This window comes from Antechinus flavipes, chromosome 1, assembly GCF_016432865.1.
Source record: "Antechinus flavipes isolate AdamAnt ecotype Samford, QLD, Australia chromosome 1, AdamAnt_v2, whole genome shotgun sequence".
Lineage (NCBI taxonomy): Eukaryota > Metazoa > Chordata > Mammalia > Dasyuromorphia > Dasyuridae > Antechinus > Antechinus flavipes.
Genome location: NC_067398.1, coordinates 433,395,232 through 433,539,410, shown reverse-complemented (window position 1 = coordinate 433,539,410; position 144,179 = coordinate 433,395,232).

Below are 144,179 nucleotides of genomic sequence, written 5' to 3'. Positions count from 1 at the left end.
TTTTTGGTCTGAAAACAAAGGCAATATTTTATTCTATTTATTTATTCTAGTAACTGAAAATGTTTTTTCCCAGAAATATCAACCAAAAGCTTTGATTTATGTGCTTTTCATTCCATTTGTTTTCCCTCTAAGAACAATTATTAAATAAAATCCATAGGATATTAATTTTTCCTCATAAGAATAAACAGTTCCATGACAAAAAAAAACAAAACAAAATAAAACAAAAAAAAAAACTTCGTCACCTTTTTTTTTTTTTGCTGAATCAAGTTAAATCACTTATATTTTCATGAAATGTTCAACAATTAATACAGCTTCTCTTATTCCATTTTAAAAGAGAAAATATAATATAAGCAGTAATTGGACAACTCAGACTAAAAAAAAAAAAAAAAAAGGTCCATTTCTGCCAAAGAATTAATGTAAAAACTTTCCAGGCCTTTATATAATAAGCTTATTCATCATTTTTTATAGGACAGTACTATTCCATTACTTTCATGTGCCATATTTTGTTCAGCCATTGTCCAGTTGATGGGCATCTACCCATTTTCCGATTCTTTGTTATCACAAAAAGAGCTGATAGAAACATTTTTGTACATGTGGGTCCCTTTTTCTCTTTTATGATTTCCTTGGGATGCAGACCCAGTAATGACACTGTTGGGTCAAAGAGTATGCACAGTTTGGTAGCTCTTTGAGCATAGTTACAAATTGTTCTCCAGAATGGTTGGATCATTTCACAACTCTACCAACAATGCATCAGTGTCCCAGTTTTCACACATCCTCTCCAACATTTATCATTATCTGTCCCTGTCATCGTAACAAATCTGAGAAGGGCGAGGTGGTACCTCAGAGTTGTTTTAATTTGCATTTTTCAAATCAATAGTGAATTAGAGTATTTTTTATATGACCATAGATGGTTTTAGTTTTGTCATCTGAAAATTGTCCATTCATATTCTTTGATCATTTATCAATTGGGAAATGACTTGTATTTTTATAAACCTGACACAGTTCTTTATGTTTTTATTTTTTAGAAATGAGACTATTATCAGAAATATAGCTGTAAAGATTTTTTCCCAGTACTTTCATTTTAATCTTATATCTGTTGGTTTTGTTTATGCAAAACCTTTTTAATTTAATGTAATTAAAGTTGTCCATTTTGCCTTTCATAATGTTCTCTAGTTCTTCTTTGGTAATAAATTCCTCTCTTCTCCAAAGATCTGATACGTAAATTATCCTTTGTTCTTCTAATTTGTTAATGGTATCAAACCTTATTCCCAAATCATATAACTATTTTAACCTTATTTTGGTGTGGAATGTGAGATGTAGGTCTATGCCAGGTATCTAACATTATTTTTCAGTTTTTTCAGCAATTTTTGTCAAATTGTGAGTTCCTATTCTAGAAGCTAGAGTTTGCAGGATTTATCAAATATTAGATTGCTATAGGCCTTGATTATTTTATCATGTATATCTAATCTATTCCACTGATCCACCACTCTATTTTTTAGGCAGTACCAAATGGTTTTTATGACTGCTGCTTTATAATATAGTTTTAGGTTTAGTACTGCTAAGCCGCCATCCTTGGCATTTTTTTTTTCATTAATTCCCTCGATATTCTTGACCTTTTGTTCTTCCAAATGAATTTTGTTATTATGTTTTCTAGTTCTATAAAATAATATTTTGATAGTTTGATTGGTATCGCATTGAACAAATAGAGCAATTTTGGCAGAATTGTCATTTTTATTATATTAGCTCAGCCTGGCCATGAACAATTGATATTTTTCCAATTGTTTAAATCTTATTTTATTTGTTTGAGAAGTGTTTTGTCATTGTGTTCATGTAATTCTTAGATCTGCCTTGGAAGGTAGACTCTCCCAAATATTTTATTTTATCTACCATTATTTTAAATGGAATTTCTCTTTTTATCTCTTGCTGATGGACTTTGTGATACCTCAAAATGCTGATGATTTGTGTGGTTTTATTTTGTATCCTGCACCTTGCTATTGAATTGTTTGCAATAGGTGTTTACATGATTTTCTATGATTCTCTAAATATATCATCATATCATCTGCAAAGAGTGATAGTTCTATTTCTTCATTACCTATTCTAATTCCTTTAATTCCTTTTTTTGTTTTCTTAATGCTAAAGCCAACATTTCTAGTACAATGTTGAATAATAGTGGTAATAATTCCATAAATTCTTTGGGAAGAATCTCCCCATCTCCCAGAATATTTCCTCTAGTATAACACTATGCATCTTTTATACCAAACTCTTTGTACATAATAGTTTTATCACAAGGTAATGATTTGATATTTTCAAATGTAATTTACTATATTTTCTTTTGAAGCATTATATTTGTAATATGTGTATCATGAAAACTCTCTCCACTAATAAAAATTAACAACTTGTCTGTAAATTATAGTCTTAGAAAACTTTCTAGTTATCGATTATTTGTTATCAATTGACTTTTCCATAGTGACACAGCTACTATGTGTCAGGAAGTGGTGTTTTAGCTATTGTGGCAAGCTACCACTCATTTTCAGTTTCATATTCTAGGGGAAGTTCCTAAGGAAAGACATATTTTTAGATCAGAATAAAAATATTTTTGAAGTATCCAGAAATACTTATTGAACCAGCTTCCAACAATAAATCCCAGATTTTGTTTCCTTTTCTTTTCTTTTCTTTTTTGGCCAACCTTCCTGCTGTTACATTTTCTATCAAATTGGGCAATGATTGAATATATGAAAGAAACAGGAGCAAAAAGCTGTTGAGAAAAAAAAAAATGACAACATACAGTTTATGTGAGTGCAACGGGCATCAGATGGGCCTATTGTGATACATTTAGCTTGTCTTAAAAATTAGCAAGAATAATGGCATGTGGCTAGAAACTGGAAAATGAATGGATGCCCATCAATTGGAGAATGGCTGGGTAAATTGTGGTATATGAATGTTATGGAATATTATTGCTCTGTAAGGAATGACCAGCAGGATGAATACAGAGAGGCTTGGAGAGACCTACATGGACTGTTGCTAAGTGAGATGAGCAGAACCAGGAGATCATTATACACTTCGACAACGATATTGTATGAGGATGTATTCTGATGGAAGTGGATTTCTCTGACAAAGAGACTTAACTGAGTTTCATTGGAAAAATGATGGACAGAAACAGCTACACCCAAAGAAGGAATACTGGGAAATGAATGTGAACTATTTGCATTTTTGATTTTCTTCCCGAGTTATTTTTACCTTCTGAATCCAATTCTCCCTGTGCAACAAGAGAACTGTTCGGTTCTGCAAATATGTATTGTATCTAGGATATACTGCAACATATTTAACATATATAGGACTGCTTGCCATCCTGGGGGGGGGGGGGGGGAGGAGGGAGGGAGGGGAAAAAACGAAACATAAGTGATTGCAAGGGATAATGTCGTGTAAAAATTATCCTGGCATGGATTCTGTCAATACAAAGTTATTATTAAATAAAATAAAATTTAAAAAAAAAAAAAAAAAGAATAATGGCATGGTTCAATTCAGCCACAGTGATTGGTCTTGATTTGGTTATATTGACAAAAGGCCTGGATTGGCCATATTTCATAAATTTGGTGTATGTTGTCAGATATGGATAATGAATCCTTCAGAAACATTGTAAATATGGAAAAAGCCAAGTCTTTAATATCTATGCAAATTTCTAACTAAGATACTAAAATAAATCCAAAATAAATTTAACTATTCATTTAAGCCACATTCCATACCAAATTTTACTGCAACTTAATAAGTAGTAAAATTAACTCATAAGAATTTAAGTATCTTAACTTATCCTGCTTCTGGTAAAGGGGCTAACAATAAATAAAATACTCAAAACAAAAACAAAGAAGGTAAAGTTGAAAATTAAATAACCACAAAGCTTAAGACACCTAAACCATTTCAAGAAGGAAAAAATTTCTAGTTTAATTTGTTTTTCCCTATAATGGAATCTAGGGGTTGAAAACTAATTTAAAGGAATAAAGTTGTTATAACATTATTTAGAAATCATCTAAAATAAATGTTCTAGGTAGAGCACTGTTACATTTTCTTATTTTATCACTTAAAATAGATTTCAACCCACAGATTTTATCTTAATAAAAAGTGTTTTATGTCTTGGAATTTTTTTTTTCCTTCCCTGAAATTTCCCTCATCCCTTTGGGAAATAGGGGAAGGTAAGTGACTTTGTGCCCGTAAATTATTTTTTGCTTGTTTGTTTAATTGTTGAAGAAAATGTCAATAATACAGATTAAGTGAGTGTGTGTGTGTGTGTGTGTGTGTGTGTGTGTGTGTGTGTGTATGTGTGTTTATGTGTGTCTTCTTTCTTTTTTTCTGGAGCCATTTGTTAAACATTCACCAGCACATACCTAATCTAGAGAATGAACCCCATTCCATAGGAAGTGTTCCAGTCCATCTCTACTAAAATCACTTAGTCCTTTAATTCTGTTGTAAACTGTATAGAAGTTCTGGAGTGGATTGAGCCACAAGGCTGAACTAATATAGACAGTCTGACTATCCCCTATGTAATGTGATACAGAGTTAGAAATACCCAAAACCAAATAAAGGGCATGCAGCTAGATGACTCCTGACAAACTTAACCTGTGTTTTTTTTTGTTTTTTTTTTTTGTCCCTGTGCTCATTCTACCCTCTTCATTTAAAAATAAAACATTTATTTTAATATTAATTTAAAATTTTTGAGTTCCAAATTATCTTCTTCTCTCACACCCCTTTACCACCCATTGAGAAGACAAGCAATTTATCAATTATATATATGAAATCATGCAAAACATGTTTCTATGTTAATCATGTTGCAAAAAAGTAGCAATAATAAAAAGCAAAAAACGTAGAGAAAAAAAAAAAAAAAAACTATCCTTCAATCTACACCCAAAGTTTATCAGTTCTTTCTCTGAAGGTCAATGACATTTTTCATCATGAGTTATTTCAAAATTAACTTATGAGTCATCAAAGCTATAAAGGCCAATACAGGTCATCTATCCCAAACATTTTGAGGACATGAAGAGTTAGAGTCACTCCCAAGGTCACAGAGGTATCTATGCAGTCAAGCAGAAACTACTCTCCAGACCACCCATTTCCCGGTCTAAATAAAGCTTTCTTGTGCCCTTCTGCTTTTTGAGTAACTGTCATCCATCACATTTGTAACCATTTAGATATAATTGTTGAGGGGAGGGAGCCACAACTCACATATCAAAATGAAACTGTTACAAAAAAGAAAAGTAGAAGAGGTAAATAGATTGAAAGCAGCTGGCCCCTGAGCAGTAACCAGAATCAGCTCCCTCAAAGGGAGATATTGGCTATCTGTTTCATCTTTCTTTTTCCTTTTAGCAACAGATGGGCAAGGACTTGGTGTCCCAACACATGAATGTTTTATATTGGTGTCTGATCATCATTTTGGCTAGGTATAACTGAGTAGCGTCTCTTTTTTTGTCCTGCCAGGTGTTCTTTTAAGTGACTTTTAAGACTGACTTTTAAGTTTGCATGTTCTTGCCTCTACCTAGCAATCTGAAGATATGAAAGAGAAAAAACTTATTACTCCTTTGAAATACAGCCCTCCTCTTGAACTCACTGCCTTGAAGATCTACCTCTTGCTGTTAACAGAAAGTTGGGTTTTTGAGGCTTCACTTTTTAGAATGTTTGAAATATTAACTCTGAAAGGAAACTTCTTTTACCTCTCCACACGAATTAGGCAATCCTGAAAGTTAAGTGGCTGAATAAATCCAATAATTTTCTCTCAGAATATCCCAGTAACTTGTAACTTCCTGACCATAAAAACTATTAAACTCTTCTGTTCCTGAAATGGACAAGAGATTCACATTGTTCAGTTTTTTACAAATAGTTAAGATGTTCTTTCTTATCTTTCCTTGCAACTAGGGTTGTGCTGATAAATGTTTAACAACAAACTGAAGTGAGGGAGGAAATAACAATATCATCTTTTTTATATATAATCTCTAATAAAAATTATCCAACTCCTTTCTATTTATTTTAAACATTGATTCTTGCCTAAATATTAATCCTTTTAAAATGCCATGCTTTTTCCATGTTGAAGAATTTGCTGCACTTGGAAAATATACTATTAACACCTGAAAGAAACAAAGACAACTAAATATACCAAATAGGTGCCAAGAATTTTCCTTATTTTGTTAGTCACTACAGCCCCACTCTGATGACTCATCATCTCAGCTTTGAGGTGACCTGCATTCTCGATTCTGAAAGTCTACTTATGAAACATGACCCATGCCTTTCTCTGCTAAGCTGGAAAGGGATAAAGTAGAAGTTGATAAACTTTGTATCTCTTGCCTGAATACCAGCTTGACTAGGATTTAGATTTAGATTTATCATAAATTTAGAACTGAAAGGGATCTTAGAAATCATCAAATTCCATCTTCAGCAATGAGATGAACCAAATAAGTTCCAATGGAGCAGTAATGAACTGAACCATCTACACCCAGCGAAAGAACTCTGGGAGATGACTAAGAACCATTACAAAGAATTCCCAACCCCTATATTTTTATCCACCTGCACTTTTTATTTCCTTCACAGGCTAATTGTACACTATTTCAGAGTCCGATTTTTTTGTATGGTTTGGACATGTATGCTTATTTTGTATTTAATTTATGCTTTAACATATTTAACATATATTGGTCATCCTGCCATCTAAGGGAGGGAGTGGGGGGAAGGAAGGGAAAAATTGGAACAAAAGATTTGGCAATTGTCAGTGCTATAAAATTACCCATGCATATAACTTGTAAATAAAAAGCTATTAAAAAAAAAAAGAAATCATCAAATTAAACCCTTTCTTTTAAAGATGTGAAAACTGATACCCTGAAAGATTTTGAGTTATCTAAGGCCAGTTAGAAAAGTAACAATAAAAGAAGTGAGATTTCAGTTGAGATCTTCAGATTCCACAGCCAGTCTTCTTTCTACTTTTATCATATTGTCTACCTTACTAGCTAAGAAAAAGTCACCCCAAGAAAACTGTCTTAGGAAATCAATAATAAATGTAGAACATTCAAATTATTCAAGATGGATAGGTGGAAGCTGATCACAGACAAAAAAGAGGTATACTTTTTCTATAACCCAAGAAATGTAGGTAAGAAAAGAAAAATGGTCATTGGATCATAGATTTGAAGCTAGTCCAAACTATTTATTTCACAAATAAGAAAACTGGAACCAAGAAAGATAAAGGAATCTGCTCAAAATTGCTAATGTAACAAGTTGAAATTTAAAGGGCAGCTAGGTGGTACAATGCATATAGCATTTGACTTATCTTCTTCAATTGAAATATGGCCTCAGACACTTACTAGCTGTGTGACTGTGCAAGTCACTTAACCCTGTTTGCCTCAGTTCCTAATCTGCAAAAGGAGCTGGAGAAAGAAATGATGAAACATTCTACTATCTCTGTCAAGGAAACTCCATACAGAGTTATGAAGAGTCAGTTCTCACTAAAATGATTGAACAACAAAAGAATAAGAATTTGAATATAAACCTTCTGACTCCAAATCCAGATTATTTTAAACTTTCCTATGTTCCTCTTTTTTTTTTTTTTTCCTCTGAAGCAATTGGGGTTTAGTGACTTGCCCAGGCCCAGTTAGGAAGTGTTGAGGTCACATTTGAACTCAGGTCCTCCTGGCTTCCGGGCTGGTGCTCTATCCACTGCTCTATCTAGCTGCCCCTGTTCCTCTTTTTTCTTCTTTTTTTTAAATCTCAGCTCCTCTTTTTACTTTTTATTTAATCTCATAGGCAATCAGTTCTTTGTTATCTACAAATGTATGAAATATTCCTTTTTAAGTGTTGGTTTTGTTTTTTGTTTTTTGTTTTTTGTTTTTTTTTTTTTTGTTAAATAAAGCTCCTACTGTATGTGCATGAATGTTTGTGGCAGCCCTCTTTGTAATGGCCAGAAACTGGAAACTGAGTACATGCCCATCACTTGGAGAATGGCTGAATAAATTGTGGTATATGAATATTATGGAATATTATTGTTCGGTAAGAAATGACCAACAGGATGATTTCAGAAAGGCCTGGAGAGACTTATATGAACTGATGCTGAGTGAAACGAGCAGGGCCAGGAGATCATTATATACTTCAACAACAATACTATATGATAATCAATTCTGATGGACCTGGCCATCTTCAGCAATGAGATGAACCAAATCAGTTCCAATGGAGCAGTAATGAACTGAACCAGCTACACCCAGCAAAAGAATTCTGGGAGATGACTAAGAACCATTACATTGAATTCCCAATATCTATATGTTGTCTGCCTGCATTTTTTATTTCCTTCACAGGCTAATTGTACAATATTTCAGAATCTGGTTCGTTTTTGTACAGCAAAATAACAGTTTGGTCATGTATACTTATTGTGTATCTAATTTATACTTTAATATATTTAACATCTACTGGTCATCCTGCCATCTAGGGGAGGGGGTGGGGAGAAAGAGGGGAAAAATTGGAACAAAAGGTTTGGCAATTGTCAATGCTGTAAAATTACCCATGCATATAACTTGTAAATAAAAAGCTAGTTAAAAAAATAAAAATAAATCAAGCACCTAAATATTGTTGAAGGAGATGAATTATATCTGAATGTATTACTGTATTATTATAAAATAATTTTGCTTCTTTTTTTCTATTATATAAACATTTCTCTTATACTGGTTCAATCAGGATCTATGTACATTTGTTGTATGTATATGTGTGTGTGTGTGTGTGTGTGTGTGTGTGTGTGTGTGTATGTATATATAATGGAATGGATGAATGAATGCATGGATACATGAATATGTTCATCTCCTGGATAACAAGACTAATTTGTTATTTGACAAAGATAACTATTAAAAATGTATTTTTATAATTTTACAAAACAATGCTACGATTCATGCCTACTACATACTCTGATACTTAAAGGCTTTTTAAATTTTAATTTCTCCTGACTGTAGAGGGCCACAGATAGTGGGGAATCCTGGGGAGGTATAAGACCCTTTAGTTCAGTAAAAGGAATCCTGCTGACATTGTCTGATTTGATATCCATCTCCTCTAAGGCTCTTGACCTTCCTGAGAAGTCAGGGGTCAGTGGCAACCTGTGTTGTAATTAAAGCAGAGTGATATCAAGTGGCAAAGAGTCATCTACATACAATAGCAAGTTGTTTATGCAGTATATAGTTAATGCATGTGCAGTGTTGCTATAGTTATATAAGGGTATTAGGGTATATAAGGCTGAGAGAATTTGGAATAAATGGACACCATGCTTGACCATCTATGTAAGTCCCACCTCTTCATTCCTCTTCTAAGATCAAGGACTTGGGCTGGTACCAAGATCCTCCAGAAAGCTAGTCCAGACTTTAAACCTGACTACTTTTGACTTCTCCTTCTTTTATTTATTTCAATTATTATTCTCTTCACCTTATACACTGCCCTCATATTCCACCAGTTATATTCACTATCAAAGTACAGAATCTGAAAAAAATACTGAAATAGACAAAATACCCTGGTTTGCACTCATTTTTAATAAATGAAGCCTTTACTCTTGTAGTATCCATATTGATATGTCCCCTATAATACAGTCATAGAAAGAGTCATATATTAAAGATTCAATAGGATCTTAAAGGTCAACAATCCTAATCTTCTCATTTCACAATTGAGAACACTGAGATCCATAAAAATGAGGTAGCTTACTGATGGTCCCATTAATTGTTAGAATTAGAATTTAAATGGAGGCTCTTTGCCTGCAATTCTAGTGTTCTTTCCATAACACCACAATTTTTTTTCTATTATCCTCATTAATATACAATTAGCTCATTAAAATTCCTTTTTGATTCTTTACAAATCCACCCTATGATCTACTATTAAAATGATAAAGTTGTGTTTATATATTCTACAATATTCCAATGATGTATGGGGTACTCAGGGATGACAAATATGAGGTTTTACTGAGCCCCTTACTGAGCTCAATTTAAATCAATAATCAATAAATGTGAGGGCAGCTCATGCCCTTAAGTGTCTACCTTCACTCTACTCTCACCTATGGTTTCAAGAAGCTGTAGCATAAGCAGAGGTCTCACTCTGCTAAAACTGTAATGGTAGGTGCTCTAAACCAGGCTAAAGGCAATCTTTAAATTTCAAACTCATCTATGGTTAGGTACGTCTATACCCCAAGCATAAGAAGAATAAGCAGGTGAGAACAATTTGTTTCGATGGCTCTGAAGACAGCTGAAGCAGGTACTGTGAAGTGCTTTGAGCTTGGTCAGACATCAAAGATGTCAATGTTATTCACAGCATCCCAAGCCATTGTCAGTAGCCTGGACTTTTGTATTATTAATGGACTTTGATGAATCAGGAAGAGAGAGTGAAGATGACTTTTAGTGCAACTCTGTCTCACTTAAAAACAATTCATATGCAAGTCAAGATATCATGTCATGATGTCATTAGTCCTTTTCAAGAATTAGGACAAATGACAACAAATATTCTTATATTATCACAATGATTTTTTTATAATATATTTCTTTTGAAGACATCTCATATGCCATCTAGTATAATCCAGTAATTCTCTATTAAGGAAAAGTTAATATTATTTTATCCATTTTCATAATAACTCATAGAGCATTAGCAGAAGAATGTTGGTGTTAAAAAAGATGAGGGTTTGCATCACAGAAATTGTTGTCTTCTTTTATTCTGCTTATTAAATTCAATGTCTATTTGGAGTATCTTTCCAAGATCAAGAGGGACCAACTTAACCAGCTGAACATTCAGCTGCATTTAAATCTGAACAAGTTATATTTAATCCATTTGATGTTTCCTCTTATTGTTGAAATTTAACAATTGATATTGTTAAACTTCTGTCTTGGGGAGTAACCATGAATCTCATTGTTGATCTCCAATAAGAAAGGACCCGATGCAATAAGCATGCAAGAACAGAAACATATGGAAGATCTGACTATAAAGAATCTCTCTTTCGTTTGAACTCTATGAAGATTATTTTCCATGACAGAAATGAATGCCTTTTAAAAATATGTGGTTCTTTGGTGTATACCTTGCTTCATATGGATAATATAGAAGTAGGTTACTTCTACATTGAATCTATCAAGAATTGTCTGATCTCAATGAATGTATGGATGATATCTTTTAAAAATGAAACTTTTAACTCTGTGTTTTGCTTTGCTGATTCCAATCAACAATCAGTAAACATAGTGGGATCTCATATTCACTGTATCTTTTATGGATCATTCAAAAGGCAATCAAAAGATTCATTATGGATTTAGAAAAACTATGTAGCATATTGCAAAATATATTGAAATATCCATAGATTTTAGGAAAGACTTGTTAAATGACAATGATAAGCATACACTTATGTAATATTTTAAGGTTTATAAAGTGCTTTTCATATATTGTCTCTTTGATGGTATCAACTGACAAAATTAATGAATTATGACCCAGCATTTTCCTTGCTGTATTAGTTCTCTGAAATTCCAAACTTGCTCACTGAGGTAGTCTTTGTTTACTCCTAATACAAAACACTTTTTCCGCAACTCTGTGAGCTCATCAATTGTTAGGATTCCAAAGGCATACGCTGAGTGATGTTACATTACAATATAAGCAAATGTGGAAATTCAGAGCCTGTGTCAGACTGAAAGCCACAAGAAAATGTAGTTGTGGAATAGATGTAAGGAATAGAAATGATCATGAGGCTCACAGAACCACTGTCCAAAAAGATTAATAAAAACTGTATTTTTTTCTAAACTTTGGTTTGGGAGCAGGGTTTGCTGAATCGTATGGAGATTTGTATGTGTGTGTGTGTGTGTGTGTGTGAGAGAGAGAGAGAGAGAGAGAGAGAGAGAGAGAGAGAGAGAGAGAGAGAGAGAGAAAGTGTATATGTGTTTTTAGAGGCAAAATACCATGACAAATCTCAGAAGAATAACAATACAAAATATTTACATCAGCCTGATGATAGTGTATCTACTCCCAAATGTGATCCAGAGGAAGAAGAGATGGAAGACCCACTAGACTAAAATTAATTGCCTAAAGTTAAACAAGTTACCAGCACTGCTAAAACTAAAATGTGAGCCTCCTGAATCCCAGCATTCTTATTTCTATACCATATTAACCTAATATTGAATAGACTCATTGATTTAGCACCAGAGTAAGTTCAAAATCTGGTTACAATATTTCTTACATAATATTGGATATATCATCTTACCTTTCTCAGGTTCAGTTTACTCATCTGTAAAGTGAAATTTTGATTATAACTTAGGAGCTCTTCAGGCTCCACAAACATTTTTCATTGACAATTACATTTCAATATTACTAGTTACATTTGTGATCCCATCTGTTAAATTTTGTGCATTCAAAGAGTCCATAAACTTAAAATGGAAAAAGGACCATAAACATCATCAGACTGCTAAAGAGATCCATCACACACACACACCCACCCACACACACACACACACACACACACACACATTAAGAAACCCCAGACTAAATGATGTTAAAAGTCTTTTCCAACTCTAAATCCTTTGGTCTAAGTTAATTAAAGCACTGTCACCCAACAGATTCACTTTCCAGTTTTCTATATTCTTAGACCTCATTCTGTAATTCACTTGTATTTATCTATGCATATCTTCTGTCCTAACATCATCTTCTAATAAAAACTTAGAAGAAAAAATGCCCAATCCTCAAGGACAAACAATTCTAGTTTCAAAACTTTTTATTTTCAAAATATATGCATAAATTATTTTCAACAATCACTCTTGCAAAACCTTGTCTTCCTTTTTTTTCCCTTTCTCCCTTCTCCTCTCCATCTCCCCTAGACAGCAAGTAATTCAATATATGTTAAACATGTACAATTCTTCTATGCTTATTTCCACAATTATCATGCTGCAAAAGAAAAATCAGATCAAAAAGGGCAAAATGAGAAAGGAAATAAAATGCAAGCAAATAAAAACAAAAAAGTGAAAGTACTATGCTGTGATCTACACTCAGTCCCCACAATTCTCTCTCTAGGTGCCAATAGCTCTTTTCTTCACAAGACCATTGAAACTGGCCTAAATCACCTCACTGTTGAAAAGAACCACATTCATTAGAATTGATCATCATATAATCTTCTTGTTGCTGTGTACAATGTTCTCCTGGTTCTACTCATTTCACTTGGCATCAGTTCATGTAAGTCTCTTCAGGCCTCTTTTAAATCATCCTACTGATCATTTTTTATAGAACAACAATATTCCATAACATTCATATATTGTAACTTATTCAGCCATTCTCCAACTGATGGGCATCCACTCAGTTTTCAGTTCCTTGCTCTTACAAAAAGGATTGCCACAAACATTTTTGCACATGTGGGTCCTTTACTTTTTTAATGATTTCTTTGGGATACAGATACAATAAAGATGTTGCTGAATCAAAGGGTATATATAGTTTGATAGCCCTTTAGGCATAGAAGAACTTAGTTCTGATAATACTGATAAGAAAGGAACTGACTTTTTAACAATGAAATATTGTTCTAAATAGGGAGTTGTCTGGGACGGAAAAATTGTTTACACAAATCCTTTACCCCAACCAGAATCTTGGTTCTGCTGGCTCTAAGATTTGTTTTGAAGCATGATTTTAAAGCTTTTTGGAGAGAAATTTGGAAGAATTCAAGTAAGTCCTTCTTTTACACCACCATATTTTCATACACACACACACACACACACACACACACACACACATACACACACAGGCCTTATCAAAGAAGCGTGCTTAGATTTTTTTTTTTACCATTACTATTACTAATTGTATCCCCCCCCCATTTATTCTCTCTCTTTTTATTCTATCCCTTCTCAAAAAATGTTTTGCTACTGATCTCCCCTAATATGCCCTCTTTTTTATCATCCTCACCCCTTCGCATATCCCATTCCCCTCCTATTTTCCTACAGGGTAAGATAGATTTAACATCATTCTTTCTCATTCACTTTATAATTGTACCCTCTGTGTATGTATATTCCTTCTAGCTATATTACTAGTGATACCATTTCAAGAATTACAAATATCATCTTTCCCTGTAACTGGTTGAGCTTTATTGACTCCATTGTGTTTTGTTTCCTCCTTTTCCTTTTTTAGGCTTTTCTTAGGTCTTGATATAAGAGATCAAATTTATGGTTTAATTATGGTCTTCTTTTTATGAAAACTTGAAATCCTTCTATTTCATTGAATGACCATTTTTTCACCTTGATGTACTAAAATTAATTTTGCCTGGCTCCTTTGGCTTCTGTAATATCATGTTCAAAACCTGATTTTTTTTTTTTTTAATGTTGTACTACCGAGTCCTATGTAATCCTGATTGTGGCTCCCCAATACGTGAATTGTTTCTTTCTGAAAATTTGGAGTCTTTGTTTCCTTGATCTAATTGTTCTGAAATTTGATTATAATATTTCTTGAGATTTTTATTTTGGGCTCTCTTTTGCTGAGATAAGTGGTGGATTCTTTCAATGCCTATTTTTGCCTTCTGATTCCAAGATATGAGGACAATCTTCCTTGATAATGCCTTGAAAGAACCTGTCCAGATCCTCCATTTGATTACAGCTTTTAGGTAGTTCAATTATTCTGATATCACTTCTGAATCTATTTTCCAGGTCAGTTATTTTTAAATAAGGTATTTTACATGAACTGATACTAAGCGAAATGAGCAGAACCAGGAGATCATTATATACTTCAACAACAATACTGTATGAGGATGTATTCTGATGGAAGTGGATCTCTTTGACAAAGAGAAGATCTAACTCAGTTTCAATTGATCAAGGATGGACAGAAGCAGCTACACCCAAAGAACGAACACTGGGAAATGAATGTAAACTGTTTGCATTTTTGTTTTTCTTCCCGGGTTATTTTTACCTTCTGAATCCAATTCTTCCTGTGCAACAAGAGAACTGTTTGGTTCTGCACATATATATTGTATCTAGGATATACTGTGACAAATTTAACATGTATAGGATTGCTTGCCATCTTGGGGAGGGGATGAAGGGAGGGAGGGGAAAAATCGGAACAGAAGTGAGTGCAAGGGATAATGTTGTAAAAAATTACCCTGGCATGGGTTCTGTCAATAAAAAGTTATAATTATTTAAAACAAACAAATAAAATAAATAAGGTATTTTATATTTTCTCTTTTTTTGTACTTTTGTGTTTGTTTGATTTATTCTATGTCTAGCATAGTCATAAATTTCCACTTGTGCAATTTTAACTTTTAAGAAATTGTTTTCCCCAGGTAGTTTTTTATTTCCTTTCCCATTTGGCCAATTCTACTTTTTAAGCAATTGCTTTCTTTTTCTCAGATGCTGCCTCTTTTTTTATAATTTCCTTTATTTTCACAATTTTTTTTTCTGTTTCTCTTATATGATTTTTAGGCTCCTTTTTGAGTTCTTCCATGAGTTCTTTCTGGGCTTGAGATCACTTCCTGTTTTTCTTTAGGCTTTGCCCATAGATGTTTCGGCATTTTTTTTCCTAAGTTAGTGCTTTAATTTTCCCTTTCACCATAATAACTTGTCAGATTCTTTTTTTTTTTTTTTTTTGGTGTCTTTTTTTGTTCCTCTTTTTTGACCTTTTTACATTCTTTTATTTTGAGTTTTGTTTCTGGTGAGTAAATGGCACTATCTCAGGCTTCTTGTGCCACGGGCTGCAGGCCTGCATGTTTACCTGGTCTTTCATTGATGCTACCTTGAGGTCTATGGGAGACTTTTCTCTCTAGTGCTGTACTGAAGCTTGGGGCTGATGATAGCTGGTACTGCTGGAATCTGTAGGTGTCTGGCAGCTTACCTTATGCTGAACTGGAGTCCTGCAGCTGGTGTCTGCTATGTACTGAAGTTGGTGGTCTATACTCAGGATCAAATGGAGCTCTGACTTCTGGTGGTTATTTGCTTGCCTCAGAAAATGCTGAGGCACCTACAGGTTCTCAGATCTGGAGTCTGCATGTTCCTCTGGTTATGCTGAGGCACATGGCAAGGGGGCAGGGAGAGAGTGGGTCCTAGTGCTGTTAGGGCTCAGGTTCTACTACTGTTGTGCTGGGGTGGAACTTAACTTTTGGCTTGTTGGGATGTTTCCTATCTTGTATTGCATTGCTCTTTTATTTTAGTAACACAGAGCTTTCTTTGCAATCTTTCAGATTTCTGAAGCTAAAATATTATTTCACTCCATCTATTTGTTAATTCTGCTTTTCTATGGTTTATTTGGGAATATAAGTTTATGATTGTTTTGAGATGAACATGGGAGAATTTGGACAATTTACTGATTGCTGCACCTTCTTGGTTCCTGGGAGTCCTATGCCCAAGCTGAGCAATATTAAAAGTTGTCATAAGAACAAAGGGAAGCAATTGAGTCTAGGCTATTAAAGGATGTAAAATAAAGAGTGGCAAAATTGTAAGTTAAGTAAGAGTTAGAAACAGAGAGTAAAATGCTGCTGCAAATAGAAATAATAATCAAAATGAAAGAAGAGGAAGAAATAGTTTAGTTATAGAAGAAAGAATCAAATGTGAAAAAGATTATTCTAAAAGAAAAGAAGAACAGAGGCTAATCCAAAAAGTGATATAGAGTCTGAACTAATAGAGGCCACAGTATAAACAGTTGGATGAAACAAACAAACAAAAAAGTCAGATTGGAAGAATCAGAGAAGGAATTGCAGGATAAAATGTTTGAGGAAGAAAAGGTAGGAATCAATGTAATAGTGCAAGAGAAAGACTCAGAGGCAAGATATTAGTAGAAAAGGCCTTAGGTATTTTCAAGAGGAGCAGCAGGATATTACCTAAACACTTTCATTTCAAGTCTTTTAAGTAGAATTAGAGATCAAGGAGAAAAGCAGGAGAATATCATCAGCAACATGCAGTGTTTACCATTATCATGCTAAATGTAATTGTTAAATAGGGAGTGGAAATACGGGAGTGTAATACTGTGGCTTTTAAAGATGGCAGAAAGCTATTTTTTGCAATTTTCTGGATTGGTACACAGCCCCAAGATGGAACAAGTAAAGACAATCTAAGGAGCACAAAAATCTTTGAATGAGATCATCTTGTTAATTTTTGAACTTTGTTAGTTAATATAAATATTAGTTTATTTGTTTACAATGAGTCGATGTACATTTATATATTCAAAGAAAGACAAATAGCAAAACAAAGAATTCCTCCATTCAAAAACAAACAAAAAACACACTTCTAAAAAGCACTCCTATTGGCTTTCTAACAAGGATCTAATTAAATAAAAGGTACAAACTATTTTTTTAAAAAAAACTGACACATAATTAAATCATCATAGACATTTTCCTCCACATGAAAATGTAAAAAAAAAAAAAAAAAAGACTAAATATGTGTGTAGGCTACAGACTTTGTCATGGTATTAACATAGGAAGAAGAGTAGTACTATCAAAGAATACTCCTAAGAATAATCCTTAAACACTGGTAGAGAAGAAATATTTTGAGAAAGCTACTGCCATTCATTTATCTCCAACAGTAGTTAATACAGTGCTTGAATCACAATAAGTGATCAATAAATACTTATTGACTTGTTGACAAGTGAACAACATAAGAACTTTTGTGAACTAACAACTTTAGTGAACGACTAAAGAAAGATAATGGAAGTTTATAGCAACATTTAAGTTGGTGCTTGCATCGCATAGCTTAAGTGTTATATTGTCCGATTAAAGCTAATAAAATAAAATAAAATGTTACAGTGTCTGGAAAAGCTTATCAGAAATAATAAGCAAATGATTGGGTTAAATTAACATATATATAAATAAAATATAGACATCTTCAATCAAAAATTGAAAATGAAAGCCAAAAGCTAAAGGTAATAAAAGAAGTTCAAGCAATGAAAAAACAAAACAAATAATTCAACATTAATGAAAAATTTCATTTTAGTGACTTTAAAGGGAAAAAATACATGGAAAAAGAAGACTCATGAAGGAGAATGTAGAAAACTCTGTTCTATATGGTTGCAACGAGTTGGAAACAACAACAAAAAGAATACAACTTGGGTCATATATTAAGCAAAAAACTTTCATAGGGAATGCAGAATGATTGCATGAATAGAAGTGACTAAAGTTTTTATTCCCTCCAACTTCTAGTTCTCTCTACTACTTTCCCCAAATTTACCTTTAATTTATTTCTCACTTATAAGGATGTACTTATTCAGGCTAGTGAATTTATAGGCTATGAGGTCTAATTTACAGAGACAAGGAGGTATAATGGCACAGTATAAAAAGACTGTTTTTGCATCCAGTGAAAGAGTGAGCCCTTTTCAGGCTGTGGGTTATTCTGTACCTTGGAAAGGCTATAAGTCTTTCACTATTTCATTTGCATAAACAAATCCAAAAGAGGATATATTCATGCTATAACTTTCTCTCAACTACTTAGTTGCTTGGACCAAAAAGAAAACTTATTTTGTTTTCTCTATCTTTAGAAGTATTTCCTGATCACACCACCTTTTTACCTATGTTCGATACCATGAAAATAATAATAGCCTATACATATGCGATTCTAATGTTTATTTTTACATTTTCTGGAAGTTGAGTTGTCTTGTGAAGACTTTCTCATCCAGTGATTGTGATTCTTATGAACTGAGAGTTTCAAATGAGAAAATATATTGGATTCAATTCAATTCACAAGTATTCATTTACCAGTTTTTAACAATAAAAGAATGAAAACAAAATATTTCAAGTATTCAAATAGTTTATAATTAACTATATAGTTGGAGGGAATGAGAGTAAAGTTTCAGAGGGGGAAAAGCAATAGTATTAAAATAGTTCTGTTTTGGACATGTTTGGAAATATTTTCTAAACCTTAATGTGCTTTTTCGCTTTCTTTCTCTCTCTCTCCCCCTCTCAAAAAATGTATTTATATATTTATGTGTCTGTGGTAGCCATTGTTATTATTAGTATCAATAGTATTGCTATTATGAAGACTAAGCACATATCAAAAGGGAAATATACTAGTTTCCAGGATGTCAAAGTATCATTGAGAGCTAGAACTCTGAATGATTACTTATTAGCTAGCTGCCAAAAGAAAATAATTAAATTATAAAACAATACAAATGAGTCCCGGTCTCTGCTGCTATTACCCATGTCCCAATTCCCCCAAATCTCATTCTAGTCAAAGATTATACTTAATATCTTTCTTACTGTATACCACCTCTTTGATATATCATTAGATATCCAGAGCATTCAAGATCTAGATCATCCAGATCAAGATATCATTCATGTTAAAAAATTCTAAGGATAGATGATTAGGGCAATGGAGATCATATAATAGGAATGAGAAACTATAGACTCAACCAAAAGAATACCTCCCATTGAACCACTGATGGATAAACTAGAAGGTTTAAACTTCTATGGGAAAAGCCAGTAATTAATTTAAATAAGCAGAGCTAGAGATAGGGAGTAGAAGATATTTTATTTTCATGTTTATTTGAGATCTGAACTTTCACTCTGAATTGTGATAACAGTCCTAAGTAGAATGTAAAATTTTTTATCTAGATTTCAGGAAATACAGCATCTTTGTGTCCTGAGAATTTAAAGATGTCACAGTTGATGATTTTGGTCTCCCTTTGTAGCAAAAAAGACTGAAGCTGTTGCAGGGTGAACAGTTCTTTCCACACTGAGAGCATAGGAAGAGATTGCTTCAGTTCATGGCTGGAACTGCCACTTGCAAAATCTGTCATTGGTTATGACTCGGTCTCTTTACCTATTATTTCCCAGCTTCCCAGAGCTATTCCATAATGCGTGAAGATGTGCTTCAGAGTGCATTGATAATGTTTCTTCAGTTCATGCTGCTGACAGTTGATGGTGTCAAGTGCTTTCACTTGATCAGAATTTGTGATGTTACTTTTAGCATTTTCCTGATATTTGACTTATGCACAGAGCATGTCTGATATACAAAGCCTGAGAATGTGTGATTGCTTATCCCTCCTAAAAGATGACCCAAAAATATTGACCAGAACCAGACAAGTAATGGCTAAGTAATACCATAATTATCAGTAGTTTTCTTACTTTTTCTCTTGAAACTGATGACACCCGAACTCCTGGGCAAATTCTCTCTGTTCTTTGTATTGATATGGATGTCTAACCTGTGCACAACTTATGTAAGGCAATGCAAAATAGTACAGTAGACAATGTAAAAGATTTATTCAGGAGACTTGTATTTCCATTCTAACTCCTGCATTTACTAATTCTATGACCTTTAGTAAATTATTTAACTACTCAAAAACATTAATTTCCTCATCTGTAAAAGGGAGAATAATAATACTTCTACTACTTAACTCCCAGAGTTGTTGTAAGAAAAGCACTTTTCAAATGTGAATTATTTTTAGAAAGTACTTCAGGAAATCATGCCATCTCACTGGATAATATCTAGTCAAAATCGTCATATAAATTATTACTGTAAATTATTCTATGTGACTTTTGAGACATGTCCCTTATTTCAATCCTTTTGCCTACCTCTTTTTAATTGTTCCCTTCTTCTAATGTATGCCCTCATAATACCCAAGCTTCTATACTATTCACCACCCTAAGATGCAGTGGGTCATAATGATAAATTCAGAAAATAATTTATACTAATATATTAGATATCCAACTAACATAGTGGGGAAAATAATGTATACAGACAGAAAACATGGTTTGGAGCCCACGAGGCTGAGCTTTTCTGACTAGTTAGTAAGTAAACACAATTACATAGCCCAATGTAACTGTTTCACATATTATCCAACTTTCCACTCTGGCCATCTTCTTACTTTTCATTCTACCACCATGTGCAAAGCACCTCATACACCAACTACATTTTGTTCTAGAAATATTAATCAAAGAAAGTAAGTAGGAGATAACAATTTCTCTGTAGTTTTGTTCTTCATTCTTGTGACTTTCCATCCTTCCCTGGTCTCTACTCCATTATAGGTACTGCAAAATCTGAATTCAAACCTTGCCTCAGACGCTTACTATTCATATGGCCCCATTTAAATTATTTAATTTCTCTGGCCTCCATTTGCCTGATCTGAATCCCAGATTATTGAGAATCTAATGAGATCATGTATGTAAAACACCATGCACTCCACAAACCATAAAGCACTACATAAATGAATGGTAGTCATTTTTTAATAAAAAATTATAGGTTTTTTATTTGTATTTATTTGTATCCAAAGCAAAGTGACCAGGACAGTGAGGGAAATAGAAACCATTTTATAATTATGGATAATTGGGAAATTCTAGGTGAAGACACTGAGTCACAAATGACATATATTTTCCAATGTCAGCACTAAAGCCATGTCCTCACAAGTAGCAAGAGCTACTTACCTTACATTGTTAGTAGAAGGTACTGAAAATGTTTATCCTCTGCAAAGGAATATTTAAGAAGTTTATGATAGGTATTTTCAAGTACTTTAGAGACTTTAAAGTCTGCTAAAATAGAGACATTATAATTATTTGGATTTGTCAGGGATGGCAGAATTGGGTGCAGACAAATTTTGACTTCACGTGGGAAAAAGCTTTGTAACAATTAAGTGCAATTGAGAAATGAATTTGCTATTTCCCAGGAAAGAATAAGTTTTCCAATACAAATAGATTACTTCTCTGGGGTATTGCAGAAGGAATCCCTATAGTTTAAACTGGAAAACACCTTTGATGCTGTCTAGTCCAACTTTTCATTTTATATTTGTCATATTATATATGATAAATCTAAGAAATTAAACCCAGAGAGGCAAAACTTTCCCTTGAAGAAAAAAAAAAAAAAAAAAAAAGCTTGAAAATGGGTCTTCTGTCACCAAATTCAGAATTCTTTTCCATTACTCTATTCCATCTTAAGAAACTCAAGGACTATGTTGTATTGAATGTCTTATTTCTGAATTTTCTTATAAATCTGACTTCAATATTTCTTATAATCTACTAAAATGTAGCAATATCAGAAATTAAATGTGAAGATGCCATAATTGAAAACAAGTGTGACAACACATACAAAATTCCTCATGTTTAAAAATGTCACAATGTTAATTATTAGTTTATGCTGAAAAACATCATTCCAAAAGATATCTGGAATAAAGACACAAGAGCCATTGTTGACTATGGTAGTATGTCCCTGTGAAATTTTGATTTATACTGTGACAGAAATATAATACATGTCTTGAATCAGGATCAGTTGCTAACTTGTTGTGGGACTCTAGACTAATCCCTAAATAATTATTGATGCACATCTGTAAAAATATTTCTCAAATCCCAGGGAAACATCCTAGTCCTAAACCTTCAATTTCATCATGAAAGATACTAGCTGCATTTTCCTGTGCCGATCTCAGGACTAGCAGAAGCTGTTTAAGAATTGAAAAAAAGGTTTAGCATATTTTTAGTCATATTAGAAGGTAAGTTATCTCAAGTGAGTCCCCAGAAATAGAGGCTGGCATTGAGAAGAGGCAAAACAACTGAAGGTTTTCTTTGGCAAATAGTCATTTGCACTAGTAGGAAGAGTGAGAAGAAAATAAAGGGAGAAAAAAAGAATAGGGAAGAATACAGACCACTGTTGAGAGTTACCATCATAATAATTGATAACTAAAAGAAAATAGATCATTTATTTGCTTCTTTTCCAATTTTTTTTTCTTTTACAAAGGGCACAATCATTCAACCAAGTACCAGACACAAATTGCTTATTGTACGGTCTTTAGGAAAGAAATTTGAAATTATTTCCAAAAAGTTATGACATTTTGCAGTAGTATGCCAAGTCATACCACTAGGCCTATCCCCGAAAAAGAACAAAATAAAAAACCTGGATTCAAGAAGATCTGAGTTCACATCCTACCCAGATGCTTAGCTGTCTAACCCCTAGACAATTTACTTAATATCTTTTATCCTCAATTTCTTCAAACATAATTTGGGAGTAATAATAGTACCTACCTTTCAGAGTTGATATGAAAATGAAATTAAATAATATTTGTAAAACTCTTAGCAAAATACTAGCAATAAAATAAGCATGATATAAATGATATCATTATTATTAATTGTTTTATGTAAAAGTATTAATGCAGCTATATTTTTGTGGTAATAAAGATGGGGCAATGCAGGAGTGCCTATTAATTGAGGAATGACTGGACAAAGATTGTATATAGCATATGTAATTGTGTGTATGATATATATGCATATAAATATATAATATATACACAGTATATGTAATTAACTCCTATTGAACTATAAAATTATGTTGATATGTATGCAGATATATACAATATATAATTAATTGCTATTGTGCTATAAAAAGTCACTTTTAGAAAGACTTTTAAGAAGAATGTTAAACCCTTCCAAATGTATATCTCCTTTTCCAGTTAGATGACTTTCTTTTCATAATCTTGTTTTTCTTGGGTTGTTCTTATGTTTTTTTATTATTTTTTCAATTTCTCATTTGATTTTTAATGTACATTTTTTAGTTTTTCTATGAATTCTTTTGGGACAGGTGACTATTTGACATCACTCTTTATAGTGGAAAAGGCTTTTTTGATTTAATATCCTACTCTAAAGATATACCCCAATCTTCTTTATTCCCATAGTGACTTTCTATAGTTGAATTCTTTTTCTTTTGCCTGCTCATTTAAGAAAAAATAATAACATTTTGTTATTGCAATTACTTCTAGTCAGGAGGCCTGAGGAGCAACAGCACCTCTGATCTCAGGTCCTCCTTCAATTCTTCCCTGTGGAAGTCAAAAACTCTGCCCTCTTATAAGTGACCATTACCAATAGAATGCTCACCCTGCTGCATCTTCATTCACCTATTTTGGTTTCTTGTCACTCAGAACTTCATGTTGGTATCACAGTTAGAGCTGGCATCCCTCATCAGAAGTGGTTCCCTCTGTATTTCCTAACTCAGATACCAGACTACTCACACTATAGGGAAGTTGAAAATTCCTGAGGCTGGAGCTGAGACTACCTTCCAACCCAGTTAGTCCTATGGCTCACTGCTTACTGTTTTAGGGGATCTAGCCTAAATGTATTTATACTTCAGGTTGGCCAAACGTCTTCCTGATATCTTTTTTTAGATCTTCTCTGATTGACCCAGGAGGACAACTGTTCTGTCCCATCTCTTGTTTATTTTTATCACTTATTCTCTCTAAGATATTATCTTGTCTTGTTTGTGGGGTTGATCGGGAATTCATGGAATTTTCTGATCTACCCTGCCATCTCCCCCAAATCCTCTCCCCAGAGAATGAACTTGCAACATCTAAAGGCTCCCATATGTGTCAATAGTAATACTCCCAAAGCATTAGTGACTTAAAGCAGCATCTGCAGAGAGAAGTGAGAGATATGTGGAAGACAAACTAGACACACTGAAGAAAGAAAATTTCGGGATTGTACAAAGGCATCAATCCCCAGAACCCGACTGAATGCTGGATTACACTGAAAGTTTCCCTGAAGGAGAACTTGAAGAACAATGTAGTAAGGGAGAAAGCAGTTTCTAGTAATCCAGAGATATGAATTATTCTGTGGATGCCTTATAATTTTAGCCTATTCTCCTCAGGGACTTTGTATATATAGTTGCAAGCAAATGTGTCAGAGGCTTTTGAAACCCTTGTTCTTTGTACAATCTGTTCTTATTCTATCAAAATGAGAAAAAAAATGTTTTCATTAAATTATAAAAGTAGTACATCAGTATTGGTGGCAGCATCCTCAGTGGAAACTCAAAAGAAAGTCAAAATAAAAACTAGAAAAAATCTCAATGCACCAGGGGTTTGCTTAGAATTTGAGAGAAGATGTAAACAGACAAACTCTGAGAAGCCAAAGTGGAGATTTGAGGGATAGGAAGGGGGGAGAACTATTCCTGAAATTTATGTGACAGTTATATGTATAAAAGCTGTATAAAGTATATAGAGTAGTAACTGAAAATGAGGTGGGGGGAAGTGGGAGAAGAAGAGGGATAATATTCCTGAAGGAGACAGGAAAGATTGGGATCAATGAAGAAAAGTTAGCCTTGACAAGGAGAATTTCTGATTCTCTGAGGCTGGAAAAAAAAAAAGTACTAATAAGTTGAAAATACAGCAATGTTCTGATATATGAAATGAGGCAAATGAAGGAATGTAGAAAGTATGAACATCAATTTTTTAATAACGTAAGAGCTAAGGTCATCAACTGAGGGAGAAAGCAAGGGATACCACCATTGAATTTAAAGCAAATTGCATATATTTGGAATAGCCATTGTGAGGAATGGGATAGAAAATCAAAAAGATGAATAAAAAGATTGCTGATTAACAGTGAAGATACCATTGAAGATGTTGAGTTTTAATAATAATAACAATAACAACTATTACATAACACTTTTAGGTTTGCAGAATACTCTACATCAATCTCACTAGGATCAGAAAAAGTAAGTTTTTGGTGCACTTAATTGGCATCTTTGTATTCTAAGCAGAAATGTGTTTACCAGCTATAGGCCAGTTTTTTAAAAAAGCATTATAATTCTAAATTTCATAAATGCTTGGGTCTTAATATGTTGTTTCACTGATTATTTACATTTAAGAAAGTTTTAGATAAAATATGAATAATGCAGATTAAACTCAAAAGTGAGTTATTTTTTTCCAGAGAACCAGTTTAACATTTAATACCATACTACTAGCCATATAAGCCTTCCCTGAACTCCTCTCCTTAGTACTTTCTCTTTCCTTAATTTACCTTATATTTGTTTGTTTCTATAATTATAGCTCTTTTAGATAACAAGTGCCTTGAGGGTAAGGATAATTTGATTTTTGTCTGTGTAGCCATAGTTTCTAACACATTGCCTTGAAAATCATAGATGCTTCAAAATGTTAGTTGAATGATTGAATTGGGAGGGAGGGGACACACAGTAATTCATTCATTTAAATGCTACTTAGAAGATAAATTCTTCTATCATCTACAATTCTTATACCATTTCTGAGATTTCATTAGCTAGGAGACCTTGTCTTTTTTTTCTGTTAGATTTCTTGGTTTGACAGTTCTCTAGCATGTTTTTTTTTTTTTTCATTTTCATTGATGCTTTCATTTCCCTCACCTTTCTCATCCTCTTCTTTTGTCTTCTTGACATTATCAACTCCCTTAATAAAATAGCCTTTCCCCATGACACCCCACTGTCACCTATCATTTAGTTCTAACTCCCTATCTCTGTGCCCTGTATTATCACCTCTGTCAACAATTGCCTCAGATGACTTCCCTAACTCTACAATTTTCTACCATAGTATTCATCTTCTGCTAAAAAGAATTCAGCTTTGACCCCAAGCTCCCTCAGACTAAAATTACCTCTGTCATTGCAACAATGTAGAGAATTCCCTTTCTAGACACAGCATAAAAAATTCTTTCAAAAATAAGAGGACTCCAGAATTAACTTCTGGTTTAAATACAGAGAAGAAATTAATATTTTGATGATGGTGACTTCATTTGGTCATCACAAAGACCTGTTGACTATAGGAGTAAGAAGACGCATACCAAAAAGAAAAAGGAAAAATGTATTTGACATTCAACCCTTCCCCCTGATAAATCTTCAATGAAAAAATGAATCAACTGCACTTACTAGAGGACAAAAGGAAGATATCAAGTCTTTTCTTGCCAACTTTTCTAATCCTCTAGCATTACTATTACTTTTTTTTAAAAGAGTGAAAGAAATTACTAAGTCTATAAAACTTCAATCTATTTCCACAATTTTCCCAAATTTATAAAAGATTCTTAAAACTCCAAAAAAGATATTTTATAGAGGAAGGAAACTATACAGGTTGGTACTGACTTTTAAGCTTAAAACAGAATTGCTTAAAAAGTTGTCATAAGTGACATTTGAGTCAATCTGTAAGGAAACAGATTATTAATTATGATTAATATAGAACAGTAGGTTTTAATTATCATAAGAACTATAGAAACCTTTGCAAAGGGTTGGCAAACCCACGGGTCAGTGAGAATCAGAAGTCTGAAAGGCAATGTCTGACCATTCTTATTTTAAGCATCTCATAATTCTCACTGAATTTGGGAGAAAATGCAAATTCTCCATACATTCTTTTTGTGGAGAGATGGGTTTAACCCTGAAGATGGTTAGGGGGCCAGAATAGAGACCTAGCTAGGGTTCTTATGCTGAACTTTCAGATTTATGGACATAAGTATGGATTTAGATGCTTTGCAATTCTGATTGCTAGAAGCACTGATGTGCAAGGAAAGGATAGTCAAAAGGTTCTGAATGATAACTACACGGGAAGCAATTGAAGTCTGTTAGTAATCATGTTTGGGTTGGTCTACACTCTCCTGGAAACAGACAAAAATGACAGTCTTATCTGCATTGGGCATAAAGACAGCAAATATCTGAGTTTATTCACCCAATGGTAAACAGAATGAAGTAAAAGAAAATTACATTATTTCCTCACAATTCTGAAATATTTTCTTTTTTAAGTGATATTTTTGGTTTCTTGTTATACATTTAAGAGTCTGGTAAGATGACCTAGCTATCCAATATGAGCTACTTCTACATTCTCTTCATATAATATTGTATATGTGGATTTCTAAAACCAAACAAGCTATGAAAAATTTTGATTGGATGTTATGCCTAAAGAAATGAAAGCCCAGGGAGATTATGTGATCTGCCTAAAATTACATAGCAAGTAAAGTCAGAGCCTAGATTTGATGGTATTCAGCTCTCTTGACTCCCAGACCTCTATTATTATTAGACTGCATCATTCTACTTTTAATCAAAGAATGAATCATAGTAAATATTACAAAATAAAAATATTAATGATATTTCTACCCTATCTAATTTCATCCTCTAAAATGAAAGTGATAAATGTGATGTAGGAGTAATGAACCTGACATCCATAAGTTGAGGACTGAATCATGTCTTGGACACTAAAGTAGTCAAGTCAACTTATTTTTCTCAACTTTACTTGGTATTGGAAATTGTTGCATTATTTTTTCCATAGGATTTATATGAAAAAATGCTTCAGAAACATTAAAGTAATAAAATAATTTGAGTTATTTAAACCACAAAATAGATAATCTAATGAAGATCACAGGTCTCAAACTCAAAATTCATATTTTTTCATTAATTCATAGGAACTTATGATTTCAGTTATTTTAGTTATTTTCTTGGAAAAGATATTTGAGAAGTTTTCCATTTCCTTCTCCAGATCATTTTACAGATAAGTAAATTGAAACAAACAGGATTACATTAGTTGTGTAATGTATATGAAGACAGAAGTGAATTCAGGAATCTGTTTTCCTGACTCCAGGCCACCTAGTTATTCATATATGTGGGCTACTATTATTTAATCTTTGTTTCTTTCCCCAAAATGATTAATTTAGTCACATATTCATTGGAGAAAAAGGTTGCATACTATGGTTTTGAGTGGAGTGTATTTAGTTAAGCAAAACAGCCCACGATCTCTGAAATTGAAATGCCTAAATAAGTGGTTCAATGGAGAGAATACTGAACTTAGAGTCAAGTAAACCTGAATTCAATTGTAAACTCAGACACTTACTGTATAACATAGCTACTCCATTTTCTTCATCTGTTAAGTGGAGATAATAGCAGCCAACTCTCAAAGTTGTCTTGAATTTAAAAGAAAAGTTGTTAGTGTTTTTGTAAACTTTAAAGTACTATATAAATTCTAACTATCATCATCATCAACATCATCAGTAGCAGTCCATATTTCTTTTGATGGATTCAGATAAATACATGACACAAAGGCATTACCCAGAAAATAACTATTGAATCAAGGTTTCTTAATATACAAAAATGATGCTATACAATTGCAAATGCTGGGTGAATGGGGTTTTTAGAATGTTCATCAGGACTCATAATGTAGAAAAAATCTGTATATAATTATAGATGATTTCACCAGAATTTCACTCTAACATGGAGGTCTTACAATACAAAGGGCACTGGCTTGGTAATCAAAGAACTTGGATTAAAATATCCACTCTAATATCTATTATGGGTGTGATCTTGGACATGTCACAATCCTTATGAGCTTTAGTTTCTTCATCTGTGAAAGGACAATGTAAGATTAGATATCTTTCATAATCCCTTCCAAATTTATCTCTTTTATCTAGGATCTAAACTCAAATGTCCATATGCTGCTTCAAAAATTAAAATGCTGAAAGTGCACTTTCTAAATTTCATTTCTTTTAGAGAAAATCCATTTCCACACTATAGTTATATCTCTGCAAATTTCCAATAGGAAACCATTAGTGTGTGTGACTGGAATATGAAACGATCTTAGGGTCACTGTGAATGAGAAGTTGACCATGAACCAAAACATTAGTCAAGCCCTATGGATGAGAAAGAAGATGTGTAGGCTCTAATGGGTGCTTGTTGTTATTTTAAGTTAGCTTTTAAAGAGCTGTAAGAGGTAACTAACTTTCTTCCTAGCTTCTATGAGTGTCTGCCAAAGCCTTCTAGAGAATCAGTTCCCTTCCAAAGTAGCCTCACAGAGAGTGTGCTAAAGGCAGAAAAAGCTATTCCCTTATGCTGGCTTCCTACATTGAAAAATGTAGCCCTTACTGGGATCCTGTGACTAATCTGAAGAAAGCAGTCATGGAAAAGACATAGACTAGAAAATAATTATGGAGTCAGATTTAGAAAAAAAAAAATTCTAAATTTACTACTGATTGCAAAATTGAAAGCTGAGGGAAAATTAGTAGTAGCCAGGTCTGATTCTGTAGAAGTTAGATTGTTTGGTGTCTGGGCCAGCAGATGGCAAATAAAGACAAAATGAGATAATTAGTTTGGGATCAAAAAACCAAGCTTAGCAGTATAAATGGAACAAGCATCCAGCACACTAATCAGGGAAAGGATTGAGTGCTATTCCAGGAAAATTAGTATCCAAGAGTAATGAAGATAATTTGTTTTACTCAAAAAAGGGGACTTAGAGTTAAGGAATGTTGTTGTATAAAATGCCTTTTACATTATATTATAATCTGAAGTATTCATATTGCTGAACAATAATATGGATGCTTCTCTTTTCAAAAAAATAGATTGTAAATATTTTCAAGAATAGTACTTTTAGAGAAATGATAAAGAAAACCATAGAATCATAAAATTAAAAATAGTGAGGATGGTAGATAGCATTTAGTACTTTTGACTATTTTATAAGTGAGGAAACAAAGATCTAGACTTATTCAACGTAATTTACTTGATTTATCTTTCTTAGTTACATTAGCTTCTGGGAGATGTGTTATATTCTTTCCTTTTAATGACATAGTTGCATATATGGTTTGGATCTCATATACTGAAGAAAATATTCAGAAAGCATCAATCCAAAATATTTTACCTGAAATATCCAAATGATCAAAGACAAATGTAAAATAAAAAGAAAAACTCTCTAAATGAGCACATTATGTTGAATTTTCATTTATATATTTCATATCACATATTTCATATATTTGTCTCATCTCTGTAGCCTATCAAGTAAATCCCAATTAAATTATGCATTTATTAATTTACATTTATTAAAAACTTGTTAATGTGTGCAAAACATTACCTTAGATAGTAAAAATATGTATGAAATCAGACATGGTCCCTGAACTCATGAAGATTGCTGTCTATTAGAATAAATGAGAAATATATTAAACAATTATGGGTTTTTTTTTTAATTTATAGGCATATTTTACAAAAGATCTTCTCTACTGCCTTTTTGTGGTACAAAAGTAGACTTAGGTTCTTGAAATCTAGGTTAGCAGAGAAGAGAAGCTCTTTAAAAAATTGAAGACTTTTATTATGCATCTGGTGATAGATATCTGCTAAGAATTAGTCTAGTTAAATTCAAAAAGATTTGTAATCAGATTATGAATAAGGATTATTTCATTCTTTAATTTGTATTTCCATTGCCTCACATAGCACTTAGCAATTAGTATTCAATTAAGAAAAACTCGATTAATTAATTGGCCGAAATTATGAAATAAAACAAAAACATTTAGAAGCAAACCTCTGTGCTAACCAAAAAATAAGTTCTGTGAGTAATAGATTCATTCATAGACAGACAGACAGATAGATAGATGATACTAATAAAAGATACATATTTTTTAAGTGACATCTGAACATTTTTAAATGAAATTATCTACTAAGTTATTGAAGGATATTTGCTCTATATTGGTTGAGGGAATACCCATAAAATTGAATTTTGTAAGACAGTATTGAAGTATTAAAAAGAATAAATACATTAACTGGGTATAGTGGCATATATTTAAAGTCCCTGACACCAAAGCAGGCTATTGTCTATTAATTGCTGGAGATTGGGAATTTTGAGACAATCAGTGCTAAAAAGATAAACCCTAGAAATAGGTTGCAAAATGCAACCTAAGGGAAAAAAATTCCAGGTCAGTCAAAATTAAATTATATTAAACTGGAAAGTTAAATCTTCACGTGTTATTATTATTGAGATACAGCCCATGTGTGATACTTATAATGTAGTGATCATTGTACTTATAACTGGAGTGATCTAGAGATACTTTGGATAGATATTTAGAAAGATGGATAGATAGTTGAGAAGAATTATCTGTGATATGAGAGTTTAAAAGATAATTATCTTTTGCCAGCAATTTAAAGGTATATTAGAAATAATAGACTCCATCCATAGACCCTAGAAATGAAATTTGGTATATAAGAAACAATTGAAAGAACTAGAAAAAAAGAAAGATGAATTTGAAGGCTATGTATTCTCACCTACATATGAACTACAGCTATACAATATTGAATATTATCCCAAATTCCTCCTGAAAATCGCCATGTTAAATAACCTACCTATTATCTCATTGGGTAGTCTATTCCACTTTGGGACAGTTCTAATTGTGGGAGTATTTTTCTTTATGAGGCCTTCCTGAAATATACATTCATTGCTCCTACTTCTGCCCAAGCAAACCATGCTAGAAATCGCCAATTCCATTATGGTAATTCAATTTGAAAATCACATATCATGTAATGTAGAAGAATGGCAATTTCTATACCCAAAGGAAAAGGGAATAATTATGCAAAATTCATGAATAGAAACCAATCCTTCCTATTGGATAATAAATTTTCAGTTGAAAAATGAATAAATTGACCTGAGTGTAGGATCAATGAAGGAGATTAAATCCTCTCTGATAAAAATTTTCCACTCTACCACCATTGCTTTCCTCACATTTTAAGTCAAGAAAATATGAGGGACTTTAAAACCAGTTTATCTATAAAATCTCTCTGAGTTTAGAAAAGATGTTTCAGAAAAGCATAATCTGTAAATCACCATATCAAGAAGGGAATGTAAAGAGAAATTATTTAAATTAATTAAAATTCTATTTATTGATTCAGTTAAAAACAAGATTGGTTAAAAAGAAGATACTATCATGAATGAGACCTTTCTCTCTCATGTGATGGCCCTTCAAATACCTGAGAACAGTTATCCTCTTTGCTCCACCGATATTTTTCTTTGATAGAAAAACACTTCCTATTCCAAAAATAATTGATACTTATTTGTATAGGCTAATTACAAATCCTTCACAATCTTAGTTTTGCTTGCTTGAATATCTTCTACTTTGACAATAAAGACAAGGATTAGACTTTTGTGTTCAGTGATTCCTGGCTTTGAGAATGGCAGTCTTTTTGTTAGCATGCCTCATCTTCTTACTATCTTCTCTCAAATGTGGTAGAAAGTATAATATCAAAGAAACCCAAGGAAACTCCTAATTCTAGATGCTAATGATCACTTTAGAGATTCAAAATTAAAATCCAGTCCTTAGAAAGCAGGGGATGTACAATGGGTATAAAGTTGATTTTTTTTTAAGAGTTGGTTTTATTGTAAATCCTATGAATTTTGTTTCATGCATTTAGAGCAGAATTCTAAAAAGGAGTCATTAGATTTTACCAAACTGCCAAAGGAGTTTATGAAAAAATATTTAGGAACATCTAATCCAGACCAAGTTTTTGATGTCATAGATAATGAATTCAGAATGATCTTCTGTAAATCTAAAATTCAATTCATTATATATTATTTATTCAGACTATATATAAATGTATAATAATTACCTAATAAAATTGTAAGAAACAAGTAATGATAGATCACATTCATGTTTTGCTTTTAAGGCTTCTGAAGTACTTTAGAGATGTATTATCTTATTCTCATAACAATCCTGAGGGACAGATTCTATTATTTTTAAAGCTTTTTATTTTCAAAACATATGTAGAGATAATTTTCAACATTCACCCCTGAAAAACCTTCTGTTCCAAATTTCTTTCCCCCCTTTTCTACCCCTTAATTTAAGTGGCAAGTAATCCAATTTATGTTAAACTTATTCTTCTATACATATTTCCACAATTATCATGCTATACAAGAAAAATCAGATCAAAAAGTGAAAAAAAATGAGAAAGAAAATAAAATGTAAGCAAAATGTAACAACAAAAAAGTGAAAATATTATGTTGTCATCCACACTCAGTCCCTACAGCCTTCTCTCTGGATGCAGATGACTCTCTTCATCAGAAGACCATTGGAACTGGCCTGAATCACCTCACTGTTAAAAAGAGTCATGTCCATTAGAATTAATCATCATGTAATCTTGTTGTTGCTGTGTACAATGTTCTCTTGGTTCTATTCATTTCACATAGCATCAGTTCATGTAAGACTCTCCAAGCCTCTATGAATTCACCTTGATGACCAATTCTTATGGAACAATAACATTCCATAACATTCATATACCATAACTTATTTAGCCATTCTTTAACTGACAGGCATCCAATTGTCACTACAAATAGGGTTGCTACAAATGTTTTTGGCCCTTTCCCCTTTTTTAATGATCTCTTTGGGTTAAAGGCCCAGTAGAGATACTGCTAGATCAAAGAGTATTATGCACAGTTTGATAGCCCCTAAGAGGGTATAGTTTTATATTGCTCTCCATTTTGAGAATGGCTAGCTCAGCTCACAACTCCACCAACAATGTATTAGTGTCACAGTTCTCCCATAACTCCTCCAACATTCATTATTATTTTTCCTTGTCTTCTTAGTCAATCTGAGAGGTATGTAGTGGTACCTCAGAGTTGTCTTAATTTGTATTTCCCTAATCAATAGTTATATAGAACATTTTTATATGACTTAAATAGTTTTAATTTCTTCATCTGAAAACTGTTCATATCCTTTGACCATTTGCCAACTAGAGAATAGATTCTATTCTTATAAATTTGAGGCATATCTAGATATAGATATAGATATGTATTAGAAATGAGGCCTTTATCAAAACCTTAGGATGTAAACATTTTCCCCCAGTTTACTACTTCCATGTTAATCTTTTCTACATTGGTGTTGCTTGTACAAAAAATTTTTGACTTAATACAATCAAAATTATCCATTTTGCTTCTCATAATGTACTCTAGTTATTCTTTAGCCACAGATATCTTCCTTCTTCACAGATATGAGATGTAAAGTATTCTTTGTTCTTCTAATTTGCTTGTAGTATCACTATGTATAATTCATGAAACCATTTTGATCTTATTTTGGTAGAAGGTGTCAGGTATTAGTAATGCTTAGTTTCTGCCATAGTAATTTCCAACTTTCCCAGCAATTTTTGTCAAATAGTAAATTATTATCCTGGAAACTGGGGTCTTTGGACTTATCAAACACTAGATTACTACAGTCATTGGTTATTGTGTCTTGTGAACCTAACTTATTACACTGAATTACTACACTTTTTATTAACTAGTACCAAATGGTTTTGATGACTGCTGCTTTTTAATATAGCTTTAGATCTAGTACAGCTAAGCCACATTCATTTGCAATTGTTTTCATTAATTCACTTAAAATTCTTGACTTTTTGTTCTTCCAAATGAACTTTGTTATCATTTTTTTCTAGCTCTGTATATAATTTCTTGGGATTAAGTAGATTAATTGAGGTAGAATTGTCATTTTATTATATTAGCTCAGGTTACCCATGAGCACTTGATAGTCTTCCAGTTGATTAGCTCTGACTTTATTGTGTGGAAAATGTTTTCCAATTATTCCTGACTTTGGCAAGTAGGCTCCCAAATAGTTTATATTATCTACATTTTTTTAAAAGGGAAGTCTCTTTTTATTTCTTGCTGCTAACCTTTGTTTGTAACATATTGAAATGCTGATTTATGTGGATTTGTTTTGTATCCTGCAACTTTGCTAAAATTGTGAATTGTTTCTAGTGCTTTTTAGTTGATTCTCTAGTATTCTGTATATTCTAATATACTCTATAAATATATTATCATATCATCTGCAAAGAATGATAATTTGGTTTCCTTATTAGCAACTCTAATTCCTTTAATTTCATTCTCTTTTCTCATTGCTAAAGCTAACATTTCCTAATACAATATTGAATAGTAATTGTGACAGGGGGCAACTTTGTTTCACTCTTGATTTCATTGGGAATGATTGTAGTTTATTCCCATTATAAATGATGCTTGCTGATGGGTTTAAATAGATACTACTGATCATTTTAAGGAATACTCCATTTATTCCTATACTTTCTAATGTTTTTTAACAGAAATGGCTATTGGATTTTGTCATATACTTTTTCTGCATTTATTGAGAAAGTATATAATTTCTATTAGTTTAATTATTGATGTAGTCAATTGTTTTTCTAATATTGAACCAGCTTTGCATTGTTAGCATAAATTCTATTTGGTCATGGTATATTATCCTTGTGATAACTTGAGGTAATCTCTTGCTAATGTTTTATTTAAGATTTTTACATCAATGTTCATTAGGGAAATTATAATTTTCTTTCTCTGTTTTGACCCTACCTTGTTTGGGTATCAGTGCCATATCTGTGTCATAAAAGGAATTTGGTAGGACTCCTTTCCTCATTTTCCCAAAGATTTTGCATAGTATTGAAATTAATTGTTCTTTAAATGTATGATGGACTTTATATGTAAATTCAACTGTCTCTGGAAATTTTTTCTTATGAGTTAATCAACATTATGTTCAATTTCTTTTTCTAAGATGGAACTATTTAGGTCCTTCTCTATTAATCTGGGGAATCTATATCTATATCTCTCTCTCTCTCTATATATATATATATATATGTTCATATATATATGAATATATATATATTCATCTGTTTCACTTGGATTAATAGATTTATTAACATCCATTTGGGCAAAATAGCTCATAATAATTGTTCTAATTTCTTCATCATTGGTGGAAAGTTCACCCTTTTCATTTTTGATACTAACAATTTGATTTTATTCTTTGCTATTTCTAATCAATTTAACTAATGGTTTATCTATTTTGTTGGTTTTTTCATAAAACCAACTCTTAGTTTTGTTTATTTAAATGGTTTCCTTATTTTCAATTTTATCAATCTCCCTTTTTATTTTCAGAATTTCAAATTTGGTATTTATTTGAGGCTTTTTAATATGTTCTTTTTTCTAGCTTTCTTAGTTGCATGCTCATTTCATTGACTTTTTCTTTCTCTATTTTGTGCAAGTTAGCATCTAGGCATATAGAAATTCCCCAAGAACTACTTTGGCTGCATCCCATAGATTTTGGTATGTTGTCTCATTATTATCATTTTCTTGGATGAAAATATTGATTGTGTCTATGATTTGTTATTTCACCCACTCATTATTTAGGATTAGACTATTTAGTTTCCAATTAACTTTTGGTCTATTTCCCCACTCCTTTATTACATGTTATTTTTATTGCATCCTAATCTTAAAAAAAACAAACATGCATTTACTTTTTCTGCCTTTTTGCATTTGATTTTGAGGGTTTTATGCTCTAATACATGGTCAATTTTTGTGTAGATATCTTCTGCTGGAAATTTGTTACACTCCAAATATTTTTGGATTCTGTCACTCCAAAACCAGGTCAGAGGCTGGAATCTGGTATTGATCTGAGGGAAGCCAGAAAGAGTTCAGACAAAGATCTGTCTACTTTTTATTATCTTGTCTCCACCCTCTATAGATTCTATTATTAAGCTCACTTTATAGATGAGAAAACTAAGACAGTTATTAAGTGAACTTTACAAGGTCACATACCTAGTAATTTTGAGCATATTTTAATTTAGGGTCTCTTGATTCCAGATCTTGTGCTCTATCTATTATGCTCTCTGATGAATTAATAAATATGAAATGCTTTCTTATCTAAGTCCAATAAGTTAGTCAATGTAGAATCGCTATAAAACATTTTATATGAAGCACTTCACCTGAAAGAAGTCATTTTGGTACTGAAAAATGAAGTTCTACTTTTTATAGTAAAAATATATATAAAATTCATATCAGGATAGGTAGAAAATAAGAAGTTCACAAAGATTCTGCAAAATTCATTAATGAAAGAGCTACAACTAGTCATTTGGGGAAGTTTATGATATTTGGCATATATTTTTAACCTTGCCAGTTAGGCAAGACATAAAGTAATTAACTTTTTCTCCCATATAGAGCCATCAAATACCATTCTCAGAATGCTGAATGGACCACTGTCTGATAAAATTATAATAATAGCTCACATTTATAATAATTTTACTTAGGTTATCTATTTTAACTTGTTAAATAATTACTACAGTAATTAATATTCCCTTTTTATAAATCAGAAAATAGAGACTCAGAGAGTTTGTTATTTACTAGATACAGGTAGTAGGAAAATTGTTTTGCAATTCACAATCTTTGCATTGTGATTGTGTACATAGAAATGATGCACAGAGAGCTGGGCTCAGAGAAAGAACATTTTATGTTTTAAATATTACATCTCACAAATATTGGCTAATTTACTCTTATTAAATCACTTAACCTATTAGGGGCCAAGGAAATTTCTTAAAGACTTAGGAAATGCTTTAGAAAACACTTCATCTTTGGGTTACTGTCTTTTACTCTTTGAGACTGATGAATCGCAGAATTACTATAGTTTTACCACAGATATCTTGGCCCCAACCTGAACTCTGAATATGCACTACATGATTCATGAATTCCTATCCTTCATTGATATGTATGGTGAAAGAGCTGAGGAGAGGAGAGGGTCACAATTCTTCCTGTACAATTTAAAATTGTTTAAGACATAAGGTTACTAAAAGACATTTCAAGGTAGCCTTCAGTATTTTTTTTCAGGCTTTCTGCCTTAAGGAGAAAATTAAGATCAATCAATAGCTAAAATGTAAAAGAAAAGAGAAAGTTGAATATATATAAAATACAAAATATCTTGTCAAAATGATTGAATTAAAAGGAATACATTATTTTGAAGGAAATGGCTAGATTTGGTCCTTGACAAAAATGATTGAGAAATGTGATGCATAAATGCAAAAATCAAGATTAATATCTAAAAAGCCAGTGATTACCTTGAAAAGATGTTCTATAATCTGAAAAGACAAAAAGAAACCATAATTCTGAGCAATTCCATTTTCTCTAAAATGTTTTTGTAGGAATATAGTCAAAGATAAAATAGCTTTTAAATGTCTATCCCACAAAATACTCATTTTGAGATGTGTTAGCTATAGTATATCATTTTATTATTATTGGAATTCTTACCTGAAATTAAAGAACACATTTTTACCAATGTGTTCAACCAATAATGCCAGTATACAGTTAACATTAGCAGCAAGCACTCTAAAAAGTCTTTTTTCAGACAATTTAAACTTAAAATTTGGTTATTTAATTTTCAAATTTTAAAAATCACGATAATAAATTACTTTTCTTTTTTTCCTCTCTAATGTTAAATAATAAAAATGGTTTATTCTTCTAGAAAGTATTTGCATTGATAAATCAAAGTACATTCATTTGGTAGATGTTTTTTCTTTTGGGAGATAAGAAGATAATTGATATTAAAATTATGTGATTATGGTTGTCATATTGTTTATCTTTTTTAAGGTTATGAAAGGTAGTTTTGCAGAGTGGATGGAAAGTTGGCCTTGAACCTAAGAAGATCCAAGTTTAAGTTCTGTCTTAGACAGTAACTGTTTCTGTGAAAGTGGCTCAGTATTTATATTTTGGGAGACTTAAAGCACTATGTACTACTATTTCTATAACATGCAGAGAAGTTACTAATCTGCATATGAAAAGAATTTCCCCATCCCAGAATTAGCTATATCTATGAAATAATAGGATCAATAGTAACCACCTGTGTTATACTTGAAACAAGGATATTTACAACAAGGTGTTAACTCAATGGAATTGATGAGACAATGGTTATCTAGTTCACATATATACTTAGTACTTAGTATGGTGATGTAATGGTTCTCTAATTCACATATAATTAGTATGCTGTAATGATGTAATTATAGTAGGGTATTTAAGGGCTGAGAAGACTGGATGAGATTTTCTATCTTTAGTCATCTTTCTGGTGGCTCTCCTGCCTCTTTCATTCCCCCATTAAGACGAAGGACTCAGAGCTGATCCCGAGGATCTCCAGAAAGCTAGCTAGGACACTACATACATTTATCAAAAGTGACTTTAATCAGCCACATGAATATAATTGTGCAAGCTTTTAATTTCTGGTGTTTAGAGAAACAAATGATAGTATCCATCCTGAAGCTTCAAGAAACTTGTTAACTCAACAGGAAGAAAGTGGAAGAATGAAACCTTCCACAAGCTGCTGTATCCATTAATTCTTACTTTTCTCCCCCTACAAAAAAGCAAATTGGATATCAATCTGTACTAGACCAAATAGTTATAGTACAGGAACCAATTAAAACCATTCCTGCTTCATCACTGACAATTCAGACAGACTGTGTCAATGTTGGGAAAAAGAATATATTTTCCCTTCACCAATATATTGTTACTGAAAGATAATTTGTTCGGGAAAAAATGGCTTTATCATAAAAGTCTGGGGTAAAGCACAGGCTCTTTTGGGTGGTTAGAGTGCTATGCCTGGAGTCAGCAAGACATCTTTGGGAATTCAAATCTGGCCTCAGATATTTATTAGCTGTGTGACCCTGGACAAATCAGTTAACTTTGTTTGCTTCAGTTCCTCATTTTTAAAATGAGCTGGAGAAGGAAATGGCAAATCACTCCAGTATTCTTGTCAAAGAAAGCCCAAAGTGGTTCGTGAAGACTCAGATATAATTAAAATGACTCAACACCAACAACATGGACTCTTTTTGGTCCCAGGAATAAAACTGCCACATAATCTTCCATAGTCAAGTAGAAGCAACTATGTGAACAAAAGCAGTATGTGGCTTTTGTGGGAAACAAATTGGTATCAATCCTATTTCTTTGTAATACATCTAGTATAGCTACTTTCAATCAATCAACTAGGATTTAAGTGAATTTGGTGTGTCAAGGAAACACTGAAAAAAAATCTTCTTTTCAAGGAGTTTGCATTATAATCGGGAAAACAACATGCATCACTACATAGAAATGAGCTCTGTGTGTGTCTATGTCTGTACATGTGTGTGCTTGTATATGTGTGTGTGCATACTTGCTTAATTGTAGTCTTCTTGAAGGAGGTGGTGGAAGATAGGGGGAAAGAATTAAGTAGAAAGTACACAATAAAAACAAAGGAGAACCTACAAAGAAGAAAAGAAGTGGTAGGCTCTGAACATAATATGTAATATTTATTATATAAGCTTTCATAAAATGGAAATTTATTGCTTTATATTTTGAACCCTATCATTTTCTGCTGTCTCTACAACATTATTTTCTTTTCCTATTTTGTACTTAAAATAAAAAATTATAATACTGGGAGAGACAATATATTAACAACTAAAAGTCACTGAAAAGGCATCTTGAATGAAGTGGTACATGGGCTAAACCTTTTAAAAAGGGAAAGCATTCCAAGCAGGAGGCATATCCTATGATTAAAAGAAATGAAGTATTTAGGGGAGCAGAAAGTAGGCCAGTTTGAATCATGAAGTACATGATGAGGAAAATTGTGAAATAACTGGAAATATAGATTAGAGTTAGATTCTGAAGGGCTTCAAACATAGATATTTAGAATATATCATAGCAGGAATATGAGTCTTTCTTTCTGACTCTTGGCCCAGCGGTCTATCCACTACACTACTTAGCTAACCTCTTTCTTCTGATACTCTGATCCTTAGGGAGGATATCCAGAGCTTAGGTTAGTGACCTCCCTAATATTCTTTTTTTTTTCTAATACAATTTTCTATTCTTTGTTTTTTGTTTCTTTTCTTTTTAAAATAATAATAGCTGTTTTATTTTTCAAAATACATGCAAAGATAGTTTTCAACACTCATCTTTACAAAATCTTGTGTTCCAAAATTTTCCCTCCCTTCCTTTCTCCCCCACTCCCCTAGACAGTAAGTAATCCAACATAGGTTAAACATGTGCAGTTCTAAACATATTTCCACATTTATCACGTGCACAAATTCTCTATTATTCTTAAAGCAAATGTTTCTTAGGGAACAGCTTTTGTCAATCAATAATATTAACTGGAAAACTTACCTTGACATTAAGAAAAGGTTTGCCCTGCTCGTTTATGGAATCTTCTACCAGCACTAAAAATACTTCATTGTAATGTGCTCCTAGGTAAAGGAGAAAAAAAACCTTTTCAGTCAAAAATAATTAGTTCCCAAGTAACTTCAGAAAAATCAGCATTACCTCACAAATGTATTTAAAATATTCCCTAGGAATCAGTAAGTACTCTTTATGAGGATGTATTTGTCAAGTTTCCCTAAGTAATTTTATAGCAGATGCTGCCAGTAGTGACAACAAATGGTTTATCTCTCCCTTTTTAATCCCATATATTTTAAAGCAACAATCCTACTTTAACATCTAGAATTAAAACATCTCTGTTTTCACCAATAAGTTCACCAGTTCACTAATAAATTAGAATGAACCTCTTTCAGCATTGAAATAGGGTAACAGAATATTTCTTTCTATGGTATTAAAAATAGTTGATTATCTTTGATAGAGAAGCAAAAAGGGCATTTGATTCTGTTGTAGTGGAAAATATAATGTGTAGTCACCTTCATTAAATATAACTGATTTGGTGAATATCTCCTTGTTGATCTTGCACATGCTTAGCAAATTTATTAAGGCATATAACATTGCTTCCAGATTTATCAGAATTTTAATGTAGCCCTTCTAAAATCCTAGTTGAGGAGAAAATGGATGTGAGTTCCAAGGGGAAACTAGAAATGAAAATATTAATGAGTAATCATAAAGTGCAGCCTGAAATGGGAAGGCCTTCAGAAAGGAATTTGATCACGGTAAGATTATGCTGTAGGGCTGGGTTAAATAATTTGCAATATAGATAATTGTCAAATATAAGGTGCTACTTTGATTCAAAATTGCATCTTTCATAACGACATATAAATGCATGAAGTTCACATGGGGAAAACCTGAAAATTAGACGAGATTTACAAAGACAGTGACAGAATCAGGCAGAAGGGGCTCAAACCTGTTACTTCAAAACCATTATCTTCAGGAGAGATACAGAAAGAATAAAGAAGGAACAATAAGTTTATAGCCCATGAATCACTAAATAAAAATCAGAATATGAAAGAAAATGGAATAGAAACAATAAGGTCAAAACAAAGGGTGTGGTCAACTGAGTAAATCAATTCAATTGCCTCTTCCAAGCGAAAGTTAGTGATAAAATTCTGTGCCTTGGTACATTAACCAGAGTGGAATGAATCTTGATAGATAAAATAAATCAAAGGCATACAAAGGCCTTGATAAATTTAAATTTCTCTGATAATTCATTGGAAGAACAGAGTGACTTAGCAAAGGAAGAGTGTTTGGATTGGCTGAGGGAACTTGATCATGCTTCATAGTCCTTCTATAAAATATCAGATCAGTCAAAAACCAATAGTAAGTGATTCTATGAAGTAGAAAATGAAAAAGTTATTCACTTAAGGAGTTTCTTGTGAGGGAAGGAGAACACTTATAAATCAGACATCCTCCTCTCCCTAACTGAAATGCCACCATTGAATAGAGGAAGATCTTATAAACTTTGGAGGTACAGAGGATTCCCTTTCTTCTTGCTTCAGTCACAGTTTTCCTAGAAAAACTGACTTGTGTGTCTGCATCAGGAGCCCAAGTGAGAATAGACACAAATTTACAACTCAACCATATACTACAACCTACATAAGGGAAACCTATTGAGTACCCTATGAAAGAGAATAAAAGACTTCCAGCTATTAGGAACTGTGTTACTCCTTTGCTACCTGTGCTCTCTATTTTAAACTTACTTTTTACCTTGATTCTGTATGTAGTTTGGAATAGCATGGCTTAGACTTTGGAAGAAATGTTTTGACTAGTTAACAATGCAGACGATAGTTAGTAGTCTAATTAACTAAATTTTAATCCACTCAAGATTATAGAAGAAAGCATATCATTTGAAGAGAGTCCTTGTGACATATAAAAATAGAAAAACAACCTTCCAAATGTTTTGGGTCTATCTCAAGAATCTTAAAGGAATATAGTAGTCCCTCTCAGGACCCAACTTTGAAAAGCAAGTGATACTTCAGAATGCAATAAAAGGAAAAGGAAGTTGTTAGAAATAGGAAGTCAGAGGAGAAAAAGGGGAAACATTTTGTAATCATAGTTTATTCCAGGTGCAAAGCTGAAAGAAAAATCATGTAATTTACACAATCAAATGAAGGGTTAGGAAGCTTAGAAACCAATTATATATATATATACATATATATATATACATACATATATATATAAAAAATCTTTTACAATGTATTCAATAATTATTATAGTATATTAAAATCATTTACTTTTTTAGATGAAATAATGTGAGACATATTGCTTTCCCATTTAATGACAGGTAAAGTGTCTTTTTTTTTCCCTCAGATGGCATATTTGAGGAAGATTATTATTATTACTTTTTTATTAATAGCTTTTTATTTACAAGTCATATGCATGGGTTATTTTACAGCATTGACCATTGCCAGATCTTTTGTTGCAATTTTTCCCCTCTTTCCCCCCCATCCCCTCCCCTAGATGGCAGAATGATCAATACATGTTAAATATATTAAAGTATAAATTACATACAAAATAAGTACACATGTCCAAACTGTTATTTTGCTGTACAAAAAGGATCAGACTCTGGAATATTGTACAATTAGCCTATGAAGGAAATAAAAAATGCAGGTGGACAAAAATATAGGGATTGGGAATTCTATGTAATGGTTCTTGAGGAAGATTATTTTTTAAGAAAGGAGTAGCCCAAATGAAGTTTTAGAGAAAATCAAATCAGCACCTACTCATTTTCTAAAACAAGTTTCAGCCTGCTAATAAATAACAATGAAAGTTAACCAATAAATCCTGGGTCTGACATTTCAGTGATGACATTAAATAACTCTACTTTGCACCCATAAAGAAAATATTGCCATCATTTTTTTTTTCTCCCAAAAGTTCTGTGAGAATAAGAAATGATAAGAACAAAATCAGATACCATGACTGGATATTTTAATATGGTAACAGTGAAAAATGAATTTGGTCTTTAGCAAAAGTGTGGGGCAGTAGGACTTGTGGAATAAACACAAAGAAAAACTTGGGTTAACTGTTGGAATCCTTACTAACTGCTAACTAATTAGAGTTGATCTAATCTTACAAGAAGATGTTTTGGGCAGAACCTGAAACAAGGTACTAAGTAGAACTAATTAATACAAGGCTTGTGTTCACACCTTTACTCATTGGAGTTCAATGAGTTCACACCTCCCTTGAAGCTCGTTGGGCCAGAGAGCACTATGGGAGAAAACCCATAATCCTATTCTCTCAGAAGAATCAGATAAAAGGCCAGTGATGAGGGCTCTATGGCAGAATACATTATTTCCTCTTGGCTGGCTGGTGGCGGACGAAGAGCTTTCAGAGGATAAAGCTACCAGTCAGAGTTCAGTGGACAACCAGATTCATCTTCATCTCACACCACTGTAGTTGGTGGCTGGGCTCCCCAGAAGGAGTCAAGAGAGACATTCCATCTCTGTGTTGGTTGGAGGCAGAAAAAAGCAGAGGCAGAGGCTGAAGGACAGAACCTTTGGATTTGGAGACATCCGAAGGGCTCTAAGCCTCTAAATCAGCTGTGCTTTGAGAAGAACAAGAACTCCAGCATTTGAACTCTAACAGTTAACCACTGTGTAAGTTATTTATTTTATGTGGTCCTTGTGATGACCGCATATTTAAAATCAGCCGGAGTCAGAAATTCAGGTTAAGGGAAAAATCTTCAATCTTTAGTCTTTTTAAGATGAAGGGGGATTGCGATAGCATTATGGGCAGCTGCGACAGGAAGCCAACCAGCAGAGGTGAAGAGGGATTGCAAGTGAAGGGGGGTCACGATAGCAATGCAAGCAGCCGTGACAAGACGCCAGCCAGCAGTCTCTCTTCCCGCTTCCCTTTCCACTTCCCTGCCTCCACCCACCAAAATCATCATTTCCTATACAACATATCAGGACTTGTACAAAGAGTAGGCAGGGGCCATTCTTTCTCCAAGCTTATATATTAATAGAGTATGGTCCAATTACTATTTAGCCTTACATGCTTGGGACCTCAGTTCATCAACTCAAGCCTCAGCCATTACAGGTCCCTAAGCACTACTGTGGACATATCATTGTACATGATGATGAAAGGTTTCCAGATAATGTGAAAAAGAAATTCTATGGAAACCTGCTTCACAAGAAGAGAAAGATTTATTTTTTTTTTTTGTTGTTGTTTGTTTGTTTTAATTTTGTTGGCATATGGCAGATTTCCTGTCACTGCCATGAGTCATTCTGGATTGTAGTTTAGTGAAGTGTGGTTTGAATGATGTTTTTAGGTCCAGAGTTCATATTATATTATACAACCACTTTACTTTATTAGGTAAAATTAGAACATTCACAAATTAAGTTACAGAATTGCCAAAAAAAAAAAAAAATCCCACTTGTACAACTGTTCAAAAACTAGTTCTTTGAAAACATTTATTACAGGAAACTATTAAAGAAAAAAGTGTACAAAATTCACATTTTCTATTAAAATAAAACATAAGTGTAATTACATACCCGCAAATGGTTTATGACTATGGCTACTAAATAGCAAACTAATTAAAATAGTAATTTAATCCAAGACAATTAAGCTGTACAGCTATAGTTTGTGTTTCCACAGCTTATAATTTTATGATTTCATATTGAACAGAAATATTTTCAACATAAGAAGAAGCCTCTAAAAATATCTAAAACTATTCTCAAAGGTAAAGAAAATTTATGAAAATTTAGGACTTAGAGTGACTTGAGATTGTCTATTTTTTAAAAGTGAAAAATAAAAATCAAGGTTGTATACAAAACTCATAGAAATTTATGTAGATGAATCAATAAAATAAGATCCAATGAAATGTAAATCTCACACAGTGCCTTTTGATATTCTATAGTTCATTAGTTATATTTTTCTATTATTCTCTGACAAACATGCATGCAAATAAGTATGGATTACTTCTGGATGGCTGTTGTTTAACAATTTTGCTTTTTTGGAGGGGCGGATATTGCTGTTGCTCTTTTCCACAGTTTTATTAAAATGAGAAAAATAATGATCCTCTCATTTTAAGTACTCATTAACACTTCTGACCTCTCTACTCCTCACATTTTATATCTTGTACCCCAAACCTGAAAAATATTTTTTTAAAGTTACTCTAGGATACAATGTATAATCATTACTCCTATCTACAGTCAACAGCTCTTTCTAGAAGACACCACACATAGGAAATTCTATAATATTATAGTAGTTGAATGATACTTACTATATAATTCTTTTCATAATAGCCAATCTAACTGGTATCTATTCAATTTGAATTTTCCAAGCCTTCTGGCAAGGATTGGTGTGATCACCAGTATAATAATACTTCATATTTCTAAATTATATATTGAAGAATGGAACTAGAATCACTGAAGAAACTGAAGTAAAGTGGATAGAACACAGGATCCTGTCATCAGAAAGACTCATCTTACTGAGTTTAAATTAACCTCAGATACTTGTTAGATGAGTGATCTTAACAAGTCCCTTAACTATTTGCCTCATTTTCATCATCTGTAGAATGAATGAAAGAAAGAAATGACAAAGCACTTCAATATCTTTGCCAAGAAAAACTCCAAACCAGGTCACAAAGACTCACACACTATTGATCTATTTGAACAGTAACAAAAGAATTTTGATGTAAAACTGGAACAGGCTTTAGATATTATATTTTAATATTTACTTTAGACTATAGATTTAATTGAGACTCTTAGATGTTGGAATCCTTACTAACTGCTAAGTAATTAGAGTTGATCTAATCTTACAAGAAGTTGTTTTGGCCAGAACCTGAAACAAGGTACTAAGTAGAACTAATCAAGACAAGGCTTGTGTTCCCACCTTTACTCAAAGTCCACACCTTAAAGCTCTTTGGGCCAGAGAGCACTATGGGAGAAAACCCATAATCCCATTCTCTCAGAAGGTTCACATATAAGGCGAGACAGCCATTCCAGAATACACTTTTTTCCTCTTGGCTGGCTGATCGCGCTAGACTCGAGAGAAACGACTCTGCTGCAGAGAACACTTTTGGGATTTCAGTGGAGCTACGCCAGAAGCCCTCTCTCCGCGGCAAGTTGGTGCTGGGCTCCCCAGAAGGAGATAAGAGAGATTTTCCATCTCTGTTGGAGGCAGAAGAAGGCAGAGGCAGAGGCTGAAGGACAGAACCTTTGGATTTGGAGACATCCGAAGGGCTCTAAGCCTCTAAACCGGCTGTCCTCTGAGAACAAACTCCAACATTTGAACTCTAACATTTACTCTCACTTGTTACCCAGGCGACATAAATATAATATCTGATTCAGCCTATTCAGTAGGTGTGGTACAAAGAATTGCCACAGCCCAAATAAAATTTGCAGCTTCTAATATATATCAGCTCTTTAAGGAACTTCAAGAGCAAGTGAGAAAGCATCCAGGAAAGATTTATATCCTGCATGTCCATTCACATAGTGGACTTCCAGGTCCTATTTTTGATGGAAATTCAAAGGCAGATAGCCTTTTAACTATGTTGGCCAGTACGCCTTTATTTCAGGAGGCCCAGGAATCCCATTCTAAATACCATCAGGCTGCTCGAGCTTTGCGTTTACAGTTTGGGATTACAAAAGAAGAAGCTAGGAGCATAGTGAAAAGCTGTACAGCTTGCCTTCCCTTCCACGCTCCTACACTGCCTCCAGGGAAGAACCCTCGTGGTTTGAGACCCAATGAAATCTGGCAAATGGATGTGACTCATTATAAATCTTTTGGTCGTCTGTCTTTTATCCACGTTGTGGTAGACACCTTTTCAGGATTCACTTTTGCCATACCAGCAGCAAAAGAGACAGCCCGAGTGGTCACTGAATTCCTCATTCAAGCATTCGCAATTATGGGTGTGCCACAAGAAATAAAAACAGATAATGGACCGGCATATACCTCCAAACATTTTGAACACTTTTGTGCACAGTATAAGATTTTACACACTACTGGCATACCCTTCAATCCTCAAGGTCAAGCAATAGTAGAAAGAAGAAACAGAGACATTAAGACACTCCTCCAAAAACAAAAGAAAGGGGGAGCCACGGGTAACCCTAGAGAACTTCTAAATTTAGTTCTCTATACCATTAATTTTTTAATCTTTGATAAAGATGCACTGGCTCCAGCAGACAGGTTTTATAACCCACCAGAAGAGCAGTGTCCAGTGCGAGCAGCTCCACTATCCTTAGATAATTGCCAGGTGATGTGGAGAGACCCAGAAAGTGGTGAATGGAAGGGACCAGATAGGCTAACTGCTTGGGGGAGAGTATTTGCTTGCATCTCTACAGGTGGAGAAGGAATCAGATGGGTGCCTACGAGCCGCATTCGCCTTGTCCATCGCAGAAAGATGGAGCAGACCCTTGAAACAAAGGAGAAGACCCAAGAAATATCGGGTGGTTCTGTTGCTGATTGTGCTCATAAGAATTATTAGATTCCTGGCACATGAACTAATGGACAATGGAATCCTATTGGACTGTTTCTAGGACTTATGGACATGTGTAAATTTTCAGATTGATTCTTGTTATTTGTTACATTACTACTAGCCTGTGTTATATTGCTATGTGCTCATGTAAATTATGTATAATGCCTCCCATATTGATGGATTTATGTATACCATGTATATCTGTTACAAAGTTCTGGCCCATATTGATGGATTTATGTGTACCCCCTCAGAAACCCCCTATGTTTTAAAACAAAAGAAAGGGGGAGATGTTGGAATCCTTACTAACTGCTAAGTAATTAGAGTTGATCTAATCTTACAAGAAGTTGTTTTGGCCAGAACCTGAAACAAGGTACTAAGTAGAACTAATCAAGACAAGGCTTGTGTTCCCACCTTTACTCAAAGTCCACACCTTAAAGCTCTTTGGGCCAGAGAGCACTATGGGAGAAAACCCATAATCCTATTCTCTCAGAAGAATCAGATAAAAGGCCAGTGATGAGGGCTCTATGGCAGAATACATTATTTCCTCTTGGCTGGCTGGTGGCGGACGAAGAGCTTTCAGAGGATAAAGCTACCAGTCAGAGTTCAGTGGACAACCAGATTCATCTTCATCTCACACCACTGTAGTTGGTGGCTGGGCTCCCCAGAAGGAGTCAAGAGAGACATTCCATCTCTGTGTTGGTTGGAGGCAGAAAAAAGCAGAGGCAGAGGCTGAAGGACAGAACCTTTGGATTTGGAGACATCCGAAGGGCTCTAAGCCTCTAAATCAGCTGTGCTTTGAGAAGAACAAGAACTCCAGCATTTGAACTCTAACAGTTAACCACTGTGTAAGTTATTTATTTTATGTGGTCCTTGTGATGACCGCATATTTAAAATCAGCCGGAGTCAGAAATTCAGGTTAAGGGAAAAATCTTCAATCTTTAGTCTTTTTAAGATGAAGGGGGATTGCGATAGCATTATGGGCAGCTGCGACAGGAAGCCAACCAGCAGAGGTGAAGAGGGATTGCAAGTGAAGGGGGGTCACGATAGCAATGCAAGCAGCCGTGACAAGACGCCAGCCAGCAGTCTCTCTTCCCGCTTCCCTTTCCACTTCCCTGCCTCCACCCACCAAAATCATCATTTCCTATACAACATATCAGGACTTGTACAAAGAGTAGGCAGGGGCCATTCTTTCTCCAAGCTTATATATTAATAGAGTATGGTCCAATTACTATTTAGCCTTACATGCTTGGGACCTCAGTTCATCAACTCAAGCCTCAGCCATTACAGGTCCCTAAGCACTACTGTGGACATATCATTGTACATGATGATGAAAGGTTTCCAGATAATGTGAAAAAGAAATTCTATGGAAACCTGCTTCACAAGAAGAGAAAGATTTATTTTTTTTTTTTTTGTTGTTGTTTGTTTGTTTTAATTTTGTTGGCATATGGCAGATTTCCTGTCACTGCCATGAGTCATTCTGGATTGTAGTTTAGTGAAGTGTGGTTTGAATGATGTTTTTAGGTCCAGAGTTCATATTATATTATACAACCACTTTACTTTATTAGGTAAAATTAGAACATTCACAAATTAAGTTACAGAATTGCCAAAAAAAAAAAAAAATCCCACTTGTACAACTGTTCAAAAACTAGTTCTTTGAAAACATTTATTACAGGAAACTATTAAAGAAAAAAGTGTACAAAATTCACATTTTCTATTAAAATAAAACATAAGTGTAATTACATACCCGCAAATGGTTTATGACTATGGCTACTAAATAGCAAACTAATTAAAATAGTAATTTAATCCAAGACAATTAAGCTGTACAGCTATAGTTTGTGTTTCCACAGCTTATAATTTTATGATTTCATATTGAACAGAAATATTTTCAACATAAGAAGAAGCCTCTAAAAATATCTAAAACTATTCTCAAAGGTAAAGAAAATTTATGAAAATTTAGGACTTAGAGTGACTTGAGATTGTCTATTTTTTAAAAGTGAAAAATAAAAATCAAGGTTGTATACAAAACTCATAGAAATTTATGTAGATGAATCAATAAAATAAGATCCAATGAAATGTAAATCTCACACAGTGCCTTTTGATATTCTATAGTTCATTAGTTATATTTTTCTATTATTCTCTGACAAACATGCATGCAAATAAGTATGGATTACTTCTGGATGGCTGTTGTTTAACAATTTTGCTTTTTTGGAGGGGCAGATATTGCTGTTGCTCTTTTCCACAGTTTTATTAAAATGAGAAAAATAATGATCCTCTCATTTTAAGTACTCATTAACACTTCTGACCTCTCTACTCCTCACATTTTATATCTTGTACCCCAAACCTGAAAAATATTTTTTTAAAGTTACTCTAGGATACAATGTATAATCATTACTCCTATCTACAGTCAACAGCTCTTTCTAGAAGACACCACACATAGGAAATTCTATAATATTATAGTAGTTGAATGATACTTACTATATAATTCTTTTCATAATAGCCAATCTAACTGGTATCTATTCAATTTGAATTTTCCAAGCCTTCTGGCAAGGATTGGTGTGATCACCAGTATAATAATACTTCATATTTCTAAATTATATATTGAAGAATGGAACTAGAATCACTGAAGAAACTGAAGTAAAGTGGATAGAACACAGGATCCTGTCATCAGAAAGACTCATCTTACTGAGTTTAAATTAACCTCAGATACTTGTTAGATGAGTGATCTTAACAAGTCCCTTAACTATTTGCCTCATTTTCATCATCTGTAGAATGAATGAAAGAAAGAAATGACAAAGCACTTCAATATCTTTGCCAAGAAAAACTCCAAACCAGGTCACAAAGACTCACACACTATTGATCTATTTGAACAGTAACAAAAGAATTTTGATGTAAAACTGGAACAGGCTTTAGATATTATATTTTAATATTTACTTTAGACTATAGATTTAATTGAGACTCTTAGATGTTGGAATCCTTACTAACTGCTAAGTAATTAGAGTTGATCTAATCTTACAAGAAGTTGTTTTGGCCAGAACCTGAAACAAGGTACTAAGTAGAACTAATCAAGACAAGGCTTGTGTTCCCACCTTTACTCAAAGTCCACACCTTAAAGCTCTTTGGGCCAGAGAGCACTATGGGAGAAAACCCATAATCCCATTCTCTCAGAAGGTTCACATATAAGGCGAGACAGCCATTCCAGAATACACTTTTTTCCTCTTGGCTGGCTGATCGCGCTAGACTCGAGAGAAACGACTCTGCTGCAGAGAACACTTTTGGATTTCAGTGGAGCTACGCCAGAAGCCCTCTCTCCGCGGCAAGTTGGTGCTGGGCTCCCCAGAAGGAGATAAGAGAGATTTTCCATCTCTGTTGGAGGCAGAAGAAGGCAGAGGCAGAGGCTGAAGGACAGAACCTTTGGATTTGGAGACATCCGAAGGGCTCTAAGCCTCTAAACCGGCTGTCCTCTGAGAACAAACTCCAACATTTGAACTCTAACATTTACTCTCACTTGTTACCCAGGCGACATAAATATAATATCTGATTCAGCCTATTCAGTAGGTGTGGTACAAAGAATTGCCACAGCCCAAATAAAATTTGCAGCTTCTAATATATATCAGCTCTTTAAGGAACTTCAAGAGCAAGTGAGAAAGCATCCAGGAAAGATTTATATCCTGCATGTCCATTCACATAGTGGACTTCCAGGTCCTATTTTTGATGGAAATTCAAAGGCAGATAGCCTTTTAACTATGTTGGCCAGTACGCCTTTATTTCAGGAGGCCCAGGAATCCCATTCTAAATACCATCAGGCTGCTCGAGCTTTGCGTTTACAGTTTGGGATTACAAAAGAAGAAGCTAGGAGCATAGTGAAAAGCTGTACAGCTTGCCTTCCCTTCCACGCTCCTACACTGCCTCCAGGGAAGAACCCTCGTGGTTTGAGACCCAATGAAATCTGGCAAATGGATGTGACTCATTATAAATCTTTTGGTCGTCTGTCTTTTATCCACGTTGTGGTAGACACCTTTTCAGGATTCACTTTTGCCATACCAGCAGCAAAAGAGACAGCCCGAGTGGTCACTGAATTCCTCATTCAAGCATTCGCAATTATGGGTGTGCCACAAGAAATAAAAACAGATAATGGACCGGCATATACCTCCAAACATTTTGAACACTTTTGTGCACAGTATAAGATTTTACACACTACTGGCATACCCTTCAATCCTCAAGGTCAAGCAATAGTAGAAAGAAGAAACAGAGACATTAAGACACTCCTCCAAAAACAAAAGAAAGGGGGAGCCACGGGTAACCCTAGAGAACTTCTAAATTTAGTTCTCTATACCATTAATTTTTTAATCTTTGATAAAGATGCACTGGCTCCAGCAGACAGGTTTTATAACCCACCAGAAGAGCAGTGTCCAGTGCGAGCAGCTCCACTATCCTTAGATAATTGCCAGGTGATGTGGAGAGACCCAGAAAGTGGTGAATGGAAGGGACCAGATAGGCTAACTGCTTGGGGGAGAGTATTTGCTTGCATCTCTACAGGTGGAGAAGGAATCAGATGGGTGCCTACGAGCCGCATTCGCCTTGTCCATCGCAGAAAGATGGAGCAGACCCTTGAAACAAAGGAGAAGACCCAAGAAATATCGGGTGGTTCTGTTGCTGATTGTGCTCATAAGAATTATTAGATTCCTGGCACATGAACTAATGGACAATGGAATCCTATTGGACTGTTTCTAGGACTTATGGACATGTGTAAATTTTCAGATTGATTCTTGTTATTTGTTACATTACTACTAGCCTGTGTTATATTGCTATGTGCTCATGTAAATTATGTATAATGCCTCCCATATTGATGGATTTATGTATACCATGTATATCTGTTACAAAGTTCTGGCCCATATTGATGGATTTATGTGTACCCCCTCAGAAACCCCCTATGTTTTAAAACAAAAGAAAGGGGGAGATGTTGGAATCCTTACTAACTGCTAAGTAATTAGAGTTGATCTAATCTTACAAGAAGTTGTTTTGGCCAGAACCTGAAACAAGGTACTAAGTAGAACTAATCAAGACAAGGCTTGTGTTCCCACCTTTACTCAAAGTCCACACCTTAAAGCTCTTTGGGCCAGAGAGCACTATGGGAGAAAACCCATAATCCCATTCTCTCAGAAGGTTCACATATAAGGCGAGACAGCCATTCCAGAATACATTTTTTCCTCTTGGCTGGCTGATCGCGCTAGACTCGAGAGAAAACGACTCTGCTGCAGAGAACACTTTTGGGACTTCAGTGGAGCTACGCCAGAAGCCCTCTCTCCGCGGCAAATTGGTGGCTGGGCCCCCCAGAAGGAGATAAGAGACATCTTCCATCTCTGTTGGAGGCAGAAGAAGGCAGAGGCAGAGGCTGAAGGACAGAACCTTTGGATTTGGAGACATCCGAAGGGCTCTAAGCCTCTAAACCGGCTGTCCTCTGAGAACAAACTCCAACATTTGAACTCTTAACACTTAGACTCAAAAGTCTCTTTCCCCAAATTATATAGGCTGTAAGTAGCAAAATTGAAATATGAGTCCAATTTTTTCTGAATCCAGGAACAACTCTTTCCACTAGATCACATAGCATTTTCTTTCCTTTCATGGCATGAAAAAAAAAAAAAAAAAAAAAAAAGGGAAAAAGTTCCTTTCAGAGCTCATTTTATAATCATTAAGATAAATATCCCCATCTCTTCAATTACAAGATTGTTAACTTAAATCAAGGTATTTGGAAGGAAAGAAAAGGGATGAAAAACCATTGGTCACAGCCCAAGAAAAGGGGAGGCAAGGAACTCTTGGCATTTATGGATTAAGAGATAAAATGATAGAGGAGAGAATTAGAAACACCACATCTAAGGGTATAGGCAACAACAGAAAGAGAATATTGATAGAGCTAAATATAAAAACGCATACTACCAAAAGAAACAGACAAAACTATATGGTACAATGATAGAACTGAACTTATCCCTTTCAGCATTTATCATTTCTGATAGGTTTAAGGTCATATCTCAGAGCTGTTTTGATTTGTCTTTCTCTAATCAACAGTGATAATTTTTTTTTAATTTAACTGTAGATAACTGATTTTTAACTGCCTGTTTATTTGCTTTGACTATTTATCAATTAGGAAATGGCTCTGATTTTTCTAAATTTGGCTTAGTTCTACATTTAGCATATATTCAAGAAGTGAGAACTTTATGAATAACTTGTCATAAAACGTTTTCATTTCATTTCATCATCTATGATAACTTTAAACAAAATATGTTTTTCTTGATTATACCTTTTTATTAGGTTCATTTTTGCTTTTGCTTTGTCTGAGGTCATGGTTGCTATCCCTACCTTTTATAAAATTTAGCTGAAGTATATTAAATTCTGCTCTAGTTCTTTATTTTAATTCTGTGTGTTTATGCATGTGTGTGTGTGTGTGTGTGCCCACACGTTGTATTTCACTTTCAAGTGTGTTTCTTGTAAAGAACATATGGTTTCTCATTCTGCTAGCCACTTCCATTTTATAGGTGAAATCATCCAATTCATATTCAATTATAGTTAGTAATTATGTTTTTCCTTCTATATCATATTCTTTTCTTTTTTCTTCTCTCCTTTGTATCTTGCCCTTCAAAATTCCATTTTGCTTCTAACATGTCTTCTTTAATCTGTCCTTTTTTATCATACCCTCCTTTTTTATCTTCTTCCATTCGATTTTCTTTATTGATTAAACTACATTTCCATACACAAGTGAATGTGTATAGAAATGCTTCCTTCTCTGAAACAATAATGATGAGTTTTAAGCATTGCCTCCCACTACCTTTACATTTTTCCTTCCACAGTAAAAGCTCGTTCTTGTACATCTATTTTATTTGAAAATATTTTCCTTTCCACTTCCCCTTCAGCCTACTCTCAATATATCCTTTTTTTTGAGGTTATTCCAACAAGTGTCTCACACTTATGCTTTCTCTCTATGTACATTTCTTTTAGCTGCCCTAATAATCATAAGGTGTCATCTCATTTAGGCCTATAAACACTTTAATTTTATTGCATCCCTTAGGGTTACCCTCTCATATTTGCCATTTCTTTTGTGGTTTTTTGAGTCTTGTATTTGAATATCAAATTTTCTATGCAGTTCTAATCTTTTCATCAAGAATTTTTGAAAGTCCTCTACCTCATTAAATATCCATATTCTCCCTGAGTATTATACTCATTTTTCCAGGTAGATTATTCTTGATTGTAATTCTAGCCCCTTTTACTCCAAAATATCATATTCCAAGCCCTCTCTTTCTTTAACATGCAGACTATTAAATCTTATGTGATTCTGATTTGGACTCCCCAATATTTGTGGAAGAAATATTTGAAGCATTAAATATTCCTAAGAATTCTTTGAGGCTAAATTTAATCAACATAATTAAGGAGCTATTAGTTTCATCTTTTTTTTTTTTTTTTTTTTAATGAATGAACAGTAAAGAGGTGTTTTTCCTCTCTGTTGAAGTCGTTAAACAATTGCATACAAAGAGTTGTATTATCAATAAACTGGACACTGAGTGATGAATTATTTGACCACAGAAACATCAGAATCAAAAATAGATATAAAATATCCCTGTCTTGTAGTATAGTAATTATGTCAGAATGAAGAAAAGAGGGCAAAGGGTTGTAAGCTTTATGCAGTTTTTGCAGCATATACCAATCAATTTTACTCTAAATTGGAACTCTGAATATGGTAGCCTTTTTCAATGACTAATGAGTTAGTGCAAAATTGTAAGAGATGAATCATATCAAATTTTGTATTCATACCATCAATGCAACTATAACACAAAAGGAAACTAAAGGTGAATAGAAGGATGATTTACAGATTCTTATCGAAGAGGCAAAAGAGGTGATAGACTTGTGATGGTAGACAAAATGGTGGCAGAAAAAAAAAAAATAATGCTTTACCAGTTTAAGAGTACTTTCCAGTTTATTAGTATATCTAATCAATTGACTTCTTCCCAGGGCTGTTAATAATATTATATGAGTCTAGTAACAGATATAAAGAGGTGGCAAATTAAGAGTAAAAAAATCTACTTTTTATGAAGTGTGAAGTATTTTAATCAAGCATTAAAGAATTACAGGCTAGCTAGCTACTAGAGTCCAAAAGGACGGATAGGCCATCCTGATGAATTGATTGATTTCCTCTTAAAGTGCTTCTTCTTAAGTGCTTCTATGGTATTTTGGGGATTTGATGATTTATATAATCTAATAAAAATAGCCAGAACTCACTTAGACCTCTAACAATGATTTTGATATAGCCTTGAATGAAAAGGGAAGTTTCTTCAGTAAAAATGTCCCCTTTTCTAAACTTAAGAATTTCATCCATGGTATCCCCTATTAAAACATAATACAGAGTATTTCTTGTTTGTCTTTTGATTTTGAAAATGACTTGTGATATCATAGGTAATAACTGAATTGGTTTTAAGTGAGGCTTAGTTGCATAGCCACAGTTATTCTGCTAGGGAAGTATTTATATGATTGGGGTAGACATTTCCTGAACTCACCAATGGAACTAAGGCCTATCAGTCATCCTTAACCTTGTTTGGCTCATCTGCTCAGATGGTTTTATCAGGAAAATACATAGATTCTAATCCAGCTTCCAAAAGTTACTGCCTACGTGATGGAGCAAATCCATTTCTCTGTATCTGCTCTTTTTTTGTTTCTATTCCTGTCTCTGAGTCTATCTCTATTTGTCTCTGTTTCAATATCTCTGGCTCTCTGTCTCTTTCCTTGTGCAAAACAAAAAGAAATATGTCAAATATATTCCTGGAGAGATGGGAGAGTGACTGGTGTCCTTCTCTCACTGCAGTAGCATAAAGTAAAAGCATGTAACAATACCTGGCAGATAAAATACATGTCTTGCCTAGGGAAGTCTGAGACTGAGTCTGTGGTTGCTTTTTCCATATTGTTTCCTTCCTGAGTTTGTGAGTGAATATAATCCTGAGAGGGATATTTTCAGCCTTGATAGCAATCGTGAGTTTGAAAGAGCTAGAGATCATATGTCCAGGGTTGCTACAAGCTGAAATTAAGAAGGAAGTTTCAGCAACTTCGACATCATTTCTTGGAAGAGATGAGCACCAATAAAAAGATGATCCATTCTTTGCTTAATTTGTTTAAGGACATGTATCTGGATATATTCATTTGTACAGTAAATAGTCAAGGTGAAATGTAAAATGCCTATTAAACTCTTCTGCAAGCTATTTCATGTTCTTATGTTTAGATCTCAATTTTTCAACAGAATATAATAGTAATGACATTATTAAAGTTGATAGCTTAAGTCTTAATATATCCTTGTGAGTTTTTTGTATTAAGCATTAATTATACAAAAAAGTAGAAAAACAGTAGATCTATTCTTGATTTACAATAGAGAATTTATAGTAAGAATGTAGAATTCAATTATATTGAATAGATTACAGAGTGACAATCTATTCTTCCCCCTTTTTTGCAGAGAACTTGGACGTGAGTGAAGCCTAAGCTTTAAGTAATTTTCTTTAGGACTCTGAGAGTGAATTATAAAGTCCAAAAGAAGTCAGATAGATCTCTCTCTATAGGGTCAGTTTCCCTTAGGACCAAAAACATTCCACAAACATAGACACAAAAACAGGTTGACTGGTGATGAACTAGGCTGCATTATGTGACTTTAGTGTCTGATGTCTGGCCAATCTATAAGCATTCCACAATGCTCACTTTAGCAGCCTTCATGGCCCTTCAATTGGGAAAAATCTTTACATGCTTGGAGTAGACACCCCCCAACTCACTGCTATGTTTGGGGCTGATTTACATTTAATGTTGTTAATGTTATTTAACCAGTCTAGAGAGATGGGTTACAAGTGTGTGGACACAACACATACTACACTTTCTTGGTGCCACCGGTGAGAGTTGAGCATAAATGTGAATGAGCAGTTCTGAAAAGGACTCAGCAAATCCTCACACTAGAGATGCTAAGTCCTATTTGAATACCCAGTATTGCTCTGCTTATAAGACTCTACTATTCTACTTTTACACTAACATATACTAACAATAATTGTGTTGCCTCTCCTTAATGAATATGTTTATTGCAGACACCTTGTTCAGCATGAATTAAGTACCAATGCACTCTACTAGTTCAAAGCTACTTATATCCCTTTCTGCCTCTGAGAGTTAGCTTCCTAGCCTCTTCAAGGACTAATACAGCCTCAAAAATATTACATTAGACACTGTCAACTAATATGATGATATGGGTAATGAAAAGAGCCTATCATTAAATATTTTTTATTGGTCTTGAACATATTAGAGGAATTAATAAAATCGACATTTTTACCAAAAAATCCAATAGTGAAAGTAATTTCCTAACTTAAAATTGAACAATTAAATTATTCTGTACCATATCCTAATAAACTTGGATAAATTAAGGGCTAAATCCTTCTCCTATATCCCTAACACCTAGTACAAACACTGACATACAATTGCCATTTAATAAATGTTTGTTTATTAATTGATTCTATATCTTTCAAAAAGCTTAGCATAGTTCCATGTGGTGACTCAGTACATTCTCGGTGTTTTTCCCCCTAAGCATTTTTACTCACATTCACTTCCTTTCTCCCTCTCCTCTCCCTCCTTTCCTCTTCTTCCTCTTTTCCTCAGCCTCTTCCTGTCCCTTTTTCTGCCCCTCTCCCTTTCACTCTCTCTCCTTTTCTTCCTCTTCCTATCTTTCTCTCTGTCCTTCCCCCTTTTCCTCTCCTTCTCCCTCTGCTACTTTTTACTCTCTCTCTCTGTATCTCTGTGTTTCTGTCTCTGTTTCTGTTTGTCTGTCACTTGTTTCTCTCTGTCTCTGTCACTCTAAATCTCAATGCTGAAAATTATTCTAATAGGTTCTTCTAAGTTTTCTTCCTGAAAGCAAAAGGAAATACTTCCATATAGGATAGGAGGTTGGTTATGAAACACATACACAGTAACTCAGCTTATAAATAAATTTAATCTTTGAACAAACAGGAAAAGATAGTTGAAAAAGAATTAGAACTGCTTGTCAGACCATAATTCAATTAACCACAATTAATGCTAACAAAATTATGTGCAATTCTGCATTTACAACCTCTTAGTTACTTGTGTTGTATAGTAATGCTTTAAAAAAGAAGAATGAAAGAGGTTGAACTAATTAGAGGGCATTCTAATTACTATGTTGATGTCTCAGCACAAGCAGCAAACTGATCAATATCAGGGTCCAAGTGAAGTCTTACTGTTTTATGTTCTCTTTAAAAACACAGTGAATCTTTGAAACCATAAAAGACACGTTTAGTACTCTTGTATATTGCTTTTGACCTTGCAAGGTAAAACCAAGGAATCTCTGATCTCATTATTCCAGTATTTCCTTTACATAAAATCACCTTGATTTTCACAAATCTGAAAAATAGATTAATTGAAATATGTTATTTTCAGGAGATAGTATAATAAGGAGAGGGGGGTAATTGTCACAGAAGTGAGAAGAGAGTTGAGGTATCTATAGATTTGTGCATTTCAAATTGACCCTGGTTATCAGCATATCCATTATCAAATTCATAATCAATTCAACCCAAAAATCTATTCCTTTCCAACCATCATTTTTTTCTCATTAATAGTATCAATCTTCACTACAAAATGGCAACTTCATCTTTGGAACTATTCTTGGAAAAAGTGTCCAAGTCATTAGGATAATCTGTATTTTTGCTCCTATCTGCTTTCTCAATTTTATCTACTGTTACTTCCCCATAACAGAGTACACGACCTACACTAATTTGCCTTTTCTGAACCTCTCCTTTGTTTTTTTGTTGTTTTTGTTGTTGTTGTTGTTGTTGTTGTTGTTGTTTGTTTGTTTGTTTTTTTGCATTTCTGCTTTTGTATACACTATATATTCCAGCAATTCAATAACAAACTGTTCCCCTTATAATGCTGCCATTCTATATTCAAAGACTAGCTCAACTTTGGCCTCTTCCAAGAAATTGTCATTAATATCTTTCCTGCATATCATTGTACTTTTTATTATCTTATCTATATTATTTGTCACATTCTATCCTAGACCATTTTCTCTAAAAGATTATCAACTCATTAAGGGCCAGAAATCTTATTTTGACCATGTTTAAAGTTTTAACATCAAGGTACCTTGCACACTCTAATACTTATTGAATTAACTTGAGTTGCCTGGAATGTTTTTTGGTAGGAGAGGAGGTTTCCCTGTCTGTCGTTCAACTGACCTTTCATATAATAGCCCTTGTTCTCTGGATAGATACCACCTGATTGACATCTACTTTGTTGTGTTATTTTTTGTTTTGTTGTTTGTTTGTTTGTTTTTCCAATAATGATCCTATTAAATTGTGAGTATCTTAGGATCTTTTAAGGGGTCTCCTATTTAGAGTTTGGAGAACTGTGTAAAGATCTTTTGTTTAATCATACTAGTGTAGTCAGTTAAGATAATGAAAGGAAGGCAGTTCTGGGATCTTTAAAATATAATAAGCTTAAAAGTTATATAACATATCCTAAAACAAAATTTAAAAGAAAAAAGTTGAACACAATCTTCTCAAACATCCAAAGAAAATAACATATTTCCAGATTATCATTGTAGAAGAATGAACATTTAATCACTAATTAAATAAATAAAAAAATAAAATTAATAGTCTATTAATAACTATTAATAAACAGTCAATAAACATTTATTAACTGTCTACTATGTACTAGGCACTGTACTAAGCACAGAGGGGAAAGATAATCCCTGCCTTAAATGAATTCAGAATATATTTGGGAGCCAACAATATATCATGTATACAAAAGCAGAAAGGCAAAAACAATGAAAGAAGAGGTTCAGAAAAGAAAAATTAGTGTAAGTTGTATAGACTATTAAGGGGAAGTAGCAAAAGGTGAGAATGAAAAACAATTAAGTACAAACAAGTTAAATATAGGATTAATAGGAAATAATTAAAAGAGGGAAGGAACAAGAATTAAGGGGGATTGAGAAGGGTATCAGAAAATGAGATTTTTAATTGGAATTTGAAGGAGATCTAGGAAGTCAAAGGAGGAGATGAGGAGGCAGAACATTGTAGGCATGGAAGATAACACCTAGAGAAAATGCTGGAGCTTAGAAATGAAGTGTCACATTCAAACAATATGCATAAGGGAGTAAGATTTAACTAAGATTTCAGTAAGACTAAACAGGAAAGAGGAAGGGTTTTGAATACTCAACAGGATTTTGCATTTGATGGTGGAGGTGATAAAGAGTCACTGCAAGTTTGTTGAGCAGAAGGTAAGGTGACATTTAATTGACTATGAATCTGTTAAAAATTCATAGAATCCCAGAATTGGAAGGAATCTCATAGTTCATCTTCTCTAACCCAGATCGGATTGGGCAATACATTAAGAAAACATTGGAAAGAAGACTGAATTACAGATGAGGACTTGAATTGAAACACTAGCTATGACATTTAATTCCTATAGTACACGGGACACATTACTCAAGTTTCTCTATGGCTTCTTCAACTGAAAAAAGAAAAGAATTGGATTAGAGAATTTCAAAGTTCCCTTCTAGGTCTAAATGTAAGATTTTTTAGTAAACAAATGACCATCCAGTTCAAAGGCCTCCCATCCCAGGGAAATCATTACCTCTCATATACCCAGTTTAACTTTTGAACAGTCTTAATGTTGAGGAGTATTTTCCTTATATCAAATTCCTCTCTTCAATTCTAGCTACTACTGTTAATTCTCCTCTATGGAGATGAATAGAATGACTTTAATCTCTCTTGTACAGGATAACCCTGCAAATACTTGAAGCCATTGTGTCCTTTCCCCTTCTTCCAGAGCATCCTCTTCTCTACACTAAACAGATTATCTCTTCTTTCAAGTATAATGCCTTCCCCTCATTCTCCAGATCATAATTCTGGACCTACTCTAGTTTGTCAATATACTTTCTAAAAGTGAATGCTTGGAACTGACTATTCCATCTTTCACATTCCCAGAATAATTAATACTTAACAGTTGTTTTAATTTGTTCATAAGCTAACCCCAAAAGGGAACAGGTTCGAATTGTAACATTGAAAGAAGTAATTAGGGAGGAAATGAAATCTCCTTCATTGGATTTGATAGAGTAGCTGCTTCTCTTTCTCTAGTAGTTTAGATGTAGCCTGCCTGAGTACTGAGCAATAGTTTACATGCCTCTTGTTGCCATAAATTCTATGTTTTCATATAAGATGTCATGTATTACATGGGGGAAAATAATACTTTCATTGAAAATATACCCCACTGAAACGAATGTGAACTATCTGGATTTTTGTTTTTCTTCCCGGGTTATTTATACCTTCTGAATCCAATTCTCCCTGTGCAACAAGAGAACTGTTCGGTTCTGCAAACATATATTGTATCTAGGATATACTGCAACATATCCAACATATATAGGACTGCTTGCCATCTAGGGGAGGCGGTGGAGGGAGGGAGGGGAAAAATCGGAACAGAAATGAGTGCAAGGGATAATGTTGTAAAAAAAAATTACCCTGGCATGGATTCTGTCAATATAAAGTAATTATTAAATAAAAATTTAAAAAAAAAAAGAAAATATACCCCACTGTTATTTTTTTAATTTACAATAAAAATGTGTTATCAGTAATTGAAGAAGAAAAAAAAACCCTTTTTATCATAAAAAGTGACATAGTTAATACTCTTCCCTCCCAAAATTGCTAGTTGTCTTAACGAATTCCTTTTTTTTTCCCAGAAGAAGAAAATTTGCTAATCCATTTTGTTTGTTAGGTTTTTATTCAGCAGTAAACAAATATTATTTATTGTAAGAATCACTATGATTTGATGCCTGGTGGAAAGCTGGACAAATGGCAGTAGTTCTATTAACTTCACTTGCATCTTTTCAGTTATACTCTTGATTTACTTTGCATGACTATAAAGAGCATTATGATACAGTTGGACAAACTACTTTTATATTTTCATTTAACTTTGGACATTTGAACAATGTGGTCAGTCCATCAGAGTGTGCTCTCTGCAGTAAAATTTCAATGCTTTACAGTTCAGCTTAAAAAAGAACTTCAATGGGGGATTGGGCCAAGATAGCAGAGAGTAGACATTACTGTCTGACCTTCTCCAGTCTTCTCTCAGAACAATAGCAGATTAAACCTCTAAAATGGTTTTGAAGAGACAAAACCCACAAATATTTGAAGTACAAGACATTTCCAGAAGAAGATACTTTGGAAGAACTTCAGAACAGGTCTGTTTCAAAATGGGAAGGGGGAGAGGCTGCTGAGTCCAGACTGCAAAGTGGGGAGCCAAAGAATTGCTGCACAAGGGACTCTTCTGTGAGGCTCTTAGTCTACTCTGTCTTAATTGCAAGTCGGGGTTAGCAGATCTGCTGTAAACTGCCCAAAAGCAAATACAAAAGGCAAATTGTAAGCCTCTCAGCCCTGAAAGAACAAGGCCCTGGACATGATTAGCCAGCACGGAAAGTCACTTAGCAGAACTGTCCCAGAGAAAATAAAGCTACTACTGTCATTGCTCCTTTGCTTTAAGAGCAGACCTCAACCCTTAAAAAAGAGCAAAAAAGCAAAAAGAATTCTGACGATAATTAAATCTGCTTTTTTTGGAGAGAGAGAGAAGAACAGACCTCAAATCCTGAGGTTTCTAAAGGCAAACCCCAGATGAAGCCCCAGAGGGAGATATGAGCTGGTCCCCATTTCAAAAAAAAATTCTTGGAAGATTTCAAAAAAGATCTCAAAAGAAAGTTTGAAGAAAAATGGGGAAAGGAAATGAGACTTTTGCAAAAGGTTATGGAAAAACAAAAACAATTTACCTGAAGAAAACTCCTTAAAAATAGATATGATGAAATGGGAAAAGCATATAACTCCCTAAAAATAGATTTGATAGAAATGGAAAAAACATATAACTCCTTACAAAATAGATATGAAAACAGAAATTGTGAAATGGAAAAAATACAATGAACAAAATAACTCATTTAAAAATTCAATGGGCCAAATGCAAAAAGAGATAAAAAAAAGGTAACAGAAGATAATAATACACTAAAAATAGAATTGAACAAATGGAAGTGAATGACTCCATAAAACTTCAAGAATCAGTCAAACAAAACAAAACAAAAAAAAATTTAAAAATAGAAGAAAATGTGAAATGCCTTGGAAAAACAACTGACCTACAAAATAGATCTAGGAGAGACAATCTAAGGATTATTGAACTTTCTGAAAGCCTGATGAAAAAAGAGCCTACACACATCATCCTTCAAGAAATCATGAAGGAGAACTTCCCTGATGTTTTAGAATCAGAAGGTAAAGTAGCCATTAAAGGAATTCACTGATGACCTCCAGAAAGAGATCTCAAAATGAAAACTCCAAGGAATATCATGGCTAAATTTCAGAGTTATCAGATCAAGGAAAAAATATTTCAGATAGCCAGAAAGAAGCAATTCAAATATCAAGGAACCATGATCAGGATTAATCAGGACCTAGCATCTTCCACCTTGATAGAACAAAGGGCCTGGAATCTGATATTTTGAAAGACAAAGGAACTTGGATTTCAGCCAAGAATAAAGTACCCAACTAAACTGAACATTGTCTTTCACAGAAGAAGATGTACATTCAATGATGCAGGTAAATTTCATTTATTTCTGATGAAAAGACTGGAGTTGAACAAAAAAAAAAATTGATCCCCAAAATACAGAATTCAAGAGAATCATAAAAAGGTAAAAAGCAAAGATCTCTTGAGAACTATATCTCTGTTGAAAGAGAGCTAATTCCGCTTCAATTGCTCAACGATGGGCAGAAGCAGCTACACCCAAAGAAAGAACACTGGGAGATGAATATAAACTGCTTGCATTTTTGTTTTTGTTTTTCTTTCCGGCTTATTTATATCTTCTGAATTCAATTCTCCCTGTGCAACAAGAAAACTGTTCGGTTCTGCACACGTATATTGTATCCAGGATATACTGTAATCTATTCAACATGTAAAGGATTGCTTGCCATCTGGGGGAGGGGGTGGAGGGAGGGAGGGGAAAAATCGGAACAGAAGTGAATGCAAGGGATAATGTTGTAAAAAAAAAAACCCTGGCATGAGTTCTATCAATAAAAAGTTATTAAAAAAAAAAAAGAGAGAGAGAGAACTATATCTCTGTTATGGGTATACTTAGAGAGTACACGTATAATTTGATTTTATTGTGATAATGTGAAAAAGAAAGTAGAAGTGGAAAGGGCATTGTACTAGAAAAAGGGGGAAATGGAGGTAAAATGAAGGAAATTGCATCTTACGAAGAGGCCAAGAACACATTTTAATTGAGAGAAAGAATGGAGGGGAATGAACATTATGTGAATCTTATTCTCACCAGACTTGGCTTAAAAAAAGAATATCAGACATATATGGTTTCACAGAGAAACTTTTCTCACCTTATTAGTAAACTGGGAGGGGAAAGGAGAAAGGAAAAGGGAAGACTAATAAAAGGAAAACCAGAAGTAGTAGGGGAAAGGCACAAAACAGGGGGAGGAGCTGTAAAGGTTGAGGGCAGTTTGAGGGAGGTCATGGTCAGAAGCAAAATACTGGGGAGGAGGGAAGGAGAAAAGGAAAATGAAAAGCATAACTTGGGGAAAAGGAGATGTCAGGAAATACAGAATTATTTATTTTAACTGTGAATGTGAATTGGATTAACTCTCCCATAAAACACAAATGGATAGCAGGCTGTATTAAAAGCCACAATCCTACAATATGTTGTCTACAAGAAACAAATTTAAAGCACAGTGATACATACAGAGTAAAGGTAAAAGGCTGGAACAGAATTTATTATGCTTCAGGTGAATTAAAAAAAAAAAAGCAGAAATGGCGATTCTGATCTCAAATCAAGCAAAAGCAAAAATAGATCTAATTAAAATAGATAAAGAAGGAAACTATAGCTTGCTAAAGGATACCACAGATAATGAAACAATTTCAGTACTGAACATATATGTACCAATTGGTATAGCATCCAAATTCCTAGTGGAGAAGTTGAGAGATGTAAGAACAAATAGACAGCAAAAATATACTAGTTGGGGATCTCAGCCTTGCTCTCTCACAACTACATAAATTGAACCAAAAAATAAACAAGAAAGAAGTTAAGAGAGTAAATAGAATTTTAGAAAAGTTAGATATAATATTTTCTCATACTTATATTTATATATATATACACATACATATATGTATATATGTGTGTGTGTATGTGTGTGTGTGTGTGTGTGTGTGTATAATATAATACAAATATCAATCATTTAAACTAAAATGATAGATCTTCAGGGAAAATTGAATGGAGACAGAAAGGAGTTTACTGTTTCTCAGTGGTTCGTGGAACCTATACAAAAACTGACCATGTATTAGGGTATAAAAACCTCAAAATCAAATGCAGAAAGGCAGAAATAGTAAATGCATTTTTTTCAGATTATGATGCAATAAAAATCACATGCAATAAAAGGCTAGGGGAAATAGACCAAAAATTAATTGGAAACTAAATAATCTAATCCTAAAGAATGAATGGATAAAGCAACAAATTATAGACACAATTAATAACTTTATCCAAGAGAATGACAACGAGACAAAATACCAAAATTTGTGGGATGTAGTCAAAGCAGTTATTAGGAGAAATTTTATATCTCTCGATGCTTACTTGCATAAAATAGAGAAAAAGAAAATCAATTAATAGGGTTTACATCTAAAAAATCTAGAAAAAGAACAAATTCAAATAAATACCGAATTTGAAATTCTGAAAATAAAAGAGGAAATTAATAAAACTGAAAGAAAGAAGTCAATTGAAATAATAAATAAAACAAAGGATTGATTTTATGAAAAAAAAACAGCAAAATTGATAAACCTTTAGTTACTTTGATTAGAAAAAGAAAAGAAGAAAATCAAATTGTTAGTTTCAAAAATGAAAAGAGACCTTTCTACCAATGAAGAAGAAATTTTATGAGATAGAAGTGAGAGGAAATGTAATCCAGGCATGTGAACCATCCAGAACTGAACTACAGTGTATAAGAAAATAAGTAATGTCCAACAGGAATAGAAAAATAGATCAGTTCCATAATTGAAAGATTTTTTTTTAAAAAATCACTGTTATTAAGGATCTTAAGAGGAGATAACATAAAACAATGTAAATATAATCTACGTGTAGGATAAATTGGAAATATACAATTTAAGAAAGGAACTAGAGTGAAGTTATCTGGAAAAGCTTCCTGTTATTAGATTGGATTTTGCTGAGCCTTGGACAACATCTAATGAAGCTAGAAGGCAGAGATGAAGTGGGAGAGAATTCTTGTGTTCTCTGTAAGGGGTGAAGTGTAAGGTGTGAAAAAGTGGAAAATTGTGGACACATTGTGAAGGACTTTGAATGCCAAACAGAGGATATTATGTTTCATCCCAAAAGCGGTAATATTGAGTAGAAGTCTGGCATGATCAGATGTGAGTTTTTGTAAGTCACATTGGGAAGCTGATGTATTGTGATGGGGAGAAAATTTACCAGGGACACCAACCAGCACACTAGTGAAATAGTTCTGGAATTAGGAGATAAAGGCATAGATCAGAACTGTGTAAATGTTAAAAAAAAAAAAAAAGGAAGGACATTATTCAAGAGATGCTAAAAATATAAAATTAATCAGCTTTGGTCCAACAGTGAAGAGTCAAATATGTCTATAAGTTTCAAGTCCAGGTGATTGGGAGGATAATGGTACCCTCTACAGTAGTAGGGACTTTGAAAAGAGAAGGGTTGAGGAAGGGGGAGATGGGTTTAATTTTAAAAATGTTAAGTTTAAAGTGTCTTCAAGTCATCTGGTTCAAAATTTTCAGAGCAATTAGATAAACAATTTTGGGAATCATCAACATGGTGTTAACAAATGAATTCATGGGAACAGATGAGATCACCAAATAAAATAATATAAAGGAAGAAGAGAAGACAATCCTAAGAAAAAGCCCTGTAGGGCACCCATGTTAACATTCATAGTTGTGATATGGATGAAGATCCAGGATACTGAGAAGGCATGGTTAGATAGGTAGAGGGAGAACCAGGGGAAAGGAGCATCATGAAAAAAAGTCAAGAGAGTTATCAGCATTTATCAAAAGACTTCACAAGATACAGTTTGGAGGGAAAAGCCACTAATTTTGACAGTTAAAATCTTTAATTTTAGCAAAAACTATTTTAGTTGAATGACAAATTCAGAAACAAATTTTAGAGAGTTAAGAAGTGTAGGGGGCTGGAACTCTGGAGAAGTATACTTGAAACAAGATGTTAACTCAGTGGAAGTGATGAGATAATGGTTCTCTAGGTCACATATATACTTAGTACTTAGTATGATGATGTAATGGTTCTCTAAGGTCACACATAATCAATATGCTGTAATGATGTAATTACAATAAGGTAATAAGGGCTAAGAAGGACTAGAAGATAGTCTATCTTTGACCATCCTCATTGTAACTCTCTTGCCTCCTGCACCAAAAGGGAAGACTAGTTGAGGCTGGCAACTGGCAGACTGCTACAGGAGACTGTGTCAAACTGAGACTGGGTCAGACTATGAGAGATACAGACTGTGTAAGAGACAATAAAGACTTGGGACTCTATTCTTGTCCATTGTCTTGGTGTCTATCCTGGACCAATGCCCTTCTAGAGGACCTCCAGAAAGCTAACTCGAACATTACAAAGAAGAAAGTGAGAGAAAAGAAGTGAAGAATTATTATAGGTTGGCCTTATTATATTATTATTATTATTAATAATAATTATTATAGATGGCCTTATTAGAGATGGCCTTCTTTAAAAAAATTGGTCACCAAAAAGGAAAAAAGATGGGATTTTTAAATTTATTTATTTTTATTTTATAATAATTTTTTATTGACAGAACCCATGCCAGGGTAATTTTTTACAACATTATCCCTTGCACTCACTTCTGTTCCAATTTTTCCCCTCCCTCCCTCCACCCTCTCCCCTAGATGGCAAGCAGTCCTATATATGTTAAATATGTTGCAGTATATCCTAGATACAACCGAACAGTTCTCTTGTTCAGGAGAATTGGATTCAGAAGGTAAAAATAGCCTGGGAAGAAAAACAAAAATGCAAATAGTTTACATTCATTCCCCAGTGTTCTTTCTTTGGGTGTAGCTGCTTCTGTCCATCCTTGATCAATTGAAACTGAGTTAGGTCTCTTTGTCAAAGAAATCCACTTCCATCAGAATACATCTTCATACAGTATCGTTGTTGAATTATATAATGATCTCCTGGTTCTGCTCATTTCACTTAGCATCAGTTCATGTAAGTCTCGCCAGTCCTCTCTGTATTCATCCTGCTGGTCATTTCTTACAGAATAATAATATTCCATAACATCCATATACCACAATTTACCCAACCATTCTCCAATTGATGGGCAGCCATTCATTTTCCAGTTTCTAGCCACTACAAACAGGGCTGCCACAAACATTTTGGCACATACGGGTCCCTTTCCCTTCTTTAGTATTTCTTTGGGTTATAAGCCCAGAAGTAACACTGCTGGATCAAAGGATATGCATAGTTTGATAACTTTTTGGGCATAATTCCAGATTGCTCTCCAGAATGGTTGGATTTGTTCACAACTCCACCAACAGTGCATGTGTCCCAGTTTTCCCGCATCCCCTCCAACATTCATCATTATTTTTTCCTGTCATCTTAGCCAATCTGACAGGTATGTAGTGGTATCTCAGCGTTGTCTTAATTTGCATTTCTCTGATCAATAATGATTTGGAACACTCTTTCATATGAGTGGTAATAGTTTCAATTTCATCATCTGAAAATTGTCTGTTCATATCCTTTGACCATTTATCAATTGGAGAATGGCTTGATTTCTTATAAATTAGCGTCAATTCTCTATATATTTTGGAAATGAGGTCTTTATCAGAACCTTTAACTGTGAAAATGTTTTCCCAGTTTGTTGCTTCTCTTCTAATCTTGTTTGCATTAGTTTTGTTTATACAAAGGCTTTTTTATTTTATATAATCAAAATTTTCTATTTTGTGATCAGTAATCATCTCTAATCATGACTCTGGTCACAAATTTCTTCCTTCTCCACAAGTCTGAGAGATAAACTATCCTATGTTCCTCTAATTTATTTATAATCTCATTCTTTAAGCCTAAATCATGGACCCATTTTGATCTTATCTTGTTATATGGTGTTAAGTGTGGGTCCATGCCTAATTTCTGCTGTACTTATTAAGGAAAAAAAAGATGTTAAGATAACTAGTGGAGATGATTAAGTAAAGGTTTTCTGGGGATGGGGGAGATATGGGCATATTTGTAAGAGAAATGGAAGAGTAATGAAAGAATAGAGATCATTGAGACAGCAATCTGCTGGAGAAGATGGGATGGAATGGGATCATTTTTGTAGAAGGTATTCTTGGTAAGGAAATTAAATATCTCTTCATAAAAGTCAGAGGCAAAAAAGGAGCTTGCAGCAAAAAGGAAATTGGTTGGTGGAAGATGAAGCAGGAAGAAAGAGGACTCAGTGAACCTCAATTTTTTCAGTAGTTCAATTTTTTTAAAGTTCTCAATTGAGAGGATAGGGAAGGGTAAGCATTTATTAAGTACCAACTATATTCCTAACACTGTCCTGAGTGCCTTACACATATGTAATGGGAGATCTGAAGATGTAGGAAAAGTTTTTTAAGAGTAAATGTATTGCCTTACAAGAGTGAGGACAATTGTATTTATGTAACACAAATTTATTTTTTGTTGTTATCTAACATAATAACTTTGCTTACTTTGCATTTAACATCCTTATTTTTGAGCTCTGCCTGTATGACAGTTATAAATTCTTTTAGCACAAAAGATTAACTTTTTAAAAATTTTTGACCTTCAATTTTGCATCTTTTTTCTATTAAGCTTAGTTTTTGTTAATAATAGCTTTTTATTTTCAAAATATATGCAAAGATAATTTTCAACATTCACCCTTCAAAACCTTGTGTTCTAAAGTTTTTATCCCTCCATTCCTCACCTCCTACAGAGAGCAAGCAATCCAATATATATTAAACAGTAACATAAATTTCTAGTGAACGCAGTAAGAATGCTGTCATGTTTTTTCCAGAATTTTTGAAATTATGAGTGTAAAATTGAAAACAGCCAATAGCAGGAGTGATCCAAAACTGAGACTTGGGAGGACCAGGCAAGGTTAGCAATAAAATAGTGTCAAAAAGATGACAGTATATAATTGAAACATGAAGTCAGAGCCTGAGAAAGTGCTGAAGTCTCCAAGAAAAAGAAAAGAACAAGAAAAAGATGATGATGATGAAGATGAAGGGGAGGAAGAGGAGGTTTTGGAGGGAGTAAAGAACAATGAAAAGAATGACAGATGATTATCAGATGAAAAATGCTAAAATTTTTAATCTGGGAAGTGGAATATTTGTGTGACTAAGAATGAAGGGAAAATTCATGTGATTTAGAGACTGAGGATTTGAGAAGTTAAGTAGTCTTAGGGAATATTAAAGCATTAATTAAAATTTCTTCATAAAAGAGAAAGAGTTGGGGAAAGAAGATCATGAAACAGATCTTGTGCTTCTTCAAAAAGAGAGGAGAATGATCTCAGAGTCAGTATACTAAGGATACTACAATCCAGTTTGAGTAGAAATGTTTGATAAAATAGACTTCAAAAGAAGTATTGCTGAATATGGAGGTAAAAGAAAAGTCAGAAATGGATAGCTCAAATCAAGAAATAGTATGACTCTTTCTTTAGAACCAATGAGTATGGAGATGTGAGAGAAGTTGCCTGTGCATGCTATTTATATTTGTTATTTTTATAACTATTTTTGGCATTAAGGTAAATATAAGCCTATATATAAGATATTTTAGGTCTTTGGCATTTGTTATTGTTCAGTCATGTCCAATTCTTCCTGATATCATGGACCATACTATCCATGGGGCTTTTTTGATAAGAGTAATGGAATAGTTTGCCATTTTCGTCTCTAGTGAATTAAGACCAGCAGAGATTAAATGATTTGTCCAGGATCACAGAGGTAGTAAGAATATGAGGCTGGAATCAGAACTAAAATCTTCCTGATTCCAGGTATACTCTATTTACTGAGCCACTGTAGAGTTCAGGATTCCCTTCTATAGAAAGATTCTAAACTTCCCACCAAACAAAGGAGTGAGGTTGACACAGAAGAAAGACGCAGGAACTTCCAGTATACCTATATAAATAGTTTAATAATCATATGGATACTTATAATAGTGACTCTGCCAGTGGGCCACAAGATAATTCAGTTGATCAAAATTCCCACAAAGATGCTAAAAAAGGCCCATGGTAATTAAACAAATCAAATAAAGGGAAAGGAGCTATAGAGCAATGTTGCATATATTAGTATAATTTGGCTAGTGTTTTGATTTCTGCTGAGTATTGGTTCAGTTCCTAGGCCCCAGGTGTGAGATTAGTGCAGGTGGTTAGATGTATAGACGCTTCAGGCTAAAAACTGGTCAGTTTTCAGGAATGAGGTTATTTTCTGGACAATGTATTCTTGTTATGGCTTTCACCTCAATAGGCTTTCACCCACATTCCACTTCTAAAAATCTTAGTTACAGCTTTCACCAATTGAGATGCCATAGCCATTTAATTGCCCTCCAGGCAAACAGAGGTTAAATGACTTTCCTAAGATCTGAAATCATATGTGAACACAGGTGTTCATGACTCCAGTTCCAATATTCCAATCATGAAGCCATCTAACTGACCTTCTAATTTCCATCATGTATTAGACTCAGTCCATGTTTCATAATCTGGCTCCAGCCTATTTTTCCAGATTCCATTCACCTTACTGCTCATGTTCAGCTCCACATTCAGCTTAACTATCATGGAACCACCTGCCATTTCCCTCATCTAATATGTTGTTTCCAATTTCCAAACCTATGAGCAAACTTCCCAATAAGACACTCCTCACTTCCTCTTAGAATCCTTGTCTTCCTTTAAGTTTCAGATCAACAGCTTACTCCTATTCTTATTCTTTCCTGATTTCTCTAGTTGTTATTGTTCTATCCTCTACATTCCATGTTCCCCGCTGAAAATTATTTTGTGTCTCTAGTACCCATTGCACTGGATGGCACATTAAGAATGTTAAAAAAATTATTAACAAATTAATGTTTGTATTAGATTTTTGAATTACTTTAAGATTCTAGTTATTCCTCATTGTCATGTGATCAAAATGTATAAACTTGAAATTCTCGCATCATACCTTTGTCTTTACCAAATTCAAAAAAAGTTATCCTGATGAACTCTATATAAATTAATAGTCAAATCAGAAAAATTTGAAAATTCTCAAGACCAATATCTTTTGCCTTCTATTGAAAATATCCAGTTGTATACTTTAAGAGCAGAAATGGTGTGGAAAAGGAACAGTTGACTGGAAGTCACATTTATTTATTGTCTTTACTCTTTCACTAATTCCCTTGAAGACTAAAGCAAGTCATTTATTCTCTCTAGTCCTTGCTAAATTCCCTAAAAAAAAAAGTACTGGTTGGAATAGATCTGATGTCTGTAATTCCTTTCATCAGTAAAATGTCTATTTCTGCCCCACCCTGCATAACTTTCCAGCTTAGACTAGAATAACAACTTTTCCCAAAGATAACCATGATCTCATATACTTTGCTTTCAGAAAGGTTTACTAATACTCAAAAGAAATTTCTAGTCTATTATGTTCACCCCATTACTCTTCACAGAGATACTAAACTATCACTAAGAAGTTTCTCCTTTATGAATATGCCCTTCAGATATTTGTAGTCAGCTGTCATATCCTCCTGAGTTGTTTTACCAAGTTATGCATATTCAGTTATTTTAATCTATCCTCCTAAGTCAGTCCCTCCAGCCAATCTATTGTTTGTGTAGCTTTTTACTGAATTCCATTCTAACTGTGATTTTTAAAAAATACATACTGAAGGTTTCACAGGGAACTGCAGTATTTTAGGCTGATCTCCCTCGAGAACCATATAAGCCAGGTACACTGACCTTATTACTTCTGGAAAAGCTTCCTCTTTACGGCATCTTATCATCATCTTTAATAATGTGCATCAAATCAATATAGGTCACCATTAGCAGCCTCATTAGAGAGGAGAAAACAAAGAGTAAATGGGACAAAAAGCAAATCACTTCACAACAATCATTGAGAACTCATTTGTTTTCAAAGGATTGCAAATATGAGGAATGATCTAATGGGAAATAATACTAACATGAAAGCAGTCAGGAGATTTTTGAAGCAGTTTATGAGCTTTGTCTTCCAAAAAAAATCATTAGTTTATCCATAGTGGGCAGTGTGGCTTTTATTTCCTGATTGAAATTCTAACTAAAAGTAAAGCTCCTTTTTAAGTTTTTGGATAGTGAATGAAGCCAAAGTTACTATTCTTCTATTGGTTTTGGATGGGTAGCTCCTTACACTGGAGTATGGTACTTATAGATTCAAGGTCACTAGTTTAATCCCTATATAATCTGGATATCTCCATCATAATGGTAATTTAAATTTCTATAACATGTTGTGACTGATAATAATAACACCTGTCTCACATAGTTCTTATGAGAATCAAATAAAATAATAATTTTAAAGGACTTAACACAATTCTGACCCATAGTAATCACTATGTACGCATTTGTTATTGTCTTAAATATTATATCATTTGACTCAATCATCTACTCAAAGTAATTTTCTTTTATCTTCCTTCCCTTTCATTGCCAAACTCTTAAACAAAAGAAAAGATGTTTATATTCATTGCCTTTACTGTATTCACTCATTTCTGAATCCTTTGCAAAATGGCCTTTGACTACATCATTCAAACAAAAGTGTTTTCCCCAAGATTACCAGTGATCACTTAATTGACAAATTAAACTGCTTCTTCTTAGAAATCATTCTTTTCTGAAGTATTTGACATTGTCATATGCCTTTTCTGGATGTTTTCTCCTTAACTCATGAGGATACTGCTCTTTTCTGATTCTTCTGCATGCCTAGCTGTTCCTTAGCTTCCTTTGCTGGACATCATGCATGGTTCATTTTTTGCTTGTATGTCCCAGGTCTGTCCAATGATTTCTTCTCTTCTTTACTTGCTTCTTCTCCCTATATACTATATGTTGTCTAGTTCTGATCAGGTCAATCCTCTACTTGGGAAACTCCAGTTGCCTCTAAGATAAAACAGAAATGTTTTTGTTTGTCTTTTAGAGACTTCACAATATGGCTTCAGGCTAGCTTTCCAAGTTTATTCACATATTTAAGATATTCATAATCAGGCTCTCCTTCATATTCAGCCAAACAACTTAATTGCTTTTATTCTATCTCCAGTCCCCATGCTTTACTATAGATCATACCCTCTTATGCTAGAATTCACACCTTCCTCATTTTTGCCTCATAGGATCCTCAGCTTCCATCAAAGCTCAATTCAGTTACTAAACTTCTGCATGTCACATATGAGTTCCTTTCTCCCTCCAAAATTACTTTGAACTTTTATAGTATTTACTTAACTTTATATTTCTTCATCCCCCTCATAACAACAACAACAACAACAACAACAACAAAGTGTGCCGTTAAGTTCCTTGAGGCTTGGAATTTCAATTTTGCCTTTGTATTCTTATAAACCAGTACAGTATTTGCCACTAGCAGAAATTCAATAAATGCTTGATGAATGAATGAATGAATGAATGAATATAGTGCTAGGCTTGGACTCAAGAAGATTTGAATTCTAATTCAGCCTCTTAAATTATCATATGATCCTGAGAATTTAAAGTTTTATCTGGATTTGTAGATCTGCATAAATGGAGAGATGTTAAGACTCCAGTATACCTACCTCCCACTTCTCTCTTTTTCTCTCTTTGTCTCTCTCTCTCTTTCTCTCTCTTTCTCTCTTTCTGTCTTTCTCTCTCTCTCTCTCTCTCTCTCTCTCTCTCTCTCTCTCTCTCTCTCTCTCTCTCTTTCTCTCTCTCTGTCTCTCTCTCTCTTCTCTCTCTCTCTCACACACACACACACACATACACACACCAATGGAAATTGTTGCATTATTTTGGTCCTCTAGCACAAGATGGGCCAACTGAAAGTATGTGAGTCTATGGTACATCTAGGACGTTAGTCCTAGAAAATTGACTCAAAATGTGAATAAAAGATAGCATACACTTAAAGACAAAAATCTAGAAATAAAGTATTCCATCGCCATCTTCTTCAATTCTGGGAAACATACCCCCTCGATCCCAAATGAATATATTTGATCCATTCTGATTTCATTTTAAGTTTGTATCTTTCATTTGACCTCCAAAACAATGACGTGGGACATCCTCCTTTCAAAATGAAAACTTTGTTACTGAAGGCTTATTATATTTGTGCTTCATTACTCTTTCTCTCTTCATTCCAGCTGGAACTTGTCAATCATTGTAAACAGTCTGTTAAACCTTCTGCCTGTAGAAAAAAAAGTGACATTTCAGAATAAAACAGGACATATTCTCATCACTTGCCAGCAGTGTCACATAAAAAAGCCATAAGAATTGCCCCACTGGAAATGACTGGATGACCCATCTAAGCAATTGACTTCTCAAACTATATGTGAGAGGCACCATAGAATTAGATGAATTCCCATTGCCATCTCCCTCATGTATATGTGTTTTGATGGAAGGCAAAAGGGAGGGAGGGAGGGAGATAAAGAAGATCACAGTCAGTACTTTATAAAAAAGAGGAAAATGCTTCCTTTTCCCACCTTGTGATCAATGTCTCACCTGCAGCATGAGGAATACTAACACTTTCTGTTTTATCAAAGTTGATGTACAGCAAATGCTATCTTTATTCTCCTCGCTTACATATTTATATCCTTTCAAAGCCTTTGACAATTTAATTCAGCAATGTATGGGGTAGAATAGCCTCCTTTGCCTACTTTATAGACTGTCTCTACCAAAGGGGTCTTTTGGGGAAATATGCAAAACCCTTACCCCACTTAAATCTGGGATTTTCTCTACTCCTTGTTCTTTCTTATCTCTCTTCTCCAAACTTCATCTCTGACTAGTGTTCTTTCTCTCACTGTTGCCAATTTCATTCACCCTCTATTTTTTGTTTCATTGATTTCTTTCATTCTATGTTTCATTCCTTTTAACTTTTTTGCCTCTATCTGCATTTATAAAGCCACAAACAAGAATTGAAGGTTATTTTTTTCCTCTCCTTTTGATACACAGTGTCTTTGCTTAATTCAGTAAGTGTTTCATTCTTACCCTTCAAACCCTGGCCCCTTGCCCAGCTATATCACATCTAGAACAGCAGCACTCTCCTCCTGGCTTCAGTTTTCATAGTTTCCTGGACTGAAGTGGGCCAGTGGGCTGAACTGCATAATGGCATTAGTATGACCACACAGACTGGAGTTTAGCATCACCCAGGCTGCACCTGGATTTGGAGATGGTTGATGGCTGGGAACTGAACCATTTTATTGAAGCCAAAACAAAGTCAAATAATAAAACTAAAAACATAGGGAGCATTGAGAAGTGGCTTATTTCAGAAATCTGGAGTTTTGGCAATGAGACCTATTCTAAATGCAAAAATTGAGAATAATAACATTTCTCCAGTGAACTCATGAGGATTAATCACTAGCTGTAATTATTTTGATAGCTCAGAATACCAAGTGTTAAATAAATGAAGTGTTTTTTTTTTAAGGAGCAAAACTTATAATGACTTGGATTTTATGATTTTTCAGTGAAAATGGTTTAATTCACATTGGCTCAGTGTCAAAATGCCATCTTTCATCCCACTTTACATTTTTGTTCTATGCATCATTAAGTTATTAATTTTTCTTATCTTTCTTTTAGAAGGAAAAGACTTGGATGATTAGAATGCATTTATTATGCTTCTACTTTCCCCCATGTCTTAGTATTATCATGCAATAAAGTTCATAGTGCTATTTGCAGTAATACTTTCCTAGTACTATAAGAATTCAACATTTAATTACACATAGAAAATGAGTGGTGAATTCTAATTAAGAATTTCAGAGCATCATTATTTATTGCTCTGATTTTCCAATGGATCTATGATCTCATTGATGTTATTACTTCTTCCAATGAAGCAAATTATAACCATAATCATAATGCCAGCTTCCCATCTGAAGCGCTCAACCAATTTTTTTTCATAACATCTTAACAAGAGATCAAATATATACTAAGGATTTCCCCATAATGCTCCTGACATAATGGAGATACCAATGGAACATGGAGACATTCCACCTACTTTTCCTATTCATGACCATCTTTTCTAGTCACATATTTCTTTTGGGATATTCTTTATTCTACTTTCCCTGAATAATTACTTGCTTATAATATGTTGGTTCTACTTAGACTGACCAAGTATCTCATTATTACCCTCTGTGTGATTCGTAATTTTTTCACTTCTTCCTTGCCTTTTCACTTTCTTTCTTCTCCCTTTTCTTCTTTCTTTCTTTTCTTTTTTCCCTTTCTTTCTTCTTTTCTCTCCATCTTGTCCAAGGCTGGATGTGCATCAGCCACCTACAAGCATAATCTATATTCTCTTTCCAGTTCATCCTTCTTTAAGAAGCCTGGTCATCCCTAAGACATCACTGTATTGGTGCCAATAAGGATACCTAATTGCCTTTGGATTTAGAGCAGTACAGAATTCTCAAATTCAAGCAATCCACTATCCTTGACCTAGTAGAAAGATTATTGGCATGCTCCCCTATTTCTCAGTTTGAATTTTTCAGAAATTATAATGTCCTAAGCCTCATGGCTATACACAATCATAAAAAGACAGCATGACCCAGAATGGGATGCAATATAACAGATGTGGTCCAGTCAGAAAGAGCATACCTCTTTATGTCTAGAAGTTGTGTTGCTGTACATTAAATCTAAGAGGGCAAGATTTTTTTTTTATGGTACTATATCACACTATTAATTGGCACTGACCATGCAATCCATTAAAACAAAGCTTTTTTTTTTTTTGAATCAAATTAATATCTTAATAAATATAAATAGTAAGCAAGGTGGCATAGTAAATAGAGGCCTAGGCTTGGAGTCAGAAAGAACTGAATTCAAATTCTGCTTCATATACCCATTAGATGTTTTCTAGAACCTTGAAAAAGTTACACTTTCTATATGCTTCAGTTTCCTGTTGTATAAAATGAAAATAATAATATCTGTTCTCAGACTTAGTGTAAGAAACCAATTATATGGTATGTGTAAAGTTCTTTGCAAATATTAAAAATACTAGATGTTATGTCTCTATTAAGACAATTTTTTTAACTCAAGTTTAAAACTTTATAGTTGTTCCCTTTAGAGTCTTCCTTAATAGATTAACCCAATGTTCTAGCCTGTTGGGATCTTTTTATAGTCTGATTTCATCATCTAGTTTGCTATATATCTATCCCCATTTTAGGCCATATGAAAATTTGAAGACATTTGTGCCTTTGTTCATATCATTGATAAAAGTATTAAGAATCACAAGGCCAAGGCCAAACAGAGATTCCAAGCATACTTAACCAGAAACTCATTGCTTCTGTCCTTTATGTTATGTTGCATCTATTTAACTGCAATATTATTTGTCTGATATTCTACCTTCTATTACAGATTTATAGCAGAGACATTTTACTCAACATTCCACTAAATCTAGGCAAGCTCTAACTTCAGTGCTCTTCTCATCTGTCAATTTACTTACCATGTCAAAAAATAAGATTAGTCTGACATGATCTATTCTTGTTTTACCTATCCTGGTGCTTTATAATAACTTCCTTTCCTAAATGCTAATTAACCACTTCTTTAATAATGTGTTTCCAAATTTTCGCAAGAGTCAAAGTCAAGTTCACTGTTCTATTGTTAGCAAATACTGTTCTCTTCCTTTAAAAATAATTGGGACATTTCCTTTCCTTCAATCCTGTAGTATCTCTCCTGCTTTACATGATCTCTAAAATGTGACTGACAGTAATTCAAGAATTATGTTCTTTTCATATCCAAGGTTCATCTAAGCAATGTAAATTAAACTCACCAGAAAAAAAGTAACCTTGCTGACTTCAATACTATATTAGCTATATTTATTCATCTTTTTCATGAAAAAGTAATTTCTAATGATAGAGAAAACAGGAACAAAATAATAATCAAATAGGCCTACCATATGTGTTATCAATTGTCATAATTCTGCCCATTCTAAACCTTAGTCCTACATCTCTTTTGAAGCTTCTTGTTTTCCCTATTTTAGCTAAGAAAAATAACAGTGACAGGGGAGGTCGGGGTGATGCAAGACAGCAGAGAGTCATAGACAAGTCTTTGCCTGAACTCTTCTTGCCTTTCCTCAAAATCATCAACAGACCAACCCTCTGAACAGCTTTTGGAGCAACAGAACCCAGAAATTTTTGGAGGGTAACAAATTTCCAGCAGAAGATATTTTGGAAAAACTTCAGGAAAGTTCTGGCTCAATTGAGAAGGGAAGAAAGTGACCTAGTGCAGGGAGATCCATGGAAGAAAGGCTTCCACACATCAGGGAATATTGAGAGGCTCTTAGCCAAAATACAGCAGTGTGTGCTATTCTGCCTGGGAATATATAATGAACAAAACAACTCATTTAAAAGTTCAATTGACCAAATGCAAAAGGAGGTAAAAAAGCTAACTAAAAATAATAATTCACTAAAAATTAGAACTGAACAAATGGAAGTCAATGACTCACTAACACATCAAAAATCAGTCAAACAAATTAAAAGAAATGAATAAATAGAAGAAAAATTGGATCATTGGAAAAATAACTAACCTAGAAAATAGATCCAGCAGAGACAATTTAAGAATTATTAGACTATCTGAAAACCACGATGGAAAAAGAGCCTAGACAATATCTTTCAAGAAATCAATAAAAAAAAAAAAAAAAAAAAACTTTCCTGATGTCCCAGAGAATATCCTGATGGCCTGATATCACATAGGATAAAATAGCCATTGAAAGAGTTCACCAATCACCTCCTGAAAGAAACCCCAAAATGAAAACTCCAATGAATATTATAGCTAAATTTCAGAATTATTAGAACAAAGAGAAAATATTTCAAGCAGCCAGAAAGAAAACAAAAATTCAAATATCAAGGACTCACAATCAGAATTACCCAAGACCCAGCAGTTTCCACTTTAAATGATTAAAAGGCCTGGAATATGATCTTCCAGAGGGCAAAGGTGCTTGGATTGCATCCAAGAACCAACTATCCAACAAAATTAAGCATTACCTTAAAGGGAAAAAGATGGATATTTGATGAAATAGGAAATTCTCATTTATTTTTGAAAAGACCAGAGCTGAGCAAAAATCTGATCTTCAAATATAGAATTCAAGAAAAGTATAAAAAAAGGTAAAAAGAGACGAAAAACTGTTTTTAAAGAATAAAATGTTTACATCCCTATATGGGAGGATGATATGTTTAATTGTTTAGAACTATATTTATTAGGGGTATACTTAGAGGTGTAGGTATAATTTAACTTTATTGTGATGAGATGAAAAAGAAACTAGGAGTAGAAAAGGGATTGCAATGGAAGAAGAGGGAAGGGAAAGTAAAATGTAGTAAATTATATCACATGAAGAAGCAAAAAAGACCTATTAAAAGTGAGGGAAAGAAGGGAGAGGAATGAGCATTGTGTGAAATTTAATCTTATCTAATTTTGCTCAAGCTAGGACTATCAGCCATATTTACCTTAATAGAGAATCTTATTTCATCTTAAAGGGAAGTAGGAGAGGAAAGGGGAAAGAAAGAGATGAAGAGCTGTATAAAGAGAGGGCAGATTGAGGGAGGTAGAAGCAAAAAAAGAAAAGAAAAGAAAAGAAAAGAAAAGAAAAGAAAAGAAAAGAAAAGAAAAGAAAAGAAAAGAAAAGAAAAGAAAAGAAAAGAAAAGAAAAGAAAAAGAAACCCCTGTGGAGGAGGGAAAGGGGGAAAAAGAAAGAGAAAAGAGTGTTAATGTGAATTGGATTAACTCACCAATAAAATGGAAGCAGATAACAGACTAGATGAAAAACTAGAATCCTATAATGTGTTGTTTACAAGAAACATGGTTAAAACATAGTGATACATAGAGAATAAAGGTGCGAGACTGGAATAGAATCTACTATGCTTCAGCTGAAGAAAAAAAAAAAAGGCAAGGGTAGTGATTCTGATCTCAGATCAAGCAAAAACAACAATTGAACCAATTAAAAGAGATAAGGAAGAAAACTACATTTTGCTAAAGGATACCATAGATAATGAAGAAACATCAATACTAAAAATATACGCACTAAGTGGTATACCAACCAAATTCCTAGAGAAATTAAGAGAGCTGCAAGAAGAAATATACGGCAAAACTATAATATTGGGGATGTCAACCTTGCTCTATCAGAAATAAATAAATTGAACTACAAAATAAATATATAATATAATATATTAGGGCATAAAAACTTCAAAATCAAACACAGAAAGGCAGAAATAGTAAATGCATCGTTTTCAAATCATAATGCCATAAAAATTACATGTAATAATGAACATTGGAAAAATAGGCCAAAAATTAATTGGAAACTAAATAATTTAATCCTAATGTGTGAATGGGAGAAACAAGTATACAAGTATAAAAATAATTGATTATTTCATGAAAGAGAATAATAATATTGAGACAACATACCAAAATTTATGGGATGCAACCAAAACAGTCATTAGGGAAATTTTATATCTCTAGGGGCTTATTTCAATAAAATAGAGAAAGAGAAGATCAATGAATTGGGCATCTAACTTAAAAAAATAGAGAAAAAACATATTTAAAAACTCCAATTAAATGCCAAATTTGACATTTTGAAACTCAAAGGAGAGATTAATAAAACTGAAATTAAGAAAACTATTGAACTAATAAATAAAACCAAGAGTTGGTTTTATGAAAAAAAAATACAAAATAGATAAACCTTTAGTTAACTAGATTAGAAAAAGAAAAGAAAATCAAATTGCTGGTATCAGAAATGAAAAGGGTGAACTTTTGCACCAATGAAGAGGAAATACACAATAATACACAACTAATTTCCGTAGTTGTATGCCAATAAATCTGATAATCTACATGAAATAGATGAATACTTACAAAAATATAGATTGGCCAGATTAACTGAGGAAATAGTCCCATTTTAGAAAAAGAAATTGAACAAGCTATTAATCAATTCCCTAACAAAAAATCTCCACGGTCAGATGAAAGTGACTTCTACCAAACATTTAAAAAACAATTAATTCTAATACTATGCAAACTCTTTGGAAAAAGAGGGAAAGAAGAGTCCTACCAGTTTTTGTTTTTGTTTTTGTTTTTTATGACACAGATATGGGGCTGATACCTAAACCAGGTAGGATCAAAAGGGAGAAAAAAATTTGTAAACCAATTTCCCTAATAAATATTGATGTAAAAATCTTAAATAAAAATTAAGAAAGTGATTACAGCAAGTTATCCCTAGGATAATACACTATGAGCAAGTAGGATTTGTACCAGGAATGCAAGAGTAGTTCAATATTAGGAATGCTAGTAGTATAATTGACTGCATTAATAATCAAATTAACAGAAATCATATCATTATCAATAGATGCAGAACAAGCATTTGATAAAATCTAATACCTATTCTTATTAAAAACAATAAAGAGCATAGGAATAAATAGATTTTTCCTTAAGAAGATCAGCAGCATCTATCTAAAACCATCAACAAGCATCATATGTAACAGGGATAAACTGGAACCAATAAGATCAGGGGTGAAACTATTCAGTTTTGTTAGTAGAGGTACTATCTTTAGCAATAAAAGAAAAAAAAATAAATTAGAGTAGGTAATGAGGAAACCAAATTATCACTCTTTGTAGATGATGATAAAATCCTTATAGAATCTTAGAGAAACAACTAAAAACTAGTAGCAAAAATTAACAACTTTAACAAAGCTGTGGTATACAAAATAAAGTCACATAAATCATCAGCATTTCTTTATGTTACCAACAAACTCCAGCTGCAAGACATACAAAGAGAAATTCCATTCAAAATAACTATAGATAATTTAAAACATTTGGGAGTTTACCTGCCAAGGCAAAGTCAGGATCTATATGAACATCATTACAAAACACTTTCCATACAAATAACATCAGCTCTAATCAACTGGAAGACTATCACGTGCTCATGGGGAGGTGAGCTATTATAATAAAAATGATAATACTACCTAAATTAATTTACTTATTTAGTGCCATACCAATCAAACTACCAAGAAATTACTTTTTAGAGCTAGGAAAAATAATATCAAAGTTCATCTGGGGAAAAAAAGGTCAAGAATTTCAAGGGAATTAATGAAAAAAAAATTCAAATGAATGTGCACTAGATGTATCAGATCTATAACTATATTATAAAGCAGCAGTCATCAAGATCATTTGGTGTTGATTAAGAAATAGAGTGGTTTATCAGTGGAATAGGTTAGGTTCACAAGACAAAATAATCAAAAACTATGGTAATCTGGTGTTTTATGAACCCCAAGACCCCAGTTTCTGGGATAAGAATTATTTGACAAAAAATTGCTTGAAAAATGGTGTGGCAGAGACTTGGCATTGACCAACATCTAACACCCTGTACCAAGAGAGGTCAAAATGGGTTCATGATTTAGACATAAAGAATGATATTATAAACAAATTAAAAGAACCAAGGATTGTGGCCAAATAAGAACTAGAGAGCATTATAAAATGCAAAATGGATAATTTTGATTATATTAAATCAATTTTTTTCTTCAAATAAAATAAATGCACCCAAGATTAGAAGGAAAGCAGAAACTGGGGCACATTTTTTACATCCAAGATTTCTGATAAAGATTCCTTTCTAAAACATATAGAGAATTGACTCAAATTTATAAGAATTCATGCCATTCTCCAATTGATATGCACAGACAATTTTCAGATGAAGAATTTAAAACTATTTTTATTTATATGGAAAATACTCTAAATCACTACTGATCACAGAAATGAAAATTAATAAAACTCTCATTATCATTACACACCTCTCAGATTGGTTAAGATGATAGGAAAAAATAATGATAAATGTTGAAAAGGATGTGGGAAGATTGGGACATTAATACATTTTTGGTGGAATTATAAACTGATCCAACTATTCTGGAGAGCAATTTGGAACTATGCCCAAACAGCTATCAAACTGTGCATAACCTTTGATCCAGCAGTGTCTCTACTAGGCCTTTATCCCAAAAAAGATCATAAAAAAGGAAAAAAGGACCTACATGTGCAAACATGCCCTTTTTGTAGTTGTAAGGAATTGGAGACTGAGTAGATGTCCATCAGTTGGGGAATGGTTGAATAAGTTATGATAAATCAATGCAATGGAATATTATTGTTCTATAAGAAATGATCTGTAGGATGATTCAGAAAGGCCTGGAGAGATTTATATGAACTGATGCTATATGAAGTGAATAGAATCAAGAGAACATTATATATACAGCAACAAGATTAAACAATGATCAACTCTGATGGATATGGCCCTTTTCAATACTGAAGTGATTCAAGCCAATTCGAATAGACTTGTGATGGAGAAAGCTCTTTGCATCCAGAAAGAGTCCTATGGGGACTGGATTATTTTTTAATTGCTTTTTGTTTTTTTCATTCTTTTCCTTTTTTGATCTGATTTTTCTTGTGCAGCATGATAAATGTGGAAATATGTATAGCAGAATCACACATGTTTATCATATATTAGATTACTTGGTGCTTGGGGAGGGGTTAAGGGCAAAGGAGGAAGAAAAATTTGTAAAACAGGTTTTGTAAGACTGAATGTTGAAATCTATCTATGCATATAATTTGAAAATAAAAAGTTATTATAAAAAATTACAATATCACTAATGCTGAGAGAATAATAGAATGATCCTTCCCTCTACTCCAAGGTTTTCATAAGCCAAAATTCCCATCCTCATTGAACTTAAATTTTATTCTAGAAGGCAAGATATACAAATAATTAAGCAAAAAGTTATCAAATGTAAACTCATTTAATAACCAGATTAATGTTGAACAATAAAGGAGTATAATAGAGACAAGATAACCAAGGCCTGTAAGGAGAGAGAAAAAGCTTCCTGAATAACTTGGTATTTGGACTCTGCCTTAAAAGAATGATAGGAGTTAGAAAAAGGAAAAGGGAGTATAAAGATCATTTCATTTTGAGGAAGCAGCACTAGCAAAAAAAAAAAAAAAGTTGTAAATGAACATGATGTTTTGAGAGCATGAGTAATGCTGCTTGCCTACTGAGGAAAGGGAGATTACATGTCCATTAAGTCCTTTAACCTTTGGGTTATAAGTCTGTGTAATGGTTGATGATTAGAGTAGTATATAAGACCAAAATTGTCAAGAAACTTTCATGTTAGGCTTAAGAGTTTAGAAATCATCAATTTTCTGCTGTTGAGGGTTTGAAAGGAAAATATTGTCAAAATGATTTTTCAGGAAGAATAATATAACAGTGGTATATACAATGAACTGCAGCAGAATTTGAGAATAAAACAAGGAAAACAGTCCAAAATATATTAAGTAGTAGATGAAGAAAACAACATAGTGTAAGTTTGTAGTGACAGGTAAGAAAAGTGAAAATATTAGAGATATTGATTGGCAATATTTAATAATCTTAGGGACTGATTGGATGTGGGGGCAGCCAATTTTTTTTGCTTTTGAATAACATAGAACTTTCCACAGAGCTTGTAAACTGAACTTTCTCTTGAGCTTCCTACCATTTTCCATTCGTAATTCCAGTACAACTCTTTCCTTTTTAATTAACAAACAGAGACCTTCTATGTCTCTAGAAAAAAAATGGAATTTAGGGAGCCTGAGGTTATATTTTATTATGATAGAATATTTTAATATCCTTTTCTCTATGAATCTCCACATTCCCAGGTCCTGTAACTCTTAGAACTGATAGGAATGTTTAGTTTTATATTACAGTGATGCATATATCTTACAATACCTTATGAAGGTAAATATAACTATATTCCATGCCCTCCATATGTATCATTTCCAAATAAGCATTAGCAGACAAATTGATTGTAGATTGGTTTTTTTCTTCAATCTTGAAGGGCACCAAAATAACATCACTATATTATACTCAAGCTGATGTGTCTGACTGCAGCTGATCAGACCACAGGGTACTTGGAATGTTTTGCTACAGGTTGCACACAACAGTCCCTTATGAACATTTGAGGTGGACTCTATAACTCTGTGCATCTTACATCTTTTCTGAGATAATTCAATTCTGTTTTGCTCATAGAGCATTGCACCTTCTCTGATGAGGGCATGTCATGCTAGGGCATTCTATGCCAGTGTCTCCCATGTCACACAATCAATTCTAAAGTTCTAAAGAGACATCTTGAGAGTGTCCTTGAAACACTTACCATGACCAAGTGTGAGCACTTGCCATGTGTGAGTTCTCCATAAAAGTCTTTTTAGCAGCATTTGAACATTATGGCCATCCCAATGAAGTTGTATTCTCTGCAAGAGTGTGGATTATTGGAAACTTTGTTCAAGAAAGGATCTCAATGTCTGGTACCTTATCCTCACAGGTGATCTTGAGAAATCAAATCTGATTGCCTAGAGAAGTTCATGGTGCAATAGGTTAATTTCATGATGGTATGCTTGCCAGGATTCCGGACAATGAACAAATGCTCCCGAGTTTTCACAGTCACCAATGGAGTGAAACAAGGCTATTGTTTGCTCTCATGCTTTTTAACATGATTTTTTTTCAGACAAGCTATAAAATGAGGACAATGAGGACAAACATGGCGTCAAAGTAAACTGCTGCACTAATTATGAATTCTACAACTTGAAAAGGCTACAAGCCAAATGCAAGGAGTGCTGGTGCATGTTTTTTGTTTGTTTTTTTGTTTGTTTGCAGATGATTGTGCACTCAATACAACCTTCAAACCTGAGATGCAACAAGTTGGGATTGATTCTCTGTTACTTGTGCTAATTTTGGTCTAACAATTACCATTAAGAAAATACAGGCATTCCATTAGCCAGAACACCATCCATATGTGAAACCATTTGTTATAACAAATATAGAAATTTTAAATGCTATAGATTAGTTCACTTACCTTGGCAGCAAGTGACTTTATAGGTAGCTTTAATGATTCTTTAGCTTCCTCCATTGTGTTTTTATTATTTTAACTTTGGCCATGACTAAGTGTTCATGGTAAGTTCTTTATTTATTTTCCAATAACTAGTATGCCAGAAATAACAGTGATAAAGTGGGGGAAGGGAATGCAATTCATTCATGAAAGGAACTGAATAAGCACTTATGGAAACTGCAAAACCTTGTGTTCTAAATTTTTCTCCCTCCCTTCTGTACATCCCCCTCCCTTAGCCAGCAAGTAATTCAATGTAGGTTTAAAATGTGCAAAACTTCTAAACATATTTCCACATTTATCATGCTACACTAGAAAAGTGAAATCAAAAAGAAAAAAATTAGAAGAAAAAAAACAAGCAAACGAATAACAGAATAGATGAAAATACTATATTGTGATCCATATTCAATCCCTACAATGCTCTTTTCTGGATGCAGAAGGCTCTCTTCATCACAAATCTATTCAAATTGGCTTGATTCACTTCATTGTTGAAAAGGGCCATATCCATCAGAGTTGATTGCATAATCTTTTTTTTTGTTTGTTTGTTTATATTATGTAGATTTCTCTCTTTTTTTTCTTTCTTTTTTAAAAAAAATTTTATTTAATAATTACTTTATATTGACAGAATCCATGCCAGGGTAATTTTTTTTTTTTTTTTACAACATTATCCTTTGCACTCGTTTCTGTTCCAATTTTTTTTCCCCTCCCTCCCTCCACCCCCTCCCCTAGATGGCAAGCAGTCCTTTATATGTTGGATATGTTGCAGTATATCCTAGATACAATATATGTTTGCAGAACCGAACAGTTCTCTTGTTGCATAGGGAGAATTGGATTCAGAAGGTATAAATAACCCGGGAAGAAAAACAAAAATGCAGATAGTTCACATTCGTTTCCCAGTGTTCTTTCTTTGGGTGTAGTTGCTTTTGTCCATCATTTATCAATTGAAACTCAGTTAGGTCTCTTTGTCAAAGAAATCCACTTCCATCAAAATATGTCCTCATACAATATCATTGTCGAAGTGTATAATGATCTCCTGGTTCTGCTCATTTCACTTAGCATCAGTTCATGTAAGTCTCGCCAGTCCTTTCTGTAGTCATCCTGCTGGTCATTTCTTACAGAACAATAATATTCCATAACATTCATATACCACAATTTACCCAGCCATTCTCCAATTGATGGGCATCCATTCATTTTCCAGTTTCTAGCCACTACAAATAGGGCAGCTACAAACATTTTGGCACATACAGGTCCCTTTCCCTTCTTTAGTATTTCTTTGGGATATAAGCCCAATAGAAACACTACTGGATCAAAGGGTATGCACAATTTGATAATTTTTTGGGCATAATTCCAGATTGCTCTCCAGAATGGTTGGATTCGTTCACAACTCCACCAACAATGCATTAGTGTCCCAGTTTTCCCGCATCCCCTCCAACATTCATCATTATTTTTTCCTGTCATCTTAGCCAATCTGACAGGTGTGTAGTGGCATCTCAGAGTTGTCTTAATTTGAATTTCTCTGATCAATAATGATTTGGAACACTCTTTCATATGAGTGGTAATAGTTTCAATTTCATCCTCTGAAAATTGTCTGTTCATATCCTTTGACCATTTATCAATTGGAGAATGGCTTGATTTCTTATAAATTTGAGTCAGTTCTCTATATATTTTGGAAATGAGGCCTTTATCAGAACCTTTAACTGTGAAGATGTTTTCCCAGTTTGTTGCTTCCCTTCTAATCTTGTTTGCATTAGTTTTGTTTGTACAAAGGCTTTTTAATTTGATGTAATCAAAATTTTCTATTTTGTGATCAGTAATGGTCTCTAGTTCATCTTTGGTCACAAATTTCTTTCTCCTCCACAAGTCTGAGAGATAAACTATTCTATGTTCCTCTAATTTATTTATAATCTCGTTCTTTAGGCCTAGGTCATGGACCCATTTTGATCTTATCTTGGTATATGGTGTTAAGTGTGGGTCCATGCCTAATTTCTGCCATACTAATTTCCAATTATCCCAGCAGTTTTTATCAAATAATGAATTCTTTTCCCAGAAGTTAGGGGCTTTGGGTTTGTCAAACACTAGATTGCTATTGTTGACTATTCTGTCTTGTGAACCTAACCTTTTCCACTGATCCACTAATCTATTTCTTAGGCAATACCAAATGGCTTTGGTGACTGCTGCTTTATAATATAATTTTAGATCAGGTACAGCTAGGCCACCTTCATTTGATTTTTTTTTTCATTAATTCCCTTGAGATTCTCGACTTTTTATTGTTCCATATGAATTTTGTTGTTATTTTTTCTAGGTCATTAAAATATTTTCTTGGAAGTCTGATTGGTATAGCACTAAATAAATAGATTAGTTTAGGGAGTATTGTCATCTTTATTATGTTCGCTCAGCCGATCCAAGAGCACTTAATATTTTTCCAATTATTTAAGTCTGACTTTATTTGTGTGGAGACTTTTTTATAATTTTGCTCATATAATTCCTGACTTTCCTTTGGTAGATAGATTTCCAAATATTTTATGGTATCAACAGTTATTCTGAATGGAATTTCTCTTTGTATCTTTTGCTGTTGGGTTTTGTTGGTGATGTATAAAAATGCTGAGGATTTATGGGGATTTATTTTGTAGCCAGCTACTTTGCTAAAATTATGAATTATTTCCAATAGCTTTTTAGTAGAATCTCTGGGGTTCTCTAGGTATACCATCATATCATCTGCAAAGAGTGATAGTTTGGTTTCCTCATTGCCTACTCTAATTCCTTTAATATCTTTCTCGACTCTTATTGCCGAGGCTAGTGTTTCTAATACGATATTAAATAATAATGGTGATAGTGGGCAACCTTGCTTCACTCCAGATCTTACTGGGAAAGGTTCCAGTTTTTCCCCATTGCATATGATGCTTACTGATGGTTTTAAATATATGCTCCTGACTATTTTAAGGAAAAGTCCATTTATTCCTATGCTCTCAAGTGTTTTTATTAGGAATGGATGTTGGATTTTATCAAATGCTTTTTCTGCATCTATTGAGATGATCATATGGTTTTTGTTTGGTTGGTTGTTGATATAGTCAATTATGTTAATAGTTTTCCTAATATTGAACCAGCCCTGCAATCCTGGTATAAATCCTACTTGGTCATAGTGTATTATCCTGGTGACGATTTTCTGTAATCTTTTTGCTAATATTTTATTTAAGATTTTAGCATCAATATTCATTAGGGAGATTGGTCTATAATTTTCTTTCTCTGTTTTCAGCCTACCTGGTTTAGGTATCAGTACCATGTCTGTGTCATAAAAGGAGTTTGGTAGGACTCCTTCAATCCCTATTTTTTCAAATAGTTTATTTAGCATTGGAATTAATTGTTCTTTAAATGTTTGGTAGAATTCACATGTAAATCCATCTGGTCCTGGGGATTTTTTCTTAGGGAGTTGATTGATAGTTTGTTCTATTTCTTTTTCTGAGATGGGACTGTTTAAGATATTTACTTCTTCCTCTGTTAGTTTGGGCAAGCTATATTTTTGGAGGTATTTTTCTATTTCATTTAAGTTGTCGAATTTATTGGCATAAAGTTGGGCAAAGTAACTCCTAATTATTGCTCTAATTTCCTCTTCGTTAGTGGCGAGTTCTCCCTTTTCATTTTTAAGACTAACAATTTGATTTTCCTCTTTCCTTTTTTTTAATCAGATTTACTAAGTGTTGGAAGCCGAAGGCCCCGGCCCAGGTGCCTTTTCCCCACCCCTTGCTGCAACAGAATCACACAGGTGGTCAAACAATCCTGAGAACTGCAACCAGGCAAAACGGTCTTGAGAATCAATCTTGAGTTGTCACCACACTATGTTCCTGCTCACTGGACCAGCTATAGCCCATGTTCCTTTCCCAGACCACCCTACTTCTCTTTCCCATGCTTTTTCCTATATAAGTTGTATCCTGAGAGCAATAAACTGAGACCTTGGCAACAATCAGCCTCGTCTCCCTCCTCTTTCTCGCCCATTTCTCCTCAGGTTGGATTCCCCCCTCGAAGCCCACACAAGTAACGAGGTCTCGGTGGATGAGACAACTAAGGGTTTGTCTATTTTGTTGGTTTTTTCATAGAACCAACTCTTAGTTTTATTAATTAATTCAATAGTTTTTTTACTTTCAATTTTATTGATCTCTCCTTTTATTTTTAGAATTTCAAGTTTAGTGTTTGACTGGGGGTTTTTAATTTGTTCCTTTTCTAGCATTTTTAGTTGCAAACCCAATTCATTGACCTTCTCTTCTATTATACAAATAGGCCTCCAGAGATATGAAATTTCCCCTTATTACCGCTTTGGCTGCATCCCATACATTTTGGTATGATGTCTCATTATTATCGTTTTCTTGGGTGAAGTTATTAATTATGTCTATGATTTGCTGTTTCACCCAATCATTCTTTAGTATGAGATTATTTAGTTTCCAATTGTTTTTTGGTCTACTTCCCCCTGCTTTTTTGTTGAATGTAATTTTCATTGCATCGTGGTCTGAAAAGGATGCATTTACTATTTCTGCCTTACTGCATTTGAGTTTGAGGTTTTTATGTCCTAATATATGGTCAATTTTTGTATAGGTTCCATGAACTGCTGAAAAGAAAGTGTATTCCTTTCTGTCTCCATTACATTTTCTCCAGAGATCTATCATATCTAACTTTTCTAGTGTTCTGTTTACCTCTTTGACTTCTTTCTTATTTATTTTGTGGTTTGATTTATTTAATTCTGAGAGTGCAAGGTTAAGATCTCCCACTATTATAGTTTTACTGTCTATTTCTTCTTGCAGCTCTCTTAATTTCTCTTTTAAGAATTTAGATGCTACCCCACTTGGTGCATATATGTTTAATATAGATAGTGCTTCATTATCCATGCTACTCTTTAGCAAGATATAGTGCCCTTCCTTATCTCTTTTAATTAGATCAATTTTTGCTTTAGCTTGATCTGAGATCAGGATGGCTACCCCTGCTTTTTTGACTTCACCTGAAGCATAGTAGATCTTGCTCCAACCTTTTACCTTTAACCTGAATGTATCTCCCCGCTTCAGGTGTGTTTCCTGTAAACAACATATTGTAGGATTCTGGCTTTTAATCCATTCTGCTAACCGCTTCCTCTTTATGGGGGAGTTTACCCTGTTCACGTTTATGGTTAGAATGACCAATTCTGTATTACTTGCCATCTTGTTAACCCCGGTTTATGCTTTTCTCCCTTTTTTCCCCCTTACCTCCTTTCCCAGTATTAAGCTTGTGAGCACCACTTGCTTCTCACAGCCCTCCCTTTTTAGTATCCCTCCCCCCACCTTAGAGTTCCTCCCCTTATCTTACCCCTTTCCCTCCCAGTTTCCGTATTCCCTTCCGCTTAGTTTATTCCTTCCCTTTTCACTTTTCCCTTCTCACTTTTCAATGAGGTGGGAGAAGTTTCACCATAGATTGAATATGTCTTAAGATTTTTCACTTAAAGCCAATTCTGAAGGCAGTAAGATATGCACTATATTCGTCCCCCTCCATTCTTTATCTCAGATATAATAGGTTTCCTTTGCCTCTTCATGAGATGTACTACCCCCACTTTACCCTTTTTCTGGTACAATGTCCTTTCCACACCAATTTCTAGAACAAGGTATACATGTATTCTTTATACATCTATATAGTCGAAATATAGTTCCCAAGATTAATCTTTACCTTGTTAGATTTCTCTTGAGTTCTATATTTGTAGATCAAACTTTTTGTTAAGTTCTGGTTTTTTCATCAGAAATAGATGAAATTCGCTTACTTCGTTGAATGTCCATCTTCTTCCCTGGAAAAAAGATGCTCATTCTCGCTGGGTAAGTTATTTTTGGTTGCATACCAAGTTCCTTAGCCTTTCGGAATATCATATTCCAGGCCCTTCGATCTTTAAATGGGGATGCTGCCAGATCCTGGGTGATCCTTATTGTGGCTCCTTGATACTTGAATTGGGTTTTTCTAGCCACTTGCAATATTTTTTCCTTCAGCTGAGGGTTCTGGCATTTGGCCACTATATTCCTTGGTGTTTTGATTTTAGGATCCCTTTCAGTGGGTGATCGATGAATCCTTTCAATGTTTATTTTTTCCTCTGTTCCTATGACTTCTGGGCAGTTCTCTTTGATAATTTCCTAGAAAATAGTGTCCAGGCTCTTTTTTTCATCATGTTTTTCTGGAAGTCCAATGATTCTCAGATTGTCTCTCCTGGATCTGTTTTCCAGGTCTGTTGTCTTCCCCAGAAGGTATTTCACATTCTTTTCCATTGTTTGATTTTTTTGGATTTGCTTGACTGATTCTTCTTGTCTCCTCGAGTCATTCAATTCCACTTGTTCAATTCTGATTTTCAGTGAAGTATTTTCTTCACTCACTTTTTTAAAATCTTTTTCTAATTGTCCCATTGAGTTCTTTTGTTCTGTGGAATTTTTTTCCATTTTGCCAATTTTGTTTTCCAGTTCACCAATCCTATTTTTCAAGGATTTTACTTCTTTATCCACTCTCTCTTTAACTGACTTCTCCAGGCTCTTTTGCCAAGCCTCACTCTGCTTTTCCCATTTTTCTTCTAGCTCCCTTGTGAGAGCCTTTTTAATTACTTCTATGAGGTTCATCTATGCTGAGGAACAGATGATCTCCTCCTTTGGGGATTCACCTGGGGACTGTCTGCTTTTAGTCTCCTCAGGATTTAGAGTCTGCTCTCTATCTGTATAGAAGGTGTCAAGGGTTAAAGTCCTCTTCAGCTTCTTGCTCATTCTGTCTAATAATCAGAGACAGACTAGCAAAGAAAAACAGAAAAAACTGGAGTCTTTCTTTGGGGGAGAGGCTGGGTGTGTTATCGAGCTTCCTCTCCAGACTGCGGTGGCAGCAGTGAGGCACTAGCAGGACTGTGTTGCGCCTGTGCTCTGAGATCCCAGAGCGTGCTGAGTCACTGGGGGCGGGGGGAAGTGGCCAGGTCCCGAGAGACTCCAGCTGTTTGGGGTTTTATTCTTCAGCCCCGGTGTTTTTAGCTTCTCTGCTGGGCTGCTGACTTGCTGCCGGAGCAAAGTATCCAAACCTGTAGCGAAGCTCTCCCCGCAGAGACAGCTGCGATCACTCCCCACCTCCTCTCCAGTCTGCTCCCGTTCTCTCCCTGCCGCTGCCCGCCGCCTGCGCCCGATCTAAAACCGTCCCAGCCCTCCGGTAAAAACAGACCTTTCTTGGCGAATCTCAAGGATGGCTTCTCTTGGTAACTATTTGTGGGTTTTTTTTCAGTCAAGCATTAATTCAGAGGCTTGTAATGAAATGGATAGTGAGAGAAAGCGTGGAGCTACACAGCTATGTGCCTCCTCTCCGCCATCTTAACCGGAAGTCCTCGATTGCATAATCTTGTTGCTGTATATATAATGTCCTCTTGATTCTATTCACTTCATATAGCATCAGTTCATATAAGTCTCTCCAGGCCTTTCTAAATCATCCTACAGATCATTTCTTATAGAATAATAATATTCCATTGCATTGATGTATCATAACTTATTCAGCCATTCCCCAACTGATGGGCATCCACTCAGTCTCTAGTTCTTTACCACTACAAAAAGGACATATTTGCACATGTAGGTGTAATGGGCTGCGGCTTGAGTTGATGCACTGAGGTCCCAAGCATATGAGGCTAAATAGTAATTGGACCATACTCTATTAATATATATGCTTGGAGAAAGAATGGCCGCCGCCCACTCTTTGTGCAAGTCCTGATGTGTTGTATAGGAAATGACGATTTTGGTGGATGGAGGCAGGAGAGTGGAAAAGGAAGGGGAAGGCGAGACTGCTTGCTTTTGCCATTGCGACAACCTTTGAGCTCAGATCCCCCTCTGTTAGCTGGCTTCCTGTCACAGCTGCTCATATTGCTATCGCAATCTTTCTTGCCCATATTGCTATCGCAATCTTTATTCACCTCTTCACTTCAATAAAGATTGAAGATTTTTCCATTAACCTGAATTCCTGACTCCAGCTGATTTTAAATACGCGGTCATTACATGTAAGTCCTTTTACTTTTTTTTATTATCTTTTCGGGATAAAGACCTAGTAGAGACATTATTGGATCAAAGGATATGAACATTTGATAGCTCTTTAGGCATAGTTTCCAATTGCTCTCCAAAATGGTTGGATCATCAATTGGAGAATGGTTGAGTAAATTGTGGTATATGAATGTTATGGAATATTATTGTTCTGTAAGAAATGACCAACAGCATGAATACAGAGAGGATTGGAGAGACTTACATGAACTGATGCTGCGTGAAATGAGCAGAACCACTCTGCACACATATATTGTATCTAGGATATACCGCTACATGTTTAACATGTAAAGAACTGCTTGCCATCTGGGGGAGGGGGTGAAGGGAGGGAGGGGAAAAATTGGAACAGAAGTGAGTGCAAGGGATAATGTTGTAAAAAAATTACCCAGGCATGGGCTCTGCCAATAAAAAGTTATTAAAAAAAAAAAAATGGTTGGATCAGTTCACGACTCCACCAACAATGTTTTAGTGCCCCAGACTTCCCACATCTCTGTTGGAATCTTTACAAACTGCTAACTAATTAGAGTTGATATGATCTTACAAGAAGATGTTTTGGGCCAGAACCAGAAACAAGGTACTAAGTAGAACTAATTACTACAATGTTTGTGTTTATACCTTTACTCATCAGAGTTCACAAGTTTGCCAGATTCACAAAGCATCTCCTCCAACATTTATCATTATCTTTTGCTATCATCTTAGCCATTCTGAGAGGTGTGTAGTGATAACTCAGAGTTATCTTAGTTTGCATTTCTCTAATCAATAGTGATTTAGAGCATTTTTATATGAGTACAAGTGGTTTTAATTTCTTCATCTGTAGAGAACTGACTCAAATTTATAAGAAATCAAGCCATTCTTCAATTGATAAATGGTCAAAGGATATGAACAGACAATTTTCAGAGGATAAAATTGAAACTATTACCACTCATATGAAAGAGTGTTCCAAATCATTATTGATCAGAGAAATGCAAAATAAGACAACTCTGAGATACCACTACACACCTGTCAGATTGGCTAAGATGACAGGCAAAAATAATGATGAATGTTGGAGGGGATGCGGGAAAACTGGGACACTAATGCATTGTTGGTGGAGTTGTGAACGAATCCAACCATTCTGGAGAGCAATCTGGAATTATGCCCCAAAAATTATCAAATTGTGCATACCCTTTGATCCAGCAGTGTTTCTATTGGGCTTATATCCCAAAGAAATACTAAAGAAGGGAAAGGGACCTGTATGTGCCAAAATGTTTGTAGCAGCCCTATTTGTAGTGGCTAGAAACTGGAAAATGAATGGATGCCCATCAATTGGAGAATGGCTGGGTAAATTGTGGTATATGAATGTTATGGAATATTATTGTTCTGTAAGAAATGACCAGCAGGATGAATACAGAGAGGACTGGCGAGACTTACATGAACTGATGCTAAGTGAAATGAGCAGAACCAGGAGATCATTATACACTTCGACAACGATATTGTATGAGGACATATTTTGATGGAAGTGGATTTCTTTGACAAAGAGACCTAACTGAGTTTCAATTGATAAATGACGGACAAAAGCAGCTACACCCAAAGAAAGAACACTGGGAAACGAATGTAAACTATCTGCATTTTTGTTTTTCTTCCCGGGTTATTTATACCTTCTGAATCCAATTCTCCCTATGCAACAAGAGAACTGTTCAGTTCTGCAAACATATATTGTATCTAGGATATACTGCAACATATCCAACATATAAAGGACTGCTTGCCATCTAGGGGAGGGGGTGGAGGGAGGGAGGGGAAAAAAATTGGAACAGAAACGAGTGCAAAGGATAATGTTGTAAAAAAAAAAAAAAATTACCCTGGCATGGATTCTGTCAATATAAAGTAATTATTAAATAAAAATTTTTTTAAAAATTTCTTCATCTGAAAATTGTCTGTTCACATCCTTTGATCACTTATCTATTTGAGAACAACACATGCATATTTTGTAGCTCATGAAGGAAAGTGGTTACAATATTAAAATCCCTTCACTATTAGTCAGAAATTATCTTGAAAGCATCCACATTCACTAGAAACCAATTCTCTCAGCAAGGGAACAGTATAAGTCTATTCAGTATAAATCTATTCTACAGAGGTGATTCTACCCCAAGCCCTGCAAAGCACCACTATCTATAATCTCTCAGATTGATTGAAAACTCGAGTTGATCAGGAACTTCATTTATCAACCTCATTCCTGCCCCCAACTTCCAATAGTCTCCCTCAACTGAATATTTACTGGATCCCAAAAATCTACACTGGTGCACTTTAGGGCAGATTGGCTTATCTTCCCAATTGTGGATAACTCCGACATGATTTAGAAATCTCTAACAATTGGTTATTGTATAATACAATGCAACCTAATTTATGGGACTAAAAATTAAACTCATTTCTAAGTGCACAGTAATATAAATTCAACAAGCAATCTTTTATAGAGTTATAATAGGTGATTACTTGCTTTGGTGTTTGTAATGGCCTATCTCACTTCCTCCATCCCCCAAAAAAATAAAAGAAAAAAATATATAATCCACCTGGTAGCAAAAAATCAAAGTTTACTAGGAGTAAAGTCTAGGCCCAAATAAGCTTTTAAAACATATGAATGGCTCCAAACAGATAGCAGAGATTTGAATCAATTAGAAGTCAAATGCCTTACCCTCAGGTGAGAAAAAACTTTTATGGATAAAAATTTCTCCAGGGGATATCTGCAATTCATAGATCAATCTACATGAAGGTTTTGACCAATTATCCTGACTTGATGCTATGTATTTATGTATGACACATATATTTTATATTATGTTAGGTATGACAGTTGAAAAAAAATCCCAAATTCAGACAAGCTCCAAAAATGTGTGAAGTTTTTAACAAAAATGATTAAGCCTACGAGATTGATTGGCAACCAAACTTTCACATCCTAGATGATGCCTTAAGATATAACCTGTGGTCTAGAACTTTACTTCCTCTCCCAATTCTTCAAAAGGCCCTGAGCTCATACTATAGTTCTAATCATAAGGACTTGACCACAAAAAAGTCAGTTTATCTCTTTGGCTCATTATGCCCCTAAATCTCGGAAATAAGTTTAAGGATATGGTTGAACTACCCACTATTTCACCTCACAGGACAGGCATAAGTTGTAAAGGCTTCACAAAACTTTACTTATAGATTATTATAGTCTCAGTGGATGACAGACTTCAAAGGTTACTAAACAAGCTATTCCTTTCTCATTGGAACTGAACTGTTTGAATAATTCATGCTAATTTGGAGGAGTAACAAAGAATAGATCTTTCATCTGTTGTGGCCATATTAGTTATATTCTTCCTACTCCAGAAAGCATACATGTGAAAGAAATCATCTGTCTCTAAAAGCATATTGCTGAACTATTGAGCTTGAAATTATGCATGAGGAAATCTCCCTTCCAAGGCTGGAAAAGTCTCCTTATAATTTCTAGTTTCCTCCAACCTTCTACCCCCATTTATAAACATATCATTTAAACTGCCTTTTTCATTTCACCATGTCCTTTATTTGGCTAGGAGACAAATAGATATTGGGTTATCTCCAGCTCCAACTGGACTCCCTTGTCCAATTAGCATTTTTACTAATTTGGACTCTAATGCAGTTGATGACCATAATGTATGCTTTCATAAATATTATTATTCTAACAGACACACTCCCTCCTACCAAATCTGCATGAAGAGTTTATTATTCTCTCAATTTGTCTTAGCTAAATAAAGATTTTTTTTCTTCCAAATGAAGAGAATGTTGCATTTTCCTACTTAAAAAAATATGTAGCATTACCAATTTCCATAAAATTGGCTTTCTACACTTTTCTAGATAATTAAAAACTTATAATCCCTTAAAATTATTTTTATATGATAGTGTAATAAAACAATGCCTACTCATTTAAAATAGTTTTCTTAATCATTCCTACTCTAAGAGTTTCAACACCAAACAAAATTATCACCAATTTTAACTGATAAATGTATTAACATGTTTGTTCTTTTGAAGATCATGTGAAGTAAAATTGCTCTAAGCAATTAGAGCTACTAAGAGAAACACAATCAGGCAACAATGCTGTGTTTTGGAAACATTACTCTACTTTGAAAGCTCAAATAATTTCCATCAACAACAATTTTGGAGAGGGATGAGCTTATTTTATAAAACTGAATTTAAATTTATACATCCAACGAATAAATGAAATTCCCAGTTGATAAGCAATTATCATACAGGGGAAAAAGCCACCATCTGAGGTGCCAATTGGCAGATGGTACATTAGTTGGCAGCATCCTCCAAAGCCACAGCCTGAATCCACATTCTGACTGAACTATCCTCTCATCCATAGAGGTGCTCTGTGTAGAACATGGTTGACACATTTTTATAGACAAGTGCTGGAAAGCTTGTATTGCTGGGCCCATTCTGTGAGGAAACAAATACAACAAAAAAGACAACTTAAATTTATCTCTACAGCATTATTCAGACATGTCTAGTTAACTTCGTTAAATAATTATAAATGTATGGATGTGTCTCTTGACTCTAATCCCAACAGTGGACCAGACAAAAAGAGAGTCGTGTAGTAGAAAGAGTTTAAGAAAAATCAAGATTCAAGTCTTATCTCTGCAACTATTTAAATTCTCCAAGCCTTTAAGTTATAAAAACCACAGGGCTCCATTCCCCTCCATATTCATTCCTTCTTTAAAAACTTAAATAAAAATTATATATACTTTAAAAATATGTCTTATGTTCTATACAATAAGGGGCTTGTTGCACTTATTGTTTTTAATTTATAGTTTGTATGTGGAGATATAAACATTGTTAGAGTTAAAAGAAAGTCAGCCTTAAAGTCAGAAAGATATTGGTTCAAGTCCTGCATTTGACACCCAAAGGCACTGTAACTCTGGTCAAGTCACTTTTTTCTTTTAGATCTCAATTTCTTCTGTAAAAATTAAGAGATTGGACTTTCACCTTCATCCCTTCCAGCTTCAAATCCAAGATTTTATTATCCTATAATATTACTTAAAGTTTCATTACTTTGCCTACTGTGACATTGGTCAAATAATTTAATTCCTCAGTTTCTTCTTCTGCATAAATGAGGAGATTGGATTTGATGAGAAGTTGCCAAAATGACATTTGGTTATTTCTCAAAAAATTCAGGTCAATTAGCAAAACAACTCAGAGTTTAATCAGCTGGAGTATTGGGTCTGTTGTTTTTTTGTTTGTTTGTTTTCTATAACTAATCTTTGGTGACAACTTACAGAATAGGAGAGGGTGAAGGAGACTACACTCCTGATATTCAATAGAAACATACTTCCTAGGAATGGGAGACGCAGATCAGAAGCATTTTGATTCTGATATGTATGATTTGATAAAATAACCAAGAGAGCAGTATTTGTGGCACCTGTAAATATGGCAGAAAATTCACAAGTAGGAAAGGACACTAAGGGGTACTCCTTCTATTACTCCAAAAAGCTGGTTTCCAGAGCTAACTTGCTAAGGTAATAGATCAGCTTTAGCTTTGATGCAATGACAAATTTGGTATAAACCTACCAGTAAGAGGAGATGGAGACAGAGCTTTCAAATATCAAATCTTTCTGGTTGAAACAACTAGAGATTTGAAGTTTTTCAATATTAAAAGGTTTTTATGGAAAGTTAGGGTAGGTTCTTCCAGAAATGAGCAGTTCTGGATAACACATAGAATCTCCAGATCAGAGGGATTGGAGCAGAAAGAGATCTTCAAGACAATCTATTTCAAACCCTGAATTTTACAAAGGACAATGGAGAGCTACAAAAGAAGCTGACTTGCCTAAGCATATTCTTGGAGTACCCTAGAAGAGTAAGAATTTGACCTTAGTGGTTGTGACTTGAAATCTAATGTTCTTGTACCAGATTAGAATATCAATGCTCACTTAAGTGAAACACATTTTATACTCCAACCTTTTTTATTTTAAATTATTTTTTATAGAAATATTTCTTAGCAGTACAATGAACTTTCAAGGATTCTGATATTATTATAGTATTATTTTTCTGTTTATTTATTGTAACCCCAGAGAGATTTGCTAACATGATGTTCATAACAGACCAGTCACAAAACGTCAATAATTCAGAATTGAGGATGATTTACTATCATTTACCATAGTAAAAGGATAAACTAAGTCAATCAGTCTGAGTTATATATCATTATTTAATAGAGTAGAGATAGAGGAAGATATAAAGAGTGATAAAGAGCAAGGTCAAAGAGAGACAGAAAGAGAAAGATATAGAAGAGGAATGGAAAGAGACAGAGAGGAGAGAGATAGTGACAAGAAGACAGAGAAATGATAAAATACAGAGGCAGCATGGTATTGATGAAGAGGCCTCTAAAGTACTCTGCAATAATACTATAAGATATGTAATCAAACCATAACAGACTGGAAAAAATGAATTTCATCCCATCCTTTCCAAGACAGCCAATGATTAAACTTGTGTCTAACACAACCATACATATTCTTATCTATTAATACTTCTTTGTTCTTCCTGTGTCCTCTACTATGCAAGCTACTAACAACTCTTTTCTGATTGAAATTTAATTCTCTCAAGATCATTATAATCTAACCATTATCTAGGCAGTCACAAAAGCAAGCTACTTAAAAACAACTTTCTGGAGATAGCCTAGTCTTCAAGAAGATCTTGATTCAAATCCAATTTAATACATACTAGCTGTGTAATGCTCAACAGATCTTTAAACTTCTGTGTTCTATGCAACATGCTAAGGTTATAAATTGTAGTCAATATTGTTTTGCATTAGCAAAAAGAGTTTATTGACTAAGAGTTCCACATAGGAATGAAATTATAATTTTGGAAGAAAAAATTAGGATCATAATAGTTTAGAATTGTGAGATCTGATTAGGTAGCAAGTAATTCAAGCCCTTGTTCTTGTATATAAGGCAACTGAAGCCAAATGTGTTCAGTGTATTATTAAATGTTTAAGCAAACATTTTTAAAATGTCTATAATAAGCTAGAAACTACAAAGGGGATACATGTAAAAAATGAGGAATTTCCTGCTTTTTCTGAGGTTACATTCTAATAAGAGGATTTATGTGGAGGAATAAGAACAGGAAAACTTGGGGAAGTCTTGGGCGAGGGAATTACACACAGTGTTAAGACAGATGTCAGGTTTTCCATTCTGGACAAGTCCTATTTTCTTGATGGATAGCTACACAGGATGTCAAACATGGTCGGGAGCCAGGTAGAGATAGTGGGTTATACAACTTTTCAGTCACTCACTTGTCATGTCACAAAGCTATTTAGTGTCAGATCCAAAGCCAAAATCATGGGGCATGACTTTGCTACAAAATAAAGTGAGAATTAGAGATTATGAAATCCCTTTTCAACATTCCTAATAAGTAAAGTTATCCTTTGCTTGAAAACTAGAGCTCAGCTTTCATGAGTTCAAGTCCAGTTATTATGTGTCTATTTGTATATTCACAAACTTTTATCAAACTTTAATATGAAAACTTTTCAATTATTTAATATTATCTCAGTCCCCAAGACTCAGTATCCCCAAATCTGAACTATCACAGTGAGTGCCTCAATATGTCCCATATTTGTATTCTGACTTTAACATAGGCTCAAATGTCATATTTTTATGATATTTGTTTTAATGAAAACTATAGAAAATACAGTAATTGCTGTATAAGTTCTTAATATAATGAATTTGGATAATAGCTAAAATTTATAGTTTCAAAAAGTACTCTACAAATATCTTGAATATCATAATAATCCTGAGGCACATGCTATTATAATTACAATTTTATAAAAGAAGAAACTGAGTTAGCACAAGGCAAAGTGAGTTTCCCAAGGTCACCTAGATGTTGTTTGAAGCAAGATTTGAATTCAGTCTTCTTAATTCCAAGTTCAACACTCTATCTTCTATATTACTAAGTACTCTGATTACTGTCTTTTTTTCTTAACTTCTACCTATCTGAACAAATACATGAGAGTTACTGCCTTTCTCCACCGATATTGTTTAAAAAAAAAAAAAAAAAAAAAAAAAAACTTCAATCTTCTCAGTAAAGGAAAAAACAAAAGATACCTCTTACTGTGCTAATTTATTGTACTTCAATATCAAAATATCTAACTGTTTAGCAATGATATTAACTACACAATCCATTTTTGCTTAACAGAAAATATAAACTATGTCAAACTCCTTTTGATGAACAAAAACAGATATCCAAGCCCACATAATAATATGAATATGTTGCTGGAGTTATATAAATTCCAAATTTTTATCAGATTGTCCATGGGGTAAAGAACTGAAATGGTTCCCAGCCTGCCACTGGCAAAGTAAAAACAACAGGTCTCAGGATTGCTCTGTCACCAAGCAATAAACATTGATATTATTCTATTCATGTCCTTTAAGTTCCCTACTGAAGTGTATGATTTAGCCTGTTCATCTTTTGGAACAATTAAAAGCATTTTGTTTTCAATAGTATTGATTTCCTTTGAGTGTATGAAAACATTTCATAAAGTATTGTTCTATAAACTGTCAAAATCAGCTTAATCATCCAAAATGTTTGTTTAATCTGAAAAATCAGAAATTTAGTATTCAGGGATTTTTGAGATGTATACTTGCCCATCCGGAGAAAAGGAAAATATTCTCAAGCTTGGCCATTAAAAACTTAATGCACCAATTTTCAGTTGGTAATATTGTATGTTTTTACTAGAAAATATTAGACAAAAGGATGAGAAGATTATGATATATACCAATGGAAGCTGTTCCCAACTCAGTAAAATGTGGGAGCCCTCAAAGAATTGACAAATCTAACCAGGTTTTTTAACAGGCTAATTATTACATAATTAAGACATTATAAATTTCAGAAAAAGGTAACATAGTGAAAAAGTAAGACACAGCCTTGAAAGAGAAAATAGAGTTAAAAAGTGGCTCAATGTGAAATCTCTTCAGAATACTTTCCTTTAGTAGTATTATAAAATTAATAATTATCAATAAAACATATGCAAAATCAAAATGCCTACATAAAACCCATAGTATATTATAACATAAATTTTTAGAAAGGAGAATTTTAAAAAATCAAAATCATCAATCAAATATTATTTCTGCCTGTGTGTGAAAAAAATTGCAAGTGAGTCTTACAAATAAAGAAAGTGAAATGTTTCAAGAAATGCTTCTCTACTACTCTTAGAGGAACAGGAGAAATGCTTCAAGAGAAAAAGATTTTTAATGGAATCTATAATCCTGAAGTTTAGAGGGTGAAAGGAAAGGAAAGAAATGAGAAAGGCCCATGCTATTGAAGCTATGTAATAAGTGAGACTATGGGACTGGATCCTTCCAATGCTACATAGAATACAGATATGGAACCTTTGTTTTCAATAACAAAGGGGACATTTAGTGAGGGTTGTAGAAAAAGGAAAGTGATACCAATTGATGGAAAATACCTGATGAGGGGGTACAAAAAACTGACTAACAACTACCTGATTTAATCCTTCATGCAGGTCATCAAATATTCAAGACACTCTGAGCCAGCATCCAACAGAAATCACATTTTTATGAGCCCTTATCAAAAAACTTTATTTTTATTAGCCAAACATTTCCATTCAGAAACCATTTAATTAAGCAATATTATAAAATTAGTGACAAGAATTTATCTTCCCATGTAAAGCAGATTAAATTCTTTCTCATCTTAATTAGGGAGTTCATACACAGAGAAAATGTACAAGAATGCATGTGTCATTTGTCTCTACTGAGCTTGTATCCCAAAGGGTCCATAAAAAAGGGAAAAGCATCCACATGTACAAAAATGTTTGTAGCAACTCCTTTTGTAGAGTCAAGGAATTGGAATCTGAATGAATGTCCATCAGTTAGGGAATGGTTGAGTAAGTTATAATATATGAATATAATAGAATATTATTGTTCTATAAGAAACAATTGAAGGATGGTTTCAGAAAGGCCTGGAGAGACTTACATGTACTAATGCTAAGTGAAATAAGTAGAACCAAGAGAACATCATACGCAGCAATAACAAAATTATGTGATGACCCACTGTAATGGAGTTGGCTTTATTCAATGATGAGGTGATTCAGGGTGATTATAACAGAATTGTAATAGGAAGTGCCATCTACATCCAGAGACAGAACTATGGAGACTGAATACGGATCACAACACAATATCTTCACCTTCTCTTTTGTTGTTGTTTGCTTGGTTTTTTATTTCTCTTTTTTCTTTTTGATCTGATTTTTCTCATGCAACAAGATAAGTGTGGAAATATGTTTAGAAGAATTGTACATGTTTAACCTATATTGTTTTTTGCTGTCTAGGGAAAGGGGAGGGAAGAGGGAGGAGAAAAACTAGCAGGATAGTTTTGCAAGGGTGAATGTTGAAAACTATCTCTACATATATTTTGAAAATACAAAGTTATTAATAATTTTTTTTAATTTTTTAAAAGAATGTATGTGTCTACGGCATACATGAGGAGATATGTAGGTCAAGGGCACAGAAGGATGGGAACAATCATTCCTTTAACTCTTCAGAAAAAAGAACCAGTATGGTCAGCATCTGCCATCATTTTTTGCTGGAAGTCCAAGTTGGTATTTTCTCTGTTAAATAATCTCCACTGGGGGATTCTATTGTTTTTATGATTACCAAACTACTCTAATCTATGACCTCCTGAACTTGTTTCAATTATGTAGTGTATTTAGGATCAATTAGAGCTTACTACTGAGATTTGATGAATAAAGTATCTCTTCCAACAAAGGCAAAATATTACTTTAGTGCACAACCTAAAGTTGCAGAGGTATAGCTATACTTAGTAATTAGGGAGTTAGACTTGATTCCAGGAAGACCTAAATTCAAGTCTGACTTTTGACACCTATTGATGGTTCGCCCATTTAATCTCTCAGTGCTCAAGGGAATAATGATAATGATAATAATAAAACAATGGTAATTATTTAATGCTCTAGGGAATAATCATGATAGTAATAATAATAATAAATAATAATAATGATAATATAGATAATTCTTTAGTGTAAAGATAATAATAATAATAGCAACATTTATTTAGCACTTACTCTCTACCAGCACTTTGTTGAGTGATTTCCCGTATGATCTTCACAAAAAACCTGGGAGGAAAGTGTTATTATTATTCTTGAATACTGAGGCAAAACTGAGATAAACAGATTTTATTTTAAAATGTTGTCATTTACACCAGGTCACATATCTAGTAAGTTAAGGTCTCATTTGAATTTGAAAGTGTGTAATCCCATGTCGTTTACTTCCTCCCTTCCACTGATCACTAAGATTGTAAGTTTTAGCAAAGATATAATTTTGCATTGGTATTGAGAGTTTCTCACTTTGAGGTTTAGATGAAATGACAGGTCCAGCTTTTATTTCTGTTCCTAGAGACATAGAACTACTACATTTACACGGGAAGTCAGTTGAAAACTAGCAGAAGCCTATTATTAAAACAATACTCTTTATGACCTTTTTTCCAGTGCTGATTCAAAATTCTTGGTATTAAACAACTATCTAACTTGTAGCTAGATAATCCCTTTTAAGTCCTGCTAAATCTCTCTTTATCAGTATACCCAAACCTAAATTGGGAACTACCAAGAAAGAAAGAAAGAAAGAAAGGGAGGAAGGGAGGAAGGAAGAAAGAAAAGAAGGAAGGAAGGAAAGAAGAAAATTGCATGAGACATTTCAGTTAATTCACATTCTAATAGAACAATAAGCAAATATTCATATACAAAAAAGTTATGTTTAATGTAAATAGAAGTAACCACTTGTGAACTTGGTGGGCATGTTTCCATTAATAAAGTCTGATCCCATTAGCTCTTTAGGCCAATAGGGAGCCAGGATAATTGATTTAGAAGTAGAAGGGGTAAACTTCTATTGCTAAAATGGCAGAATAAAGAAAATACTCCCTCTAGCCCTCCCAAATTACTTTCCAAACAACCATACAAAAATTTACCTCAGATAAAGTGAAGCACAGAACTAGTCCAGGACAACTTGAGAGGTCAGCAGGAAAGGTCTGTCTTATTGAAATTTTACTGGAACTCAGTCACTGTGCAACTGCAGGCTGCACCTAAGAAAATCTGTAAGGAGGTACTAGGTCTCCACGGCAAGACACTGGTAAGCATCCCCGGCTCAAGGTAAATCAGAAGCAAGGGCAGAGCCCCAAATCCATGAAAATCAGCAGCACAGTGAAATTCCACACCAATGCAGGCCGTGAGAAAGGCCAGCAGCAAGGCCATACCCCCTTAGCAAACTAGAAGTGATATCCTGCCTCTGGAACAAGACAAAAGCAATAATTTGACATAATTACCAAATTCTATCAAAAGTAGAGAGGAATAGAGACTATGAATCTAAAAGCATCAGCAAATACTATTGGTAATAGGGGAAAGCTATATTCTTCCCAATAAAATCAGGAGTGAAGCAAAAATGCTTCTTATCATTACTATTTTTAATATTGTACCAGAAATAATAACTATAGCAATAAGGGGGGAAGAAATTGAAGGAATTAAAATAGGTAATGAGGAAACAAAACTGTCACTCTTTGCAGATGATATGGATGGTATATAGAATCAATTAAAAAGCTAGTTGATTAGCAAAGTTACCGAATATAAAATCATTAGCATTTCTATATGTTACCCAAAAAATCCAACAAAAGATTAAAAAGAGAAATTCCTTTTAAAATACATGTAAACAATATAAAATACTTGGGAGTCTATGTGTCAAAAATAAATAAATAAACAAGCCTGGAACTATATGAACATAATTATGAAACACTTATAGAAATAAAGTCAGTGCTAAAATTGGGGAAAAATTATTCATGGTTAGGCTGAGCCAATGTAATAAAAATGAAAATGTTACTTAAATTTATCTGCTTATTCAGTGCCACATCAATCAACATTTTGAAAGAAAAATCTTATAGAGTTAGAAAAAAATGAGAAAATTTCATCTGGTAAAACAAAAGGTCAAAAATGTCAAGGAAATCACTGGGGGAAATATAAAGAAATGTGACCAATATGTACCAAATCTCAAACTGTATTATTATAAAGTAATAACCACTAAAACAATTGGACTGATTAGGAAATAGAGAATCAGTAGAACAGATTAGGGAGATAATATATTGTAGTAAATGACCATAATAATTTAGTGTTTGATAAATTTAATGATCTAAGCTTTTGGTACAAAAGCTTCTGGAAAAACTGGAAAACAATTTAGCAAAACTAAGTGTACAACAACCTCTCACACCATATACCAAAATAAAGTCAAAAGATTTAAGGTGATATCATAAGCAAATTAGGGGAGTATGTAATAGTTTATCTGTCAGATATGTGGATCAAAAAAGAATTTAGCAACAAATAAGATATAGAGAGTATTAGGAAACAAAAAATGAATAATGCAACCAAAATTAGAAGTAAAGTAAAAAATGGGAAAATGTCTATAGGAAGCTGAAAAAGGCTTGATTTCTTATCAAGAATTGAATTAAAATTTTAAGAATTCAAATTATTCCCCAAGTGATAAATTGCCAAAGGAAATGAATAAGCAGTTTTCAGACAAAGAAAGCAAAGCTATCTATTATCATATAAAAAAAGTGCTCTAATCACTGATTAGAGAAATTCAAAATTAAAGCAACTCTGAGGTACTGCCTCGCATATATCAGATTGGCTAATATGACAGAAACAGAAAATGATAAACGATGGAGAAGTTTTGGGAAAATTGTTGCACTAATCCACTGATGATTGAGTTGTGAACTGAGCCAAGCATTCTGGAAAGCAATTTAGAACTTTTTCCAAAAGGTCATTAAACTGTGTCTTCCCTTTGATCCAGCCATGACACTATTAGGTTCATATCATAAGGAAATAAAAAGAGGGTCATAAAATAACTTATTTTATACAAAATTATTTATGGCAACTCTTTTTATGGTGGTTAAGAAATGGAAATTGAGAGGATGTCCATGAATTGAAGAATGGCCCAACAACTCATGATATTATTTTAATGAAATATTATTATATCATAAGAAATTAGCAGAATTATTTCAGAAAAATTTAGAAAGTCTTGCATGAACCAAAATGGAGTGGAATGAGCAGAACCAAGAGAACTATACAAAGTAATAGCAATATTTTATGATGAACAACAGTAAATCTTATACAATAACATCAATACTTAATGGTGATCAACTAACTGTAAATTACCCAAGACAATACTGAAGAACTCATGATGAAAAATGTTATCTAACTCTAGAGAAGAAGCTGATGCAATCTGTATACACACCAAAACATATTTTTTCTTTTCTTTCCTTGCTTCACTTCCTCCTTCCCTTCCTCCTTCCTTCCTTCCTTCTTTTCTCTCTTCTTCCTTCTCTCCCTTCCTTCCTTCCTTCCTTCCTCCCTCCCTCCCTCCCTTTCTTCTTTCCTTCCTTCCTTTCTTCCTTTTTCCTTCTCAGCTTCTATCATTATTCTTTGTCTGCTAGAAGTCCAATCAAACTTCTGCTTTTACAATATTAACAACAAACATTTACAATTATTGAATTAAACATTTATTTTAAGCAGTAAACTGTCATGTTACAGCTAAATCTTTTTGGACCTTTAACTTATCATCCAGTATCTTTGTTATCACTTCCAATTTTGTGTCATCTTTAACTTTGATAAGCATCTCACCTATTTTGAGTCATTAATAAAATGATGGACAAAACAAGAACACAGACCAATATTTTGGGCAATTCATTATATTCTTCTCTACAGAGTCATGTGAATTTATTAATAATTACATTGATTACCCAGTAATAAAATCATCAAAAACTGTCCTATAGTTTATTCCCATATTTCCATATTTTCCAAAAGGATATTGTAAAATTTTTGGCCAAGTATATAGCTGAAATTAAGTGTAGTATGGTTAATCTATAATGTCCTGTCATTACATATCTCATGCTTTTTTTTTTGGGGGGGGGGAGGGGGTTTAAAAAATGAGGCAAGAAACAGCCTCTGGTCTTAACAAATGAATTTTGATTTATTACTTTGTTGGCTTTTGGAGCACAATCAGATATAGAATAGAAATATTGTTCAGCTCATTCTCAGTATCTTTAGATAAAGTATAATCAAGGGAAGTGATGACTTGTTCAATTATTCTGCTTTTCATTCAGTAGGAAATACTCACTGTATTCCTGCATGGTTCCATGCTAGCTTTCTAATCTGATTAATTTATTTATTCCTTATAGTTCCATAACATTATTATTTTTATTTCTCTTCTAATACAATGCTGAGTAAAATCTCATGAACTAGATGGAGGGAAAATGGTAGACCTTATTTTGGTGAAGACCAAGTGGAGGAAAAGATGTGGTTCAATTGTAGGAAGATACTACAGATTACTGGGCCACAAGATGAAGATTTTCTTTTATTTATTAAAGCTTTTTATTTTCAAAACATATGCATGGATAATTTTTCAACATTGATCCTTGCATAGCCTTTTGTTCCAAATTTTTCCCTCCTTCCCCCCACTCCCTCTTCTACATGGCAAGTAATCCAATATATGTTATACATGTTAAAATATATGTTAAATCCAATGTAAGAAAACATATTTGTACAATTCTCTTGCTGCACAAGAAAGATCAGATCAAAAAGAAAAGAAAATGAAGAAGAAAACAAAATGCAAATTAACAATAACAAAAAGAATGAGGATGTTATGTTATCATCCACATTCAGTTGCCACAGCCTTTTCTATGGATGTAGATGACTCTCTTCATTACAAGATCATTGAAACTGGCCTCTATCATCTCATTGTTAGAAAGAGTAATATCCATCAGAATTGATTGTCATATAATATTGTTGTTGCCCTGTACAATTATTTCCTGGTTCTGCTCATTTCACTGAGCATCAGTTCATATAAGTCTTGCTGAAATTATCTTGCTGGTCGTTTCTTATAGAACAATACTATAATGGGCTGAGGCTGGAGTTGATGCACTGAGGTCCCAAGCACATGAGGCTAAATAGTAATTGGACCATACTCTATTAATATATATATTTGGAGAAAGAATGGCCCTGCCCACTCTTTGTGCAAGTCCTGATGTGATGTATAGGAAATGACGATTTTGGTGGGTGGAGGCAGTGGAGTGGAAAGGGAAGTGGAAAGAGAGACTGCTGGCTGGCATCTTGACACAGCTGCTCACATTGCTATCGCTACCCCCCTTCACCTACAATCCCCCTTAACCTTTGCTGGCTGGCTTCCTGTCACAGCTGCCCATATTGCTATCGCAATCCCCCTTCACCTCAAAAAGAATAAAGATTGAAGATTTTTCCCTTAACCTGAATTCCTGACTCCGGCTGATTTTCACATTTGGCGCCCAACCAATCATCATTGGATTCTCAGAGACATAAGATTGTTGTAGGACTTGAAAACCTCAGGAATCATTGGATTCTCTGTGACATAAGATTGTTATAGGACTTGAAAACCCTCAAGAATCATTGGATTCTCTGAGACATAACACTTGAAAGCCCTCAGGAATCATTGGATTTTCTGAGAAATGATAAGACTGTTACAGGACTTCAAAATCAGCTGGAGTCATTGGATTCCCTTACACATAAAAAGACTTTTGCAGGACTTCAAAAACTTGGGGGGATCATTGGATTCCCTGACATGTGAAGCAATGGACAATAGATTGGTTTTGGACTATCTCTTGGCTGCTGAAGAAGGCGTATGTGTGACTGCTATTTACATACCCTCCTTCTAGGACTTCTGGCAATCTTTTACAACACCATGTTGATTTATATTGTTTTTTTATACTGTTACTTGCATGTACAATTCATTTTTGTTATACTATATCAAGCCTGCACTGACTGTGGGGAGAGTCATCACTAATAGTCTCTGCGTTATTGCTATGTGCTTGTGTAATACCTCCCATGCCGATGGGTTTGTGCATAATAAGACCCTTCAGCCCAGAAACCCGCTAGCAACCCTCATTTCCCTTTGGTGCTTTTCATCTCCCTTCCTGAGATGTCAGGGAGGGCATGATTATCTCCTTTTTAATGCTTTCACCTCCCTTCCTGAGAAGTCAGGAGGGCGTGATCACCTCCTTTCCTGAGAAGTCAGGGAGGGTGTGATCACCTCCCCTTAGGGGCTCTGACCTCCCTAAGGAGTCAGGGATGGCATGACTACCTGTGTTCTAAAACAAAAGAAAGTGGGAGATGTAATGGGCTGAGGCTCGAGTTATTGCACTGAGGTCCCAAGCACGTGAAGCTAAATAGTAATTGGACCATACTCTATTAATATATATACTTGGAGAAAGAATGGCCCCTGCCCCACTCTTTGTGCAAGTCCTGATGTGTTGTATAGGAAATGATGATTTTGGTGGATGGAAGCAGGGGAGTGGAAAGGAAAGCGGAAAGAGAGACTGCTGGCTGGTTTCTTGACACAGCTGCTTGCATTGCTATCGCAACTCCCCTTCACCTGCAATCCCCCTTCACCTCTGCTGGCTGGCTTCCTCTCACAGCTGCCCATATTGCTATCACAATCCCCCTTCACCTCAAAAAGAATAAAGATTGAAGATTATTCCCTTAACCTGAATTCCTGACTCCAGCTGATTTTCACATAATAATATTCTATAACATGCATATATCATAACTTATTCAGTCATTCTCCAAATGATGGACATCCACTTGTCACTACACAAAAGGCTGCCACAAATATTTTGCACATGTGGGTCTCTTTCCCTTCTTTAAGATATAAGCCCAGTAGTAACACTGCTGTATCAAAGGATATGCACAGTTTGATAATTTTTTCAATTATTATTTTTGTTATTATTATTAGCATTCCAAAATGCTCTCCAGACTGTCTGGATCTATTCCCAGTTCTACCAACAATGTATTAGTGTCCCAGTTTTCCCACATCCTCTCCAACATTTCTACTTATCTTTTCTTGTCATCTTAGCCAATCTGAGAAGATAGAAGTGGTAATCTCAGGGTTGTCTTAATCTGCATTTCTCTGATCAATAGTGGTTGAGAGACCTTTTCATATGACTAGAAATAGTTTCAATTTCTTTATCTGAAAACTGTCTGCTCATATCCATTGATCATTTATCAACTGGAGAATGGTTTGAGCTCTTATAAATTTGAGTCAATTCTTTATATATTTTAGAAATGAGGCCCTTATCAGAACCCTTAAATATAAAAATGTTTTCTCAATTTATTGTTTTCTTTCTAATCTTGTCTACATTAGTTTTGTTTGTACAAAAAAATTTAATTTAATATAATCAAAATTATCTATTTGGTGTTCAATTATGAATTCCAATTCTTCAGTGGTCACAAATTCCTTCCTTCTCCAAGGATCTAACAGGTAAACTATCTTATGTTCTTCTAATTTGCTTATATCACTCTTTATGTCTATATCATGCACCCATTTCGATCTTACCTTGTATATGGTGTTAAGTGTGGGTCAATACCTAGTTTCCGCCATACTAGTTTTCAATTTTCCCAGCAGTGAATGTTTATCCCAAAAACTGGGGTCTTTGGCTTTGTCAAACACTAGATTGCTATAATTATTGACTGTTTTGTCCTGTGATTCCACTAATCGACTTTAATGTTCTGGTTAGTTTTCTGGAGATCTTTGGACCAGCCTTCATTTCAGCTAAGTAATCACCACAAGAATAGCTAGGGATAAAGTCCAAATTCTTTATTGTCTCCTTGCCTGGGGCCTGGGCCAGCTTTCTGGAGGTCCTCCAGAATGTGTCTTGATTTCTGTGAGGGTGGCAGGAGGACCACAACAATGGTCTCTGTCTTGAAGTCTATCTCAGTCTGAGGGCTTATGCTCCAGCCTCCAGCCACCACAAAGGTGGGAGATGGAATGAATGTCTCTCCTCTGAAACCTTAGCTCTCGCCTCCAGTCCTCTGTCTTCTCTCTAAGTCTGTCTTAGTTCCCCTCAGAGTATGTCTCTGGCTGAGTTTGTCCCAATTTATATTCAGTATACTGAGTGTAAACCAATCATTATATCATAAGGGAACCATTATTTATTGTAAGAACTATAGAGAACTATTAATCACCATGCTAAACTAGATAACCATTGTCTTATCAATTGCACTGAATTAACACCTTGTAAGAACCCTTGTTTCAGGTACAGGGTTCTGGCCCATTACAATTGACTACTCTATTTCTTAGTCAGGACCAAGTGATTTTGATGACTGTTACGTTATAATATAATTTTAGGTCTGGCACAGTTAGGCCACTTTCATTGGCTTTTTTTTTTTTCATTAATTCCCTTGAAATTCTTTTGGTTCTTCCAGAAAAATTTTGTTACTTTTTCTAGGTCATTAAAATAATTTATTGGGAGCTTCATTGGTATGGCACTAAATAAGTAGATTAATTTAGGTAGTATTGTCATTTTTGTTATATTTGCTTGGCCTATTCATTAGTACTTGATATTTTTCCAACTGATTAGGTCTGATTTAATTTGTATGGAAAGTGTTTTGTAGTTCATACATTTTCTGGCTTTCCATTGGCAGATATATTTTATACTATTGAAAGTTATTTTGAATGTAATTTCTCTTTGTATCTCTTGCTACTGGATTTTGTTGATAATATGTAAAAATGCTGATGATTTATGTGGATTTATTTTATATTCTGCAACTTTGGTAAAGTTGTGAATTATTTCTAGTAAAAATTTTAGTTGATTCTTTAGGGTTCTCTAAGAATACCATCATATCATCTGCAAAGAGTGACACTTTGGTTTCCTCATTACTCTACTCTAATTCCATTAATCTCTTTTTCTTCTCTTACATCCAATGCTAACATTTCTAATACAATATTGAATAGTAATAGTGATAGTGGACAACCTTGGTTCACTCCTGATCTTAGTTGGAATGGTTCTAGTTTGTCCCCATTACATATAATGCTTGCCAATGGTTGTAAATAGATACTACTGATAATTTTAAAGAAAAGTCCATTTATTCCTATAGTCTCTATTGTTTTTTTAAATAGTATTGGATGTTGTCAAATACTTTTTTATACATTTATTGAGGGAATACGTAATTTCTATTAATTTGGTAATTGATGTGGTCAATTATACTAATAGTTTTCATAATATTAAACTAGTCCTGTATTGGTGACACAAATTCTATTTGGTCATGTTGTTATTATACTGATGATTACTTGTGGTAATCGCTTGCTAATATTTTATTTAAGATTTTTGCATCAATATTCACTAGGGACATTATAATTTTCTTTCTCTGTTTTGACTCTACCTGGTTTAGGTATCAGCACCATGTCTGTGTCATAAAAGGACTTTGGTAGGAGTCTTTCTTTCCCTATTTCTTAAATAGTTTGAATAGTATTGGAATTAATTATTCTTTAAATGTCTGGTAGAATGCAATGTAAATCCATCTGGCCCTGGACATTTTTTCTTTGGGAGTTGATTAATAGCTTGTCCTATTTCTTTTTCTAAAATAGGACTATTTAGATAATTTATTTCCTCTTCTGTTAACCTGGTCAATCTCTATTTTTGTAGATATTGCTCAATTTCACTTAGATTATCAAATTTATTGACATAACATTGGGAAAAAAAACTAATTATTGCTCTAATTTCCTCTTTATTGGTGGAAAGTTCTCCCTTTACATTTTTTGAAATTAAAAATTTGGTTTTCTTCTTTCCTTTTTTAAATCAAATTACCTAAAGGTTGAACTATTTTGATGGCTTTTTATAAAACAAACTCTTAGTTCTTGCTTTCAATTTTATTAATCTCCCTTGTCATTTTCAGCATTTCAAATTTGGTATTTATTTGAATGTTTTTAATTTGTTTTATTTTTCTAGCTTTTTTAGTTGTAAGCCCAATTCAGTGATCTTCTCTTTCCTTATTTTGTGCAAGTAAGCATCTAGAAATACAAAATTTCCCTAATAACTGCTTTGACTGCATCCCACAAATTTTGGTATGTTGTCTCATTATTGTCATTCTCTTGGATGAAGTTACTGATTGTGTCTATGATTTGTTGTTTTACTTATTCATTGTTTAGAATTAGTTAATTTAGTTTCCAATTACTTTTTGGTCTATTTTTCTCCTGGCCTTGATGGCATGTGATTTTTAGTGCAATATAATCTGAAAAAAAAAATGAATTTACTATTTCTGTCTTTCAGTATTTGAGCTTGAGGTTTTTATGCCCTAATACATAGTCAATTTTTGTATAGATTCCATGAACCATTGAGAAAAAGGTAAACTCCTTTCTGTCTCCCTTCATTTTTCTCCAAAGATCTTTCATACCTAATTTTTCTAACATTCTGTTTACCTCCTTAACTTTTTTCTTGTTTATTTTGTGGTTCAATTTATCTAGCTGTGAGAGAGCAAGGTTGAGATCCCTAACTAGTATAATTTTATTGTTTATTTCTTCTTGTGTCTCTCTTAACTTCTCCACTAGGAATGTGGATGCTATACTAATTGATGCATATATAGTTAGTATTGATATTGTTTCATATGGTACCTTTTAGCAAGATATAGTTTCCTTCCTTATCTGTTTTAATAAAATCTATCTTTGCTTTTTGCTTTTACTTGATCTGAGATCAGGATTGCTACCCCTGCTTTTTTTTTTTTTTTTTTTACTTCACCTGAAGCATAATAAATTCTGTCCCAGCCCTTTATCTTTACTCTGTATGTATCACTTTCCTTTAAATGTGTTTCTTGTAAACAACATGGTGTAGGATTCTAGCTTTTAATCCAGTTTGCTATCCACTTCCATTTTATGGGATAGTTCATCCCATTCACATTTACAGTTAAAGTAACTAATGCTGTATTTCCTGCCATCTCATTTATCCCAATTTATGCTTCTCTTTTTTCCTTTCCCTTTTCCCTCCTTCCCAGTATTTTGCTTCTGACCACCACTTCCTGCAAATAGCCCTCCCCCTTTAGAGCCCATACCTCTTTGTTATACCTTTTTCCTACTACTTCTGTTTTTTTCTCTCTATTAGCCTTCCTCTTTCTTTTCCCTTTCCCCTCCCACTTTCCTATAAGGTGATACCAGTTTCCTTTTGAAATCAAATATGTCTGATATTCTTTCTTTGAGTCAAATCTGAGAAGTGTAAGATTCACACAATTCTCACCCCCTCCTTTCTTTCCCTCAATTATAATAGTTGTTTTTTTTTTTTTTACTTCTTCATGAGATGTAATTTACCTTATTTTATCTCCTCTTTTTTTCTTTTTTCCAGTACAATCCTCTTTCCACCTCTAGTTTCTTTTTCATATTATCATATTAAAATCAAATTATAATTGCACTTCCTAAATGACCCATAACACAAATATAGTTCTCAGGAGTTCTTTCCTTTTTACCTTGTTATGATTTTCTTGAGTTATGTGTGAGGTGATTTTTTTTTTTTGTTCAGGTCTGGTCTTTTCAAGAGAAATAGATGAAATTCACCTGTATCATTGAATGTCCATCTTTTCCCCTGAAAGATAATGCCCATTTTAGAGGGATAGCTTATTCTTGGCTGCATTCCAAATTCCTTTGCCTTTGGAATATCAGATTCCAGGACCTTCAATCTTTTAAGGTGGAAGCTGCAATGTCCTGGGTAATCCTGATTGTGGCTCCTCAGTATTTAAATTGTTTCTTTCTGGCAGCTTGCAATATTTTTTCCTTGGCATGATACTTCTGAAATTTAGCCACGATATTTCTTGGCATTTTCATTTTATGGTCTCTTTCAGTAGGTGATCAGTGAATTCTTTCAATGGCTAGTTTACTTTCTAATTCTAGGACATCAGGACAGTTTTCTTTATTATTTCCTGAAAGATAAGGTCTAGATTATTTTTTTCATCATGGCTTTAAAGAAGTCCAATGATCCTTGATAGTCTCTCCTAGATCTATTTTCCGGGTCAGTTGTTTTTTTTCCTAGGAGATGTTCATATTTTTTCCTATTTTTTTTTCTTTCTTTCTTTTTTTTTTTTTTTTGGTTTTGTTTGACTGATTCTTGAAGTCTTATTGAGTCATTTGCTTCCATTCGTTCAATTCTAATTTTTAGTGTATTATTTTCTTTAGTTACTTTTTTTTAGCTCCTTTTTCATTTACCCAATAGCATTTTAAAATGAGTTATTTTATTCATTGAATTTTTTTTCCATTTCAAAAATTCTGTTTTTGAACAAGTTGGTATCTTTTTCATATCTATTTTGTAAGGACTTATATGCTTTTTCTATTTCATCAGATCGATTTTGTAGGGAGTTATATGCCTTTCCCATTTTATCAAACCTATTTTTAATGAATTTTCTTTGGAAAATTTCTGTGTTTCTTTTTCCATACCCTCTTGCAAAGATCTCATTTTATTTTCACATTTTTCTTTTAATTCTCTTTTAAGATTCTTTTTGAAATCATACATGAAAGCTTTGTGAAATGAAACCAATTCATATCTCCCTCTGGGGCTACATCTGGAGTTGATTTGCTTTTAGGTACCTCAGGATTTAAGGTCTGTTCTTCTCTCTCTCTCTCCATAAAAGCTGTATATGATGAATGTCCTTTTTGGGGTTTTTTGCTCATCATTTTTAAGGAATGCAAAGGAGTGACAGTGGCTTTTGTTTGCCATAGAGGGGTTCTGCTGATTGACTTCCAATGCCAGGTAATCTTGGCTCAATCCCATGTTCTTCCAGGGCTTAGTGGTTTTACAATTTGCCTTTTGTAGCAAATCTGCCAAACCATTTGTTTTGCAACCAGTTCAGAGCAGCCTAAGAGGCTCACAGAAAATTCCCTGGTGCAGGATTCACAAAGCTGTGGCTCCCCACCCTAGCACTTTGCCCCAGGCTCCCTATGCTGTTTTCTGGGCTTGCATACTGTTTCCCTGCCAGTTTGAAACAGACCTGTTTTGAAGCTCTTCCAAGTTATCTTCTTCTGAAAATGTATGGTACTCCAAATATTTATAGGTTCTACCACTTGAAAAACCAGTTTAGAGGCTCAATCTATTGTTGGTTTGAGAGAAGGTCAGAGGATGTCACAGAAAGTTGTGTCTGCTCTCCACCACCTTGCCTCCACTCCTAGATAAAGAGTTTCACAAGGGGATCAAGAAGCTAACATGGAAATAGAGTGTCATAGCATTTGTTTTTGGCTTGTGTATATTTTTTGTTTTTAAGACTCAATCTCCCCATTTCACCAGAGCTAGAAATGAAGAGGTTACTTATGTGGAGATAATGCAAAGATTGCTCTATACCTCTATATGCAGGTTTTAAAATCTCTTTTATGTATCATTGGCTCACCATATTAATAACAAATTAGTCAGACATCCCATCAAATTCGCTTATTGAAGTTCATTAACTCTAAAGCTCAAAAAATCTACCAATTGCATCCTTCTCAATAGCTGGGATTACAAATATGAACCACTGCCTCAGATAGCTTAGTATTTATGATAGAGTTAGAAGGCAATGTGGATATGCAATGCTAAAATAAGGGAAAATTTCAAAGAAATCAAAGAAAAGATAAGCAGGATAATAACAAGTTCAGAGATAGGGAAAATTAGTTGGATATGTTTAAGATTGTGGAAACATGCCATTCTAGAACTTGTAATAAATATATGAAAAAATCAGTGAATAGAAAATAGCTTGTTACTGTTAATGTTGCTGCATTTATTTGTATGGCTTTGATCAGGTGTTTGTGCAGAAATAGGGAATGATTCACTTGTTTATTAAGAAGTAAATGAATTTCAAAAGTCCAGAAGATTGTCTGAAGCAGAAATAACCCCCTTCAAACACAGAAAGGTCCTTCACTCTACAGTGAAAGAAACAATTAAAGTCTCCTGAGAGATTTAGGATATTTCTATTATTTATTTACTATTTTTTATTATTTATCTCTATTCATTTATCAAATGAAAAATATTTACTTCCTGATTTTTAAAGGAAGAAGTATGTTGCTGTTGTTTTAATGTTGAGTGGGTAAAGCATAATAACTACTGAATTTGAAATAAGAAATCTGGGTTCATCTTGTAGTTTCACCTTTATTTGATGGAAGAAATTATTTAATTTCTCTAAGTTGCAATTTCTTCATATGAACAATGAACTTGCTACTTTTATTAAATACTTCCAGAACTATTGAAAAAAATCAAACTAAAATACTATTATAAAAAACAACCTTGTAAGTATAAAAAATTCAAAATTGTCATTTTGGACCATCTTTTCAGACAACCAGATTTGCTACTTTTGTTAAGTCAGTCAACAAATATTTATTATGTCCAATGCCCTGTGCTATGCAAACACTTGTGGTAAAACACATTCTAACGGGGAAGACAATTTGAAAACAACCATGAAAATAAATTATATATAACATGTAAATGGAATATCATCTCAGAAGGAATGTACTAGTAGCAGGGAGAACCAGGAAAGACCTGTGGCAGAAAGTGGGATTTGATCAGAGTTTTGAAGAAAACAAAAAAGATCTAGAAAGTGGAGATGAGGAGAGAATATTCCAGGCAAGGAAGACAGCCAGTGAAAAGCAGAAAAAATGGGAAATGAGATATCATATTCAAAGAATATCATTTAGGCTACTATGTCATGGTTATAGAGTTCAAGAAGGGGAATAAAAAGTAGAAATTAACCAGTTAAAAAGAGCTTTAAATGATTTTTACAGGATTCTCTTACATAATTATTAAGGTTATAGTATAGCCACTGGTGTTGTTAGGTATGGAATTGGGAATGATACAGTTAGATTTACATTTTATAAAGTTGAATGAATGTTGGATAGGTTAGGGGAGACAGACTTGAAACAATGAGACAAATTAGAACAAAATAGTTATTTCTATTAGAATTTAATATTCCTGAGGCCTAAGACCATGTATGTTCATTTTTGTATCTTCTTTACTGACATAACAATATATTACAGCAATTATCATTTCATAAATATTTTCATGAGATTATATCTTTTCTATCAGAGGCTCTTGACTCTTTTCTAATATGAAGAATGCAGGAACATTTTAGGAATTTCTCACTTATTTTGATCTTTTCCCCTTGCTCAGATAAAACAAGGAAAATAAATATCTGGAATTCCCTCTGTAGTATCAACAGTTCCCCTTGTAAGCACTCTGACTCACACATCAAACATTAAATAAATGTTATTTACTTGGTAAAAAAATATAGAAAGGTCTTGAACTCAAGTACATAGTACATACTCTTTGCCTTCCAACCATCTCCAATCTTCCATATTTCCAAGATATATTTAGTCCTTTGACTCATAATACCATTATAGAGGGAGCTCTGGAAAGGGAGGCCAAGATTTATACCATCCCACTACTATTTACTATTGTAGCTGTACTCTTGGAAGGAATTGTGGATCCTTTTTGCCTCTGTCCTCAGCTCAGTTTTGGTGTTTTCCATTTTTTGACTAATTTTTTAGAAGATCACATCAGCTTTCATATACCTAGACTTTGGGAAGATTAAATTGGAAAAGTTGTGGATAGTTTTATGGATCTTTCTCCCCTATATGATGGGATAGCTTTGTAATATTTAAATTTCTATTTTTTTCCACTAGAAATTATACAGTCAACTTGCAAATAAGAGTTTTTTCTACTACATGAGAAATAACACTTTTTTCATCCTTCTTGACTAAATCTCAGTTTGCCATTGCTTCCTAAATTAGAGTGAATCTGTCCTATTTATTTTCACCCCCTAAACTTAATTTTTGGACAATATGTTTTCTACCAACATAGTAATTCTTAGAAATCTTTGTCCACTGCCTCCCTGGATTCCCATCTTTCTCAAAGGAATTAGCCTGGATCAAATCCAGCTACTTTTCAAAAAGGGAACAGGAAAATAAATACTTGCTACATTAGTTTCTGTGACTCAGAGTATGAGGTACATCCTTGCCCAGAGAAGCTACTAACCGATCATCTCCCAATACTGAAATAATATATATTTCAGTATATTCCCATTATGTTTTCCAGTAAATTCAATAATAGTATTAAAAAAGTCAAGACATACAGAAAAGATTCTGAAAGCTAACAAGGGAGAATAAAATCAGAAGATTCTAAAGAAAATCCACCACAAGAGTATACCAAACATCTGCATAATGTTAACCACTATACAAACAAAAATGCTTGTTTGTCTTGTGTTTATGAATATAAAACAGAAACAAAAGTATTCCTCCAGTGAGAAATGATGGTGGTTTCTCAGTGGTTGGAGCACTGCTCTTGGGTTTTGCTACTCTGTACTCTCTAATAGCACTGCAGAAAGTAGAACATCTTTCTGACAGAGTTTGCCTACACCTTTTAATAAAACATGAGTACTCCATGCCCTTTCCATTCAGTTTTTTGTTTCCTAAAGATATGATATCATGCAAGACAGTAAAGCAAAGTGTAAAACTACCCAAAGGTTTAATTAAAATGTTTCAAAAAGAGAACTTTATTAATATTTGATATACCTCTTCTATTAAAGAGCTCTGGCACACACACACACTCACATACACACACACACACACACACACACACAATCTAAGAATAAAGCATTTCATTCTTCCAATGCCAGTGATCTTAAAATAGTATAGTTTTCAATACTATTCATTGATAGTTCATAGCATGGAACTCAGCCCAAAAATTTGCTGTTTTGATCATGATGTTCAATTTTCTTGGAATAGGACACCCCAATGAATACTAGCACAGTTTGATATTTATTTTATAACCTTTAGATTTAGAAAATTAACTGAGTCACTGTGATGTTAAGTGATTTGCCCAACATAATAGTATTTGTCTGAGGCAAGAACTGAATTTAGACCTTCTTTGAACCCAGGCCAGTTCTCTATTCAGTACTTCAAATTCTCTCACACAAAAGATGCATAGATAAATAGAGATATAGAAGAATTAATTGATTCTTGTCCCTCACCACTCAGCCAATGACTGGTAATCATATTATTCAGATGATTACACTCTGAAGCAAGGTTATGATTTGTCTTGAATCTCATCATCTCTATCCTTTTGTCCATGGAAGTTATAGGAAATTCAGTAATGTTTCACACATAATCTAATTGGGTCATATTTGTCTTTGTTCCCCAGAATATGTACTGCTGGCTACATTAGAAGATACCAGAGGAGGAGGATTCTGGGAAGATGGCAGCAGAGTAGGTCAAAAAACTCCAAGCTTTCCAGATATTCCCAACAAATAAAACAAAATTGTGACTCAGGGTGAAGATAGACTGGTGAAAAACAAATAAAACTCAGGGGTAAATTAGGAGTCATCCTGGGATAACCAGAAAAAACCCAGAGCAAGACCCTAGACCCAAGATTTAGCCAGTATAAAGTGTAAACATCTCCAGTCTAGCTCCACAAAAATAGCAAGTGAGGAGCTTTTGGACTAGCTTCAGCAGAAGTGACAGAATCTTTCTTCTCCCAGACAACAGGGGCAGCTGGGGGTGTTAATCTGAGAAAACTGAAGGAACCTCTGCTGATAAAGAACATCATACCCTGCTATGCTGCTGAGACACTACACTGGGCAAGAAGGAACTAGCACACCAGATTAGTGTAGAAGCAAAGCAGTCAGAGATGCTGCTGCCTGCAGGTACTTTCAGGAGGCTGAAGTTTTTTATTTGAAGTTTCAGATCAGAGGAGAGACCTGAAGTGAAGTTAAAGGCAACATTAGCCACCCCAAGATAGTTACACTACTAAGTTCTCATTAAAAAAAAAAAAAAAAAAAAAAAAAAACAAGCAGGCAAAAGAGAAATAACCTAACCATAAAAACTTACTATGGGATTAGGGGAGACACAGGTTCAAATTCAGAGAACAGTGAAGTACAAAAAGATCTCTTCTACTCCAAAAAGTAATATCAAATGGCAACCTGTTCAGAAAAAAAAAAAAAATTATAGAACAACTCAAAAAAGATTTTAAAAACCAAATGAGAGACTGAAGAAAAACTTTTAAAAAGCAAGATAAAAGAAAAAGAAGGTCAGACCACTAGAAAAGGAGATCCATAGTCTTAAAAAAAAAATCTTTGAAAAATAGAATTGGGCAAAGGGAAATCAGCTAACCTATGAGACCAAGAAATAACTATATATATCTTTTTATAAAAATCTTTTCAGGTAGTGTTTCTGATAAAGGTTTCATTTCCAAAATATATAAAAATTGTATCAAATTTATAAGGATACAAGTTATTCCCCAATTGATAACTGGTCAAAGGATATGAACAGACAATTTTCAGATGACAAAACTAAAGCCATCTATGGTCATATTTTTTAAATGCTCTAAATCACTATTAATTAGAGAAATGCAAATTAAAACAACTATGAGATACCATCTCACAGCTCTCAGATTGACAAAGATGACAGGAAAATATAATGACAAATATTGGAGGAATGTGGGAAAACTGAGACATTAATGCATTGTTTGTGGAGTGTGAAATGATCCAACCATTCTGCAGAGTAATCTGGAATTAGGCCGAAAGAGCTATAAAATTGTGCACACTCTTTGACCCAGCAGTGCCATTACTGGGTTTGTATGCCTAAGAAATCATAAAAGAGTGAAAAAGGAACTACTTGTGCAAATGTTTGTAGCAGTTCTTTTTGTGGTAACAAAGAATTGGAAAATGAGTAGATGCCTATCACTTGGGGAATGGTTGAACAAGTTGTGGTTTATGAAAATAATGGAATATTATTGTTCTATAAAAATGATGAACAAGCTGATTTTAGAAAGGCCTGAAAAGAATTACATAAACTGATGTTGAACAAAATAAGTAGAATCAGGAGTACATTGTACACAGAACAGCAAGAATATATGATGATCAGTTATGAAAGACTTGGTTCTTCTCAGTGGTTCAGTGATTCAAAACAATCCCAATAAACTTAGAACAGAAAATGCCATCTCCATTCAGAAAGAGAACTATGGGTACTGAATGTAAATTAACACATTATATGTTCACTTCTTTTTTCTGTTTTTTTAATCTCTCCCATGATTTCTCCCTTTTGCTCCAATTTTTCTCTCCTAACATGATTCATAAAGAAAGCAATGTGCATTAAAAATAAATATTTTTTAAAGTACAGAATCTACCAGTAGGTACAAAAAAGACTACAGATCCTGGGATAAAATATATTGCCAATCAAAAGAACTAGACCTGAGGCCAAAATTATTATACCCAACAAAATTAAGAATTATATTGAATGAAAAAAATGAACATTCAATGAACTCACAGATTTTTATGAATATTATCTGGAGATGTAAACTATACATCTAAGTTTGATAGTTCAGTAGTCCAAAAGAATTTTGGGGCAGAGCTAAGTACGATCTGACACTGCAAAGCAAAAACATTTAGAAAAGATAAAAATGATAATTATGCTTATACAAATGAAATACAGAGGATGAACAGACAGAGAGACATTAGATGGAAGAGGAAGACTAAAGTACTAAAAACCTATCAAGAATGGGTTAAATAGGAAACAATACATAAATATATATGTATAAGTGTATGTGTATATATGTATGTATGTGTGTGACTATTGTCAATCTTAGACATACAGTTTACATTTCCACGTATAAAACATAAACAATTTGTCATTGTGAGTCCCTTGATTAGTCTTTCATGTTCATTATATATATATGTGTGTGTGTGTGTGTGTGTGTGTGTGTGTGTGTACCACAAAAGGTATAGAACCCTCCAAAATATCTAATGAAAGAAGGGGAGAGGGAATATTATAAGATGGGAGCATCGAAAGGTGTATAATTTACTGCAGAGGGAAAAGATGTGCAGATTAAGGAAAAAGTAATTACAAAGGAGAGAAAGGGTAGCATAGGATATGGTGGAGTATAGAAAGATATTTAGAGTAATGGAAATGGGATAAGGTATGTGGATTAATGGGGATGGAATAAAGAGGGAGGGAAAGAGGGGAGTAGGAGATAAGGGAGGAAGCTATATGTGGGGGAAAGTCAAGTAATAGCAAGGCTAGTTTAAAAATGCGACTAAAGGGATAGCAAGAATAAAAAATAAGCATGCACAAATACAATAGCAAGGATCAGGAATAGAATTTCTTAGAAAAAAAAAGTAGAACAATCAATCAAATCATTGATCTCAGACAAAGTCAAACTTAAAGATTCAATGGAAAAGAGATCTATATATGTCAGCCATATTAATATTGCTTTAGATGTATATGTAAATGCATATGCTGTGTGTATATGTATCAATATATATGTAGGTGCTTATGTGTGAGTAGATAGATATATGTATGAGTGTGTATATGAATGAGTGTGTGCATGTATGTAGGACCTGTAGCCCACTTGGGGAGATAAAAGTGATGAGAGGAGGAAAAAAGAATAAAGTAAAAGTACATAGCAGATGACAAAAAGAATACTCTGCAAGGAAATAAAGATAGACAGTCATTAATATAATGTCCCACATTATTATACATACTTTCTTGAAATGGAAATTTATTTTTACATATTTTGAATTCTCTCTGATCTTTTGCTGGGCACATGGCCATGTTTTGTTTTGCTTTGTTTTTTCGGTCTTTCTTTTTCTATTTGTTTTTCCTAGTTTTCATTTAGTTTGAAATAAATATTTTTTTAATTAAAAAAAAAAAAATACCAGAGTCCTAGAGTACTAGTATCTCAATATCCTTCCTCTCAGGTCACAGTGTAGAAGCAAGAAAAGCCAGTGTTCACATTAGCTGAAGAACTCTTTGCAGTATTCCAAATCACCACAGGGGGCTTCAAGCTCCCATATACTGCATCATTCAAATCTATTCCTCAACACAAACCCACTCTTTCTATTGTGGACTGAAATGTGCAGCTGATTTCTAAGTCTATTAATTATCCTTTGTGCACACTGAGCTGACTCATTCATACTTCCATTATTTCTGTATCTCTTGCTTAGTATCTCTTTTTTTTCTCCTCTTTTCTTTGTTCCTTCTTTCCTTCCTCTTTCCCCTATCCTTCTTTTCCACCTTTCCTCACTTTCTTCCTATTTCTCCTTTTCTTTTCTCTTCTTTCCCTCCCTTCCCTTTTCCCTTTTCCTTTTCTCTCTTCTTCATTCCCAATTGTCACTGTTTCTAGTTAGCAGAACTAAATATTCTCAACACTGTTATTTCACAACCACTTTTGGTCGAGTTCTGTGCACCTACTCACACCTACTCACACCAGGTGATACTGTCTATCACTCACAACTTCTCTCACACACCAGGTTCAAAGATAACATCTTTATATTTCCTAAATTGCCTAGGGAAAAACTTCTATTTGACAGCTATAAACCCCAAAGCCTCAGGCACATGGCTCAACTCTGTTCAGATTCTCTCACTTCCCTTAGCAAAGGGGAAAAGTAGGCCACTAGGAACTCTGTGTGTGTGTGTGTGTGTGTGTGTGTGTGTGTGTGTACACATAGACATGAAAATGTGTATGTGTATATATAAATATGTATATGTATATATATGTGTGTGTATATATATATATATATATACACACACACACACACACACACACACATATAAAGGTAGACAAAATAGATTTATTGTCTCTATTCTACTCAGGTGAAAATACCTTGTACAGGTATCTGCAAATGGAGTAGTTAAATGATGCAGGCCAGATAGGAAGCTCTTATCAATACAGAATTGCTGTTATTAACTGTAACATCTTCCTTGAAACCCTTACTCTTTATTTCTGCTCCATCCAAATCAGATATTTAGTAGATTTAAAGGTAGAAGGGAGATATAATTGTTGTATGAGAAATAATTCCACATCTTTAATAGTTTCTTTGTATTCCTATACCGGTATAGCATAATTCCCGTTTGTCTTTTTTTCTCAGATTACGCCTATATCATTCAATCTACTTACACACACACACACACACACACACACACACACACACACACAAGTTGTTTCCTATTTTACAACTTTCTTGTTATACCTAATGTCAATGGCTTCAGACAATTGTATACTGTCTATCTTAGTAGCAATGAATCTTCAGAAAAGATCTGACTGGTTTTTCTTTGTACATTGCCAGAAGAAATATTTATTTCCTACCCATAAAACAATAAACAAAAGATTTCTATTCTCAGGGAGAAGGAAGTGAGATAGTTCTGAGGGAATTAGAAATTAAAGGAAGCTAATTCTATAGTCCATGTTGAATTATGGAATGAAGAGGTAGAAGTCTGTTTAGGATTTGTGTATTCTGTCTTCAAGTTTCTTTTCAACCAATAATGTTGCTTTCCCATTTCTTGGCAAGGGAGGGACAAGAGTACTTGTGAAATTTGATTAAAATTGCTTTTTAATAATGAGCCCTTTTGTAACATGATTTCTTGGGCAAAAACATTTTTAAATTAGCTCCCAAGTATACATACAAGCTTACACCTGTGCAAGACTCAAGAAAAAGATATTTAGCCAAGGTCCTATTGCACCTTTTTCTGATCCACAATCAACTGCGCATAAAACCAAGGATCAATCTAATTTTGAGCCAAAATATCATATATGTCTCTGTGTTTATGTGTATATACATATACATTTATTTATTAAGATATATATGAGTCTATATGTAATGTATATGTATATATATGTGCATAAAGCCATATATATGTGTGTATATATATATATATATACACACATAAATGTACAAGATCATCTGAATCAAAGCAGACTCTAAAAGAATCCATTTATTTCTAGTCTGAGAAAAGAAGGTTACAATATATAAAAACGTTTTACTGTCTATGATGGATTATTAGGCAGTATATACATACATAAAACCCCCAAAAATAGAAAAAAGCCAAAATTTCTATAATTCCCACAGGGATTATTCATCATATTCATGTTTCTGGTAGCCAAAGGTGAGAGTGCAAATAAAGACGTAAAGGTTGTATCCTCTTTGGGCTATATTACACATAGACCAGTGAAGTGTGAAGTGAAAAATGGACCCCCCTACTCTCTTCTTCCTGAAGTCTGCAAAAGTTGGGTATTCAAAATCCAGGCTAACCCAAACCTTGGATATTTTAAGAGAATTAATTCATTTGTAATCATATATTCCACTATTTTTTGAAACTTTTCTTTGATTTGCAAGAGAGCTTTAAAACCTAATTGGTGTACCTGAGACTTTCCTATGAATCAATTAATTAGCAAGTCAAATTATTACAGTACTATGAAGCACTATAGAAATACAAAGGAAGATTGTATGAGATTCAGGGAAAGAGGTATGAAAGTAATTAGAGATTGTCTCAAGTTTGCAACAAATGTACTTAGTTGATAGAGATTTAGTCATGAAGAATTTAAGATGACTGGAAAAAAGGATGCTTACAAAACAACTGAGATTATGGATTTATGTCCTCAATATTTTTTTTTTCCCTGCTCTATGGGTATAAATGGAAATGAAACAAAATCACTCAATGTCTCTGATACAGAGCTTCCCTGCCCAATGAAATACTTAGGGAGATGGTATAATTTAAAAAATAATCTATTTCTCATCCCTGAAAAACCTGATAACTTTCATATGTGGAATGTGTTACCATCCTTATCTCATTCAAGCTTCACAGTAATCCTGTGATTGCCACAAGAAGAGCAAGCATTACTGTATGCACATTGCAGTTGAGAATATTGAGACCCAGAGAGCTTAAATGGGATGTCTCAAGTCAAGCTGTCAGGCAAACATAAAGGTCTGTAGATAGAGGTGGGTCCTGGATAGTTCTAATTTGCAAAACATGCAAGTCTTGGGAAAGTAGTGATTTGTGGAATTTGAAGCAAAACTTAATGTGAATAATTCTTCCTTAATGGGATATCCTGCAGTTGAATCACCACCAAATATGTAGGTGATAAAGTGAATTCTTTTTCAGGAAATTGTGTGATTTTTGAGTAAAGAGAATCAGGACTTTACCAGTCTTGGGAAGATGTTCAACTCCTTCTCTAGAAAGGTCCAGACAGGTTTCTTCTGGCTCCATATATTAAATCATGGTTTAAGAATCTGCAACTCCATCCTTTATTAAGCCACTCTCCCCATGCCTACTTTCTCAGTACAGTACTTACCTGCTTCTTAAATAAGAAACATGAATCAAAGTGACAAATAAAGCAAAGCTACTAAAGTCACACCAGGATTTTTAAAAATTATTTCTATTAAGCAAATATTTGAATTAAAATTTTCTGGGTGTGGAACCAAGATGGTGGAGTGAGCCAGAAAGCTGCTTGAGCTCTCCCAGTTTTCCCTGAAAACCACATGAAATTAAACCTCTGAACATTCTAATAGAATGAAACCACTCTCCAGTACAAGATATATTCGAAAAACTTCAAGAAAAGTAAGTCTCCCTGAGGTGAGAGGATATTCAGTCCACCTCAGACAGAATCTGGGCAAGTTGGTGAGAGGGTCTTAATCAGTAACTGAGACTCCCCGTCCTGGCCCAATAAAGGAGCAGATCAGTGGGGTAAACTCTAGTCCCAGCTCAGAAGGCAAACTCTGGGAAAGCAGGCTTTTTTCCCAAAAAGAACAGGCAAAGATAACCTCTGCAAATATAAGGGGCCCCTGTGCTCAAAGCTAAGGCTTGGAGCTGCACAGGAAGCTTGGGACAGTACCATCTTTACCCCAGGAGCAGACCTCAACCATAAAAGTTAAAAAAAGAGGAAATGCCAAAAGAAAAGGAAAGGAAAGGAGCAAAACACAGAAAATAACATTGACCATAGAAAGCTATTTTGGTGACAAACTCAGATGAAGACAAAATGTCCACAGAAGAAATAACAGAGTGATATGAATTGGTCTCAAGCCCAAAAAGGCTTCTTGGAAGTATGTAGAAAAGACTTTAAAAGGCAAATAAGAGAGAAAAAAGAAAAAAAAATGAGAAAGGAAATGTCAATAGCTTAGAAAAGGAAGGAAAAAATTGACTGAAGAAAACAGCCCCTTAAAAATTAGAATTGATCAAATGCAAAAAAAAAAATCCACTGAAGAACACAATACCTTTAAAAGTATAATTAACCAAATGGAAAAAAGCTAATTAAAGAAAATAACACATTAAAAACTGGAAGAGGGCAAAGGAAAGATGATGACTATTTGAGATAACAAGAATCAGTCAAACTAAAAAGAATGAAAAAATGAAAGAAAATATGGAATACATCTTTGGAAAAACAGCTTACCTGGAAAATTGATCCAAAAGAGAAAATTTAAAAATTATTGGCCATCCTGAAGGCCAGTACCAAAAAAGGATCCTGGAGAGCATTTTTCAACCGATGATTAAACAAAACTGCCCCAATATTCTGGAAAAAGAGGAGGAAATACTCATTGAAAGAACACATCAATCACCTTTGAAAAGAGATCCCACAAGAAAAACCTAAAGGAACATTGTTGTAAAATCCCAGACCTACCACCCAAGGAAAAGAAAAAATAGCAAGCTGCCAGACAAAAATATTCCAAATATCAAAGAGCCACAGTCAGGATTACCCAGGACCTGGCAGCTTCTAGAATAAAGTATAAGAAGACCTGGAATACCATATTGCAGAAGACAAAGCACCTAGGATTACAACCAAGAATTAATTGCTCAGTGAGACTCAGCATCTTTTGAGGAGGCAATGAATCTTCAATAAAGTAGGAGATTTTAATCATTACTATAAAATTTGGAACAGAAAGTTTTGCAAGGGTCAGTGTTGAAAAATTACCCATGCATATGTTCTGTAAATAAAACATTTTAATAAAAAAAGAATTAAAAATAATAATAATAAAGAGAACAGTATCTGTTACTAGGGCAAGCAGAGGGGAGAATCACATGGACTGAGACTGAGGTTGTGAATGGACTTCTGTGTGATGACATCAAAGAAAAAGACATTTAAGGGCTGGGAAAAAAGGAAAGGGAAGGTATAATGAAGGGGTGAAAGAAAACTATTATAATCCAGAGAAACAAAGGAGGGATATGACCATTGTTTGAAGACTGATCTCATCTTAACATTCCTTTTATGACACAGAGATGATGCTGATACCTAAAACAAGTAGGGTGAAAACAGAAAAAGAAAATGTAGACCAATTTCCCTAGTGAATGCTGATAAAAAAAAATCTTAAATAAAATATTAGCAAAGAGATTACAAAAAGTCATCTCCAGGATAATATGCATGACCAAGTAGGATTTATACCATGCTGGAAAGCAATCTGGAACTATGCCCAAAGGGCTGTAAAACTATGCATATCCTTTGACCCAATAGTACCACTACTGGATCTGTATCCCTAAGAAACCATAAAAGAGCGGAAAAGACTCACATGTGCAAAAATGCTTGTAGGCGCTCTTTTGTGGTAACAAAGAATTGGAAAATTAGTAGATGCTCATCAGTTGAGAAACACCTAAATAAGCTATATTATATGAAGGTAATGGAATATTTTCATTCTTTTAAAAATGATAAACAGACATTTTAGAAAGTCCTGGAAAGATGCTGATGCTGAAAAAAACAAGGAGAACAAGGAATATATTATATACAATAGCAGCAAGAATATGTGATGATCAACTATGAACGACTGGATTCTCAGTGATTCAGTGATCCAAAGCAATCCCAATAGACTTTGGACAGAAAATGGCATCTGCATCCAGAAAACAAACTATGCAGATTGTAGGTAAATCAACACATGTCATGTTCACTTCTTTTTTCTATTTTTTTTCTCTCTCATGGTTTTTCCCTTTTGTTCTGATTTTTTTCTCCCAACATAAAGCACTGTGCATTAAAAATAAATTAGTTGATTTAAAAATATTTTGAATTAAGTTATAATAAAGGTAAGATGACAATGTCAGAGTGGTCCCAACCCTGAATTTGAATACATTTGATCTGCTACTTATTTCCTAGGTCTCATTCATAAAATGAGGGAGTCAGACTAGATACTCTCTCAGATCCCTGTCAAATGTTAGTTTATAGTTTTATGACTCATATTCAAGTCTTATTACCAGCACAACCATTTCCACTCTTTATATCCTTTTCCCTTTTGGCTTTGTATATGTTAACTTCTTATAAAACTGTGGGAAAGAAATCTCCCAATATGTTTTAAAATATTTTTCCAATGACATTCCTTTTTTTGAAATTATTTTAGTCAAAAATATCATATGAATGTGTATGTTTATTTATGATTCCTGATTTAATCAGAATATTTTAGTTGGAAGGCTCCTTATAAATCATCTAGACTAACCCACATATAAAACATGGATGATTTTTCCAAGATCTCTAATAAGTGATCAGTCTCTTTTGCAATTCCATTAGTTATAATACACTTTTTGCCTTATGAAGTATTCAGTAGGGCAGATCAAAAGAAAGATTGGGGAAGAGTTAAGGCAATAATGTTAATTATGTAATACAAATGAGGTGCAGAGGAAGAATAGACATAGGGGTATTAGAGGAGGATGGAGGGCTTGAAAACTTACTCATATCAGGAATGAGTGAAATAGACAACACTACATATATATCATAAAGGGTATAACGTTCTCCAAAATCTGTAAAGAAAAAACAGAGGAGGGATAGACAGACAGGGAAGCAACAGATGTGGGAAGAAGACAAGGGAGGGATGTATGGGTGGGAGGTGATTAAGTAATAGCAAGAAAAGTTAAGAGCAGAATTAAAGCAAAGAGTCATCAGGGATAGGAAAGATATGTGTGTATATGTCATATCTATATCTACATACATATACATCTCTCTATATATAGATAGATTTATATACATAAATATATCCTTTCTTAACGACAGCCTGCTTGGGGGTGGTGAAGGGCTTAAAAGGGGGGAAAAGAATAACATAAAGAAGGTGAGCAGCAGAGAACAAAAGAATTTACAAGGCAGTAAAGAAAAGCTAGACATTCATGAATATAATTTCTTCAATTAATACACACGCACACACATATACTTTCTTTTTTTGGTAATTTGTTGTTATATATTTTGCATCCTCCATGATGTTCTGCCATGAACATGACTGTGTTCTCTTTGCTTTGTTTCATTTTGCTTTATATTCCTTTTCTGTTTTTCTAAATAAAATACATTTTAATACAATTATCTATTCACTCACTTCCCAGTTTATATTTGTCAGGTTTACTCAAACCCAATTATTTCATTAATTAAATTGTCTCTAATGGGATTAAACAGTGTTCCAAAAGCTTGATAAACTTATGTGTTAGAGTTCAAATGTTGGAGTTTGTTCTTCTCAAAGCACAGACGGTTTAGAGGCTTGGAGCCCTTCGGATGTCTCCAAATCCAAAGGTTCTGTCCTTCAGCCTCTGACTCTGCTTTCTTCTGCCTCCAACCAAGACAGAGATGGAAGGTCTCTCTTATCTCCTTCTGGGGAGCCCAGCCACCAACTTGCCGCGGAGAGAGGGCTTCTGGCGTAGCTCCACTGAAATCCGTCAAAGTGTTCTCTGCACAAGAGTCGTTCCTCTCGAGTCCAGCGCGATCAGCCAGCCAAGAGGAAAAAATGTATTCTGCCATAGATCCCTCATCGCTGGCCTTTTATCTGCCTCTTCTGAGAGAATGGGATTATGGATTTTCTCCCATAGTGCTCTCTGGCCCAATGACTTTAAGGGAGGTGTGAACTCCCTTGAAGTTAGAAAGTGTACTTTTTGAAGCTAGCATACTTGTGGACTCCAATGAGTAAAGGTGTGAACACAAGCCTTGTCTTAATTAGTTCTACTTAGTACCTTGTTTCAGGTTCTGGCCAAAACATCTTCTTGTAAGATTAGATCAACTCTAATTACTTAACAGTTAGTAAGGATTCCAACACTTATGGACCCTGATTCTGTCATTTCAATACGATAAAGATCTCAAATAGTATTTTTCACAAATTTTCTAACTATGCCACTTTTGCCTTTGGACAAATTATAAACCAAACTGCTAAGAAGACATAGACAGAGCCCTATAGGACTGTTTTATATTGAAATAGATATATTAATTGCAATTCCGTGGATCTACTTTTTCAATCATTGCTGACATTATTTAATTATACTATTTTCAGGTCCATATCTTCCCAACTTTTCCATAAGACTATCAGGAGAAACTGTTAAATATTTAGTAAAATTCAAACATATGATGACTGTGGAAGTCTTCTGATCTGCCAGAATAGTAATCCTATTTTAAATCTAGAATTATATTTAATATGACATGAAGTGTTCCTGATGAACCTATATTGACTGCTATGAATTATTTCTTTCCTTTAACTGATTACAGATTATTTTTTTAAAATAATATCTTTGAGAAATTTGTTAGGAATCAAAATTAAACTGATGGGTCTCATGTTAATAGCTCTAATGCAATAACTGACCAGATAAATAGAATACTAGATTTAGAATTATGTATAATATAATTCAAATCCTGCCGCAGTCACTTAATAGCAAGTAAAAACCAACTAACCACTTAAAATTCAACTTTCTCCCCTGGAAAGTGGGGAAAATTATATCATCCACATGATGAGATAATATACTGAGATAAGTTCTTCAACTACTCAAGACAGGAGAACTTCCTGAAAGCAATGAATTTTCTCTTTTGTCCCTGCTACTTTGAAATTCCAACTGTTTGTTGACTCAGTTTCCTCTGTTTTCCTCCCCTTCTCAAACTGAATATCTTCTTAATAGAGAAAACTCAAGACCAAAATAGGAATTGGGCCTCAGAGAAATGCAGAATCCCAGAGATGGAGATCACATTAGGTTTTATTTCATTCAATCTGGAAACTGGACAAAGTCCCTACTTTAAAAATAACCAAAACTTTTGTTTTGATTTTCTCTCTCGCACTTTGAGAGGGGAGAAATAAAAACAAAATCCTAATAAAAAATAAAAAATCAAGGAAAAATAATGCCCACATTGAGGATATGTGTGTTTATAAGAGTGTGAGTATGTGTATGCATTAATGCATCTCACTATGCAACTGACACCAATACCTCTTTATGAAAAGGTAAATAACATGTTTAATCAATAGTCCTCTGGAATCTTAGCTGATAATTGCATTGATCAAAAATCTCAAATCTTTCATATTTTTGTTTCTATGATGTTGTTATTACATATTTTTCTCTTGTCTCTACTCACTTCATTCTGAATATGTTATACAAGTGTTTCTTGCTCTTTGAAACCATTGCCTTTACTTTTTATTATAGTCCAGTACTTTTCATCACATACATATACCATAATTTGCTCAGCAATTACACACAAACATACACACACATACTTTTGTATGTATATGTAAAACATTTGTAATTTTGAAATTTCATTTTTTCAAATTTTGTGTATTTGTCCTTTTGTAATTTCCTTAATCTTTTTTAGGGAATATAACTTGAAGTAGCATTACTGGATCAAAAGATGTATATAATTAATGATTTTAGAGCATAGTTCTAATTTTTTTAATGGGCTGGACAAATTAACAGCTCCAACAACAAATTATTGATGTATCTACTAGACTGTGAGCTTTTTAAAAGGAGGACTTTTTTTTACCTTTCTTTGTGCCAGGCCCTTAGTAGGTAGTGGTTTTCCCCATGCTCCTCTAATTTGTTTATAACCTTATTCTTTATGAGTAAATCGTGTATCAATTTGGAGTATATGACCCTATAAAGTATAAGATGTTGCTCTATACATAGTGTAGATTACTTTCTAGCTTTCAGTGAAATTTCTAAGAGATATTAAATTCTTACTATTGTAGCTCAGCTTTGTCACTAGACTACAGAATTTATATCTGTACCTTTTTCACTGATCAGTTTCTCCTCCTTTATGAACACCAACTTGTTTTGATGAATGCTATTTTGTAGTATAGTAAGCAATCTAAGGAAAGAATTCAAGAAGTAAAGAGCCATAGTCAAGATAAGGAAAAAAAAAAAGATTTAGCATGAAAGTAGAGTGAGGAATAATAACAAAATTCATCTGGACCATAAAAAAGATCAAGCACCTAAAATTTAAAAAATGGGAAGAAAAGAACTGGCTCTGCCAGATATCAAACTATACTACAAAATTTACTGAAGAACCAGATTCCTTAAAAATTTGAATGGACCATTAACTTTTAGCTTTCGTTCTATGCCTTTAACTCATATTTCTCCTCCAACTCTTTCCTTTAACTGCTGTCATTTCATTTACAAAATAATTTTAATAAGTTCTTGTTTCATTTCTTTAAGGAATTCCAATTTTCCTTGTAGCCAAATTATGTTTTTCTTTTACTTTCCACATAGAAATTTTCCATTTTTTTATTTTCAATCTGCATCTTGAGTATCTGTGATCATAATATCTTTTTATGGTTGGATTTGATTTTTTGGATTGTTTTGCATTTTTCTAGAATTGATTTCTAAATCAAGACTTTACATTAGAAATATACTCTACATAATTCTTGAAGGAATCTTCTGGGCCTTCTTTGAACCAATGTTATAATCTCTTGAGTCTTGCTGATACTTTCTCTAGCTGTTTAATGCAATAAAAAAATCTCAGACTCTGCCTAGGAACTGGAATAACTTTAGTACTTCCAAAGTTTCCTGATCACTGCCCTCCTGCAATGAATTTTGCAATTTCCTGACCCACATTTGATTCTGAATAACACAACTGTGGCTTTGCTATTGTCTGGAGATCTAGAAAAGTTTTGGTAAGTCCAGCCAACATCAATTATCTGGAGTCTCTTCAAGTCTCTCTCTTTGTCCCACTCCTGGCCCATTTTTTTCCTGCTATACACACCAGACCAGGTTAGAGCTAAAACTAAGATCCTGTTCTTCTAATCCAACAATCAGAACTATGCAATTATTAGTCACTATTTCCGATTTTTTTCCCAGTACACAGGTTTAAGCCTATCATTTTTACTATCCCTAGGCTGCTTCTTTCAGATATATGTCAAACACACACACACATACACACACACACACACACACACACACACACACACACACACCATTAAATACAAATACAACACCTTAAATACTGGGTCTATAACTCAACTCTGGGGTACAAGTGTCAGAGATTTCATATGATATTTGTTCATTATCATTGCACAGCATTGAGGTATTCATATTGGGTTGGGGATCACTTTATTTTTTTCTTGTTGCATAACCCTAGATTCCTGTTCAGTAATTTCCTGCTGGAAATTCCTATGACACATTTTCTTCTCTTGACTGCTTTACTAATGTTCAAAGACCCCTCTGTCTATCTCCTTATGTCTATACAAGCTAGATAAAAAATGATTCACTGTGATTTTTTTCCCTTAGATTTCCAGATTAAAATTGCTTTGACATTTTCTAAGTCTTTGGTAGATACACTATGGGGGTGAATTAGAGAACAGCATTATACTGCTTTTCCATATGTCTTCATTTTGGTTGTTTTCCAGAGAAATCCTATTAATGACTTCTCTAAACAGTAGAACCAAAGCTAAATGAAATACTTCATATGTATTCTGAGACTAAGATGGTTACCTTCTGGACATCATCTCCTATGGCCTTTTTCTACTTTTCTCTTGAGTATTCTCCTTACAATAGAGTTGAAAAGTCCTTTTTGTTATCCTTAGCATTCATTGTAAGTATAAGCTTTTTCTGTTTTTAATTCCTGACATTTTTAAATGACTGTGTTATTCCAGATGTAACATCAACAAGGTGTCATACAAAATCTCACATTTCTATCACTTCTACATTTATACTCAACTTCATGCCCTTACTTCTAACTTATGTGAATGTGATTTTTTAAAAGAAGTAAATCATCAGTTGGTTTCCTATGTAGTCACATTGATGATTTTTTTCCCCTAATATCAGAATCATTTGTGTTTCTGTTTTTGGTATTTTTATTTTTTAGTCAGTAAATAAGCATTTATTTACTGCCTAGGATGTACAATGTGCCAGGCACTATGCTCAGCACTGGAGATATAAAAAAAGTTAAAAGTTCCTGTTCTCAAGAAGTTTACAATCTAATGGAGAAAACAGCACATAAATATCTTGTATAAACAAGTTATATAAAGAATAAGTTAGAAATGATCATCAGAGGGAAGACATAGAATTGTGAGGGAAATAAAGAAAATCTTTCAATAACAAGCAGATTTTACTATTTTAGGGGATTTTAAGGAAGCCAGGGAAGTCTGGAGATGGAGTTGAAGAAAGAGAGCATTTCATGAATGGGGTAGAAAGAAGTCCAGAGTTGGGAAATAAAGTTTTTTGTTCGAGAAAAAGAAATAGTTCAACATCTTTGAATTATACATTATATGTCAGGATAGTGGAGATTGGGAAGGGAGATACAAAAAGACTGAAAAGGTAGAAAGAGTAGAGGTTATAAAGAGCTCTGAATATCAGTGGTTATTGCATTTGATCCTATAAATTATAGGGAGCCACTGGAGTCTAATGAGTTTTGGAGTGACACAATCAGATCTATCCTTTAGAAGAATGACTTTTATAATTCGATAAAGGATGGACTGAGGTGGAGACAGATTTGTGTCAGGGAGACCAAGCAGCAAACTGTTAACAATAGTGAAGTTTTGAGATAATAATGGGCTGCATCAAGATAATGGCAATGTCATAGAAGTAAAAGGGTCAAATGCAAGAAATTTTACAAAGATAAAATAAACAGGCCTTAGCAACCAATTGGATACAGGGTAGGGGTTGAGAGAGTATGGAGTTAAGAGTCACACTTAGGTTACAAGCCTGGGTAATTGGGAAAATGTGGGGTCCTCAATACTAATAGGAGACAAGGAAGGAGAAGGATTTGAGGGGTGAGGGAATATAATGTTTGGACTTTTGAGTTTAATATATCTATAGAATGGGACAGCTAGGTGGCACAGTGGATAAAGCACCAGCCCTGAAGTCAGGAGGGCCTGAGTTCAAGTCTGGTCTCAGACATTTAGCACCTTCTAGCTGTGTGAACCTGGGCAAGTCACATAATCCCAATTACCTCGGGGGGTGGGGGGAGGGGGAAGAATATATATATATATATATAAAATAAACAGAGATATGAGCCTGGAAATCTGCATAAAAGTTAGAGCACAATAGATATGTGAATAATCAAGATAGAGATAATATTTGAATCAATATGAGCTAACGAGTTAATCAAATGAAATAAAAAGAGAGGAGAACAATGCCTAAGAAGGAAGGAATTTTACAGCACATCTATGCTTAATGGATGAAATCTGGCTTAAGCGTTACCAAAAGTGACTTAGAAGGAATGGTCAAATAATTAGGAAGAGAAATAGAAGAGAGAGATCTCCAAAAGACCAAATAGTAATGTCAAAAACTACAAAGAATTCAAGAAAACGAGGATAAAAGGCCATTAAATTAGGCAATTAAGAAATTTGCTTAACTTTGAAGCATGCAGTTTTGATTGAATGCTGAAGTCAGAAAGCACATAAAAGAACATTAAGATGATTTTTTAAAGAAAATTGAGCTATTTGTTGTAGCCAGTATTCTTCAGGAATCTATACAAAAGCAGAAGAGATAAGGTCTAATAGTTGGGGTGAATTATGAGGTTCTCTGAAGTTATAGGATATAAGGGCATATTTGTAGAAGACATGTAGAAAGAGTAAGAGACATTGAGAGAGCAATCTGCTGGAGAAGACAGGACAGAATGAGATCACTTGTATTTGTAGAAGGATTTGTCATGACAAAGAGAATTTAACTTTATCTGAAACAAGGTTGATACAGAAAATAATAGTAGAGAGTATGTGGGTGGGTATGAAATGAGGAACAGGGGGAAAAAAAGAAGTCTTAATGAATGGTCTCTTTTTTCAACAAAATATGTGACAAGTTTCTCAACTGTTAGGATATGGAGAAGAGGAACTAAGCAAGTTTGAGAAGAAATTAAAAGATCTGGAAGAGCTGCTGTGGTGAATAAGATAGTCAATTGATTTGATATATAAAATGATTGCCTGGAGACAGTGAGGGTCTAGTTGAGGTTATGTTGTATAAATTTGTAATAGACTCTCAGAACAGTTTCATGATTTTCTCTAGCTTAGTCTAGCAGCATTATTTACTTCCCAAGTTTCTTGGGCCAAATTTCCCTAGAGATTCTTTGGGAGTAGGTCCAGTTTATTCTTTTTGTCCTCCTGAATCCTTTAAAATATGTTTCCAAAATCATAAGTATCATCAGATGTAATATTGATTCTTTGCATCTATCATAAAATCTGAAATAGTGTGATGAATTTATCCATCTGTAATATGACCATAGCAGAGTTCACAGATCACATCCCTTAGTTAGGGACACTCTAACTCTATGAATACAGCCAAATAACTCTTTTTTTAAAAAAATTTTTATTTAATAATTACTTTATATTGACAGAATCCATGCCAGGGTAATTTTTTTTTTACAACATTATCCTTTGCACTCGTTTCTGTTCCAATTTTTTTCCCCTCCCTCCTTCCACCCCCTCCCCTAGATGGCAAGCAGTCCTTTATATGTTGGATATGTTGCAGTATATCCTAGATACAATATATGTTTGCAGAACCGAACAGTTCTCTTGTTGCATAGGGAGAATTGAATTCAGAATGTATAAATAACCCGGGAAGAAAAACAAAAATGCAGATAGTTCACATTCGTTTCCCAGTGTTCTTTCTCTGGGTGTAGCTGCTTTTGTCCGTCATTTATCAATTGAAACTCAGTTAGGTCTCTTTGTCAAAGAAATCCACTTCCATCAAAATATGTCCTCATACAATATCGTTGTCGAAGTGTATAATGATCTCCTGGTTCTGCTCATTTCACTAAGCATCAGTTCATGTAAGTCTCTCCAAGCCTTTCTGTATTCATCCTGTTGGTCATTTCTTACAGAACAATAATATTCCATAACATTCATATACCACAATTTACCCAGCCCTTCTCCAACTGATGGGCATCCATTCATTTTCCAGTTTCTAGCCACTACAAATAGAGCTGCTACAAACATTTTGGCACATACAGGTCCCTTTCCCTTCTTTAGTATTTCTTTGGGATATAAGCCCAATAGAAACACTGCTGGATCAAAGGGTATGCACAATTTGATAATTTTTTGGGCATAATTCCAGATTGCACTCCAGAATGGTTGGATTCGTTCACAACTCCACCAACAATGCATTAGTGTCCCAGTTTTCCCGCATCCCCTCCAACATTCATCATTATTTTTTCCTGTCATCTTAGCCAATCTGACAGGTGTGTAGTGGTATCCCAGAGTTGTCTTAATTTGCATTTCTCTGATCAATAATGATTTGGAACACTCTTTCATATAAGTGGTAATGGTTTCAATTTCATCCTCTGAAAATTGTCTGTTCATATCCTTTGACCATTTATCAATTGGAGAATGGCTTGATTTCTTATAAATTTGAGTCAATTCTCTATATATTTTGGAAATGAGGCTTTTATCAGAACCTTTAACTGTGAAGATGTTTTCCCAGTTTGTTGCTTCCCTTCTAATCTTGTTTGCATTAGTTTTGTTTGTACAAAGGCTTTTTAATTTGATGTAATCAAAATTTTCTATTTTGTGATCAGTAATGGTCTC